Source organism: Hemiscyllium ocellatum, chromosome 29 (assembly GCF_020745735.1).
Source record: "Hemiscyllium ocellatum isolate sHemOce1 chromosome 29, sHemOce1.pat.X.cur, whole genome shotgun sequence".
Taxonomy (NCBI): domain Eukaryota; kingdom Metazoa; phylum Chordata; class Chondrichthyes; order Orectolobiformes; family Hemiscylliidae; genus Hemiscyllium; species Hemiscyllium ocellatum.
In genome coordinates, this window is record NC_083429.1 from 51100767 (window position 1) to 51244945 (window position 144179).

The following is a 144179-nucleotide window of genomic DNA, read 5'->3' on the forward strand; positions in this document are numbered from 1 at the left end:
ATTCAGATTTCTCCAGCTTCCTCATTTCCCCTCCCCCCACCTTGTCTCAGTCGGTTCCCTCAACTCAGCACCGCCCTCCTAACCAGCAATCCTCTTCCTGACCTCTCCGCCCCCACCCCACTCCGGCCTATCACCCTCACCTTGACCTCCTTCCACCTATCCCACCTCCATCGCCCCTCCCCCTAGTCCCTCCTCCCTACCTTTTATCTTAGCCGGCTTGGCTCTCTCTCTCTTATTCCTGATGAAGGGCTTATGCTCGAAACGTCGAATTCTCTATTCCTGAGATGCTGCCTGGCCTGCTGTGCTTTGACCAGCAACACATTTGCAGCTGTGATCTCCAGCATCTGCAGACCTCATTTTTTACTAGGAATAGAACCACCCACATTTTTAAAATTCTTCTCGTTTCCAAATTCCTTCATGGTAGTCCTCTCCTAGCTCTGTAATCTGCTTCAACCCTACATCCCTTTTCAACTCAACATTTCTTCAATATAATCAAGATGAGAGTGATGCTGGAAAAGTACAGCAGGTCAGACTGCATCCGAGAAGCAGGAAAATCGATGTTTCAGGCAAACGCCCTTCATCGAGAATTTCCCCGAAGCATCGATTTTGCTGCTCCTCGGATGCTGCCTGACCTGCTGTGCTTTTCCAGCACCACTCTCATCTTGACTCTGATCTCCAGCATCTGCAGTCCTCACTTTCGCCTCATTGATTTCTCCAATAGAGGCCTCTTGCAGCTTCCAAAACGTGCACAAAACAACTTGCTGGAACATGTGAAAATGGTGACAATAGTTCAGAAGGTGTTATTCTGGGCTAAGGATCCTGAATTAAAGGAAATTGTTTTGCAGCTGAGAATAATCCACTTGATGAAGCAAATTTGAGCAATTGATTTTCTCCAATTGTTTACAATGGCAAAGAGCAAAATGGTTTAATTAATTGAATGTGCCAAGTATTCATACCATCACTAAACTGCCTACTTTCTCGACAATGAGACGAACTACAGTTTGAACTCCTTTCAGTGAATACTTCTGCTAAATATTAAAAATGAACCGTCAAAAAAAAAGGAAAAAGTAAGCCTCTTGCGTATCTCAGAGTTCTGGATGTGGGTTTGCCTTGCTGAGCTGGAAGGCTGGCTTCAATGAAATCCTCAACCTGAGCTACAAATCTTCTGAAAACCTGCCAATATCCCTGAGTACCTTCATGCCATCATTGGTAGCTATTCCTTCATCTGCTAACACCTTGAGATATAGGATTACTCAGTCTATATCTCTCTGCCCTCTTTCAAGATGCTCCTTAGAATCTATTTCCTTAACCAAATTGGCGGTCACACATAAACATATGAAATAAGAGCAGAAGTAGACTGTGTGTCAGCTTGCTCTGCTATGCAATTTGATCTGTCTGTGTTTCGAATTCCACCTTCCTATCTACCCCCAATAAACCTTGACTCCTCCTGCCTGACAAGAAGCTATCTCCCTTAAAACTATCCAATGACCCCCCCCCCCCCCCCCCCCCCCCCCCCCCCCCCCACCACCTCCCTCCCAGCCACCACCTTCTCAAGCAGCGACTTCCAAAGCTGCCAAAACCTCTGAGGGGAAAAATTCTAATCTTGTCCTGAAAGAGCAACATCCAATTTTAAAACACTCACAGAGGAAATATACTTTTGTGTCCACCTTGGAATCATACACTGAATGATGCCTGATAAAGTACAGCCTGCTGAGAGAGCTCGGTGGTGAAGCAGAGCTGGGTGTTATCAATGTTACCCCAGACAGGACAGGCCCAGTCTATATAATCTCTCCTCATTGGACAGTCCTGCAATCCCAGGGTTCTGTCTGGTATGCTCCCTCCAAGGTCAAGGGATCAAACTATATGTATTGTCCAAGTGTGACCTCACCAAGGCTCTGCATAACTGCGAGGAGAAAGTGAGGTCTGCAGATGCTGGAGATCAGAGCTGAAAATGTGTTGCTGGAAAAGCGCAGCAGGTCAGGCAGCATCCAAGGAACAGGAGATTTGATGTTTTGGGCTTAAGCCCTTCCTGAAGAAGGGCTTATGCCCAAAACGTCGAATCTCCTGTTCCTTGGATGCTGCCTGACCTGCTGCGCTTTTCCAGCAACACATTTTCAGCTCTGCATAACTGCAGCAAGACTCCTTTACCCCTGTACTCAAATCCTCTTGCAAGGTAGGCCTATATAGCATTTACCTTGTCCAGGGCAAATAGAGTGAACTGTGAAGGGCAGATGAAGATGGCCAGCACTTATTTGGAGGCTGTGGTGGGATTTAAAGATGACACAGCACCAGGAATACTGGGAAGTCCCAGTGGCAGTGAGTAATTCTGCTCAGAGAGCGTGGGAGAATGGGAGTTTTCAGGATGCCGTAAGGAGGTAGTGCAGTTTGGGACAATTACACAAGGAACTCATTAGGCACTGATGAGAGAATTCCTCCATGAAATTCAACACAAATTACACTGAGACAATTCCTGATCATCTCCAGCATCCTGTGCTGTAATTCTCCTTACTAACCTCTTGGGGGCAGCTTATTGAAAGTTTCCTAAAAATTTAAATACACTGCATCCACCCGATTTATTTCGCTCGTCACATCATCAAAACACTCGAATCTGTTAGCTGTGGTTTCCCTTTCATAAATCTGTATGAACTGGGGGAGTTTTTGGGATTCTCCATCACAGGAAATGGTTGAGTCTAAAACAAAGAAGGAGTTAGATGTAGTTCTTGGAGGTAAAGGGTCAAAGAGTATGGGGAGAAAGTGGGAACAGGGGATTGAGTTGGATGATCAGCCATGATCACATTGAATGGTAGAGCAGGCTCAATGGGCTGAATGGCCTTCTCCTGTTCCTATTTTCTATGTTTCTGTCCATGCTGACTGCACTTTCAAAGGTGTCAGGTTATGACATTCTTTATAATAGATTCCAGCATATTCCCTGTAGATCTGTAGTTCCGTGTCTTCACTTGTGCTCCTCTCTTAAATAATGAGATTACTTTTGCTACCTTTCAATTTGAAGAAACTGTTCCAGAATCGACTGTATTTTGAAAGACCTATCAATAATCTTTACAGCCACCTCTTTCAACACACTCTGAGATGTAGCTTCTCAGGTCTAGGGGGTTAATTAACTTGCATTTCTCCAGTAAGAATTTTTCACTCATATTATTTTCTTCTCGCACATCGTTTCTGCTTGATTCCCTAGTACCCCTGAGATTTTTGAAAAAATCTTCCTCTATGAAGATAGACACAAAGTGTTGGTTTGATTTCTCTACCATTTCCTTATTCCTCTGTCTCTAACTATAATGGAACTTCATTTTTATTTGCAATTTTTAAATTTTGCAGAACTATTGAAGCTTTTGGAGTTATTTTTAGGCATCCTGCCAGATTTCCTTCATAGTCGATTTTCTCTTTCTTTATAAGTATTTTGTCCTCCCAATCCTCAGGTTTACTTTTGTTTTGGCAACTTTATAAGCTTCTCCCTGTGACCTAATACAATCTTGAATTTCTCCTGTTGAATATGATTGCACCAGCTTTCCTGTTGGATTGTTGAGCTTCGTCGGTTCTGTTGTGGTTCATCCACAAGTAACACAGATCAACACACCCTCGATTTGCCTGAGAAACAAATGTCTCTTCCTGTATGTATGACTCAGTGTCACATGGAAATGGTTATTACACAGGGTACCATTAATTCATCTGCACAATTCTCAGAATCATAGGACTTATCACTTCAGTTTTGCTTCATTCCAAGTTTCCAGCCGTCTCCTGTTGCTGGCTGCAGAGAGGGAGGCAGAGGGCTAAGGGAGGGATGGTGAATGGTGAGACTCAGCTATGCAATTTTTACCTTGGACACACTCCAGCATTTGATTAGATTAGATTACAGTGTGGAAACAGCCCCTGCGGTCCAACAAGTCCACACTAACCCGCCGAAGCGCAACCCACCCCCCTACATTTACCCCTTCACCTAACAATAGGGACAATTTAACATGGCCAATTCACCTAACCTGCACATTTTTGGATTGTGGGAGGAAACCGGAGCACCCGGAGAAAACTCATGCAGACACGGGGAGAATGTGCAAACTCCACACAGAGAGTCACCTGAGGCGGGAATTGAACCCCGGTCTCTGGTGATGTGAGGCCGCAGGGCTAACCACTGTGCCACCGTGCCGCCCATTTGCATCATCCCTCTGCAAAACAGCAACATTGAGTAGCCAAAACAATGCAAATTAATCAAATTAATTTGTCAGCAGTTACCAAGCATGGTTTGTGTGCTTAAACTTAAGGGTTAGTGTAACTCGATGACTACCCTGTACATCAAGTGGGTTCCACAGATTATGATTTGGAGATGCCGGTGTTAGACTGGGGTGGACAAAGTTAAAACTCACACAACATCAGGTTATAGTCCAACAGGTTTAATTGGAAGCACTGGCTTTTGCAGAGCTGCTTTTTCATCTTGATGAACCACCTGATGGAATAATAAACTTCCAAATAAACCTGTTGGACTACAACCTGGTGTTGTGAGATTTTTAACTCCATAGATTATATACACCTTCTTTTCTAGCCCTAGCAGTTGGTAAAAGCATCAGGAAGCATAGTGTGTTCACTAACATAGAGTCATAGAGATGTACAGCATGGAAACAGACCCTTTGGTCCAACCTGTCCATGCCGACCAGATATCCCAACCCAAACTAGTCCCACCTGCCAGCACCCGGCCCATATCCCTCCAAACCCTTCCTATTCTTATACCCATCCAAATGCCTGTTAAATGTTGCAATTGTATCAGCTTCCACCACTTCCTCTGGCAGCTCATTCCATACACGTACCACCCTCTGCGTGAAAAAGTTTCCCCTTAGGTCTCTTTTATATCTTTCCCCTCTCACCCTAAACCTATGCCCTCTAGTTCTGGACTCCCCGACCCCAGGGAAAAGACTTTGCCTATTTATCCTATCCATGCCCCTCATAATTTTGTAAACCTCTATAAGGTCACCCCTCAGCCTCCGACACTCCAGGGAAAACAGCCCCAGCCTGTTCAGCCTCTCCCTGTAGCTCAAATCCTCCAACCCTGGCAACATCTTTGTAAATCTTTTCTGAACCCTTTCAAGTTTCACAACATCTTTCCGATAGGAAGGAGACCAGAATTGCATGCAATATTCTAACAGTGGTCTAACTAATGTCCTGTACAGCCACAACATGACCTCCCAACTCCTGTATTCAATACTCTGACCAATAAAGGAAAGCATACCAAACGCCTTCTTCACTATCCCATCTACCTGCGATTCCACTTTCAAGGAGCTATGAACCTACACTCCAAGGTCTCTTTGTTCAGCAACACTCCCTAAAACTTTACCATTAAGTGTATAAGTCCTGCTAAAATTTGCTTTCCCAAAATGCAGCACCTCGCATTTATCTGAATTAAACTCCATCTGCCACTTCTCAGCCCATTGGCCCATCTGATCCAGATCCTGTTGTAATCTGAGGTAACCCTCTTCGCTGTCCACTACACCTCCAATTTTGATGTCTTCTGCAAACTTAACAATTGTACCTCTAATGCTTGCATCCAATTCATTTATGTAAATGACAAAAAGTAGAGGGCCCAGCACCGATCCTTGTGGCACTCCACTGGTCACAGGCCTCCAGTCTGAAAAACAACCCTCCACCACCACCCTCTGTCTTCTACCTTTGAGCCAGTTCTGTATCCAAATGGCTAGTTCTAATCTTGCTAATCAGTCTCCCATGGGAAACCTTGTCGAACGCCTTACTGAAGTCCACATAGATCACGTCTACTGCTCTGCCCTCATTAATCCTCTTTGTTACTTCTTCAAAAAACTCAATCAAGGTTGTGAGACATGATTTCCCACGCACCAGGCCATGTTGACTATCCCTAATCAACATTTCCAAATGCACGTACATCCTGTCCCTCAGGATTTCCTCCAACAACTTGCCCACTACCGAGGTCAGGCTCACCGGTCTATAGTTCCCGGGCTTTGTCTTTACCAACCTTCTTAACACGCAGACGTCACAGAACTCCAGAATATGGCTTGATATCTTTCACCTCTCAAGGACCTTCTTTCTAATCCCAGGGTTTTTCTTGGGAGTATAAAGCCCAACAAAAGAAACAAAACCAAACTGGGAACGGTCATTGAATCATTACAGCCCAGAATGAGATCATTTGTAGAGTATTCAATCTGCCCGATTCTGCCAATCTATTCACAAATTTATTTTCTTCGAACACCCAGCCAATTTCATTTTGAAATAATTGATTGTCTTCACTTCCACCATCTTGGAGGGTAGTGAGTGTCAGGACATTACAAATCGCTTGTACCTCCATGGGATGTGCATGTTGCCAGGGAGACCAGCGTTTGTCACCTGTCACTAATTGTCCTTGACTTATGGCTTAACGGGCCAATTCCAACAGTAGTTACTGATCAGCCACATTGGGGTAGAGTCACATGTAAATCAGAACAAGTGAGAAAGGCAGATTTCCTTCGCTAAGCAGTTGGCACAGTGGCTAGGTGGTTAACACTGCTGCCTCAGAGCACCAGGGATCTTCAGACAACTGTCTGTGTGGTGTTTGCACATTCTCTCTGTGTGGGGGTCCTCCCACAGTCCAAAGATGTGCACGTTAGACGGAATGGCCACACTAAGTTACTCAGTGTCCAGGAATGGGTAGGAGAAGTGGATTAGCCATGGGAAATGAAGAGATGGGGGTGGGATGCTCTTCGGAGGGTTGGTGTGAACTTGATGGGCCGAATGGCCTACTTCCACACTATAGGGATTCTATCATTTCCATGAACCAGGTGGGTAATTGTAATCATAGCTTCATGGCCACTATTATGGGGAGTAGCTTTTTAATGGATTGAACTTAAATTCCATGGGTGTTCCAGTGGGATTGTAACATGTGTAACCTGGAGAACACAGCATCAGTCACAACCCCAATGCCAAGGGCTGGCAAAACTCCCCTATTGCCCCTTAGAATGAACCACTGGAATAGAAATTGACAACTGCTGTCCTTCCCTACCTGGGACTCCAGATCTACAGCAGTGTGTTGACTCTTACTGCCCTCTGGGTAATTAACAATGGGCAATAAATGCTGGCCTGACCAGCCCACCCTCAGTTTCTGAGATGTCCCACATGTTGGTCTGGGGTATTAGTCTCTGCTGGCGTTGGGTTTCTAAGAGCTGTAGATAATGGCACTGAGGCCAATAGCTGCAAGCTCTGGTCATTCTCCTCTGCCCACAAAGGGGTCTTCACCTGCTGCTTCTCAATGCAGAGGCTGGCCAGCAGCTGCTTGGGGAGGGTGGGGGGGCGGGTCTCTGCTCTGACTGGGATCATAACTGCTCCCTCATTCAACACTGCCATCCGAGTCTTCCTAAGGCCAGAAGGAATCCTGCGGGAGCTGCCTCTGTCTCCAACGCAGAAGGCCAAAACCTATTGGGAATGTCAGAAATAGAGCAGCGTCTCAGTAACACTACTCCGCAGCCCTCACATCAATCATTGTGAAGAACAATGTTAGGTTTTGACACAGATTTCTTTGGAGACTTCACAGGGAAGCTAATGCCATGCCTCAATAAGGGGCTATTAGCTATGTAACTTTAAACAGATATATGTTGCAGAACGAGAGTGTCAATGCTACATTGAGGGATTGAAGTTCAGAGTCCTCTACACATTTTTATCCATTGTCATTACAGCCCCTCCCAACAGATTCCACTCTTGCCATTAGGCATTATTCTTACAGTTCAGTGCATGAATATGGCACCTCCTAAGTGTCGTCTTCTCCTGAGTCAGAAATACTAAACCAAAGTGAGATTTCTAAATTCACATCTACATGGATTTGATGAAATGAGGTGACACAGAGGCAATTGGCGCAACTTACATAGTGATGCTTAAACCCATAATTTTTTAACTTCATCCTTGCTAAATGAATGGCCAACCAACAAATTGCAATTTGCATCTTCATGACTGGTGAATCAGTGGGTGCACGATTACAACAATTACCACTGGCAGCGCCTCATATTCAAAAAAATTATACTCTGCCCCAGAAGTGGGAAATGATAATGTACCCCACCCATTCTGCAGGCAGCTGTTTTGTCTCGTTTTTGAGAGTTGGTTTCAGTTTGAAGATGGCAGGCTTTTAGGCCAGGGTACATGTAGGGTCTGCCTGAGTTGGAGAATGTAGCAGCTCTGAAAGTGATGATCCTACTCTCTCCTTTGCATTTCCTTTTGTCCTACTGTCCCTGCTGACCTTTGAACCTACCCTCATCCCTGTTTCCATTCAGAACTTTTTTTACAAGCATCAATGCCCACACTGTACCCCACCCAGCCCATAGCTCTGTGAATTTCTTTGGCCTTGTTGGCCGTTTACTCTCCCCATATTGACGCCAGAGCGATTTTCACCAGCAACAATGACCCAGTCCTGCAGATTCCAGTGTCCCCCTCTCGTCTTCATCTTGAAGTGCCACACTCCCCCTTCACTATAATCATTCACTCAGCAACCAGTCCATTTAGCCCCAACACCAGAGTTGAGCTGACCACTCTTCATAGAATGGTCCCCAATCAATCCCCCTGACTGTAAGTGACCAAACTCCTGAGACTGACTTGACAGGATAGTGTTATGGACTAGGCCAAACCACTCAAAATATTCTTAAGCAGGCAGCTCAGACCTTTGCAATTTGTTTCAGTAAGTGTACAGTGAAAATTACCCAGAGTAAGATAGCTAGGTTGACTACTAGATTTTAAAACAGACAAAAAATTCTTCACAAAATTACACAATGAAACACAAAGAACAGAATAAAGAACCCCTACAGAACTCAACCTATCCAGCTAGACTTAATTATGCTGTTTTGAATAATCACAACAGTCCCAATAAGCAATATCCCTTTAAAAAACCCAGTATAAATGGAACACATGATGACAGGGTGAAGCTGAAGAGCAGAAAGATAGAAAGAGAGAGTTTCCACAGAGCTCCCTGTCGAACTTCTCACCAGGTCAGGACTGAACTAAAAACTGCTCAGCTCAGCTAGAGAGCTGACCATTCCCCTTTCATTACACAGGTCACTTCTAAAACATGACCACTTTGGCCTGAAGTCTCATCTGTTTACATGTTAACAAAAGGCCTCTCAATGCCCTTTAATCTCTGTACCAAACCAGACTGATTGGAGCCTGGCCCGGTTTGTTGCCCCTCTGAAAAAAGTCAAGGACAGAGTCTCCTTGAGCCAAGGAACAGCTTTTAAGAAAAGGACCATCTTTGTGACAATAGCCCTGACTGATAGTGGCCATGCCCCACAGCAGCCTGACTGACCAGCCTCTAATCCGGGTACTCTGGCTGCACTTGACCTGCAGGACCGACCTTGCCATAATCCCTGACCCACAAAGATACAGCTCACTGGAGTCTGGCAGAACCAACTCCCTGGACTGAGATTGGGTGAGGACTTTGAGCTGGAAAGGGAGGTCCTGAAGGACGAGTGAGAATGGAATGGGAGCGGGCACAATCTCATGGTGAGCCTGGGTCGGTGGAAGAAGGGTGGAGGAGGACAGTGCCTATGGAGTACAGAGGGAAATGGTGGTAATGGGGGAGCTGGATTTAGGAAGGATGGTGAGTTGTTGCTGCCAAGAAACTGTTCTGACTTCCCCATCAGGAGTTAGCACTGTCTGGTTTCTCGGGGAAGGTGTGGAGAACAGGGAGCCTCAGATAATTTCTAATTAAGGCACGTTCAAAGATGTTATGACACAGGTTGCACTTGACTCTGGACTTCTGGCTCAGAGGTAGGGACATTGCCACTGCACAACAGGAACTTTTGGGGAGCTGCATGGAAATGAGATGAATGTAGGTATAACTAACAATGAATTCAACGGTAGCCATGATGTGGAGGAGCTGGTGTTGGACTGGGGTGTACAAAGTTAAAAATCACACAACATTAGGTTATAGTCCAACAGGTTTATTTGGAAACACTAGCTTGCGGAGCGCTGGTCCTTCATCAGGTAGTTCATCAGGATGAAGGAGTAACGCTCTGAAAGCTAGTGTTTCCAAATAAACCTGTTGGATTATAACCTAGTGTGGTGTGATTTTTAACAATGAATTGTAAATGCACAGAAACAAAGTCGGTGCTGCACGTTAGTGGATCCAGAACACAGTTTAAACCCGAAGGACAAAATCAGAATTCCTTTTATTGCTGTCAGTAACCTGATTTTTCCAACTTTTGCCCCATTCTTGACAACGTTCAAGGGAATGGAAAATGGTCTACATAGCACCAGACTTTAGACTATCACTCCAACCTATTTTTAGGTTTTCTGAAAACACATTAAAAAAAAACTGCATTCCTGCCTCCAGAGCGATTAGTCCTTCAATTTTCAAGTGTTAATTTAAAAGCTGTTAATTTTTTCATACTTCAATAAATTTGGCGCACTCAAAATAGCAGTCCCAGCTTTTAGGTGAGGTGTTCCTTCTCCTCAGAGTTAGTGATCTTTCATCAGAACTGGGATGAGGAACCTGAAATATTCGCTCTGTCTTTTCACTGATGATGTCATAGGAGTTATCCATTTCCAGCATTTTCTCTTTGTTTTATTTCAGTTTTTCAGCACCTACAGTAGTTTGCTTTTTTTTGTTCTATTAATATATTTTTCTTTGCCATTAGGATCAAAATGAAAATGGAGGGGGTGATGTTAACAGGGAAAGTTAAAGTTCCAAACAGGGGGCTGTTGGTTGTGACTGTGATTGTCAAGGGGTGTAAAATAAGCAGGCATCGTGTATTTATACCTTAAAATAATTCACTGGCAAAAGCATTTGTGCTCTTCCTTTTCATTTATTACAAAGGCTGAAGAGAGTAGGAGGAGAACTGTGTTTATGCAATCCAGGTGATGGATTAGGGAAATCTATGGCCAAGACAACAGACATCACTTACATAGATTCAATCAATCAATCCCGAATTGACAGCTAGTCTCAGTGATGGTGACCATGAAGCTACCATCAATTGTCACTAACCTTCATTACAGAACGAAATCTGCTGGCCTTACTTGGTCTGGCTTACAGGTGACTCCATGTGGTAGTATTCTAACAGCCCTCTGCAATTGCTAAGCAAACCACACTCCAGTCAAGGGCAGTTAGGGAAGGATGACATGAGCTGACCTAACAAGTTATGCATACATCCCATGAACAAATTAAAAAATGATCATGCTACCATTAGAGCAAAAATGGAATCAAAACACAGAGAGAGACACTCTGTACGAGAGAGCAGTACTCAGTATAGGGTAGCTCATAGTGTGTATGCAGGACTCACTAAGAGTGAGACAGAATTGCTCTTAGTTAAGGACATCTAGAGACGCGAGGGACTCAGAGCAGTAGCGGTGTAGTCTGTCAATGTAGCGTCACAGAGTGCAGTGCAGAAAGCTGATGCCACAGAGAACCCAGAGTGTGTGGAATCCATGAAGGGAAATCTAGGCAGAGTCAAACAAGTATAACCCCTAGATATAGCTGCAGCAGCGTAAGGGAAGGTCACACCAGAGTTCGCTCAACATATCAAAATGCTGACAAAAACATCAAGAATGAAGGTGAAGGTAATTTCTCAGATTGCATCAACATTGAAGACTCAAGCACATTTATCAAATACCTTGGAAAGTCACTTAGCTGAAGGAAGATCTTTTGCTGTTTCCAGTTTATTATTTTTGAAATTTTGAAGAAAAATCTCAGACTGGAAAGTGGGAAGACAAAACTAAAAACAAAATTTTACAATAGCTTTCTCCCAAACTAGAAATTGAAAAGCAAAAATAAATCAGATTTAGGCTTAAATGTTTCAAAGGCATGACTCTGAGACTTTCTAATCATTACCCGAGTTTGGAGATTCTGTAAATCCCTCGGGATTCCCTGAAATAAATGGGAATAAAATCCTAAAGACCATCAACCCTTGAACCAAATTTCCAGAGAGTCTGTCAGTTAATCAATCCTGGAATATTGTATTATATGACTTCAAATGCAGCAGGACAAAAACTCAAGTCACACAGGAGACCACAGTAAATGTTTTTGAATTAACCTGTTCAGTCCTATGTATCTCTGGAGCAGGAGGGATTTGAATCTAGGTCTCCTGGCTCAGAGATGCGGACACTACCACTGCACTACATGAGCCCATTACCATGTGTACAATTAATACAAGGAAGGGGATTTATCATCCTGTCTCTGATGGCACATAGCACCTTCTGCTGGATAAAGATAGCCACTAGGGGTCAGTCTGCATTTGCCAATGGGAATGGCCTCCACTGGGACCTTGAGTTCATGTGACATGACAGGTAACCGCACTGCACGATACTCACTCTCTCTCTCACACACACACACCTACATAGTCACACACCCACGCAGACACACACACACAGTCCTACATAGTCACACACCCACACACACACACACACTCTTACATAGTCACACACACACACACACTCCTACATAGTCACACACCCACGCAGACACACACACACACACAAACTCTCTCTCATATGCAAACACATACACTCCCCACACTCTCACCAACATATGTACCCTCCCACACATAAGCTTATGGGGTGAATTTGTTTTTGCAGAATTACAGTTTATTTTGCTCAAAAACTGCATGAATCCATGTAACACTCTGTAAAACTATACAGCGGGTTTGTCGGTCTGACATAGCGTTGGGACAAAGACAGACTTCATACCTATTGTTTGAAAAGCTGAGCCATTTGGGGTGGCACGGTGGCTCAGTGAATAGCACTGCAGCCTCACAGCACCAGGGTCCCAAGTTTGATTCCAGCCTTGGATGGCCGTTGGTGTGGAGTTTGTAATTTCTCCCTGTGTCTGCATGGGCTGTCTCTGGGTGCTCTGGTTTCCTCCTGCAGGCTGGGTGAATTGGCTGTGTTAAACTGCCCATACTGTTAGGTGCATTAGTCAGTGGGTTACTCTTTCGAGGGTTGGTTCGGGCTAAAGGGCCTGTTTCCACACTGTAGGGAGTCTAAACTAATCTTGAGAATGTAATTTAGAAGAAGTTCTGGGATTTACATATCAAAGAACAGAAACCAGCACATCCCATTATTAAAGATGGAAGTTTTAATCTAAGATTGTTTACTGTATCACATCTTGGGCTCCTTTGGCTATAAACTCTGTGAGCATGATCTTAACTTCCACAACCACCTGATGAAGGAGCAACGCTCTGAAAGTTAGTGCTTCCAAATAAACCTGTTGAACTATTACCTGGTGCTGCGTGATTTTTTTTAACTTTGCCAAATGAGAAAGACAAGAAACAAAGCAAGGAGGCTCACCATCAAATCAAAACCACCCAACTTGGAACTATATGGCTGTTCCTCTGCCATTGCTGGGTCAATATAGGTGCAGCACCCCTCCTCCCCTCCCTATGTACACCCCATGGACTAATCAAGATAGCTCAACACTACCATCACCTCCAGCACAACTAGCAAAGGGTAATAGGTAACTGACCTCTGCTTCTCTCAATTCACACACGAGTAAGCAGGGGAAGTGACTGGGGGGGCTATCTAGTCCCAGTGAGGAGAGGCTTGTATCTGGGTGCAGATTGGTACCTTTAGAGCCAACAGAAAAGTTAGAAAGAACAGGTCATAGCTGCAAGAGTAACACAAGTTCTTTTCATCAACCAGAATAAGTGCTATAGACAGGCAACACTAAGTGATGGTCTAGTAGCATTATCACTGGACCATTAATCCAGAGACCCAGATTACGTTCTGTACCCTGTCACGACAGATGTTGGAATTTGAATTCAATTTTTAAAAAGTCTGATTTCAGAGTCTAATGATGACCACAAATCCATTGTCAATTGTTGATTCACTCATATCATTTAGGGAAGGAAATCTGCCATCCTTACCTGGTCTGGCCTACATGTGACTCCAGACCCACAGGTTGACTCTGAACTACCCACAGGGTAAGTAGCCAGTGACCCCTCACCCCATAATGAATAAAGGAAAAAAAAATCCTTATCCAAACAATCTGCAATAAAAACATGGGAAATTGTTGGCGATAAACTGAAGCAACTGCAAATGTTTAACTTTCTTGGCTACACATTGTACTTGAAAGCAACTGTTTATGGCCAGCCTGGTCACTCCTGTTTATTATTTTTCAGGGAGATTCTAATCTTCTGGTTACATATGTTTTTCTTTTCTTTCTTTCTACCACCCAACAGCGGGATTGCCTATTCATTCCGCAGCACTCATGTCGTGTGTGGGCAGGTGTCAGACACAGTGAAGAACAATGAGTGTGTAAATCTTTCTTTATATCCCACCACCAGGAAGAAAGGAAACACCCGAGTGGCCAGTGACAAGCAGTGCCCTTCACAACTCCCCAAAGGGCAGCGCTACGTGGTCTCGTTACCCCCACACTCCCGCCTAACTGCGGTAATGCTTCTTTTTCCCCAGCCCCCATGTTGTGTGTGTGCAGGTGTGAGAGACACAAGGTATACGAATCTTTATTCAAATTTCCACCACCAGGAAGTTAGGAAACAGCCAAGTGGCCAGTGACAAGCAGTGCCCTCCACATCGAGGGGTAATGCTGTGTGATCAAACAGTGAAGGGGAGGGCAGGAATAAATTCAAAACAGAGTCGGATGGGGAAATAAAATACTCCACTCCCTGCGGCGCCCACCTCTCCCTGAACCAGCGCTCCTTCTTCAAGGACACCCGGGCTCTAACATAACGTGGAAGAGGGGCAGGCAGTCGGCCCTAATGACCCCCTGCATGGCCCGCTGCCTGGACCTGTTTACGGCCAGTTTGGTCAGGACACTCCGGTTTATTTTTTAAAAAGAATTCCAGAAGTCAAAATGCTCTTCACTCAGAGAACGCTCCTCTTCTTGCTCCTCCCTCCTCAGAGTACACAGGCTGTGGACCAACCAGCTCCCTCCCTGACACGAAATGGAATGTCCTTAACACTAATCCAGCTCCCTCAGAGGCAGCTCTCAGAATGTACAAGATGTCTGGCACGCCTTTTTTTTAGTTATTTCTTTACCCCCATCCTACCACCTAACTGCGGTAGTGCTTCTTTTTCCCCAGCACCCATGGTGTGTGTGTGCAGGTGTGAGACACAATGAGAGACACAAGGTGCACAAATCTTTATTCAAATTTCCACCACCAGGAAGAAAGGAAACACCCGAGTGGCCAGTAACAAGCAGTGCCCTTCACATCAAAGGGCAATGCTGTGTGATCAATCAGTGAAGGGGAGGGCAGGGACTAAATCAAAATAGAGTTGGAGGGGGAAATGATGCACTCCACTCCCTGTGGCACCCACCTCTCCCTGAACAACTCCAGGGTGTTGGTGGACACTGCGTGCTCCTTCTCCAAGGACACCCGGGCTCTAACGTAACCGCGGAAGAGGGGCAGGCAGTCAGCCCTAACGATCCCCTCCACGGCCCGCTGCCTGGACCTGTTTATGGCCAGTTTGGTCAGGACACTCCTGTTTATTTCTGTCCCAGCCAGGGCTCCCTGATTAGACCTGATTAACAGCCCCAGTCAGGAAACTCCTATTCCATATCGGTTGTCTGGCTGACCCTGGCACAGTCGCTACCAAAGCAACAATGAAGGAAAATGCCCAATGCCCAAGTTGTCCTCACTGTGGTGGGTGCTTTTCCGGTTCTGACCTCCAGAGGGGGCAGTAGGCACATCCATGAATCTTTTGGAATAAAAACTTATCAGCGATTATTCTCCTCTCTGCATCCATTTTAAGACAACAAAGCTCATCTTCAAAAAATAATGCCTCAGTAAAGTAGCCGATCATCCCGAAACATTTAAGAGTCACATTAGGTTAATCCTGAGTGCAGGAGGTGATGTGGAGGATCCAATAGCAGACGAATTCGACAGAGTCACATGCTGCGAGAGGTCCCGGTGAGTGTGGGGCTAGAATAGGACCAGGAGGACAAAGCCATTCAGCTCATGAGACTGCTCCGCCATTTAACACAATCATGCTGATCTCACCTCAGCTTCAACTCCACCTTCCTGCCCGTTCCCCACAACCTCAATCCATTACTGATTAAAGATCTGCCCATCGCCTCCTTGTCTTGGCAGCTGCTGTACTCAACTTTAGGAAAGAATTCTTCTAGATAACTGCCACCCTTCAGCCTAAAACCGTGCCCTCTCGTTTTAGATAACCCCACAAGGGAATACATCCACTCCCTGTTTAGATTAGATTCCCTACAGTATGGAAACAGGCCCTTCGGCCCAACCAGTCCACACTGACCCTCTGAAGAGTAACCCACCCAGACCCATTTCCCTCTGACTGGTGCACCTCACAGGTCACCTGACCTGCACATCTTTGTGACTGTGGGAGGAAACCCACGCAGACACAGGGAGAATGCCTGTGTGGAATTTGCACATTCACCCAAGGCTGGAATCGAACCTGGGACCGTGAAGCAGTAGTGCTAACCACTGAGCCACCTTTGTCAATCTCCTTTAGAATCTTAAATATCTCAATTAAATCATTCTTCCAAACTTGAGTGATTATAAACCTAAATTGCTCAAACTGTGATCATATACCAACTCATCTTCCTGTCGAGGCAACTGAGGCTCTCACTGGAAATGGAACCTTCTACACCCCACAGGAGGGTATATTTATTCATGGGTTGTGGGCATCGCTGGCTAGGCCAGCACTTACTCCCCGTCCCTAATTGCACAGAGAGCTGTTAGAGTCAGCCATGTTGCTGGAGTCACTGGAGGTCAGACCAGGTGAGGATGTCCTAAAGGACATTACTGAACCAGACAGGGTTGTCCCATCATCAATAATGAACTAATAATCATCATTAGACCCTTAATTCCAGATTTTTACAGAATTCAAATTCCACCATCTACTCTGGCAGGATTTGAACCTGGGTCCCAGAAATTTACCTGAGTCTCTGGATTAACAGTTCAGCGATAATCCACTAAACCATCACCTCCCCATCCACACAACGCTCCAATACAGTGCAGTGCAGTACTCAGGGAGATCAATCAGAACAGGGTAAGGCCCCATTATCTGCTTGGGGAGATGTGAAAAATCCCATGGTTTTATTGAGGAGGAGCCGGGAATTATGCCTGGTGTCCTGGCCAGGGTTTATCCCTCAGTTGACATTCCTTTAAAATAAGAGATCCCGGAGTCCTGGTCATGGCTGCTTGGTTCTGCTGAGCAAATGAGCTGATGCTAGTTACAACTTTGAGTGGGTCAGAAAGTATTGAGTGTAAAGCACTTTGAGGAATCTAGTGACTGCAAAATGTGCTACATAATGCAAGTCTTTATTAAACACCCAGCATTGAACAGATATCAAAAGAAATGGTTGCCATCTCTGGTTAGACATATTCCTGGGGCTTTCACTACATAACTAATGGTCTCCAGCCTCATCTCCCCCACACTCTTTAATATTTTTACAACTAATAAAAAGCAGCATTTTTGTTAAAAAATGGAAAGAAACAATTTATTGCTCATGTTCACTGAGTTTTGTTTTGCTGGCAGCGAAGATAAATCTTTATTTCCTGAAATTTCTAGAATATTCCTGAGGGTGCAGGGAGATTTTCAACATCCAACTGGTCACTTGCGAGTCATTTAGAGAAACCCTCAATCCCAATGGCAGGATTGAGTCAATTTAAAGATCTACCTCCAGCGTTTGGGAGTGTTTGCCTCGTTTTCCCTCGGCTGGACAAGGGAGACAGTTGTCCATTCAGGATCCCTGAGCTGTAGCTGATCTGTGCCTCTGATCTCTCCCTCCATAACCTAGCGAAGGGTGATTGCAACATCATACAGGAGTTTGACAAGACATTCCCCAGAACCTAACAGGAATCAAGGTCTAAACCTAACAAGGCAACAACCTTGCTCTCTGCCTGTGATCAGCTCACACAAGTGTCACACAACAGTCCACCAGTGGGATACCACCAAAGGAACAATCATTGTTGACACTGAAACAGTAGCGGTGCTGGCTGCTACTTCCCTTGTTGGACGTTTCTCAGCAGTTTCTCGACTCGATGTTCCACCCGCAGAATTCTGAGCTTTTTCCAAGGGTTTCGGACCTGCTGGCGACTGAACTTCAGCTCGTTCTGAAACAGTGTCAGGTAGTTCGCCATGTGCTCCTGGTCCCTGTTGGTGGCGTTTCGCGTGACGTTCTTCAGGATCAGTGTCCAGTAGGCCGAGATGTTGGAGCCATCTGTGATTGAAGCCAGAACTTTCACCCCGTCCTGCTCCCGACTGAGTGCGTGCAGTTCCTTCTTCCCGCTGTCACTGATCTCATTTAAATACAGGCTGAAAACAAAACACACTAATGTTACATAGAGTAACCGCTGGTGCAGTGGTAACTTCCCTGCCTCTGAGCCAGGGGTTACAGGTTAAAGTCCCACCTGCTTCAGAGGGGGATCATAACATGCCCAAACAGAGTGAATAATCTAATTACCGCGCTCTAAGTGCCATTTACTCATCCATCTGCCCAAACAATGAAATCTTGCATTTATTTAGCATCCCTGAGTACACAATACATTTAGAATATGTTAATGACAGAAAAACATTTTTGAATTTCTATAGAATAGAATCTCTACAGTGCACTCCGAGGCCATTCAGCTTATCAAGTCTGTACCAACCCTTTGAAAAGCATCCCACCCCATTCTTGTCATCCCACATTTCCCATTTGGCAATCCACCTAAACCTGCACATCTTTGGACTATGGGAGAAACTGGAGCCAACACACAACAGGCACGGGGAGAACATGTGAACTCCACACAGACAGAGGCTGGAACCCAACCTGGATGCCTGATGCTGTGAGGCAGCAGCGCTAACACCACTGACCTACCGTGCCACATCAGTCAATACACAAAACGCTCTCTGCGTGAAAAAGTTGCCCCTTAGGTCTCTTTTAAATCTTGCCCCTCTCACCCTAAACATATGCCCTAGAGTTATGGACTCCCCCACTCCAGCGAAAAGACTTTGCCCATTTATCCTATCCATGCCCCTCATGATTTTATAAACCTCTGCAAGCTCACCCCTCAGCCTCCGACGCTCCAGGGAAAACAGCTCCAGCCTGTTCAACCTTTCCTTGTAGCTCAAATCCTCCAACCCTGGAAACATCCTTGTGAATTTTTCCTGAAGCTTTTCAAGGTTCACAACATCTTTCCGATAGGAAGGAGACCAGAATTGCACGGAATATTCCAACAATGGTCTAACCAATGTCCTGTACAGCCGCAACATGACCTTCCAACTCCTGTACTCAATACTCCTGACCAATAAAGGAAAGCATACCAAACACCTTCTTCACTATCCTATCTACCTGCGGCTCCACTTTCAAGGAGCTATGAACCTGCACTCCAAGATCTCTTTGTTCAGCACACTCTCCAGAATCTTACTATTAAGTGTATAAGTCTTGATAGGATTTGCTTTCTCAAAATGCAGCACCTTGCATTTATCCAAATTAAACCCCATTTGCCACTTCTCAGCCCATTGGTCCATCTGCTCCAGATCCTGTTGTAATGTGAGACAAGGTTAAAAATCCCACAACACCAGGTTATAGTCCAACAGGTTTAATTGGAAGCACACTAGCTTTCGGAGCGACGCTCCTTCATCAGGTGATTGTGGAGGGCTCAATCGTTACACAGAATTTATAGCAAAAATTTGCAGTGTGATGGAACTGAAATTATACATTGAAAAATTGATTGTCTGTTAAGCCTTTCGTCTGTTTGAATACCGTGATAGTTTCACTACTTTCATGTGTAAATCACAAAACCTTTTTTTTTTAAAAAGTTGCATTCTGGGGTTAGCCGTTAACAATGGTGACAACTAGACAATATGTTGAAGGTGTTGGCCCCCTGTGTTCTCTGTCTATGACCTGATGTTTAGATTGTGATCTCACTTTTTAGATTAGAATCAGAGTTTTACATAAATTCATGCAGTGTTAGAGCTCAGAGTTCTACATGAATGTATGCAGTTTTTGAACAAAGTACAATGTAACTCTGCAAGTACAAATTCACCCCACAAAATATATGTGTGCATGTGGGTCTTTGTCTGTCTGTGTGTGTCTGTCTGGGGTGGGGGGGTGGGGGTTGAGAGTGTGAGAAAGTGTGTGTGTGTGTGTGTGTGTGTGTGTGTGTGTGTGTGTGTGTGTGTGTGTGTGTGTGTGTAGTGAGTGCAGAGTGTCTTAAGTCTGTGAGGGGGTGCATGTGAGAGTGTGGGAGTGTGAGAGTGTGTGTGGGTGGCTGTGTGCGTGTCTGTGTGTACCTGTGTCCGTGTGTATGTGAGAGTGTGTGTGTGTGTGTAGGAATATCTGTGTGTGTGTGTGTATGGTGCAATGGTGATTACCTGTAATGTGACATGAACCCAAGGTCCCGGTTGAGGCCCTCCCTATGGGTACCGAATTTAGCTATCAGCCTCTGCTCGGCCACTTTCCTCTGCTGCCTGTCCCGAAGTCCACCTTGGAGGATGGTCACCCGAAGGTCCGAGGCTGAATGTCCTGGACCACTGAAGTGTTCCCCAACTGGGAGGGAACCCTCCTGTCTGTTGATTGTTGTGTGGTGCCCATTCATCCGTTGTCGTAGCCTTTGCTCGGTTTCCCCAATGTACCATGCCTCCGGGCATCCTTGCCTGCAACGTATAAGACAGACAACGTTGGCCGAGTCACATGAGTACCTGCCATGTACAAGGTGGGAGGTGTCCCCACATATAATGGTGGTATCTATGTCCACACTCTGACATGTCTTGCAGCGTCCACCGTGACAGGGTTATATGGAGTTGTCCTGAGAGCCGGGCAGTTTGCTACGAACAATGATTTGTTTGAGGTTTGGCGGTTGTTTAAAGGCAAGTAGTGGAGGTGTGGGGAAGGTCTTGGTGAGGTGCTCATCCTCATTGACGATGTGTTGCAGGTCACGAAGAACATGGCGTAATTTTTCAGCTCCTGGGAAATACTGAACAACGAAGGGTATCCTGTCAGTTGCAGCACGTATCTGTCTCCTGAGGAGGTCATTACGGTTCCTTACTGTGGCACGTTGGAACTGGCGGTCGATGAGTTGAGCATCGTATCTCTTTCTTGTGAGGGCATCCTTGAATACTTCCAGGGGTCCATCACGTTCCTCCTCATCTGAGCAGATCCGGTGTATGCGTAGGGCTTGTCCATAGGGAATGGCTGTTTTAGTATGTTTTAGGTGGAAGCTGGAGAAGTGTAGCATTGTGAGGTTGTCTGTGGGTTTGCGGTAGAGTGTGGTGCTGAGGTGTCCATCCTTGATGGAGACGCGTGTGTCCAAGAATGAGACAGACAGTCGAGAGTAGTCCATGGTGAGTTTGATGGTGGGATGAAATTTGTTGATGTCACTGTGTAGTTTTATCAGTGTAACCTTGCCATGGGTCCAGAGGAAGAAAATGTCATCAATGTACCTGGTGTATAATGTTGGTTGGAGATCCTGCATAGAGAAGAAATCTTGTTCGAACCTGTGCATAAAGATGTTGGCATATTGGGGTGCAAATTTGGTCCCCATGGCTGTTCCGTGTCTGGATGAGGAATTGGTTGTCAAAGGTGAAGACGTTGTGATCGAGGATAAAGTGGATGAGCTGTAGGATGGTGTTTGGAGATTGGCAGTTGTTGGTGTTGAGTACTGAGGCTGTTGCCGCGATGCCATCCTTGTGGGGGATGCTGGTGTAGAGTGCGGAAATGTCCATTGTGACAAGGAATGTTCCTGGTTCGACTAGTCCGTTGATGCTGAGTTTCTGTAAGAAATCCGTAGTGTCGCGACAGAAGATGGCGATCCCCTGTACAATAGCTTTCAAGATGCCTTCCACATAGCCGGAGAGATTCTCACACAGGGTCCCATTGCCTGATATTGCCCGACATAGATTAGAATCAATCTAAACATCAGGTCATAGACAGAGAACACAGGGGGCTAACACCTTCAACATATTGTCTAGCTATCACCATTGTTAACAGCTAACCCAAGAATGCAACTTTTAAAAAAAGGGTTTTGTGATGTACACATGAAAGAAGTGAAACTATCACTGTATTCTAACAGATGAAAGACTTAACAGACAATCAATTTTTCAATGTATAATTTCAGTTACATCACACTGCAAATGTTTGCTATAAATTCTGTGTTAGGATCGAGCCCTCCACAATCACCTGATGAAGGAGCGTCGCTCCGAAAGCTAGTGTGCTTCCAATTAAACCTGTTGGACTATAACCTGGTGTTGTGTGATTTTTAACTTTGTACACCCCAGTCCAACACCGGCATCTCCAAATCATAATCTGAGACAAGCATACTAAAACAGGAGCAAATGTGACTAAGAAAACCGGGAAAAAGCTAAGAGACAGGGAGGTTTGAAGGAGGAGTGATTTTAAGCAGGATGAAGGAGGGGTGGAGGGGACAACGGAAAGAGGGAGTTCCAGAGGCAGCTGAAAGCAAAACCTCAATCATGCAGCAACAGAGAGGCCAGGGTGGGAGGGAGTCACATTTCGGGGAGAGCTGTAGAATCCACAGGAATTTGTGTGAGGTATCTGTACCAGGAGGAGGGCTGGAAGAATCACACTGATTGCCAGTGTCTGAAACATGCATGGTTACAGTCATGAGGGGTCCTTACTGGTGGACATGGAGAGATGTTCCCTTTTGTGGGGAAATCTAAATTGAGATGGTTTAAAAATAAATGGTGCCCATTTAAAATCAAAATTAAGAAGGTGCATCCTTAACATGGCCAAACAAGCTCCTTTTAACATGTGCTGTATATTTCCCTCCCCTCCCCTATCAGCGTTCCGCAAGGACCACTCCCTTCGTGACTCCCTCGTCAGATCCACACCCCCCACCAACCCAACCTCCACCCCCGGCACCTTCCCCTGCAACCGCAGGAAATGTAAAACTTGCGCCCACACCTCCACACTCACTTCCCTCCAAGGCCCCAAGGGATCCTTTCATATCCGCCACAAGTTCACCTGTACCTCCACACACATCATCTATTGCATCCGCTGCACCCGATGTGGCCTCCTCTATATTGGTGAGACAGGCCGCTTACTTGCGGAACGCTTCAGAGAACACCTCCGGGCCGCCCGAACCAACCAACCCAATCACCCCGTGGCTCAACACTTTAACTCTCCCTCCCACTCCACCGAGGACATGCAGGTCCTTGGACTCCTCCACCGGCAGAACATAACAACACGACGGCTGGAGGAGGAGCGCCTCATCTTCCGCCTGGGAACCCTCCAACCACAAGGTATGAATTCAGATTTCTCCAGCTTCCTCATTTCCCCTCCCCCCACCTTGTCTCAGTTGGTTCCCTCAACTCAGCACCGCCCTCCTAACCTGCAATCCTCTTCCTGACCTCTCCGCCCCCACCCCACTCCGGCCCATCACCCTCACCTTGACCTCCTTCCACCTATCCCACCTCCATCGCCCCTCCCCCTAGTCCCTCCTCCCTACCTTTTATCTTAGCCGGCTTGGCTCTCTCTCTTATTCCTGATGAAGGGCTTATGCTCGAAACGTCGAATTCTCTATTCCTGAGATGCTGCCTGGCCTGCTGTGCTTTGACCAGCAACACATTTGCAGCTGTGATCTCCAGCATCTGCAGACCTCATTTTTTACTCCTTTTAACATGTGCCAATGGCAGACAATAGATAGGGTTAGGACGACAGTTAAGTGCAGGAGAGATTTCTGGTCAGAGCTGAAAACGTGTTGCTGGAAAAGTGCAGCAGGTCAGGCAGCATCCAAGGAGCAGGAGAGTCAACGTTTCGGGCATGAGCCCTTCTTCAGGAATGAGGAGAGTGTGCCAAGCAGGCTAAGATAAAAGGTAGGGAGGAGGGACTTGGGGGAGGGGTGTTGGAAATGCGATAGGTGGAAGGAGGTCAAGGTGAGGGTGATAGGCCGGAGTGGGGTGGGGGCGGAGAGGTCAGGAAGAAGATTGCAGGTTAGGAGGGCGGTGCTGAGTTCGACGGATTTGACTGAGACAAGGTGGGGAGAGGGGAAATGAGGAAACTGGAGAAATCTGAGTTCATCCCTTGTGGTTGGAGGGTTCCTAGGCGGAAGATGAGGTGCTCTGCCTCCAGCCGTCGTGTTGTTATGGTCTGGCGATGGAGGAGTCCAAGGACCTGCATGTCCTTGGTGGAGTGGGAGGGAGAGTTGAAGTGTTGAGCCACGGGGTGGTTGGGTTGGTTGGTCCGAGCGTCCCAGAGGTGTTCCCTGAAATGTTCCGCAAGTAGGCGGCCTGTCTCCCCAATATAGAGGAGGCCACATCGGGTGCAGCGGATGGAGTAAATGATGTGTGTGGAGGTGCAGGTGAATTTGTGGTGGATATGGAAGGATCCCTTGGGGCCTTGGAGGGAAGTGAGGGGGGAGGTGTGGGTACAAGAAATGCAAAACTTGCGCCCACACCTCCCCCCTCACTTCCCTCCAAGGCCCCAAGGGATTTCTTGCAAATGACGAAGGATGATACGATGTATCTGGAGGTTGGTGGGGTGATAGGTGAGGACCAGTGGGGTTCTGTCCTGCTAGCGATTGCAGGGGCGGAGGAGCATCTCCTCCACTTTCCGCCACCTCCAAACAGACCCCACCACCAAGGATATAGTTCCCTCCCCACCCCTATCAGCATTCGGGAAAGACCACTCCCTCCGTGACTCCCTCGTCAGGTCCACATGCCCCACCAACCCAACCTCCACTCCCAGCACCTTCCCCTACAACCGCAAGAAATGCAAAATTTGTGCCCACACCTCCCCCCTTACTTCCCTCATTTACTGCATCCGCTGCACCCGATGTGGCCTCCTCTATATTGGGGAAACAGGCCGCCTACTTGCGGAACGTTTCAGAGAACACCTCTGGGACACCTGCACCAACCAACCCAACCACCCCGTGGCTCAACACTTTAACTCCCCCTCCCACTCCACCGAGGACATGCAGGTCCTTGGCCTCCTCCATTGCCAGACCATAACAACACAACGCCTGGAGGAAGAGCGCCTCATCTTCCGCCTAGGAACCCTCCAACCACAAGGGATGATTGCAGATTTCTCCAGCTTTCTCATTTCCCCCCCCCCCACCTTATCTCAGTCCCAACCCTCGGACTCAGCACCGCCTTCTTGACCTGCAATCTTCTTCCCGACCTCTCCGACCCCACCCCCTCTCCGGCCTATCACCCTCACCTTGACCTCCTTCCACCTATCGCATTCCCAACGCCCCTTCCCCAAGTCCCTCCTCCCTACCTTTTATCTTAGCCTGCTTGACACACCCTCCTCATTCCTGAAGAAGGGCTTATGCCCGAAACATCGATTCTCCTGCTCTTTTGATGCTGCCTGACCTGCTGCGCTTTTCCAGCAACACATTTTTAAGCTTTGGCAGCAGATCGTCTTGTCTTGTCCACTTTCATCATCAAATTTATTTGACACGACCTCCAATCCCTGCTGATTGTCACCCAGCCAGAGACTGAAACCAAGCTGATGGTCAATATGTATCTTCAATGATTGTGAATCATTAACACCGAAACGGTGTAGCCCCATGACTTTGACTCAGTAGAGCAGCAGCAAGCCCTCCTCTACACTCAGTAGCAGTGGTCTATACCATCTACAATACACAGGACCACACTGACTTAAAGCAAATTAACATGAATGCTGGAAATCTATAATAAAAACAGAAAGTGACCGAGAAACTCAGCAGGTCTGGCAGCATCTGTGGAGAGAGAAAAAAACACAATTAATGTTTCAAAGCCAAAGCCAATCTGGTGTAAGAAGCATCAAACTGGACCTGAAAGATAACCTCTTGCTGAGATTCTCCAGCGTTCGTCCTTTTTTCTTTAAGCCACACACTATGAAAAGACCAGGCCAACACCTACTCTTTTATTATAATACAAAGGGCTGATGCAGGCAAAATGAATACAGGCTGAGATTTCAACACCACCCCTGCTGATTAAAAGGGATTATCTTGCAGCAACTTTTGACAATGTAAAGGCACATCTGTCAATATTCTGCTGAATCATTTGAAGAAGGAATAAAGAAAGGCATCGCATTTTACAATGCAGTTCATCCAAGTGGAAATAATTATGAGTTTTCAGTCTGCTGACACCTGGGGAAAAAACTTGGCTTTGTTTCCTGCCTCTTCATAACCTGTCCTTCTGATACCAATCTCTGAACTATTGACCCGGAGATATCTGTACTTGTCCAATTCTGGCCTTGAGCTTCCTAGAGTTTAATTGCCCCCTACTGCAAGCAGCTGACCCCAGGCTAGGGGCAGAAATTCAGCAATCTGATTGGCTGGAAGCTCCAACAGCGCCACAGTTCGAAAGCGGATGCTGCTGGTATTGCATTCAGTCCCAAGAAAGAAATCCCAGACCCAGGGAAGCCAACACGTTGGGAAGGGAGCATTTGCAACATTAGAGGCAGGGACAGGGGAAGAGTTGGAGGCTTTAAAGTCTGTGCTGGGAGCAATGAAGAGCAGTATCATCTCCTAGGTGGGTAAGTGGGGGATATGCATAATGGGCACACACAGAAGTTAGTAAGTAGATTCCTTCTCACAGCTAGAAACTTGTAAAATAAAAACAGACTGTCCACTCTCATCTGCCTGTCCAGGCCAGCTGTGTTATGAGTGGGCCAACAGAATCCTGGATGTCTGAGCTTTTAACAAATTTGATAGACCTCAATACCCACCCTTCATTTGACACGACCTCCAATCCCTGCTGATTGTCACCCAGCCAGAGACTGAAACCAAGCTGATGGTCAATATGTATCTTCAATGATTGTGAATCATTAACACCGAAATGGTGTAGCCCCATGACTTTGACTCAGTAGAGCAGCAGCAAGCTCTCCTCTACACTCAGTAGCAGTGGTCTATACCACCTTCAATATGCACTGAAGCAGTTGACTAGTCCCTTCCAAACCCTGTGATCTCCACCATCTATAAGGACAAGGACAGCAGACAGAAAGGAACTTCACCAACTGCACATTTTCCTCAAAGCCACTCACCATCTAGATGTATGAAAATGATATTGCCTTTCCTTCAGTGTGACTGGGTCAATATCCTTGAACTTCCTTCCTAACAGTGCTGTCAGTGCACATACACCCCCAACAGCTGCAGTGCTCCATAAGGACAGCCAGCATCACCTTCTCAAGGGCAATTAGGAATGGATAATAAATACTAACTCAGCCAGCAACGCCCAAGTCCCATGAGGGATGTAAAAAACTTATCATCAAATAAAGAACCCATGTTACCATTCTACCGATCCTTGCCCTGTGATTGGTGCATTTACAGCAACAGAGTTGGCACTAACACTGGGCAGCTCTTTGTATGAGGTCCCTACAACTGACCCAATTCCAATATTTCTTATAACTGCTCTAAACACCCTATGATCAGGATGGTCATGTTGCTACGATCTGCCTGTATTGCTCGCAAAACAAAGCTTTTCACTGTACTCAGGTACACGTGACTACAATAAATCAAATCAAATCAAATCAGAAGAATCCAACAGGAGGTCTGGAACTCAGGGTCATGTCGCGGCTGTGTAGGACACTGGTTAGGCTACTTTTGGAATAGTGTGTACAATTCTGACCTCCCTCCTATCAGAAGGAGGTTGGGAAACTTGAAAAGGTTCAGGCAAGATTTACAAGGATGTTGCCAGGGTTGGAGGATCTGAGCTACAGGGAGAGGTTGAATAGACTGGGGCTGTTTTCCCTGGAGCATCAGAGGCTGAGGGGTGACCTGTTAGAGGTTTACACAATTATGAGGGGCATGGATAGGGTAAATAGCCAAAGTCTTTTCCCTGGGGTCAGGGAGTCCAGAACTAGAGGGCATAGGTTTAGGGTGAGAGGGGAAAGATATAAAAAGGACCTAAGGGGCAACGTTTTCACACAGAGGATGGTACGTGTATGGAATGAGCTGCCAGAGGAAGTGGTGGAGGTTAGTACAATTACAATATTTAAGAGGCATTTGGATGGGTATATGAATAGGAAGGGTTTGGAGGGATATGGGCCGGGTGCTGGCAGGTGGGACTAGATTGGGTTGGGATATCTGATCAGCATGGACGAGTTAGACCGAAGAGTCTGTTTCCATGCTGTACATCTCCATGACTCCAATTCACTCTCTCTTCACTTACAAAACACCAAAGGGGTCACATGACTGAGTGCAGCTCATATCTACGTCCCTGCAGAGGGGTCTGTGATGATGGATGCTGGTACATTGCGTGCGAAAACAATGGTGTTTACTCACTGGAGTGTTTCTAACGTTGGATGTTTCTTGATCATCTCCACAAAGGTGACGGCAGCCTCCTCACTGATGTCATTACTGGCTAGGTTGAGGTCTTTCAGCCGTGCGTTCTCTCGGATGTACGGTGTAAGCACCTTCACTCCCTGGTCTCCCAGGGACGTGTGAAGCAGTGATAACTGAGTCACTGAACTGTTGCGAGCGATGGCAGGTCCAATACAATTAACCGCAGCCTCAGACAAAACATTATCACAAAGCCTGGAAGGGAAACATCCAAATTTGAGAGTTCGTCACAGTGCAAAAAGATTTAAGGGGAAAGAGAGACATTGCAGATTGTCCCAAGTCTGAGTAAACAGGAGTAACATTCACAATCAGCCTTCCTTTCAAGTGAGACACTCACTATTGGGTGACAGAGAGCACCTGTGAGTGTGTGTGGGTCTCAGTGTGTCTGTGTGTGTGTCTATGCAGGTACACGCATGTATGTGCGTGTCTGTGTGTCTGCATGTGTGTTTGCATATATACACGCGTATGTGTGACTGCGTGTCTACGTGTGTGACTGTGTGTCTACGTGTGTGTCTGCATGCATTTGTGTGTGTGTGTGCATGTCTTGTGTGCATGTCTGTGTGTTTTTGATTGTGTCTGCGTGCATTTGTCTGTGTGTGTACATACATGTGTTTGTCTGCATGCGTCTGCATCTGTGTGACTGCATGTGTTTGTCTGTGTGCTTGCACGTGTCAGTGTATGCATGTCTTGTGTGTGCATGTCATTGTGTGCATGTCTTGTGTGCATATAGGAGAAAGTGAGGACTGCAGATGCTGGAGATCAGAGCTGAAAATGTGTTGCTTCAGGAATCAGAATTACTGAAGAAGGGCTCATGCCCGAAACGTCAACTCTCCTGTTCCATGGATGCTGCCTGACCTGCTGCGCTTTTCCAGCAACACATTTTCAGCTCTTGTGTGTATATGTGTATGTATGCGTCAGTGTGTGCAAGTCTTGTGTATGCATGTCTTATGCGGGGTGTGTGTACATATGTATGTATTGTCAGTATGTGCCTGTCTTGTGCATGTATGTGTACACATGTGTATGTACGTGTCAGTGTGCTTGTCTCTGTATGTCTGCGTGTGTATATAATTAAAGCAGTAAGATCGGTGTGGGTGAAACGGGTTCAAATTGATCAGACATTGGCACCAATGCTGAGAAACGACGGAGCTGTTCTGAAAGGAGTCCCGGCAGATTATGTAACGAGGGCCATGGAATGGGCTTTGAACTAAATAGTGGGTAGTCGGTTCAGTAACAGGGAATACATAGAGAAAGTTAAGGTTTCCAGAACAAGTAATAGGACAGAGAGTATGGAAAGGTTCAGGAATCTAACTTCAGGCACAGCAGATGAACGGATGACTTTGAGAAGGGGGTCAGTCAATGCAGGACTGAGGGTATTATATGTAAATGCATGCAGTCTACAAAACAAGGGAAATGAGACTGTAGCGCAGGTACAATGTTGTGGGTATCACAGAGACATGGCTGCAAGGGGATCCAGGCTGGGAACTAAGTATCAGGAGGAGAAAGTGAGGTCTGCAGATGCTGGAGATCAGAGTCGAGAGAGTGGTGCTGGAAAAGCATAACAGGTCAGGCAGCATTCAAGGAGCAGGAGAATCAATGTTTCAGGCAGAAGCCCTTCATCAGGAATGCTCAGAAATCAGGGAACTAAATATCCAAGGATACAAGTCTTATCGAAAAGACTGAAAGAGGGGGTGGGGCTACCTTATTAGTAAGACACAAAATTAAATTGACAGCAAGATGTGATATCAAGTAAGAAGGTGTAGAATCTGTGAGAGTAGAGTTGAGAAACTGCACAGGAAAAGACGACCCTGATGGCATTGTGCACGGGTCTCTGATCAGCAGTCAAGATGTGGGAAAGGAAATAGATCAGGAGATAGAAAAGGCATGTAAGAAAGGCACTATTACACTAATCATGGGGGACTGCAATGTGCAACTTGACTGGGAAAAATCAGGTTGGTAGTGGATCAAGGAATTCGTAGAATATCTACAAGATATTCTTTTGGAGCACCTTGTGGCAGAGCCCACGAGGGAACAGGCAATTCTGGATTTGATGGTGTGTAATCAGACAGACTGAATTAGGGAACTGAAGGTGAAGAAACCAGGAGGGAGCAGTGACCATAACATGATAAAATTCACCCTGCAGTCTGAGGAGGAGAAGCTAGAATCAGATGCAACAGTGTGACAGTTAAGTAAAGGTAACTACAATGACATGAGGGAGAAGCTGGCCAGAGTTGATTGGAAGGGGAGCCTAGCACAGAAATCAGTAGATCAGCAATGGCGCGAGTCTGGGGTAATTTGGGAGGCACAGCAGAAATTCATTGCAAGGAAGAAGAAGCAAACTGAGGGAGGGTGAAGCAACTATGGCTGACAAAAAGTCAGGGATAGCATAAATACAAAATAAAAAGTACACAATTTGGGGAAGATTAGCAGGACTTTAAAAACCGGCAGAGGATAACTAAAAAGGCAATAAGAGGGAAGAAGTTGAAACCTGAGAGGAAGCTAGCTAGTAATATAAAAGAAGATTGCAAGAGTTTTTTTGAGCTAAAAGGTAGAGAGAGGCTAAAGTGGACATTGGACCACTGGAAAATGAGGGTGGAGAAGTAGTAATGGGGAACAAAGAAATGGCAAAGGAACTGAATAGGTAGAGTGGAAGTTTCACAGCAGAAGACACCAGCAGCACACTAGAACTTCAAGAGAGTCAAGGGGCAGAGATGTGTGTAGCGGCCATCACTAAGGAGAAGGTGCTGGAGAAGCTTAAATTTCAGACAGTGGATAAGTTACCCAGACCAGATGGAGCACACCTCAGGGTTCTGAAGGAGAGAGCTGAGTAAGTTGCAGAGGCAGTGGCAGTGATCTTTTAGGAATCACTAGAGTGAGGGAGATGCCGGAGGACTGGAAAATAACTAATGTTACATGTCTGTTTAAGAAGGGAGGGGAAATACTGGTACGGCTAGCAATCCGTCAATGATGTGGGAGACCATCAAAGCTTATGCACGAGGTTTGATCATCTCCTATTCAGCGACCCAGAGGAAAATGAAGGGAGAGCAACAGCGTCTGCTTGAAGCTCGCCTAAAAGCAGCCGAAACAGCATACGCTGATAGACCTTCTATCACAAAATTGCAGAGGATTACAGCTCTTAGGACAGCTTTAAACACCGCGCTTATTCAAATGGCTAAAAGGGAAATATTATTTGCGAAACAAAGATTATATGAATATGGCGACAAACCGGGTAGATACTTAGCATTTCTTGCAAAGAAAAAGAAAGCCCCTCAAACTATTCCGACCATCAAGGAAAGTACAAGTACCCTGACTCATGATCATAAAAAGATCAATGCGATCTTTAAAGAATTTTATTCTGAACTATATAGATCGCAGGATTGTGAAGATAGGATTAGGAGGATGCAGTCATTTTTTAAAAATTTGACCTTCCCGGGCCTGACTCCGGAACAGGTGTCGGCCCTAAATACCCCTTTAACAGTCCAAGAAATACTTGAGGCAATTAGGCAACTTCAGAGCGGAAAAGCACCGGGCCCGGATGGTTTTCAAGCTGAATTCTATAAAGAATTTACAGGAATATTGGTTGACCCACTTATGGATATGTATAATTTTGCGCATAGTCAGGTCTGTCTCCCGCCCACGCTGAAAGAAGCAAATATTTCTCTTATCCTCAAAAAAGGAAAAGACCCAGAAGATTGTGCATCTTACAGACCAATATCCTTACTAAATGTAGACTTTAAAATTCTCTCAAAAATGTTAGCACTAAGACTAGAAAGGGTACTGCCATATATTATAAAGGAGGACCAGACGGGATTTATTAAGGGCCGCAGATCATCCAATAATATCAGAAGGGTCTTGAATATGATCCAAGCCTGTCATCAGGGAAAGATACCAGGAGTAGTAATTTCATTGGATGCGGAAAAGGCATTTGATAGGGTTGAATGGTCATATTTATTTTACACATTGGAAAGGTTTGGCGTTGGACAGGTGTTTACCAAATGGGTTTCAACATTGTATAATGACCCCAAAGCAGCTGTTATTACTAATGGGTTAAGATCGGATGGCTTCAGTGTGGGTAGGGGCTGCCGTCAAGGATGTCCTCTCTCACCGTTGTTGTTTACACTGATAATCGAACTATTAGCAGAAGCCATCCGGACTGATCCTAATATAATGGCCCCGAGGATTGGTACAGGTAAACACAAAATTACCCTCTATGCAGATGACATTCTCTTATTCCTCAGTAATCCTTTAATGTCAGTGCCTCGTCTAATTCAAGTTATTAATACATTTAGTGCATTCTCAGGCTATAAAATTAATTTTTCAAAATCGGAAGCCATGCCAATGGGTGGTCTGGCTATGATACCCCACTTAATGGACGGATCCCCTTTTCCCTTCTGTTGGTCCCTGGAGGGCTTCTTATATTTAGGTATTTTTATCACGCCAGTATTTGATCAGCTGTATAGGGCTAATTTTGTACAATTAATGGAAAGGATAAGGCAGGACCTCCAGCGATGGAGAGACCTTCCGATTTCCTGGCTAGGGAGAATAGCATTAATTAAAATGAATGTTCTGCCCCGTCTCTTATATCCTATGAGAATGCTCCCGCTGATGCTGCCAAGGCTAGCCCTACGTAAATTATATGGCTGGTTGGGCTCCTTTATTTGGAACCATAGACGGCCCCTTATTAAGCTGAAGAAGCTACAGCTTCCACAGGCAAGGGGAGGACTGGACTTCCCAGACTTTAGGAAATATCAGTTAAGCTCCCTACTAAGTTACATAGCTGATTGGGTTTCATCTGATCCACAATCGATTTGGCTGGATATCGAAGCCTCCCAAGTAAAATACCCACTTATTAACCTTTTATTTTCAGATAAGAGGAAAATCATTACAGACCACTGTAAAAATCCCATAATATTAAACACAATTAAGGCCTGGAATATAATGCGGCAAAATGAGGATAACTCACATAAAACATCCCCCCATGCACCAATAGTAGGCGCATGGGGATTCCAACCGGGGATTACAGATGCCACCTTTAAACTCTGGAGATCCAGGGGCATCTCATGCTTAGGGGACCTATTTAAAGATGGGATCCTGATGTCGTTTGAGCAGCTGCGTCTGAAATTCGGAATACCTAATGGGGATCTCTTTCGATACTTCCAAGTTCGAGATTATATACAGAGGAAGACTACATTAATAGATAGTCTTTATAAATCAGACAGAGAACGTAATGTCTTACGACCAGCGGGGGCATCCTCCGTTAGTACTATATACCATTTGCTACATGATGGAGTCTCAGGAGACATGGATGACCTGCTTAAAACATGGGAGCAGGACTTGGGGCTAGAAATCTCTGAGGATATGTGGAATGACATTTGGGAAAATGCTAGAAGAATTGCTATCTGTAACAGAACTCAGGCTATCCAACTAAAGATACTTCATAGGGCCCATATAGCTCCGGCTCGACTGGCAAAATTTAAGGCAGAAGCATCTCCAATGTGTCCCAAATGCAAAATAGAGGTGGGTACTCTTGTACATTATCTGTGGACTTGTCAGAAAATCCGCAGATACTGGACTAAAGTGGCAAATACCCTGACAGAAATTTTAGGAACGGAAATTAGGGTGGACCCTGTATCTCTCCTTTTGGGCTTTTCGAACCTCTCATCTCTGGATATGCATGGGAAGAGACTATTTTCTATTCTCTCTTTCTGTGCAAGGAAAAATATTTTGGTGAACTGGGTGGCTGAGGGCCCCCCTGGACTTTCAAATTGGCACAGATTAATTATGGAATATATCCCCCTTGACTTCCTCACAAATATGGTGCACCGAAAGACTGAATTATTTTATAAAATATGGCAGCCCTTTTTGAATTATATAAATGCAGATATTTCGGCTATCCTAACAAGGGCTTTTATTTAGTGAAGATTTCAGACCGGGCTGCTCCGGGGTCCCTTGGGAGAGGAATCCTGCGCGAATACGGGTTTTATTATATTTGATGTTTATACATTCCGAGCATGTAAGAGACTTAGGTATACACTCTGGTTAGTTATAGGTTTGATTAGTAGAAAGTTGAGTTTTTTTTTCTTTCTTTTTTCGTTTTTTTTTTTTTTTTTTGTTGTTTTCTTTCTCTTTTCTTTGTTAAATTATGACTATTGTATATATGATTTAATTGTACATCAATGTTTGTATTTGAGAGTTTTGTTTATTTTTGTAAATTTGCAAAAATGTTAAATTTCAATTAAAATATCTACAAAAAAAAAAGAAGGGAGGGGAGCAGAAAACATGAAACTATAAGCGAGTTAGCCTGACCTTGGTCGTTGATATGATTTGAGAATCTATTGTAAAGGATGAGATTGTGGAGTACTTAGAAATGCGTGGTAAAATAGGTGAATCAGCACAGCTCTGTCAAGGGGAGCACATACCTGACAAATCTGCTCAAATTCTTTGAGGAGTTAGACAAAGGAGAGTCAATGGACCTGATCTACTTAAATTTCTAGAAGGCCTCTGACAAGGTGCCACACAGGAGGCTGCCAAGTAAGAAAAGAACCCGTGGTGTTAGGGGCAAAGTACTGGCATGGATAGAAGATTAGCTGACTGGCAGAAGGCAGAGAGTGGGGGTAAGGGAGTTTTTCTCAGGTTAGCAGTCAGTGAGTAGTGGATTTCCTCAGGGATCAGTGTTGGAACCACAATTGTTCACATTATACATTAACAATATGGATGAAAGAACTGAGGGCATTGTAGCTGAGTTTGCAGATGACATAAAGATAGGTGCAAAGACAGGTAGTGTTGAAGAAGCAGGAATGCTGTAGAAAGACTTGGCCAAACTAGGACAGGGAACAAAGAATTAGCAGAGGAATACAATGTGGGAAAATGAGTGTTTGTACACTTTGGTAGGAAGAATGGAGTCATGGACTGTATTCTAAACTGGGAAAGGCTTCAGAAATCTGAAGCACTTTGGAGTTCAGGATTTTCTTAAAGTTAACTTGCAAGTACTTAGGAAGGTAATTGCAATGTTTACATTCACTTCGAGAGGGCGAGAATACAAGAGCAAGGTTCTGCTGCTGACGTTGCGTAATGCTCTGGGCAGACTGCATTTGGAATATTGTGAGCAGTTTTTGGTCTCTGTATCTAAGGAAGGATGTGCTGACCTTGGAGAGGGTCCAGAGGAGGTTTACAAACATGACACCGGGGATGAACGGCTTGTCATCTGAGGAGTGGTTGAAGACTTGGTGAATTTTTGCAGTGCATCTCAGTGCGACTGAGTGTCGGTGGTGGAGGGAGTGAATGTGGAAGGTGGATGCTATGCTAATCAAGCAAGACACTTTGAAAAATTATTTTGATCATATACATTGGACTGAATCTTACAAAAAGTTTGCCAGTTTTTGGGGGGGGTATTTTGGTGGGTTCTCTATTCTTGCCCAGGTATGGTTTTCCATGCTAACTTCCCACATTTGCTTCATTAACTAAGCTGCACATCCCTATAGCTCTTCACACATCCCATTCTCCCACTCCGTGCAGGGTTTGGTGCCAGTGCCTGCATCTTCTAGGATTTTTGACACTGACACCATCCTTAAAACCCAACCGTAGGGTGGCACGGTGGCTCTGTGGTTAGCACTGCTGCCTCACAGCACCAGGGACCTGGGTTTGATTCCAGACTCGGGTGTGGAGTTTGTACATTCTCCCTGCGTCTGCGTGGGTTTCCTCTGAGCGCTCCGGTTTCCTCTTCCAGTCCAAAGATGTGCAGGTCGGGTGAATTAGCCATGCTAAATTGCCCATAGTGTTCAGGGACGTGTAGGTTAGGTGCATTAGTCAGGGTAAATATAGGATAATAGGCTAGGGGGAATGGGTCTGGGTGGGTTACTCTTCAGAGGGTCGGTGTGGACTTGTTGGGCTGAAGGGCCTGCTTCCACACTGTAGATACCCAGTCAAGCAATGGCAAGCTGCAGCTGCCCTGTACAGTATTTTTAATTTGCCCCAGCCATGTTGGGTAGAGGGTAATTGACACCCCACTTTGCTGATGGGCACCTGAAAGTCCGCCAGAGTGGGGTTAGTGCCTATAGAGTTTGCCCTGAGATGTTGGTGATTGATGGACATCTGGAGGAGCAGGCGATGACCCGAGATCCCCAACTACCCACTCGGAACGTCATGACAGGAATTGTCACCATCTGGTTTCTATCCGGGGATTGGAGAATGGGAAACTCCAAATCAATAAGGTGCAATGATAGTGAGGATACTAGTACATGCTAACATGCAAATAGGCCTCTCGCCACTCTCCAGACAGAATTATATCTCACTGCTCCAACACTTGGTTGGAAAATGAGACTTTCTTTTGCTCTGAACATCAGGAAAGCTCCACATTGCCAATCTCTTTCAGAGGTTGGGAGGATTCTGCCCGCTGTGACGCATCTCTGGGTCAGGGATGTGAACCCAGGATCTCCTAGCCCAGTAAGAGGACACTAGCCCTGCACCACAAGAGATCTGGCAAGATTTCCAATACACCGATCTGTCAGAAGCTTTGGAAAAAGTCATTTTTAAAAATAAAATACTTCCAAGTTCGTTTTGAACAAAGATCATGGCTTACCACAAGTTCTGAACTGTACAGTTCGGGTCCTGTAACAAACGGCTAACTTCCTGCCATGCGCCAAGTCCTAGATTATTAAACTGCAGACTGCAAAAAAAAAGAACAGTTTTACTTCAGAATAAATATGGGACTTTGAGCTGCAAACATTCAAAGTGGTGTCTGCCAACAGCAATGATATTTCTAAATTAGTGAAACAAAGAGTCAAATATTCCGAGCTGAGGAACGTACCCCATTCCATTGATTTGCCTTTCCAATTTGACCCTCTTTTGTCCAGAAGCTGTTCATTCTTTGCTGGGAAACACTATCCATGCCCACCCTCCACCACTTACCCAAGTGGCAAACAGGCACAGAGAGAGACAGGCCAGGCAGGGAGAGTGTCAGGCCAGGCCGGGAGAGTGTCAGGCCAGGCCGGGAGAGGGACAGGCCAGGCAGGGAGGGACAGGCCAGGCAGGGAGGGACAGGCCAGGCAGGGAGGGACAGGCCAGGCCGGGAGGGACAGGCCAGGCCGGGAGGGACAGGCCAGGCCGGGAGGGACAGGCCAGGCCGGGAGGGACAGGCCAGGCAGGGAGGGACAGGCCAGGCAGGGAGAGACAGGCCAGGCCGGGAGAGAGAGTCAGGCTAGGCAGAGTAGAGTAACTCTGTCATTTCTACCATACACAGTTGGTACAATAAAAACGAGACAGCGAGGGATTTGACAGAGGTGGCTAATACTAAAATGGCAAATGCTTTACCAGTTGAGTGTGTAAACACACAGGCTCTAGTTCAGCTCACGAACAGCTGATTGTAACCGTGGAAAGATTCAGGCACATGGATAAGAATATGAGAAAAGATTGCTGTTGTATAAAGTGTGCTGAGCCAGAGCTCTGCTGCTTGTATCCTTTACCGTCAGTATTTCTGTGCAGCACAGAGGGCACAGCGTGCACTGTGTACTTAGCTCACACACCACACCACACCCACCACCCCCCCAACCCACCACCCACCCCCACCCCCAGCACAGACCATCCCCCAATCTTTGTTTTGGGACGGATTCTGTTGAGTTTCTGGGGGACACTTTGACCCCGGCCCTCGGTCTTTGTTTATCCAGAGCACAGAGGATGGGGAGGGGTCACAGAATCTGCCTGGGGGTCTGTTCCTGGGCAAGGTGTGGTCCTGACAGTGGGCTGTGAAGGGAGTTGTTACACTGCACTCTCTGCCCCTATCCAGGGAGGGGACGGATGTGGTCTCCATCCAAGGATTCCAGGGGCTGGAGTCGGCATAATCTCTGCCTGCACCGTCATTCCAATTTACCTTCAAAATAGCCTTGAACTTTTTTGTTACAGTGCTCCTGCTAACTTTTACGTTGGCTTAAAATTTGTTCCAGTTTGTTCTTTTAATTTCATTGCTCGCGTACATAGGAATCAAGTCTCCTCAGGGAGGGACTGGTCAATGGAAGGGAATGGGAACCCGAACAGGGTAATGTAGATCAATCCGTTTGGAACCCGGGTCAGATGGACATTTACCATCTTCACAGTCAGTCCAGAGAGACAGGCAGGGTGTGTCGGTCTCCATAGAGACACTGTCTGGAATGGGCATCCAATCTGTAACACTGTCATGGAGAACGAAAGTAAAGAGAACAGCCAACTCCGTGTTTGTCACCTGAGAACGAAGTCATACAGCCAGGTCTGTCTAACCGGCTTGGTTTATATTCATTTATGGCATGTAGGTGTCACTGGCTGGGACAGCATTTACTGCCCAACCCTAACTGCTCAGAGGGCAATGAAGAGACATTGCTGTGGGGCTGGAGTCACATGTAGTCCTGACTAGGTAAAGAGGTTTCCTTCCCTGCAGGATATTAGTGAACCAGATGATTTCTTGTGATTACATGGTCACCATTAGACTAGTGTTGAATTCAATAAAAATCTGGAATTTAAAAATTCACCATCTGCAATGCAGGATTTGAACCCATCCCCCTGGAAAATCAGCCCGAGGCCCTGGATTACCAACAATACTGACAGGCCACCGCCTACCAACCTTTGTCTCAGACAGTTACCACCATCTGCTCCACCTCATTCGCTTCCCTTTGTGTAATTGGCAAAGAAAAGAAAACACTACTTTGTGGTTTTCTCAAACGACCCTCACTACAGGAATGTTATCACAGTACATGGACCATATTACCACAGGAACACCAATAAATCATTGTTTCACTTGTTCATTTTAATTCTGCTGAAAGACTTGTTTCTGTTTATGTGTTAACACTGAGGTATCTTGCAAGTGTCTCAAAATAAATGGGTGGATAAGTACTTAATCCTCCCTCTGCCAAGCCAACACCTTGAATACAGCTTGGTGAGGAGTGAACAAGAGGCAGAATTTGCCTCTCCCTGTGAGTGACTGGATGGAGGGCTGTGTTAGAGACACACTGACTGTTACTAGTCTCATCTGGGGAAGGATTGAAAACCAAATGAAAACAACTTGAGACAGCTGGCAAATGAAGCATCAGAGAGGGCTCTTGTGTTACAGTGGCAGTGTCCCTAGCTCTGGACTGAGAGAGCTGGGTTCAAGACCTACCTGCACCCGACGTGTGTAATAATATCTCTGAACAGGCTGATTGGGAAAAACAGGTTAAATTTTTTAAAAAGCAGCAGCCCTTTCAACTTGATGGTTGATTTAGCCTGCTCCCTCAGCTTTGACGGTCTGCTCTCCCCTAACAGACTTTGTGTGTAAATCAATCAATTGGGAAGCGCGGGGGATTTGGTCATTGTGTACATTTAAGATGGAGATAGATAGGTTTTTGATTGTCGAGAGGGTCAAGTGTTACAGAGAGAAAGCGGGAGAATGGGGTTAAGGAACTTATCAGCCAGATTGAATGGCGGAGTCGGCTCAATGGGCTGAATGGCCTAATTTCTGCTCCTGTGTCTTATGGATTTACTGATGGCGGCCAATAGATGAGTAAATACCACGGGAAATCTGGTGACAGGGAAAACAGAAAATGTTCAGCATTTCTGGATATAAAAACAAAAGCAGTATATCGAGGTGCTGGTGATGTAATGGTGATAACACTAGAATGTAGAACCCTAGGCTAATGCTTTGTGAACCTGGGTTCAAGTCCCACTATGGAAGATGATGAAATTTGAATTCCAATTAGGAAAGGCTTTGCCCATATAAGTGAGCTTCAAGACTGTTGTTACAAACCCATTGGGTTCACGAATGTCCTTTAGGGAAGGAAGCTGCCATCCTTACCCAGTCTGGCCTATATGTGACTCCAGACCCACAGCAATGTGGAAGCCTCTTAACTGCCCTGTGGGTAATTAGGGATGGGCAATAAATGCTGGCCCAGCCAGTGACAACCTATAGCCCCCTCCATCTTCCTGAACTTTTAGGGGTTTACATTATTCTTAATGGAAACTGCATGTAATTTCATTAATTGGAAACAGGCGATTCATTGGGGGTGGGTAATAGGTGACAAGTCCCATCATTTGCTGGTGGGAAGAAAAAGCCATCGTTTGTGAATGATAACATTCCCGGATATGGAAATAATGCAACAGTGGGAGGGGCTTTCGCAGAGCAGTGGTAATGTCCCCACCTTTGAACCCAAAGTCCCACCTGGTCCAGGGGTGTGTCATAACGTTTCTCAACGAAGTGATCAGAAAATATATTTTATAAAAAGTAACTGTGACAAGTGTTAAAACATCCTTTCTGCAGTGAATGAGTAGGGTCTGGAGTACACTGCTCCTGGGAGGGTAGCGCAGACAGAGTAAAGTGTGGCTTTGGAAAGAGAATTGAATTCTTACCTGAAGTGAAAATATTTGTAAGGTTACAGGAATAAGACGGAGTGGTGGGAGCAGTCAGATGGTCTGGCAGAGAGGCAGAACAGGTACAATGAATCTCAGAACACAGAAAGGGGCCATTGATAAACGATGGAAGATGTTGTGGGGGGGTAGGGGTGAAGAATGAAACACATGAAAAAATGACTGAAAGCTTACTTTAAATTCTTGCAGCGGAGGAGAACTGGCCGCAGGATTTTCAAACAGTCTTCACTTAAGTTGCACAAACTGAGGTTCATCACATCAATCGGGTGGTCAGTGGTGTTCATTATCGAGGCAATCACAAAACATTTCAACGTGGTCATCTTAACTTGGGACAAAGTCAAGCTTTGGAAAGCCTTGCAGACCTCCCTGGCAAACACTTCATTCTGTAACTCATACAGGAACAACAGAAGATCCATGAGCTCAGAGGGAGGCAGCTTCTCTATGGTGACTTTGCTGAGATGTTTCTTCAGACTGTTGGATATTTCGCGCACAGTTACATTCTTTATCGTGCAGCCGAGTTTCTCCAACAAAAGCCGGTTGCTCTGGGCCAGTAACCCAGCCATGAACATTGGGAAGAGTTCAAAGCATTGAGTGCTTGTTCTGTCACCAGCTGGTGGGTTGCTCACCCCCACCTCTTTCCCAAGAATGCTCTCATTTATTTGCTCTAAAACATCGTTGTTCAACTCATCGTCTTCTTTGAACATTTCAAAGACCATGGTGTTTGCAATGGCCTTCTTGCTCTTGGTGTTAATCTTTCCAAAGATCCGTGGGAAAATGTTCACAAGTCTCAGTAGCGTTATGATTCGGAATGGCACAAGTTTCGACACAATGGCCAAAATTGCTGTCACGTCCTCACTGGCTTTTCCAATGGTCTCCGACACCACGTTTCCCACTCGCTCCAAGACAGTCTTTTTCTCTCCCAGAACAACATACAGTGCAGCCAGATATTCCTGCATTGCGGGTACAGTGAACCTAAGGAGTGGTTCAGTGTGGTGCTGGGCAGTGGGAGACATGAAAAACCCCAACACATCTGTCTGAAAGGCAGTTAACTGATTCAACTCTCCCTCTGTCTTGGTGTGCAGTTCAAAGCAGTTCTGTAAGTCTTCTTCACTGAAGAGCATTTTCTTCTTTTCTATCCCCTCGTAGGCCAGTTTGCCAACTGTCTTGGCAATATACCGCACGATTGAGATGTTCTGCTGGCTGCTGGCATCTACAATTTGACCGCCAAAATTTAGGGTCAGGAAGCTGCTGTAGAGGCCAGTGAGGTTCTGAATGGGCATGTCAGCCGTGGTGAAATGGAGGAAGTGCAAGTTCGCACAGATGATCCAACAGTAAGACGGCAGAAAGCAGTCAGCTGTGAGCTGGCTTTGTCTCTGGAGATTCTTGTACAGCATCTTCATCAAATTCTCGCTGGCTGTATCATAGGGAGACAGGTTCAGTCTCCTCCTGAAGTACTGGTGCTGCTGCTCCACATCAGTGAAGCCGCAGATACGGACATACCTGTCCACGTACCTGCTCGGGACTGAGTCCACATCCGATGGCAGGGTGGTGACGAGGATGTTGGCATCTGGGATCAGGTAATTTCGGAGCAGGTTGACCAGCAGGCTGCTGGGAGGCAGGGGCTCGTTCGGATCATTGCAGAGCTCAGTCTTCGAGAGACGGAAGTCAAGTTTAAGCTGCTCCAGGTCAGAGAATACCAAAAGCACTTTCCCAAGTTTCCCAGACCAAATCTGAGGCAAAATGGACCTCAGCTGGGTGTACTTGCGAACGATTAATTTATTCAGGGATGCGGATTGATTCTGTGAGGACAGATCTTCACAGGAGAAGGGCAGGATTAGGTCGAACTGATCGAGTCGCCCGTCACACCAATCCAAGACCAGTTTATTAACCACCGTGCTCTTGCCCATTCCCACCATGCCATACAGAAGCACATTCTTTGCTGGGGCAGATGTATCAGAAAGGGAGGAGAACATCTGATTAGCCTTGAGGACCCGGGATTTCTCAGGTTCAATGTGACTGTAGACACCCAATCTTGACGTGAGCTCCCTGTTCTCTTTGGGGGAACTTTCAGCAATGACAGGATCAATATGCCAGTTATCTATCGAGAATGAACCAAACTTCATCTCCTCGTTGGGCATGTGACTGAACCAAGCCCGCAGTCTCTTCCGGTGTAGCTCAATAGAGTCAACTAGAAAGTGAAAGGAAAATGGATTGGAGACACCGGGATAAGCACCAACTACAGACGGAAACCATCGTGGCTCAATGCACCAGCAGGACGGAATTAAAAGGAAAGTCCACTTCTGTAGCACCTTTCTTAAGCTCAGGACATTCCAAAGCAATTTCCAACCAATCTGAACTTTAATTTTTGCTGAAATGTAGGGGCTTGACTGTCAATATGGACACAGCAAGCTCCTACAAAAGTAAAAATAATTGACAATCCATGTTAGTGATATTGCTCAAGGGACTAACTTTAATTAATGTTAATTAACTTCCATAGTAATTTTATACCTACACCATCTACTCTGGTAAAATCCTCATCCAATTTTCTCTCTCCTGATAATTGGTTCTCAAGGGAGCACACAACACCTAACTGGTGTCTAACTACATCATCAGACCTCACCGTCTGCGATTTCTTTACAAGTTTACAGTGCTCCTCTAACTCTAACCCCTTCCAGGTCCATCTCCTCGCCTCATCAACAAGAGACCAGGTTGTCCCAATTGATATTCTCTCAAATCTGCAAGAACAGGAAATAATCTTGTTGAAGCCTGTAAAATTCTTAAAAGGTTTAATGGGACAGATGCTATCAGGAAGGTGTCTCTGGCTGGGGCGTCTATGGCGCAAGGTCACTGTCTCAGATGGAGGACTTAACTGTTTGGGATTGAGATGGGCTGAGTTATTTTGTCACTCAGAGAATTGAGCTTTCTATTAGAGTTGAAGTGGGAGATGGCAAGGGGCAGGGTGACACTAAGCACTCAGACACACAAGATGGCCGCTGAGCCATAAGTTGGCCACTTGACTCACAAGATGGCCGCCAGACCACAATATGCAGAGAGACAGCAGAGCAAACACAAATACTGCCTGGGGCCACCAGAATGCCAACATAATGCACTCACCATCTGGCTGATTACTGTAAGGTGGAAGGGGGAAAGAACATATATGAGTAATCTACACTGCCTGAAGTGTCTGGGTCCAGCCAACTTTGAAAGAAATGTTAACAGTTCGATATGGACTCAGTACAAAGTGCTAATAGCCAGAGCTGCAGTAGTTGTCGTTCTCAGGAAGAGCAATTAGAGCCCATTACTACACCAATGGACTTCCGCGCAGACATTGAAACTGACAATGACTGCTCTGAAATTAACAAATGTTGCGATGGAACTGACAATGACTGCATTGAAACTATCAACAATTCTGCAATGATTACAATAAACAAACTATGTTACAGAGACAATAACCTCATCACTAACCTATTACATCACAAAATGTATAAAAGTATCTTGACATATGCTCCAGGTGGAGAGAAGACTCCCAGTTGCCCACTGTGCTGTTGGTGTCTCTCTCTCCCCAGAGCTCCAGTATTTCCTTGTGCAATAAACTTTGTCGTTGAACACCAACTCTGACATCAAGGCTGGTGATTTTCCCCACAACAGAGTCATAGAGATGTACAGCACAGAAACAGACCCTTCGGTCCAACTCATTCATGCTGACCAGATATCCCAACCCAATCTAGTCCCACCTGTCAGCACCCGGCCCATATCCCTCCAAACCCTTCCTATTCGTATACCCATCCAAATACCTTTTAGATGCTGTTATTGTACCAGCCTCCACCACTTCCTCTGGCAGCTCATTCCATACTCATACCACTCTCTGCATGAAAAAGTTGCCCCTTAGGTCTCTTTTATACCTTTCCCTCTCACTCTAAACCTATGCCCTCTAGTTCTGGACTCTCCCACTACAGGGAAAAGACTATGTCTACTTATCCTATCCATGCCCCTCATGATTGTATATACCTCTATCAGGTCACCCCTCAGCCTCTGATGGTTCAGGGAAAACAGCCCCAGCCTGTTCAACCTCTCCCTGTGGCTCACATCCTCCAACTGTGGCAACATCCTGTACATACTTTCTGAACCCTTTCAAGTTTCACAACTTCCTGCTGATAGGAATGTAAGTGATCCATTATTGACTATACTTAAGTCAGAGATTGATCAATTTTTCGATGGAATAAAGGTCATGTGGGAAGGAGGAGATGAGATGGATGATCAGCCACAATGGAATGGCACAGCAGATTGAAGGGCTGGATGGCTGATAATGAAATAAAATACTGAGCATTTGACATGAGCTAAAATAGATATATTTATGTATCTATATAGGTTAAACCATATGTTAAATGTCACTCAAGAATCTATGCATTCTATAAGTTTCTCGTTACAAAAGAAATGTGAAGCTTCAAATGTTGTACAGCTTGAATACCGAAACCCAATTCGACACCAAATTATTGTTATTTTAGAAAAGGTTTATATATGGAGTCACTTCAACATTTTAGCAGCAACAGTATGTCTGCTTTATCCAAGATAGAAATCACACAACACCAGGTTATAGTCCAACACATTTATTTGGAAGCACTAGCTTTCAGAGCGCTGCTCCTTCATCAAGTGGCTGTGTCAACCACCTGATGAAGGAGTGATGCTCCGAAAGCTAGTGCTTCCAAATAAACCTGTTGGATTATAACCTGGTGTTGTGTGATTTTTAACTTTGTCCACTCCAGTCCAACACTAGCTCCTCCACATCATTACCCAAGATAGACTTTCAGAAATCAGAATTACATATTTTTCATACAACTCTGCCAGGGGGGCAACAATGGTAAAAGTAGCACTATTGGACAGTGTAGTAACAAACATTCCAGTGTTCGACACTCTGGAAGGTTCCATACATCATTCTAACAAGAAGAGACCAACTTCTATATTGGTCTTTACTGCTTCATCGAAGTTCAGGAATGGAGATGTTCCCCAATGATTGCACACTGTTCAGCACCATTCATTATTCCTCTGATACTGAAGCAGTCCACGAATGAATGCAACAAGATCTGAACAACATCAGGACACTGAATGCCATTTACAAGTTCGCTGATGACACCACCATAGTTGGTCGAATCTCAGATGGCGACGAAACAGACTACATCAGGAGGTGGAAGACCTGGAAGAATGGTGCACTGAGAACAACCCAGCTCTCAATGCTGGCAAAACCATGGTACTCATTATTGACTTTCAGTGGGATGTTACTCATGACCCCCTACACATTAACAGCACGGAGGTGGAACGAGTGGAGAGTGTCTAGCTCCCGGGAGTGGTCATCAACAAGCAGCTTTCTTGGACTCTTCATGTGGATGCACTGGTTACAAAGGCCCAACAATGTCTTCAAGCATCTGAGGAAATTTGGCATGATGGTGAAAACCCTTGCCAACTTTTATAGGTGTACCATTGAGAGTATTCTGTCTGGATGTATCATTCCCTGGTATGATAACTGTACCATTCAAGATTGGATACAGAGAATGGTAAACTCGGCCAGGAGAATCACAAAGGCCAACCTCCCATCTATAGAATCCATCTACCAGGCCCACTGTCAAGGAAAGGCCGCCAGCATTCTCAAAGATCCATCCCACCCTGGCAATGTTTTTCTACAACCTCTACCATCGGGGAGAAGGTACAGAAGCCTGAACACATGCACCAGCTGGTTTCAAAACAGTTTCTACCCTACTGTTGTTAGAATACTGAATGGACTCACAAACTCTTATCTGTACCTGTGTTTTTGTCGCTGTTTACCCATTATTTACTATCTTTGCTATTTAACTCTGTGATCTGCCTGTATTGCTCACAAGACAAAGCTTTTCACTGTGCCCCGGTATACGTGACAATAAATTCAATTCAATTCAACTCAGAATTGGGTTGAAAATTGGCAAGTAACATTCACATCACTCAAATGCCAGACATTAACCATTTCCAATAAGAGATAATCTAACCATCATCCCTTGACATTTAAAGGTGTTGCCATCACTGAATCCCCCACTATCAACATCCTGGGGGTTACCAATGACCAGAAACTCAGCTGAATTCACCATATAAAAACAATGGCTACAAGAGCAGGTTGGAGGGTGGGAATATGTGACAAATAACTCGTTTCCTGATTTCCCAGAACCTGTCCACTATCACAAGACAGGACTGTGATGGAATACTCCCCTCTTGCCTGGATGAGTTCAGCTCCAACAATACTCAAGAAGCTTGATGCCATCTAGACAAAGCAGCTCACTTGATCAGCAGCACATCCACAAGCATCCAGTCCCATTGCCATTCTTTCACTGTCGCTGAATCAAATTCCTGGCATTCCCTCCCTAAGGATATTGCAGGTTTACCTGCAGCAGTTCAAGAAGGCAGCTCACCACCACTTTCTCAAGGGGCAATTAGGGTAATAAATGCTGGCCAGCCAATGATGCCCATGTCCCACAAGTGACTATAAAGCACTCAAGCCATTGTCACCTCCTAAAAAACATTCCTGTTCTCATGTTACCAGCAGCAGTGAGCATACCTCCCCATTACCCAAACAACAAATCCCCTTGCTAAACCTCCTCACTGCTCTCACTGTTGGGGAGACGCCTTCAATCCTCATTGTTCAAGAAAGCTTTTGCTCACCTTGTTCAATATGCCTTTATGCAGATGCTTGTCAATTTCTGTCTTTACGCATGTATGAAGTGCGTGAGAATGTTTTATGACATTAAAGGTGCTCTAACAAAGGAAGTTGTTGTTGCAGTGTGAGTTAAAGAGTCTCTTACAAGGGCCATGTCAGGCCATTCTTGATCGTGTAAAATTTCAGCAATATAACCAGTATTAACTTATTATGATGGAATCTTCAAATATATCTCAAGTATTGCCATAGGTGAGGAAGGCAGAGGGGTGTCAGTCAGTGTGCAGGTGACGCACAGTTGTATCAGGTTCAGGTCTTTCACAGAATGGGACACTTGCAGCCTGCATTCTCCTACCTTGAGTAGCGCCAGTACTCAGCGACCTGCTGTGCTGAACCCCGTACTGAGGACACTGCAAGAAACCAGGCCTCCCGAAGCAACAAAGACTCCTGGAAGAAAGAAGAAAATGAAAGGATGATTACTCTGCTTTTGAAAATGATACTATTTAGAAATAGCTGCATCATCATGTTCTTGAGTGGAGGGCTTTGGAGATATTTCGGAGTGTGTGCACTTGCTCAGTATACCAGCTTTCAGGCCAAAGTGTGACAGGGTGGATGGGAGCTTTAGCTGAACAGGAATGAGCCTACACACTTGTTAAACTAAATTTTCAGGGTCACTGAGGTTGTTTGATCATAATTAAGACTTACCACATGGTTGAACATTCACACACAGCTGGATGCACAATCTCGAATATTCCCTCCTGTTCTGAGGAAGTAAATAATGCCTCTGCACAGGCTATTTCATGGTTTCCAATGCCATGTCCATCCCACAATAGTGACTACACTTCAATAGTGCTCTATTAGTTAAACAGCTCTGGGAAGTTCTGAGGTCATGAAAAGGTGATACCAAAATGCAGGATTTTCTTCCCCTTTCCTCCCACAGGCAGTGTCAGTTTGTAATTAAGTCCTTTATAAAAGAGGCTTATGATTTAATTAGACTGATCATGGAAATGGAATTGTCTGCCACGCAGGTTACTGACTGTCTCTCTCTCATAGCTGAGTGCAGAGTTTAACAACTGCTCAATGGAGTTTAATGGGTAGGAGGTGGCTGGGTGGTACTATTACTGACTGCTAATCCAGGGACCCAGGTCATATTCTCGGGAGCGGAGTTTGAATCCTGCAATGGCAGGTGGTGGAATTTGAATTCAATCAATAAAAGAAATCTGTAATTATGAATCTAATGGTGACCATGAATCCATTGTCAATTGTTGAAAAAAACCCATCTGGATCACTTCAGAGAAGGAAACTGCCATCCTTATCTGGTCTAACCTACAAACCACCTCAGAGCCACAGCGATGTGGCCGACTCTTAATCACCCTCTTGGCAGTTAGGGATGGGCCATAAATGCTGTGAACGAATATTAAAAAATCTGGGAGATAAAGATTGAACCTTAGCATCACTCAGAGTGAAATCGAGAAAAGGCAACGATTGTCTTTGTCAGAGATTGTGGCTGAAACACCGCTCACAGCCAGATTTGAAACCGGGAATCACTTGTTGCTTTCAGGAGCTTAAAATTAATCACATCCATTGCCTCGAACAGAACATTTGCTCAGTGTTATTCCTGCCTAGTTTAAATGCAGCACAATGGTTCGGTTCTCACTGCTGCCGCATAGCGCCAGGGACCCAGATTCGATTCCACCCTTCGGCAACGAGGTGTGGAGTTTGCAAGTTCTCCCCTGTGGCAAAAGTGAGGACTGCAGATGCTGGAAACCAGAGTTTAGATCAGAGTGGTGCTGGAAAAGCACAGTAGGTCAGGCAGCATCCGAGGAGCAGGAAAATCGACATTTCGGGCAAAAGCCCTTCATCGGGAGTTGTGTCTGGGCAGGTTTCCTCCCACAAACAAAGATGGGTAAGTTTGGTGAATGGGCCAGGCTGAATTACCCAAATATCTCGGGATGTGCATTCAGGTGGATTAGCCCTGGGAAATGTGGGCTTATTAGAATAGGGTAAGTCTGGGTGGGATGGGCTTCGGAGGTCAGTGCGGACTCAATGGGCCAAATGGCCTGTTTCCATGCTGTAGGGATTCTGTGATTTGAAAGCAGAGAGAGGAGGAGGGGGCAGGTGATCCAGTCTGTTCTCACTTGTACCTGGTCATCGGCCTGAACAGCTGCTTCGAGCTCCTGGCCCGGAAACACTGAACTCCAGCAGATCCCGTGTTCCTGGACCCTGGGGGAGAAAAACAATAAAATAAGATGGAACCTTTCCCTTCTATCACCCGGCTATCAGAAACACAAAGTCGAAAACACTTCGAGAGGCAAATATAAAGTTTACAGCAAGTTTTTAAAAACAATTTCTAAGAGAATGGGCTGATCCATGACTGCTCCTTTAAGGTATGTTATATTCCTTCCCATTATTACCAGTCCTTCTGTGCTTCCTCTCTGCTGCCTTCCCCACATCCACCCAATACTTCGGACTCAACACTGGATTCATATCACAATGTTAATGCTCTGTGAGAGTCACACCATTCTCTCTCCTGGTAATGGCATCTCCCTCGTGTTCACCCAGCTAATTAAAATACTGCTGTGCTATTCAACTCAACCACGGAGTTTCACTCTCCAGGTGAAGAGGTTACTCTGAAATTTCCCAGTAGATTTATTAGCGATTGGTTTGTTTTTGTGGTCCTTTGTTTAGATTAGATTAGATTACTTACAGTGTGGAAACAGGCCCTTCGGCCCAACAAGTCCATACCGACCCGCCGAAGCGCAACCCACCCAGACCCATTCCCCTACACCTAACATTATGGGCAATTTAGCATGGCCAATTCACCTAACCTGCACATTTTTGGAGTGTGGGAGGAAACCGGAGCATCCGGAGGAAACCCACGCAGACACGGGGAGAATGTGCAAACTCCACACAGACAGTCGCCTGAGGTGGGAATTGAACCCGGGTCTCTGGCGCTATGAGGCAAAAGTGCTAACCACTGTGCCACCGTGCCGCCCACTTTGTGCTTTAGACAGCTCCACAAGCAGTAATATTTGCTCCGCATTTACCCCATCAACACCCACAAACTAAAGTGCAAGTTGCAATATCTCAGACTGAGATACCAATAGTCAGACAACTTCAAAGCAGAATGCAAAACAAAATGCTGCAGGTGTTAGAATTCCAAAAATAAAAATGGAAAATGCTGAGCAGTTCTGACAGTGTCTGTGGAGAGACACAGAAGAAGAGGTAATACAGGGTCAACAGCAGCTGAAGAAGTAGCACTTTACCTTTAACTGCAGTTCCCAATAACACTCAGAATCAGGTTCTACATTTCAGATTATAACCTCTTCATTTTGACTGTTTTAGCCTTTATTCATTCAGGGTCTGCTCTCCAGCCATTCACACCCCATCTGGCCACACCTTACGTTATCCATAGCCCCAAAAATTCCTGCCTTCCCCACCCTGTCACAGACGTTCTTGTTGATGCTTCCTCCCTCACATCCCACCCCCCCTTCCTTCATTTGCTCAAAATCTGTTATGTTTCTACCTTTTCTCAGTTTTTACAACGGGTCACCATCCCATCAGCACCCAAACCATTAACTCAGTTTCTCTCTCCACAGGTCCTGCTGAATTTCTCCAACATTTGTGGTTTTTCAATGAATTGGAAGCAGTTTTCTCTCTGTCTGTTGAGAACTGGATGTGAATTTCTCCAAATATTCACCATCTTTGTATCTGTCGGTCGGTATCCACTTTCCCAGGACCCCACAGGTCATAAAGTCATAGAGATGTACAGCATGGAAACAGACCCTTCGGTCCAACCCCTCCATGCTGACCAGATATCCCAACCCAATCTAGTTCCACCCTTCAGCACCCGGCCCATATCCCTCCAAACCTGTTCCTATTCATATACCCATCCAAGTGCCTCTTAAATGTTGCAGTTGTACCAGCCTCCTAATGGGTCAGTGTCCCATGTTTAAGGTAGTCATTGAGGAAACAGCTGCTGATCTACACTGTAGTTAGAGGAAGGGACTGAATGTATGGTCAGAAAGGAAGGTGTTTAGGAGGTTTCTGAAGGTGGAGAGTCAGGTTTGGATGGGGCAGGGGTCAGAAATGTTCAGTCCCATGGAGATCTGTTAGCTGGAGGTACATGAGGTCTGCGTTTGAGTGTGGACAAGTGTGAAGGGGTTGGGAATAGTTGGTCGCAAGATTGGAGAAGATGGAGAGACATGGGAAGAAGAATGTGCGGGGCCATTAGAAATCCACACAAGGCCAAAGGCAGTGACTGGTTGAGGGGGAGTGGGGGAAGACAAGGCCTATGGGAGGACAGAATGTGAGCTGCAGATGTTTGAACAAACGACAGTCGACACTGGGTGCAGCTTAGGAATGTTGGAAGTTGGAGAGTTGAACACAGAGATGATGGAGGTGGGCTTGGGGAGGAATCCAAACATTGTTATCCAGATCCTGAAAAAGAGATGTAATTGTTTTAGCATAAAGCATTCTGTAGCAGAATTCCAGTGTCCTGTTGCAACACAAGACTCCAATCTGCTGCAAGACACTAAAGGAACATGATTAAAGTTAGATGGGACCTAGTGTTTTAGCACCTACCTGGGAGGGGGACAACAATGCTGGAGGGCTTGTATTCTATTAAAGTCCATTTTAATCTGATCAGTAAATTCTTCCGGCACTGCATTTTGGCATAGCAAGATACCCGTGTTCAGAATCCCCCAACACCTGAAAGAGATACCAAACATTCAGAACTTTATGCACAAGTTAAATGGCCCGGTGACTAAACACAATGCAGACAGGTTCAAGACAATTTTCATGATAAATAACTGCGTTGCCATCTGCAAACATCCAGAGGTTATGAAAGGCTTCTTTCTGTCACTGTTCAGTGGTCCCTGATGGAAAATGCAGGCAAAACTGACTATCTCCAAAATGCACTGGCTTCAATCACAACTCACGCAACAGCAGCCACATGGTAACATATGGGAGGCTGGTGAGGAATGACAGTGTGTGTCAGGCAGTATGTACAAGGGAATAAGATAAATAAACACATCGCCTGCACCTTCCAGAAAACAGCTTTGCTGCATTGTGCCATCACGTGATCACAATTAAATATTCAACAACTGCTTTGTTTGAACTTCAAAGAAACAATGAGCAACTTGAAACTTGTTTCTGAGTACAGTTTTGGGCCTTGCATTTAAGAACGGATACACTGGGGCAGCACACTGGCTCAGTCAGTGGTTAACACTGCTGCCTCACCGCAGCAGAGACCCAGATTTGATTCCAGCCTCAGGCAACTGTCTGTGTGGAGTTTGCACATTCTCCCAGTGTCTGTGTGGGTTTCCTCTGGGTGCTGTGGTTCCCTCCCACAGTTCAAAGGTGTGCAGGTTTAGGATGGATTGGCTGTGCTAAATTGCCCGTAGTGTTCAGGGATGTGGATTAGCCATGAGAAAGGCAGAGTTACAGGATTGGGTGGGATGCTCTTCAGAGGGTCAGTATGGACTCAATGAGCCGAATGGCCTGCTTCCACACTGTAGGGATTCTGTGTGGTTCAAAAGAGAATCATAAGGCTGATTCCTGGGATAGAAGGGTTGATTTATCAAGAACAAGTTAGGCCTTTATACATCACAGGCTAGAAGAATGAGGGGCCAGTTTACTGAAATGTACAAGACTCAGAGGGACCTTATCAGGGTATGTGTTGAGATGATGGTTTCACTAGTCAGAGAATCTCAAACTAGGGGACAGTTCATGAATAAGGGGACACTTCTTTTAAAATTAAACTATTTTTCTAATCAACCCGCAGGGAGATGTTATTACATACCGTCTGACGTTATCCAGTGTCTCCTAGCTGAGGGATAGGGACAGAATCACTGCAGCACAACTGCCCCTCACTGAAGAAGGAAATGTGATGCTCAGAATTGTGGTAGTTCAGTCACTGGAACAAAGGAAGGTCAGAGTTTGGAAATTCTCAGAGGAGCTAGCACAGGAGTTGATGCCTGTGGCAGATCAGCCATTGTTTTATTGAAGGGGGCCAGACTGGATGGGCCGAACAGCCTCCTCCTGCTTCTATTTCTTATGATGTAAATGTTCTTCTTACAGTACAATGCTTGATGTTAAATGGAACATTGAGGAGACATTGCAAATATTTTCGTAACATACATGACTGTCACAAACTCCCACCACGGTGATAGGCCGAGTGCATCAAATTTCAATCAAGCCGCAACAGTCCCCGACCTCATATGACTCAGAATCTGCATCAGCACGTTCAGACAAGCAGAGGTTTGAAGGTGTCGATGCTACTTTCTTGGAAGTCATTTTACTGCACCACAAGTTTGAACAATTCACTGGCAATTCCACTTAAATTACCATCTCAGGTGGTGCTCGGTGGCTTAGCAAGACCAGAGCTCAGGCCAGCAAGTGAGGCCTATTCATCAGACACAGCAATAGGTAAGGTCACCAGTGGTGAAGCAAATCCAACCAGGGATGGTGAAGAGGCCAGAGTTGGAGGAACACATATCTTCAGCAAGGGACTTTACCCCTTGATGCAGAGACCCATGACCTGGGGTGGGGGTCATAGATTTAAGGGAAGGGGCAGGACAATCAGAGAGGATGTGAGAGAAATTGCTTTCACCCAGTATTTAGATGCAAACTAGTGATGCCAAGACATACAAGACTATGAGCTAAGTGCTGGAAAATGGGTTCAGAAGAGAGAGGTGGATGTTTTGACTGGCACAGACTCAATGGGCTGAAGGGCCTTTTCCCGATCTCCATGACTCTGTGATCTCCAGCGGGTTGTAGGGTTGGAGCAGGTTTAAAAGGGAGGGAGGGGATAGGCCTTGGACAGAACTGGAAAACAGCGAGAACGTCAATGTCTGGTTAAAACAGGAGCCTGTATAGGGCGCTGGTGAGGCCGCACCAGGAGTACTGTGTACAGTTTTGGTGTCGTTATTGGAAAATGACGCACCTGCACCACAGAGGTACAGAGGAGGTTCACTCGGTTGATTCTGGAGTTGGCTTCTGGGATTGGCTTATGAGGAGAGATTGAGCAGACTGGGACTGTACTCATTGGAATTTAGAAGGATGATGGATTCTTCTAGAAATGTTTAAAATTATAAAGGGAATAGATAAGATGGAAGCAGGGAGGTTGTTTCCAGTGGCACGTTAAGCTAGAACTAGGGGACATAACCTAGGGGAGCAAGTTTAGGACTGAGTTGAGGAGGAATTTCTTCAACCAAAGGGTTGTGAATCTGTGGAATTCCCTGCCCAGTGGAACAGTTGAGATTTCCCCGTTGAATGTTTTTAAGGCAAAGATAGATAGATTTTTGAACAGTGAGTAAGTGGAGCAGTGGGCAAGTGGAGTTGAATCCACGATTAGATCAGCCATGATCTGTTGAATGGCGGAGCAGGCTTGATGGGCCAGATGGCCTACTCCTGCTGCTGGTTCTTAGGTGCGTGGAATGCACTGCCAGTGGTGGTAGGAGAGTCAGATACATGAGAGACATTTAAGCAATTCTTGGAGAGGCACATGGGTGACAGTAAAATGAAGGGTATGTAGGTTAGTTTGATCTTAGAGTAGCATAAAAGGTCGGGACAACATCGAGGGCCGAAGGGCCTGTACTGTGCTGCTCTGTTCTTATGTTCTGTGCTGTCAGCAAATACAGGAGCACTGAGTGAATGGAGGGAGTGAGGATATGAACAGCATAACAGGAGTTATGGTACAGCGGTAGATTCCCTACCTCTCAGCCGGGAGGCCCACTTTCAAGTCCCAGCTATGCCAGAGGTGTGTCATAACATCCCAGAACAGGTTAATTCGGAACCTCTCCTGGATGAACGCGTGTCTTTGGGGGTTGGAAGATGGAATGTTGTCTGCTCCACTGAAGGTTTTAAACTGACTAATCAGCTAAAAGTGTAAACAGGGAAGTCTTGTGGACAGACAAAGTTCACGACCCCTCGCTGCAAACACTGGTCTCTTTAAATACAAGTTTCAAATCAGAGATGATAGCCTCAGAAGTGACCACAAAATGTGCTCAGACTGAAAGCAAGCTAAACAAATAATAAACCCCATTAAATCTTGGAGGCATCTACAAACAAAATACTGCCAGCCAAGAACAAAAAGCTAGTCTTCAACACCAAAGGCTAGTAATCCCCTGCCAAGTCTAGACTTGTGTGGGGCCCTTTGATGGCAAACGCTAGAGCAAGAAGAGTAAATAAGAGCAGCTTGATGTGGACAGCCAAAGGATCGGGGAGGAGACTGGTTCCACAGGGAGAAAACTCTTTGAACATTTCTGTCAATCAGTCAATGGAATCATAATTTGGAAATGCCGGTGTTGGACTGGGGTGTACAAAGTGAAAAATCACACTACACCAGGTTATAGACCAACAGGTTTAATTGGAAGCACTAGCTTTTGGAGCGACGTTCCTTCATCAGGTAGTTGTGGAGGACACAGTTGTAAGGCACAGAATTTATAGCAAAAATGTACAGTGTGATGTAACTGAAATTATACATTAAAAAATACCTTGATTGTCTGTTGAGTCTTTCATCTGTTCGAATACCATGAAAGAAGTGAAACTATCATGCATACTTTCAGTGTATAATTTCAGTTATGTCACACTGTAAATTTTTGCTATAAATTCTGTGTGTTAGGATTGAGCCCTCCACTACCACCTGATGAAGGAGCATCGCTCCGAAAGCTAGTGTGCTTCCAATTAAACCTGTTGGACTATAACCTGGTGTTGTGTGATTTTTAACTTTATCAATGGAATCAGGAAGCTTCGTTAAGATTGATGGGTCTTTAAGACTTTAAGTTTTTGCTTAGTACATTTAAAATGATCTTTGTGACAAAATCACAAAATGTAACTTTCTATCATGATGAGAAGGATTTCAGAAATTCAAAAAGATTCACAGGTATCTCTGCAAATATTCCAAAACCAAATGAGATAAAGTTTAAGATGGTTAGTCCAGAGATTGCAATCAATGTATCGGCTGAATTTTATTTGCGGGAATGTTGCTCACCATGAAAAAATAAGTACTTTGTCATTCTCTCTCCTTGTTTGATAACAGCAGAGTGTGTGGTTCATTTGCACTGATTAGGTGGTCAAAAGCATGACCCCAAGTCTCTGGTCATTTGCTTTTATCTCTCTATATCTCTGCACTGTTCCAATGTAACTCAGGAAACAGTATGTCAACAAGCCAAGCACCTCACAGATCTCTTGACCCAACATTGTTGAGACCAACTTGACATTTTTGTCCAATGCCAGAGTTTTCTGTTGGGCGTCATGGTAACCAGTGACCTCCTTAGTACTCATCTTTTGTTTCTTTAATTCTCCCATTGCCATCTCCCTTCGTCTGGTACCATCATCGCTCCTGTTTTGCTGAGTCACCCTAACCTCTGCTCAATCACAATCGTCCTCCTTTCTTCTTTTCCTGTCCCTTCTCACACTCACTTAAAAACTGGTCAACTCCAACATCCTCTGGTTCTCTGATGAAAACCCTTCATTGATCTGAAGGGTTAACTCTATCTTTCCCTCCACAAGATATGCCATTTGCTGAGTCTATCAGGAAGGATGCTTCGGGCAGGTACCATGAGTGAATCCATGAGGAAAGGCATCATCACCCTCATCTACAAGCGGAAGGGGGAGAGGGACGAAATTAGAAATTGGAGACCGATCTCACTGTTAAACACAGACTACAAAATCTTGTCAAAGGTCATTGCCAACCGGGTCAGGTCTGCTCTGGGAACGGTGATCCACCCCGACCAAACCTGTGCTGTACCGGGCAGGAAGATCTGAGAGTCTCGCACTCCTCAGGGATACGATCGCCTACGTGCAGGACAGGGGGGTGGACACCTGCCTCATCAGCCTGGACCAGGAGAAAGCCTTTGACAGGATATCGCATACATCTATGACGGATGTCCTCTCCAAAATGGGCTTTGGGGAGGGAATTGGTAATGGGATCAGACTGCTCTACACCAACATTGTCAGTGGAGTCTCAATCAATGGGTGGGAATCAGATAGCTTCCCAGTCAGATCTGGAGCCAGGCAGGGCTGCCCTCTCTCCTGCCTTGTTTGTATGTTGCATAGAGCCATTTGCCAAATCCATCAGGAAGGATGCAAGCCTGAGAGGGGTGACTATTCCTGGCAGCGGGGGCCTACAGGTTAAGGCCTCCCTGTACATGGATGACGTCGCCGTTTTCTGCTCGGATCCGCTGTCCGTGCGCAGACTCATGTGCATCTGCGACCAGTTCGAACAGGCCTCGGGGGCCAAGGTAAACCAAGGCAAGAGCGAGGCCATGCTCTTCAGGAACTGGGCCGACCAATCCTATATCCCCTTCACTGTCAGGACTGACCACCTGAAGGTGCTGGGTATTTGGTTCGGGGGTGCTGGGGCGTGCGCCAAGACCTGGGAGGAGCGGATCAGGAAGATGAGACAGAAACTAGGCAGATGGGAGCAACGGTCGTTCTCCATCGTGGGAAAAAACCTGGTCATCAGGTGCGAGGTACTCTCAGTATTGTTGTATGTGGCACAGGCCTGGCCTATCCCCAGAACCTGTGCTGCCGCAGTCACCCGGGCCATCTTCCACTTCATGTGGAGATCAAAGATGGACCGGGTCCGAAGACACACCATGTACAAAGACTGGTGCAATGGGGGAAAAAACACTCCCAACGCCACCCTCACCCTGATGGCCACCTTTGTGTGTGGCTGCATCAAGCTGTGCATGGATCCCCGGTAGGCAAACACCAAGTGTCACTACGTACTGAGGTTCTACCTGTCCCCGGTGTTGCGAAGGATGGGCCTGGCCTCGCTGCCGCGGAACACTCTGAGTAGTTGGACTGTTCCATATCACCTGTCCTTTGTGGAGAAATTTCTGAAGAAAAACATCTTTGACCACAAGTCCATCAGGAAGTGGTCAGCACGTAGTGTTCTTGAGACCCTTCGGGAAAAGGAGAGGGCGGATCCTGTTGAGTGGTTCCCTGAGCAGACTGTCAAAGCAATTTGGCAGAATGCCTCATCACCAGAACTTTCCAACAAGCACCAAGACATGGCTTGGCTGGTGGTGAGAAGGGCTCTACCTGTGAGATCATTTATGCACGCCCGGACTCTCAGCCGCACCGCACGCTGCCCTCGAAGCGGCTGCGGGGGGGACGAGACTGTCACATACCTCCTTCTGGAATGTGCCTATGCAGAGGAAGTCTGGAGAGGAATGCAGTGGTGTTTGTCGAGATTCGTCCCGAGCAGCGCCGTGACGCGGGACTCCGTGCTCTACGGCCTGTTCCCCGGGACGCACACCGAGACGAACATCAACTGTGCCTGGAGGATCATCAACTTGGTGAAGGACGCTCTCTGGGCGGTCCGAAACCTGTTGATCTTCCAGCTGAAGGAGTTGACCCCGACTGAGTGTTGTGGACCGGCACATTCCAAGGTCCAGGACTACGTGTTGAGGGATGCACTGAAGCTTGGGGCAGCTGCTGCCAAGACGCGGTGGGGAAAGACCACCGTGTAACGTCTGCCCACCAAAGAAGAACGAGGGCCCACGCAGTAAGTGGGCTCCGCTGAAGCCTTGGCTAAATTTATGGATAGTTAATGTACAGACCTATATATACTAATGATTAATTCCGATCTCTGTTGTAAAGAAATGCAAGGTGCACCTATGAATGGCACCAATTGTACAGATCAAAATATTTTATGAATAAAGTATATTTTTGAAATTTAAAAAATATGCTAAACCTCCGGAAGATTGCCTTCATGTACAAAATTTATAATTCACTTCAGATTAATTCAGTGAATGAACTCTGGAATAACCTTTCAAATTTGCTTCCTGATCCTCTCTATCTGCCCCTTTGACCAAGCCTTGTGTCACCGGCCTGAATGTCTGTTCAATGAGATTCATTTTACTATGTCAAGGTGCTATGTAAATGCAAGTTGTTGTTTGGGGAGCAAATGGAAAAGAGCATATCAGTGAATCTTTAGAGGTTGATTGAAGTGAAGGATAGTGGTGAAACCCAACTCGTTACAACTGACCAATTTATCATCTTCATCGCTTCCCAGAGCCGAGCCACCATCTACAGGGCACAAGTCAGGAATGTGATGGAAGACTCCCCACATGTCTGGCTGGGTGTAAGTGCCATAATATTTAGGAAGCACAACACCAATCAGAATAAAGCAACCCAATGGATTGACATCCCTCCACCAGCACTGCACACTGGCTGCACTGGGTCCATTTTGAAAAACACTGCAGCGACTGGGAAATCCTCCCTCACTGGCACCTTCTGAACCTGCACCTGCTACACCTCGATGGGCGAGGGCAGCAGGTACATGGGAACACCACCCCCTGCAAGTTCCACTCCAAGCCACCCACCATCCTAACTTGGAAATGTATCACCGTTCCTGCACCAGAATCCTGGAATTCACTCCTTGGGTTTCTCTGCACACGAATGCAGAAGTTCAAGAGAGTTCAAGACCATATTCCCCATGGGCAATTAGGATAGGCAATAAATGGTGGCCCAGCCAGCAACTAACTCCCCTGAGAAAAAACAAGATCTCAGCACCACCTCTGCAGAAAGCAATTTGCCCACAACCTTCCCTCACCCTCTCACATCTTTAATTACCAACCTTTGATGTCTCTGTTTCTGCTGTCAAAATTGAATAGCCGTGATCCAATATCAAACCGCTCTCCTCACACCAGACTAAGTGAACGAACAGTAAGCAATTTACCCAGTCCACTCAAACAATCACAATTAAGTGTCACATAAGCACCACCTTATAATGAAAACTTCCTGCAACTGCTACTCAATTCTGGTTGGAACAGGTGTAGAGTTGGTTTTTACAGACGGCTTCCGATACCTTAAGGGCATGCAAACATCTTATGCAAGTTTGCTTTTTTCTAAAGGTTGTAGATATTTAAAATTGTTTTTTAAATGTTACAAGTATTTCCACACATTGCAGGACCTGTGAGGACACAGCTCAGCTTGCCTTTAAAGTGGAAACAATCTTCAGATACCCCTACAAGTTTGTACAACACACTCTAATTGCCTTTATTCAATTTTCTTTAAAGCTACCAACAGAGTTTGGGGTTCTTGTCTCGGCTTTCTGGGGTACCTCAGCCACATGCTGACTCTTTACCCAGCTACAGAAGGTTCACGTGCTACTGGGTCCTCAAATACAATCCAGTTGTGCTGCAGTGAGACACTCATTTTATGACAAGGAGCAACAGTAGGGAGTGAAAAAAATGATCCAACCAATTTCCTCCCTTCATCCACAAGTACTGAAAATAATATTTGCTACTTTGTCGAAGCTCTCAGTATAGGGCAGGAATTGCACTGACACTTTCTTGGTTCGATGGTTGGGTGTGACATTGTCAGTCGGCATGACGCACTCTGCCAGAGGGTACCTGGCTTTCACCAGGAATTAACTTGCTGTTTCTCTAGCAACGGATCTTAGACACAGTCATTCCAATTAGGGCATTGGATGAATGCACAGAGAGTTGAGCAAGAGGTGGAGCAATACTCTTATAAGGATCATAACAAGGTCTAGATGGTGCCACCCATGATAATCCTGTTTCAACTTGTACCAGAACGGTAGATCCACAGGACACAGCCTGTTCTGAAAGCTGGAGCATGGTGGAGTAATTGCAAAAGCACAGAAACAATATTCCAGTCAGCGGTCAATTTGGACCAAGCTCCTAGCAGTGAGAGTGGAAGGAGAGTTAATGTTGCTTCATTCAAATGCAAATTTTAGGAGACACAAACTGAAACATGATGCATGTATGGCTTGGAAGGAACAGATGACTTTAGACTGACTCCCTGATGGTCTAGTGGTTAGGATTCGGCTTTTTCACCGCCACAGCCCGGGTTTGATTCCCGGTCAGGGAACAGTTGCTTTCTTAAATTACATTCATTAATGTATTAGCTTGTCAGGATGGCTGAGTGGTCTAAGGTGCCAGATTCAAGGAGTGTTAGTCCTTGCCTTACATCAAGGCTAGTGAATAAGGGTGGCATGGTGGCTCAGTGGTTAGCACTGCTGCCTCACAGCACTGGGGTCCCAGGTTCAATCCCAGCCTCGGGTGACTGTCTATTTGGAGTTTGCACGTTCCCCCCCGTGTCTGCATGAGTTTCCTCCAGGTGCTCCAGTTTCCTCCCACAGTCACAAAGATGTGCAGGCCAGGCGAATTGGCCATGCTAAATTGCCCATAGTGTTAGGTTTAGGTGCATTAGTCAGAGAGAAATGGGTCTGGGTGGGTTACTCTTCAGAGGACTGGTGTGGACTGGTTGGGCCTGTTTCCACGCTGTAGGGAATCTAATCTAGTCAAAGTTCTCCAATGTTCTGGAACTATCTTTCGAAAAGCATTGTAGGTCAACCTACAGCACATGGACCTATTTAAAGGCGGCAGTTCACCCCCACCTAGGAACTGGCAATAAATGCTGTCCAGTCAGCAATGGCCACATCCCATGAGCGAATTTAAAACAAAAATCAGGTTTTCCATACCTCATTTCTGAATCATTTCTAGCCTCATTCAGATTAGTCATTGATCAATCAGTAACTCCTTTGTCATTGTATCATGCAACCACCAGGATTGTGGAAGGAGTATAGAAATAGATGGGACTTGGGCTTCCAATGTTGTTGTTATTTAAATGGGAGAGAGGACATTTAGTTTAATACACCCACACCTCCTGGACTTCACTATTTGTGGTATTATTCCTTAGTTTACTAATCCAGAGACCCAGGTAAAGTTCTGACAACTCAGGTTTAAATCTTGCTGTGGCAGATGAGATTTGAATTCAATCATTTTCTTAAAAATCTGGAATGAATACTCTAATGATGACCATAAACTATCATATAGACTCGAGTAAAAGTCAATCTCTTGTAAAAGTCGATCCCTAATTGTGGCCAAAAGGTCTGGAATTTTTCATATATCTCGGGAAAAAGTCAACCCTTCTTCTTCACAGATAACAGATCAACATTTGTGAGTCATGTTATTATCCTGTACATAAACGTTACGATGAGGAAATGAATTTTCTTTTTAAACTATTCTGTGATTTGATGTACAATTCACACCAATTTGGCACACAAGTTTAAGACGCATCAGGGTCAGAGTCAGGTGTCAACAAACCTTGTGGAATACAATCTGAGGTTTTGAAATTTCTTCTTCATTTTGTGTAAAAACTCCCCCCCCCCCCACCCCAGAAAAAAACAAATAACATAGGGCAGCATTTAAACTGAAAATGATTGAAGTCGCAGAGAACACAAAATGATTGTGTAGCAGCAAGAGAATTTTGTGTTTTAGGGAAACTAGTGAGAGACTGGAGAAAGCTATCAAAGCAACTTCAGACAATGCTGAATCAAAAGTATGCCAACAGAGGTGAACTCAGCAAGTGGCCACAATGAGAGAAAAAAAGTTGTTGAGCGGGTACTTGAAAATCGTCAAAGTGGAAAATGTGAAGCCACCTGAATCCACGTGTAAAATGAATTAAAGAAGGATGGAATTTTGGATTTTAAGGCAAGTGTAGAATGGTCCGTAAGGATCATGAGAAAGCATGACTTAGTACTTCGGCAGAGAACTAAGATTGCAAAAAGCTGCCTGCTGAAGATAAGATATTATGGTTTCACCAGTGTGTAATCAGAAATTGGCAGAAGGAATGCTACAGGTTATCATGCACTGGAAACATGGACAAAATACCTATTACCGTCGACATGTCGAAGAATCAAACGGAGAACCAAAAAGGAGGAAAATCAGTAATGGTGAGAACCACCGGCCATGAGATAAAGTAGGTTTACTTCAGTTCTTTCTTGTACGGCTGATGGCATGAAGCTACAACCAACGGCTGTTTTTAAAGAGAAAAACTTTACCAAAGGAGACAGTTCCAAAAGGAATTGTCATCCTTGTGCAGCCACGAGGCTGGATGCAACTTCAATAGTTCTCAGTTTAAATGCTGAAACTGCATTTGTTCAGCATCTAAAAGCAAAAAAGTTGTTTGTTTTTTTCTAGAGGGAATTTTTACACAGGATGAAGAAGAAATTTCAAAACTTCAACTTGGTCTCTGACTGTATGGATTAAGGAAGTTTGGAATTTATGAACTGGGTGGACTACACAAGGAAAAGAGTTTGCTCGTCTGGGACCAGGTTCGATCCCATCTAATGAAGAAAGATGGTGCCAACAACCAATCACATGACAGTGACGTAGCTGTAATTCCTGGCAAACTCACAAATGTTTTGTAACCAACATATGTTGGTATCAATAAACCAGTTAAGGACACGATGAGGACAGAGTGGAATAACTGGACGGGTGATGCAGAAAAGCATACGTGAAAGGAGACAGTAAGCAGGCTCTATCACTGCCACTGATCTCTGAATGGATTGTTGGTTCATGGAAGGAAATAGAAGCTCACATTATATTCAATTCATTCAAGAAACATGGAATTTCGTATCCAATGGATGGTCCAGAGGACAATTCTCCATGGGATAACACGGATGAAGAAAAAGCAGATGATGTGCTACCACAAACTACACACAGCGAGGGTGAACAGCATCGATACGGTCTGATTCATCCTGATGTTTATGAAGCTTTATTCGTTCTGACGGAGTTGAACAGTGTAATTTTTGTTTCTCTTGTCTTTATCTGGTAATTCGTTGTGTATTTTTCTTTATTTGTTGAGAGATCAGTTGGGCTTCTGCTAATGAGATGGTATTTTGGACTATAGCATGAATTTCAGCCCCCCCAGAAGTACAATCCATGTAATAGTCAACCCCATAAATTTAACCTTACGAACAGTCTAAAAAATTCAACGTTTATGTGAGTATATACAGTGTTGTCAATTGTGAGAAAAACTCAACTGGTTCATTAGCAGGGGAAAGAAATCTGCCATCCTTATCTGGTCTGGCCTACAATTGACTCTAGACCTACAGTAACGTGGTTGACTCCTAACTGCCCTCTGGGCAATTAAGGATGGGCAAGAAATGCTGGTGCAGCCTGTCATGCCTGCATCCCTACAAATGAATGTAAAAAAAAGTAGCTATTGCAAATACTCAGCAATTAATTGAATCCAAAATTAGAATCATGTTTATTTTTACTCTTTGAGCTGTCATCGTGCTTCATGTTGGAACTGAATTTATGATGTTGCAATCCAGTTCCAGCTTTAAGCATGTGTGGGAAAAGATCCACCCCCCTGCCTACCCACAGCATGACCTCTGGGACACCTGGACCAACCAACCCAACCACCCCATGGCTCAACATTCAACTCCCCCTCCCACTCCACCAAGGACATGCAGGTCATTGGACTCCTCCATCGCCAGACCATAGCAACACAACGGCTGGAAGAACAGCACTTCATCTTCCACCCAGGAACCCTCCAACCACAAGGGATGAACTCAGATTTCTCCAGTTTCCTCATTTCCCCTCCCCTCACCTTGTCTCAGTCCCAACCCTCAAACTCAGCACCACCTTCCTAACCTGCAATCTTCTTCCTGACCTCTCCGCCTCCACATCCACTCTAGCCTATCACCCTCACCTTAACCTCCTTCCACCTATCGCATTTCCAACGGCCCTCCCCCAAGTCCCTCCTCCCTACCTTTTATCTTAGCCTGCTTGGCACACTCTCCTCATTCCTGAAGAAGGGCTCAAGGCTGAAACATCGATTCTCCTGCTCCTTGGATGCTGCCTGACCTGCTGCGCTTTTCCAGCAACACATTTTCAGCTCTGATCTCCAGCATCTGCAGATCTCACTTTCTCCTGGCTGTTTCAGCTGAGTCAAATTTCTCTTCCGCGATACTGCCGTACTAATAAACTGCTTGTTAATTTCACTCCCATCTGAGGTTTATGATCTCTACTTAATGTCTCCGTCAGCATGTAAACAGCCTGACCAGCTATTAAAGAATGGAAGAGCCTTGCTCTCTGAGTGACCCAACAATGCCCCAGCAACATTCAGGCTTCAGATCCCAGGCCCTGAGGTAATCAGAGAAACACAAAGGATGACGAATCCATCCCCTCTCACTTCACCCATATTTCCAAAATAGGACAGAAGGGAGAGACAAGGAGGAAATTGGAGAAAGGAAGATAAAGGTGGGGAGGGTAAAGAGAACTCGAGGAAGAAATGGCCAGTATTCATGTGCAAACTTGTGCTCAAATTCTCATGCCTAAAGCTTTTCAGATCAGAATTTAACATTATCCCAACATAAGAGAAATAGGTGGGGGTGGGGTGAGGTAAAACAGACTAATTTCGAAAATGGATTATTAATTTCAGGTTATTACAAATCCTGGTTTTAACAGTTCTCTCAACAAACAGGTGGTTTTATACAAAGCTGATAGAGAAGCCTGCCATGAGGAAACAGGACAACTCCCTTTTCTGTTCTCACTTTGATGGGATAAGGGTGCTGTGGGGTTGGAAACGTGTGTCAAATTCCACGCTGAGTGAGATGGCAATAAATTCAACATTTCAGGATGCGAAATCTGTTTTTAAAAGGATTCAATCATGGTGGAAAAATGCAAGAGTAATTATAACGACGAGATTGAAAAGTCAACTATATCAGAACTGCATCGAGTTTGAAACGGTAGGAAATAACTTGACACAAATACTTTGACCTCTCCAGCATCTTTCACAATCTCAGAGACATTTACAGCACAGGGGGCCATTTGGCCCATCACATCTGTGCCAGCCAAAATTCTGACTAGATTGCTTACAGTGTGGAAACAGGCCTTTCAGCCCAACAAGTCCACACTGACCCTCCAAACAGCAACCCACCCTCCTACATTTACCCCTTCACCCAACACTATGGGCAATTTAACCTGCACATATTTGGACAGTGGGAGGAAACAGGAACACCCAAAGGAACCCATGCAGAGACAGGGAGAATGTGCAAACTCCAAACAGACAGTTGCCTGAGGTAGGAATTGAACCCAGGTCTCTGGCACTGTGAGGCAGCAGTGCTAACCACTGTGCCACATGTCAAGGGGAACTACAATCGTCCCCTTTTACTGACTAAATCTGACTGATTAGGTGCAAGAGTTTCTAACCTGGCCACCCTTTGAAGCAGTGAGTTCCAGACTTGCACCACTCAGTTAAAATATTTCTCTTACATTGAAATGTTGAAAATAGGTGTAAAAGAAGGCCATTCAGCCCTTTAAGCCTGCTCCACCATTCAATATGATCATGGCTGATCATCCAACCCAGTCCCTATGATCCCTTTGACTCACAATTCCCCCTTTAGCCTGCTACCTCTTAACTCAAAGTTATTGACGTCTCTACAAATGGGGAAAGTACTGTTACATCCTCCTTATTCATGTCCCTCAAAATCTCACACCTCTGTCAGGACCCTTCTCGTACTGTCCAAAAGTCAATGAAGTGGTGCAGAAAAAATTTACAAGGATGTTGCTAGGGTTGGAGGATTTGAGCTACAGGGAGAGGCTGAACAGGCTGGGGCTGTTTTCCCTGGAGCGTCGGAGGCTGAGGGGTGACCTTATGGAGGTTTATAACATTGGAGGACTCTGGGCCTATACTCGATGGAGTCTAGAAGGAATGAAGGGGGATCTAACTGAAACATACAGAACCCTGAAAGGCCTGGACAGAGTGGATGTTGGGAAGATGTTCCCATTGGTGGGAGAGACTAGGAGAAGAGGACACAGCCTCAGAGTAAAGGGGAGACCTTTTAGACGGAGATAAGGAGAAATGTCTTCAGCCAGAGGGTGGGGAACCTATGGAATTCACTGCCACAGAAGGCTGTGGAGGCCAGGTCATTGAGTGTATTTAACACAGAGATGGATAGGTTCTTGATTGTCAAAGAGATCAAGGGTTATGGGGAGAACGCAGGAGAATGGGGTTGAGAAACTTACTCGGAGAAAGTGAGGTCTGCAGATGCTGGATATCAGAACTGAAAATGTGTTGCTGGAAAAGCGCAGCAGGTCAGGCAGCATCCAAGGAGCAGGGGAGTCGATGTTTCGGGCATGAGCCCTTCTTCAGGAATAAGGAAAGTGTGTCCAGCAGGCTAAGATAAAAGGTAGGGAGGAGGGACTTGGGGGAGGGGCATTGGAAATGCGATAGGTGGAAGGAGGTCAAGGTGAGGGTGATAGGCCGGAGTGGGGTGGGGGCGGAGAGGTCAGGAAGAAGATTGCAGGTTAGGAAGGCGGTGCTGAGTTCGAGGGATGCGACTGAGACAAGGTGGGGGGAGGAGAAATGAGGAAACTGGAGAAATCGGAGTTCATCCCTTGTGGTTGGAGGGTTCCCAGGCGGAAGATGAGGCGCTCTCCCTCCAACCGTTGTGTTGCTATGGTCTGGTGATGGAGGAGTCTTTCGTGGAGTGGGAGGGGGAGTTGAAGCGTTGAGCCACGGGGTGGTTGGGTTGGTTGGTCCGGGTGTCCCAGAGGTGTTCCCTGAAATGTTCCGCAAGTAGGCGGCCTGTCTCCCCAATGTAGAGGAGGCCACATCGGGTGCAGCGGATGCAGTAAATGATGTGTGTGGAGGTGCAGGTGAATTTGTGGCGGATATGGAAGGATCTCTTGGGGCCTTGGAGGGAATTAAGGGAAGAGGTGTGGGCACAAGTTTTGCATTTCTTGTGGTTGCAGGGGAAGGTGCCGGGAGTGGAGGTTGGGTTGGTGGGGGGTGTGGACCTGACGAGGGAGTCACGGAAGGGATGGTCTTTTCGGAACGCTGATAGGGGAGGGGGAGGGAAATATATCCCTGGTGGTGGGGTCCGTTTGGAGGTGGCGGAAATGACAACGGATGATACGATGTATATGGAGGTTGGTGGGGTGGTAGGTGAGGACCAGTGGGGTTCTGTCCTGGTGGCGGTTGGAGGGGCAGGGCTCAATGGCAGAGGTGCAGGAAGTGGAGGAGATGCGGTGGAGAGCATCGTCGATCACGTCTGGGGGGAAATTGCGGTCTTCAGGTTTGTTGGAGGCTGTGTGGAGCCACGGGTCTGTGTTTTAGCCAGACATTCCGGGTCGAGGCCCACTCAGAACACATGCTTGTTGCCAGCGCAAGTCAAATTGGCAGGGTTCGAAGGTGGGGCAGCTCAGCATGAACATCCCATGGGAGGGGGGATGCGGGTGGGGCAGCTCAGCATGAACATCCCATGGGAGGGGGGATGGGGATGGGGATGGGGATGCTCAGCATGAACAGCCCAGGGGAGGGGAGGGGAGGGGAGTTGATTTCTGTTCCAGCTGATGGGGATTCAGATCCATTCTGGGTCAGGCCTGTCATGCTCAGCTGTCTGTCTACCTGAGGAGGTACTGTAGGTGAAAGGGTAAATATTGAGGAGAGCCTTCTCTGTGCTAGTGCCCTGTGAGGCGGCATGCTTTAACACCTCATCTGAAAATCCATGCCTCGGACATTGCAGCACTCCCTGAGAGCAGGCATTACCTCCCGCACCACAGGAGACTGGGGAGAATAACAACGACGTACAGGAACAGAGACGGGGGGTGGGGGAATGACATTTTTGTTTAAAGCAAACATTGAGTGCTCGTTCTCATCTGACAACCAAAGGGATACAACTTTTGACATGAAAACTTCAGGCAAACTTCTTACAGTTTACGAAACTACAGCTAAAACCTTTCAGAGCAGTTCCAGAAAGTTACCTTGGGTTAACGGTTTCACTGTGGCTCTGCACTGACAGCAGGAACTGGCTCTGCACAGAGTGAGAGAGAGAGAGAGTTACAGCTGATCTCAGTCAGCAGCCGGAGTCCCAGTCACACTGAGACCAAATCTGACCCAGGGCTGCACTGACCTTGCCTGAAACTGACGGGGCTCTGGAATCCTCCTCCAGAGACAGACCTGGTTAGTTAAGGGCTGCTTCGTGGTTAGTTAGTGTTGCTTTCTAGTTAGCAAAACCTCCTCCCGTGCAGTTGCAGACTTACCCTTAGTTTTGTTCATCACGAACTTCCTGCCAAATCTGTGCAGCACAGGAAACTACATACACCAACTTCCTAAATTTGGTTTTGCTTTTTTTTCTTTCCTCCTGCGTGTAGATGAATTCGGTACAGCCAGAGGCCTTTCGGCCCTTTTGTGTGTGTGTGTATCTCTGGTGGAACCATTCGCTGAGCCACTCCCTCCCCAGGGTGCTGTAAATCTGTGATACCGAGTTTACTGCTTGAAGATAATCTCTGGCAAATCTTTGACCACAACAGCTACACTTTCGGATTTGTTTTGAATGTTGCCAAGTCTTTGAAGTTGATAATTCATTTAAAATTGTCCTGGAGAACCCATTCAGAAAATGAGCATTCATTCATCACAGCTTCAAGCAACATCCGAACAGGAATAACATGCTCAAATTCTTGATTACAGCTCACTGCCTTCAAAAATAATCTGTCGATATTTTAAATTTCCCGGTCATTATCAGACTGGAAACAATAACTCGCTTGCTCTCTCCACAATTGCTGCCAGATCTCTAGCAGTTAGTTTCCACTGGGATAATGAGACACCTCTGGAACAGGTGGGACTTGACTCAAGGTTAAAAATCACACAACACCAGGTTATAGTCAACAGGTTTAATTGGAAGCGCACTAGCTTTCGGAGCAACGCTCCTTCGTCAGGTGGTAGTGGAGGGCTCAATCCTAACACACAGAATTTATAGCAAAAATTTGCAGTGTGATGTAACTGAATTTATACATTGAAAAATTGATTGTTAAGCCTTTCATCTGTTAGAATACAGTGATAGTTTCACTTCTTTCATGTGTAAATCACAAAACCTTTTTTGAAAAAAGTTGCATTCTCAGGTTAGCTGTTAACAATGGTGTCTGTGTGTGTCTGTCTAGGTTGGGGGTTGTGAGTGTGAGAAAGTATATGTGTGTGTAGTGAGCGCAGAGTGTCTTAAGTCTGTGAGGGGGTGCATGTGTGACTGTGGGAGTGTGTGTGTCTATAAGGGTGTGTGTGGGTGTCTGTGTGAATGTGTGTCCATGTGTATAGGAGTGCCTGTGTGTGTGTGTGAGTGTGTGTGTGTAGGAATATCTGTGTGTGTGTAGTGCAATGGTGATTACCTGTAATGTGACATGAACCCAAGGTCCCAGTTGAGGCCCTCCCTATGGTACCGAACTTAGCTATCAGCCTCTGCTCGGCCACTTTCCCCGCTGCCTGTCCTGAAGTCCACCTTGGAGGATGGTCACCCGAAGGTCCGAAGTTGAATGTCCTGAAGTGTTCCCCAATTGGGAGGGAACCCTCCTGTCTGTTGATTGTTGTGCGGTGCCCATTCATCCGTTGTCGTAGCCTTTGCTTGGTTTCCCCAATGTACCATGCCTCCGGGCATCCTTGCCTGCAACGTATAAGATAGACAACGTTGGCTGAGTCACATGAGTACCTGCCATGTACAAGGTGGGAGGTGTCCCCATGTGTAATAGTGGTATCTATGTCCACAATCTGACACGTCTTGCAGCGTCCACCGTGACAGGGTTATATGGAGTTGTCCTGAGAGCCAGGCAGTTTGCTACGAACAATGATCTGTTTGAGGTTTGGCGATTGTTTAAAGGCGAGTATTAGAGGTGTGGGGAAGGTCTTGGTGAGGTGCTCATCCTCGTTGATAATGTGTTGCAGGTCACGAAGAACATGGCGTAATCTTTCAGCTCCTGGGAAATACTGAACAACGAAGGGTATCCTGTCAGTTGCAGCATGTGTCTGTCTCCTGAGGAGGTCATTACGGTTCCTTGCTGTGGCACATTGGAACTAGCAGTCGATGAGTTGAGCACCGTACCCCGTTCTAGTGAGGGTATCCTTGAGTACTTCCAGGTGTCCGTCGTTCCTCCTCATCTGAGCAGATCCGGTGTATGCGTAGGGCTTGTCCATAGGGAATGGCTGTTTTAATGTGTTTTAGGTGGAAGCTGGAGAAGCGTAGCATTGTGAGGTTGTCTGTGGGTTTGTGGTAGAGTGTGATGTTGATGTGTCCATCCTTGATGGAGACGCACGTGTCCAAGAATGAGACAGACAGTCGAGAGTAGTCCATGGTGAGTTTGATGATGGGATGAAACTTGTTGATGTCACTGTGTAGTTTTATCAGTGACTCCTCGCCATGGGCCCAGAGGAAGAAAATGTCATCAATGTACCTGGTGTGTAATGTTGGTTGAAGATCCTGCACAGAGAAGAAATCTTGTTCGAACCTGTGCATAAAAATGTTGGCATATTGGGGTGCAAATCTGGTCCCCATGGCTGTTCCGTGTGTCTGGATGAAGAACTGATTGTCAAAGGTGAAGACGTTTAGATTAGATTAGACTTACAGTGTGGAAACAGGCCCTTCGGCCCAACAAGTCCACACCGACCCGCCGAAGCGCAACCCACCCATACCCTTACATTTACCCCTTACCTAACACTACGGGCAATTTAGCACGGCCAATTCACCTGACCCGCACATCTTTGTGACTGTGGGAGGAAACCGGAGCACCCGGAGGAAACCCACGCAGACACGGGGAGAAAGTGCAAACTCCACACAGTCAGTCGCCTGAGTCGGGAATTGAACCCGGGTCTCTGGTGCTGTGAGGCAGCAGTGCTAACCACTGTGCCACGTGATCGAGGATAAAGTGGATGAGCTTTAGGATGGTGTTTAGAGATTGGCAGTTGTTGGTGTTGAGTACTGAGGCTGTTGCCGCGATGTCATCATTGTGGGGGATGCTGGTGTAGAGTGCGGAAACGTCCATTGTGACAAGGAATGTTCCTGGTTTGGCTGGTCTGTGGGTGCATACATTCATGTAGAACTCTGAGCTCAAAAACTGCATAAATTTATGTAAAACTCTGTTATCTCACTTTTTAGATTAGAATCAATCTAAACATCAGGTCCTAGACAGAGAACACAGGGGGCTAACACCTTCAACATATTGTCTAGCTATCACCATTGTTAGCAGCTAACCTGAGAATGCAACTTTAAACAAAAGGATTTTATGATTTACACATAAAGGAAGTGAAACTATCACTGTATTCTAACAGATGAAAGGCTTAACAGACAATCAATTTTTCAATGTATGATTTCAGTGACATCACACTGCAAATTTTGCTATAAATTCTGTATTATGATTGAGCCCTCCACTATCACCTGATGAAGCAGCGTCGCTCCGAAAGCTAGTGTGCTTCCAATTAAACCTGTTGGACTTGGTTTTGTGTGATTTTTAACTTTGTACACTCCAGTCCAACACCGGCATCTCCATATTTTGTGGGGTGAATTTGTACTTGCAGAGTTACATTATACTTTGCTCAAAAACTGCATGCATTCATGTAAATCTCTGTTATCCCACTTTTTAGATTAGAATCAATCTAAACATCATGGCATAGACAGAGAACACAGGGGGCTAACACCTTCAACATATTGTCTAGCTATCACCATTGTTAACAGCTAACCCGAGAATGCAACTTTTAAAAAAAGGTTTTGTGATTTGCACATGAAAGAAGTGAAACTATCACGGTATTCTAACAGATGAAAGGCTTAACAATCAATTTTTCAATGTATAATTTCAGTTACATCACACTGCAAATATTTGCTATAAATTCTGTGTGTTAGGACCGAGCCCTCCACTACCACCTGATGAAGCAGCGTCGCTCCGAAAGCTAGTGTGCTTCCAATTAAACCTGTTGGACTATAACCTGGTGTTGTGTGATTTTTAACTGTGTACACCCCAGTCCAACACCGGCATCTCCAAATCAGGACTTGAGTCAGGTATTTTGGTCTAAAGGTAGGGACACTGCTACTGCAACACAAGAGATAAATAGTAGCGTTTTTCATTTCCTTTGAAGATGTTTATTTATTAGTTATTAAACTAATGGAAGTGGGCAGACCAATAGTCAATGTTTTTCCAATTGGACAATGAAGGGTCTGTATACTTTCTGATTGTTTCCCACCCCCAGAGGATGGGTGATCAACACTGGGACAGGGGGAGTGGGAGCAGAGAGGTTGGAGGTCATGATTAAGTACTGTGCAACATCCCCAGCCAGCCACATAGCTGGAGGTCTAAGGGAAGAGCATCTGGTCAGCAGATGTTAAGAAGGATGTGAAGGTTTTGCAGAGATTCAGGAATAATAACTGAATATATTGGAATAATTCCTGAGATGAGGGAGTTCAGTCGGGAAAATGAGAAGAACCTAAGAACGAGGAGCAGAAATAGGCCATTCAGCCCCTTGGAGTCTGCTCCAGCATTTAGCATGATCAGGGCTGATCTCATGGAGTCATACAGCACGGAAACAGACCCTTCGGTCCAACCAGTCCATACTGACCATGTTCCCAAACTAAACTAGTCCCACCTGCCTGCATTTAATCCATATCTCTCCAAACCTTTCCTACTCATATACTCATCCAAACGTCTTTTCAATGTTGGAATTGTACCCATATCCACCACTTCCTCTGACTGTTCATTCTACACATGAACCACTTTGTGTTAAATCTCTCTCCTCTCACCTTAAAACTATACCCCCCTGGTTTTGAACTTCCCCCACCTTATGGAAACAACACCTGCCATCCATTTTATCTATACTCCTCATGATTTTATAAACCTCTATAAGGTCACCCCTCAGCCTCTTGTGCTCCAGTGAAAAAAGTCCCAGCCTGTCCTTATAACTCAAACCCTCCATTCCCAGCAACATCCTGGTAAATCTCTTCTGAACCTTTTCCAGGTTAATAATATCCTTCCTAATGCAGCGTGACCAGAACTGGACACAGTACTCCAGAAGAGGCATTAGATTAGATTAGATTACTTACAGTGTGGAAACAGGCCCTTCGGCCTAACAAGTCCACACTGACCTGCCGAAGCACAACCCACCCGTACCCCTGCACTTACCACTTACCTAATACTATGGGCAATTTAGCATGGCCAATTCACCTGACCCACACATCTTTGGACTGTGGGAGGAAACCAGAGCACCCGAAGGAAACCCACGCAGACACGGGGAGAACGTGCAAACTCCACACAGTCAGTCGCCTGAGGTGGGAATTGAACCCAGGTCCCTGGCGCTGTGAGGCAGCAGTGCTAACCACTGTGCCACCGTGCCGCCAAGTAATTAGAAACCTAACTCCATTTTCCTGCCACTCCCCAAAACCCTGCAATCACTTACTGATTAAAAATCTTTCTCTCCTTTAAATGTATTCAGTGTCTAAGCATCCACCACACTCTGAGATAGTGAATTCCACAGATTCATGACTCTTAGAGAAAAGGAAATCTTGCTCATTTCTGTTTTAAATCCACTACTCCTTATCCTAAAACTATCTCACTTTAGATTGGTCCACTAGGTAAAACATCCACTCTGCATCTACTTTGTAATCCCTTTCAACATCTTTTATACCTCAATTAAATGTCCTATTATTCTTCTAAACTCCAGAGAGTATAGGCCTGAACGAATCAATCTCTCTTTATACATACTCATACACATACTCCCCTAATCTCTGGAATCAATCTCGTGAACTCCTCTGAACAGCCGTCTAATACAATTACAAGAGGGTTCTGCTGGAAAAGCACAGCAGGTCAGGCAGCATCCGAGGAGCAGGAGAATCAACGTTTCGGGGATAAGCCCTTCATCAGGAATGAGGCTGGTTATTCCCAGTCCTCACTTTCTCCAATACAATTTTACCCCACCTTGAGTAAAGAGTCCAAAACTGTACAAATACTCCAGGTGTGGTCTTACCAATGCCATGTACAGTTGAAGCAACAAATCCCAACTTTTGTATGCTATTCCTTTTGCAATAAATACCAAAATTTCATTTTAGAAGGCTGAGTTTGTTTATCTGAGAGTGGAGAGGGTAGAGGGAGATTGGATCGAGGTTTATGGTCATGAAAGGTTCTGACTGAGGAAAATAAATTGTTTCTGGTGGCAGGGGGGTCAGTAAATCTGTCAATGGAGACAGATTTAAGATAATTGACAAAAGATCTACAGAAACCTAAACACAGAATGGTTATAGCAAGGAGATAGACTCTTTGGCCCTTTAGGAGAAAGTGAGGACTGCAGATGCTGGAGATCTGAGCTGAAAATGTGTTGCTGGAAAAGTGCAGCAGATCAGGCAGCATCCAAGGAGCAGGAGATTCGACGTTTCGGGCATAAGCCCTTCTTCAGGAGATGGCATGGGGTCTCAGTGGTTAGCATGGCTGCCTCACAGATCCAGGGACCAAGGTACAAATCCAGCTTCATTCCTGAAGATGGGCTTATGCCCGAAACATCGAATCTCCTGCTCCTTGGATGCTGCCTGACCTGCTGAGCTTTTCCAGCAACACATTTTCAGCTCTTTGGCCCTTTACTCTTTATGACTGTGAGGTCATGCATTTTAGTTGAAAAAAATGGGCAGGCAACCTATTATCTAAACGGGGAGAGACTTCAGGGTGCTCCAGTGCAAAGGGTTCTAGGCGTCCTCATTCATGAGTGACAGAAAACTAGCATGCAGCTACAGCAGATAATAAAGAAAGTGAATGGAACGTTGGCTTTTATAGCTAAAGGAATAGAATATAATGGTAAGGAAGTGTTGTTGCAACTATACAAGGTATTGGTGAGACCGCACCTGGAGTACTGTGCACAGTTTTGGTTCCCTTATTTAAGGAAAGATGTAGGGCATTGGAGGCAGTTCAGAGAAGCTTCACTAGATTGATCCCACAGGTGAGGGGTTTGTCGTATGAAGAGGGATTGAACAGTTTAGGGCCGATACTCTCTGGATTTTAGAAGAATGAGAGGAGATCACATGGAGGATATTCAAGATGATAAAAGGTGTGGATAAGATAGGCAGGAGCAAATGCTTCCCCTTGTGGGGCATTCTAGGCCGAGAGGTTATAGTTTTAGGCTAAAGGGTACCAAATTTAAAACAGTGGAGAAATTACTTCTCCCAAAGGGCTGTGAATCTGTGGAAGTCACTGCCCCAAAGTGCGGTGGATGCTGGGTAAATTTAAGGAGGAGTTAGACAGATTTTTAATTGGTAATGGGTTGAAGGGATATGGGAAGAAGGCAGGAAAATGAGGGTGAGGAGTGTATCAACCATGATCGATGGGCCAAATGGCATAATTCTGCTCCTCTATCTTTTGAACTAATGGCCCATTGTGCCTGTACTAGCTCTCTGTGGAACAACACGCCTAATGCTACTCTCCTGCCTTCTCCCTGTAAGCCCACACATTGTTCCTGTTCAGGTTAACAGTCTGAATCCCTCGATTGAAACTGCTTGCATCAGATGCTCAGACCCCAACCACCCAGCACATGCATTGTAAGTTACAAAGTACTGACAGGGTTAGACAGTGTGGATGCAGGTTGGAGGTTTCGGGGATATGATCTATAAATAGGGTGATTTTATTCCTGATGAAGAGCTTTTGCCCGAAACGTCGATTTCGCTGCTCCTCGGATGCTGCCTGAACTGCTGTGCTCTTCCAGCACCACTGATCTAGAATCTGGTTTCCAGCATCTGCAGTCATTGTTTTTACCTTGTTGCCACACTGGACTGAGATGAGGGGAATGTTTTTACTCAGAGGGTTGTAAATCTTTGGACCTCTCAACCTTGGACGATGTTTGGGTGTTTCTAAGGTGGAGAGGACTTGATTTCTGATCACCAAAGCCATAAAAGATAATGAGGATAGCATAGGTAAAAGGCATTGAGGTGTTCCATTAGTCACGATTGTATGAGATGGTGGACTATGCTCAAGGGGCTGAATGGCCTACTCCTGTTCCTATGTTTCTGCCTGGCATGTGGTGCCCAGGTCTTGAAGCAATATCCCAGTTGAGGCCAAGCCAGTTCTCCCATGACTTTCAGTATATCGTTGGCAAAACTCATGTCCTGAACATCCAGGTCAGTCCCAGTAAAATCCATCACAAGGAGCAGGATCCAACTAATGATGGAACAAATTACTGCAGACTCTGGAATCTGTACGGAAAACAACAAATGCTGGAGATTACAGTGGGTCGGACAGCATCCACGGAGAGAGAGCGAGCTAACATTTCGAGTCGAGATGTCTGATGAAGTCACTATAACTTGCTCTCTCCACAGATGCTGCATTTTTTTGCTTCCGAACAATGATCCTGAAGAACTCCGCTGTAAACCTTCCTCCAACACAGAAAACAATCGCTCACCTGTTCCTGTCAGTGGAACACGGCTAATTTTGTACCCATGTTGCTTTTGCACTGTCCATTCTAATTTGGCATCAAGTTATCAGACAAATTAGGTGGGTGGGGTTAATATAACAGCCAGCCATTAACAGTCTTGAATAGCTCCCTCCAGCTTCTGTATACAGCAAGAAAAAAATAAAGTTGTAACCATAGTGTTCATTACCACAGTCTGTTATAGTTCACAGCCAAAGATCAAACAACTGGATATGTGGGTCATTCCCCAGGGTGTGTCTCTGAGGGGGACAATCAGGTTCCTTTTAATAGCATTGAGAAGCTACTCACTTGGGAGCTGGACTTCGGTAAATTAGGATTAGATTTTATTGTTAGGTGTACTCTTGTATAGGAATGTAATGAGTACAGTGAACTGGTTATAAAATCACCATTGTTGAGATTTCCAATGCTATCTGGAGTGAATCATTTTTACTGCACACGAGATCATACAAAACCTCAAATGTATAGATTCAAGATGCAATGTTTAACATACAGCCCAAGACTGACAGCACCAATTTACAATGAAATACAATCTGACTCTACCTTCCTTCTAAGCAAGATTCAGGCGAATGTCTTTAGGTTCTAAAGGCAGGGATACATCCAGGACGAGAAAACAGACCCATTTTTTTAAAGAAACAAAACTTTACAGGAGAGAGGCTGCTGCTTCTTGATCCAGTCACATGAGTGAAAGACAGTTCCTACGCTGTTCAAGGGCATGAAAGGATTTGAGGTGACGTGGACTGCTGCTGCCAGGCTCAGTACTTCCATCTGCTGGGCTAGAGACAAACTTCCTCTTGCCAAAGATACTTGCAATTGTATGGACTTCACTTTGGTTTCAACATCTCCACATTATGGCTGCTTCTTTAATATTTTTGACAAAAAACCTGATGAAGGAGCAGCGCTCCGAAAGCTAGTGCTTTCAAATAAACCCGGTTGTGTTGTCTGATTTTTAACTTTGCTGAAAATGTGTTGCTGGTTAAAGCACAGCAGGTTAGGCAGCATCCAAGGAACAGGAAATTCGACGTTTCGGGCCAGAGCCCTTCATCAGGATTTTTAACTTTGTCCATTCCAGTCCAACACCAGCACATCCAAACCTTTTCTCAGCTTGTATGTGCTGGTAACGGAACTGGAGTATATAGGGTTCCAGGTAAGATGGCCTTTCTTACCACATATCCTTCTGTTTAATAAAGGCTGTTGCTGCTCACTCACCAAAGTGCATCTTAAAGACCATAGAGCCAGCCAAGTGGCTCTAAGCAGAGCCATCTTTCAACTCACTCTTATGTACCTTCTCTCTCAGATTAATACAAAAGATCCCACAGCTGGGTAGTTCTCCCATCTATCCTGGTCAATATTTATCCCTCAAATGATGATGCTTTAGCTTGTTGGCCATTTATCTCAGTGTTATTTCTATGCATAGATTAATTGCTTAATTTCCTACATTGTAACACTGACCACACTACAGTCACAAATTGATCGGATTCCCTCTAACTAGGGGAAAGTGGGTCTCGTGGAGGTTCAAAGGGCAAGTATTCCAATTATTGCCTCATCTTTCTCAGTCGTCACTTCCATGTGGATGCATCAAAAGCCCATGAATGACATTAAACAATTCTCCCTTATTCATCTTGTCATAGAATCCCTATAGCCTGGAAAGAGGCTATTCAGCCCATCAACTCTGCACCACCCCTCTGAAGGGCATCCCCCTCCTAACCCTCTAACCTTGCATTCCCCATGACCAATCCACCCTAATCTGCACATCTTTGGACTGTGAGAGGAAACCGGCGCACCCGGAGGAAACACACACAGACACGAGAATGTGCAAACTCCACACAGTCTGTCACCCAAGGATGGAATCGAACCTGGGTCCCTTGTGCTGTGAGGCAGCAGTGCTAACCACTGAGCCACATTGCCCCTTTCTATTTTACACTGGAGCCCATAAACTGGCTGTTATCCAAAGCATAAATGATCCACACAAAATCCTGTTTGTCCATCAACTCACTGCTCATTGATGTAGACTCACACTGTCCCTGAATAACCTGCTGTTAACATTCTTATCCTTGTTGTTAGGACCAACAATCAAATTAAAACCGTGAGGAATAAATTTAGATAAAGCGACTACAGTTATTCTGAAAGTTCGTAACCGGGACTTTACGTTCCTCCCCAGACATAAACATTTCCTCCGTTGTTGATACTTTCTTCCCTTTCCAAAGGGCTGCCCATGATTCTTCTTATTATAAAATGGCTGCCATTTTTCTTAGTTATAATAAAATGACTGCCCATGGTTTTTACATGACCTAAAAATGGCTGAAGGAGATTGTTAGCTGAAGCAGTAATTTTCACGGTTAGGATCAGGGCCTCTGTACTCATAGCAAACAGATAAGATAATAAAGTGAAACAAAGCAGAAATTGCTGGAAAATCTTAGCAGGTCTGGCAGCATCTGTGGAGAGAAATCAGAGTTTGTTTTGGGTCAAGTGACTCTTTCTCAGAATTCTACAGATGCTGCCAGATCTGCTGAGCTTTTCCAGCAATTTCTGTTTTTGTTTCTGATTTCCAGTGTCCACAGTTCTTTCGGCTTTTATTAAGAGAGCAAAGTGTCTCTATGCAATCACACATTAAGGTCATCCCTATTACATCAAAAATAAGAGAAGTAAAAATGTAGCCACCGCTTGCACTGAGATAGTTTTGATTAGCGAAGCCCTTCTTGCAAGCTAATTTAAAGTTTGCGATTTAAAATGGGATAGAAAAATAAAAACATGACTGTCATTAGTGAGCACCCTTTGTGATTGTAACTACATCTGCATGTAGATGCGCACCATAAATATTTAATAATGGTTTTAATGTGCCACATCAAAGGATTGAATTTAATTTCTGTGGACAGTCAGCGTTGGGTAATGAGACTGTCTTGATAAGAAGCACCCTTAAAAAAACCTCTATAGAGGCTCTGTTTTTTTAACCAGACAGTTCAAAATTTGTTACTTAGTGAAGATTAGCAGGAAAAATCTGATCCCAGAATAATTAAGACTCTTCAGGTAATTGTCACGACACATTATATACATCTGTAAATTCTAAATGCAACCAACAGACTAACAGCAAGGGGTTTAACTGAATTCCTATACGCAGCAGGGAGAAGTCTCCATTGTGCCAGCACAGAGAATTGAATGGCAGGTACAGAGGTCAGCAGCATTGGGATGTGGTTGTATTGTTAGGTTCTTTTTTCCCTGAGATTCTTACATGCTTGATGCAACTGCAACACACCAACTTCTGTGAACAACCAAAATGTTATTAAGCTTTCTGGAGGAACCCTTTAACGTACTTCGCCATGTCAAGGGATCTCTCTGGACAAAGGAAACAATCCTTCCTTTATACAAAATCTTTACATCACAGTCAGTAATACCCACAATACAGCTCCCAACCATTCCCTCACAGTCACATGCTACTCAAGATACAATGCAGTGACCTGACAATGTCCAGAAACAATATATTATAAATCATCCCTTAACGGTCAAATCTATTGTGATTTCTTTTTAACTGCAAGGCGTATTCAAATTCGAACTGCAGTGTTCTTATTGATTTTAAATAGGCTGATGATGCAATTCTTTTACTCTGAATAACTCGGAAATGACTCTGAATAGCAAGGGATGGGAATGTAAATTCCTTACAATCTACCTGTAAGTCAGAGGCATCTTACCGAGCTTTGGGGCATCCAATTTCCTGCCGGTCAGCAGAGCGAGTTAACCTTTTAATATCTCAGTATAAAGCACACTGTGAAAGCCCAAGGAGATGTGATGCCTGGCAAACAACATGAGATCATGGGAAGGTCCATAGGGTCATCCATCACTAACCATGCAGTCACATGATTAACCCGATTAGAAACTAATGTAATCAATCAGTAATACGATTGGTTTGTAATAGACAAAGGTGGCTGAAAGCTAATGTATAAAAGTTGATGTCTTTCCTTTGTTCAGTGAGAAAGCTTCTGGACCCAGAGGTTTCTTCCAGCCAGTGTAACATCAATAAACTCTTCGATTCTGGACTCTGAGTGATTTATTTAGCCATTCCACCCCAACACTTGTATTTTAAATCTCCCCTGGGTGCTCCCCCTCCCCATCTCTGTAATCCCCTCTATATCCAGGACCTTCAGTGATCTCTGCATCCCCCAATTTGGGCTCCTTGTGTATCCCTCCATTCATGACCATGCCATTACCTGGATGGACACTAGGCTCTGGAATTCCCTTCCTAAATCTCCCACCCTCTACAGCTCAATGCTCCTATAGACACACCTTATGAACAACCTTTGCCAGTCAGACCATACTTTTAAATGTACATCTGATAATTCCCGATAAATGCTTTTGGGTGTTTTCATAAGTTCAATGTTTAAATAAATGCAAGTTAGTTGTGGGTTCCGTGGAGCTAGAGTTTAATGAATGTACTGGTGAATTTCTGAGGTAAAAGTGGGCAGCACGGTGGCACAGTGGTTAGCACTGCTGCCTCACAGCGCCAGAGACCCAGGCTCAATTCCCGCCTCAGGCGACTGACTGTGTGGAGTTTGCACGTTCTCCCCGTGTCTGCGTGGGTTTCCTCCGGGTGTTCTGGTTTCCTCACACAGTCCAAAGATGTACAGGCCAGGTGAATTGGCCATGCTAAATTGCCCATAGTTTAGATTAGATTACTTGCAGTGTGGAAACAGGCCCTTCGGCCCAACAAGTCCACACTGACCTGCTGAAGCGCAACCCACCCATACCCCTACATTTACCTCTTACCTAACACTACGGGCAATTTAGCATGGCCAATTCACCTGACCCGCACATCTTTGGACTGTGGGAGGAAACCAGAGCACCCGGAGGAAACCCAGTGTTAGGTGAAAGGGTAAATGTAGGGGTATGGGTGGGTTGCGCTTCGGCGGGTCGGTGTGGACTTGTTGGGCCGAAGGGCCTGTTTCCACACTGTAAGTAATCTAATCTAATCTAATCTAAAGTCACCCTAGTCTTACCAGACCATAGGACTGCTCCCTCATTACTGATAGAGACAATGGGGGTGGTTTAAGCTGAGGGTCACCAAAGCTCAGGTAAGGGGAGTGGTTGAAAAGGGGAATCCTTCAGGGTAACCTCAGTAATGTGGGGGATTGAACTCACGCTGTTGGTCTTACAACACCAGCCATCCAGTTTTGAGATATTGTGTTATCGGTTATCTTTATTAACTCACTCACCAGCTAGCTATGTTCAATAATGCAGGGTTCCTGTTCATTTATTTGTAACCCTTTACTAACCCATTATTTACTACAACACTGTTTCATTCATTCATTCATAAAATCTCGGTTCTGTAGTACATTTTACTATCAAAATTTAAAAATTCCAAACCCATTCTGTCATTTCCACAACTATCAGCCCTTACCAACCACCTGATACAGAACAATACCATCCCCATCAAGTCTCTAGGGAACATTATAATATACATCAGTCCTTCCCAACCAACTCCTGGACCTGAATAGACTAAGTACCTGTTAAATACCTTTTAACTGGGTCATTACCCCTTTAAGAAACTGATTGACAAAATTGCATTTCCATGAATGAATGAAACTCATACTGGCAAACAGTAAATAAATCTCACAACCAAACTGCAGTAATAAGTTTAATATCCCTATAAGTACAACTTTTAACTCATTTATAGCATGTATGCCTATCATTTTCACTAATATTTACTAACTTAAAGACAAAAGGACTAACAACTCCTAATTATGATTTGGAGATGCCGGTGTTGGACTGGGGTGTACAAAGTTAAAAATCACACAACACCAGGTTATAGTCCAACAGGTTTAATTGGAAGCACTAGCTTTCAGAGCGACGCTCCTTCACCTGACAATCACCTGATGAAGGAGCGTCACTCTGAAAGCTAGTGCTTTCAATTAAACCTGTTGGACTATAACCTGGTGTTGTGTGATTTTTAACTTTGAACTCCTAATTATGTAAGCAGACCGGACAGGTGTCCCATCAGGAATAGCAGTTAGCACCTAGCACACATTTAACCCATCTCCTGTCTCCCAGGACAGAAGCCCTTCAAATCTTTGTGTACCAGAGATTAAAAAATGTAACACCACCGTAATGAAATTGTAATCTATGTAAGAATGTGTACAAAGGAGCTCTTTGAGAACTGCATTTGGGGATTCTGTTACTGTCTCGAACTTGTTCTGTGATTGCTGAATAAAGAGGCTGTTTTCGCAACTCACCGATTTCAGTTGTTATTTGAACAGGATCCCACACAGGCGACAGTTCACCAACCCCAAGCTCAGTAGCTGTGATTGTCGTATCCTGCCAGGAGGTTGAAAACTTTCCAGCGCAGAATCGTATCCTCCCACAGAATTTGCTGCTCGGCAGCTTTTACCATCAGGTCGAGCCTGTTAATAAATGGGACCGAGAAACCTGATTTAAGAAGCTCCAAAGAACCCACATCAGAACATGTTGTGTTCTGGCAACTCAGTCAAGTTTCAAACCTAAAACATCAAATCAAATCTCAGTAAGACAAAGGAAAGCTGCAGTTACTAATACACAGAGTGCTTTTATTTATTTTTCATCAGAACTGTGAACCTGGGTTTGATTAAATAAAACAGACCATAATCTTTGCTTGCTGAAGGATGGTGAAAGCAGAAAGGAATGCTGCAGGGTATAACTTGTTGTTTGAAAGTCACAGAACAGTAGTCATGCAGCAACAGGTTGCAAAATTGTAAATAAATGAGGCTACTACCTCTGCCAAGACCAGTCTTGGAAACACTGACATCAAATTCACTTTTGAAACTTTAACTTGGAAAGAATTTGGGATCCACAGACACTTAGATTACTATAAAACAGCTTTGTACACTTAGCAACCAACAGGTGGAAATCCAGGAATATGTTAAATCTCAGTAGTTCTCTGCAGAGTTTACAAGGGAGTGCTTTGAGTAAAGTCTTTGTCACAGGGAAGCACAGTCACTTCCATTTTAATGCTTCTGTGAATATTAGCGTGTACAAACCATTGTCTGCAAGAGGTCATTCACTTTGTTTTTATAATACATACAAGAGGGACCGGTTCTGTCGTTTGTTTTGCATCATTAACACACACACTGCAACTTGACTGGGTTAAAAATCACACAACACCAGATTATAGTCCAACAGGTTTATTTGGAAGCACTAGCTTTCAGAGTGCTGCTCCTTCATCAGGTGGTAGTGGAGTATAAGACCATAAGACACAGAATTTATAGCAAATGTTTACAGTGTGATGTAACTGAAATTATATATTGATCACAACTTGACGGGGACTGTTAGTCTCGTCTTAACAGGAGACCCAATCTTCTGCTTCCAATCTTGACATTTATCAAGACCAACAGCAGAGAGAGAGAGAGAGAGAGAGAGAGAGAAAGAGAGAGAGAGAGATAGAGAGAGAGAGAGATGACATAAACCTGCAATATCAAGCTAGCCTCAATAATCATGACAGTCATTGATGTTTGATCAGCACCTTAAGGCTGAGATGAGGAGGAATATCTTCTGTCTGAGGGTTGAGAGTCTTGGAACTCCTTGGCACAGAGAGCTGTGGGGATAGAGTCCTTGTTTATATTTAAGGCTGAGATAGATTCTCAATCAGTCGGGGAATCAAAGATTACAGGGAAAGAGCAAGGAAGTGGACGTGAGGGATGTTGGATCAGCCATAATCCTATTGAATGATGGAGCGGGCTCAAGGGGCCGAATGGCCTAATCCAGCTCCCATTTCGTACTGTCTTATTATTGCTGTAAAGCCTCATGGGTCTGAATCTTACCCGAATTTGGTTTAGATGTCAATCTCAGTGAGTTTCACGGAGAGTTTCTCGTGCTGTTTTCTGAACATACCTAATTCACTCCATGCCATGCCCGATGGGCACTGTTCGTTCCCATTCTCCCACACACTGCAGGGGCAAGTATTCGCTACTGCCTGGTCCTGGCTGGATTCCTGGCACCAGCACCATGTTAGAGCTCAGCTGTGCACCTGGTCCAGAGATGGCAGTCCACAGCTGCCCTGCACGGTGCCTCTCATTTGCCTCGAGTATACTGGGCTCAAGGATATTGGTATCTAATTTGCCGACAGGGACCTGAATCTCCAAGCAGATGGTGGGGGTGGGGGGGTGGGGAGGTGGGGGGAGAGGGGTGGTCACTGCCCATGGAGAGTGCCCTGAGATGTCAGTGACTGATTGAGGTCTGGAGGAGCAGGCAGTGAGCCGGAGTCACCAGGTACCCACTGGGAATGTCGTGTCGGGAATTGTCACTGTCTGGTTTCTATCCGGGGTGGGGGGGTGCGAATGGGAAATTGAATATCAGCGATGCACAGAGACAGCTTAGTAAGGATGCCATTGCATGCAATGAGCAAATAGGTCAGTGGCCCCTAACTACCAACAGTCTTATCTCACTGTTCAACTCCTGGTTGTATGGCAATATAATGGCTTTAAGAAAGCATTTTGTTCTGCATTTTGTTTGAGGCGAGGTTTAAGACAATGGTACCGAGTGTCTATTTGAATCCAACAAACAGCTTGTGAGACATTGAAGTTATTTTTAAAGGTTGGAACAATAGAAGCAGCCTGGAAGGCTGGCTCCCCCCCCAGAACCAGGATTGTGAGTTTTAGCTTTTCAATTTCTGGCATCTTGAAGCTGGGTTTGGAAGCTGCAGTACATCTCTCCCTGCTCGTCTCCCTCTCAGAGTTCCTCTTAATGGCTTCCCTTCTGAGCCAGCGAATTGCCTGTGAGACAATCTATTTTACATAATTTGCCTTTACTAAGGACATGCTTATGGGATGTTCCTAAATTTGAACAGTTACTGTTGAGCAGTTAAATAATCTATTATTCTGGTACATTTTCCAGTAGAGTTAAGTTATTCCAATTTACTCTTTCTTTTGCTGTATTTTAACCATTATATATGAATGAAATGCAGTTTGGCCAATCAAACACAATGTCTGGTATATGCCTTTAAAATAAGAAAAAGTTAAGGTCCGGCTGTTGTCTTAACATCTTTTGATAGGGTTTGGTCAGGTCCATAACAGTTGGTAAATGGGACGTTTTGATTTTCACATTGGGAAACCCCTCACTGACCATCTCACGTGATTCTCCCAACTTTCTCACCATTGCCCCCACCACCCAGGGGCTAGGGACAATTCCAGCTCACGTCCTGCATTAATGTCCCTCAGGGAAGGAAATCTGCCGCCCCTATCTGCTCTGGCCTATACGTGACTCCAAACCCATAACAATGAGGTTGACTCTTAACTGCCACCCAGTTCGAGGGCAATTGTGGAAGCCATGTCCCACAGAAGGATAAAGGGAAATGAAACTGCATTCCTATATCACCTTTCATTCCAAAAAAATGTCCCCAAGGCCCTTCACAGAAGGATTTCACTAAAAATATTGACACTGAGAAATGCAAGATTGGGATAGGTCATCGAAAGCTTGGTCATAGATTAGGTTTTAAAGAATGTTATAGAGGAGGGGAAAGTGAGGAGTTTTAAAAAGAGAATTTCAGAGTTTAGACATCTGAAGGCATGGTCACCAATGATACAGCAATTTTGAACCAAACTGAAATGCTCGTTATTTTGTAGGTAGATGTTTATTTTGGGATAGATGAAGTTAATTCCTTTTTCAGAATTCCACCGGATTAAAACCAAACCTCATTTTACTCTTGTGTAAACAATAACATAGAACATAGAACATTACAGCACAGTACAGGCCCTTTGGCCCTCAGTGTTGTACCAAACTGTGAAACCAATCTGAAGTCCATCTATCCTAAACTATTCCATTTTCATCCATATGTTTATCCAATGACCATTTAAATGCCCTTAAAGTTGGTGAGTCTACTACTGTTGCAGACAGGGCGTTCCACGCCCCTACAACTCTCTGAGAAAAGAAACTACCTCTGACATCTGTCCTTATCTATCATTCCTGAAGAAGGGCTCATGCCCGAAACGTCGATTCTCTTGCTCCTTGGATGCTGCCTGACCTGCTGCGCTTTTCCAGCAACACACTTTCAGCTCTGATCTCCAGCATCTGCAGTCCTCACTTTCTCCTATATCTATCACCCCTCAATTTAAAGCTATGTCCCATCATGCTAGCCATCACCATCTGAGGAAAAAGGCTCTCATTCTCCACCTTATATAACCCTCTGATTATCCTATATGTCTCAATTAAGTCACCTCTCAACCTTCTTCTCTCTAACAAAAACAGCCTCAAGTCCCTCAGCCTTTCCTCATAAGACCTTCTCTCCACACCAGACAACATCCCAATAAATCTCCTCTGAACCCTTTCCAAAGTTTTCACATCCTTCCTATAATGCGGTGACCAGAACTGTACACAATACTCCAAGTGCGGCCGCATCAGAGTTTTGTACAGCTGCAACATGACCTTGTGGTTCCAAAACTCAATCCCTCTCCCAATAAAAGCTAACACAGTGTAAGCCTTCTCAACAACTCTATCAACCTGGGTGGCAACTTTCAGGGATCTATGCACACAGACACCGAGATCTCTCTGCTCATCTACACTGCCATGGGCCCAGTACTCTTCCTTCCTGTTGCTCCTTCCAAAGTGAATCACCTCACACTTTTAAGACACTGTAATATTTTTCTGGGTAAGTCTGCCATCCAGTGGTGATGATTTGGAGATGCCGGTGTTGGACTGGGGTGTACAAAGTTAAGTTAAAAATCACACAACACCAGGTTATAGTCCAACAATTGGTTCCAATTAAACCTGTTGGACTATAACCTGGTGTTGTGTGATTTTTAATCCAGTGGTGAAGCAGTGAAGATTAGATTAGATTCCCTACAGTGTGGAAACAGGCCCTTCGGCCCAACAAGTCCACACAGACCCTCCACAGATAACCCACCCAGACCCATTTCCCTCTGGCTAATGCACTTAACACTATGGGCAATTTACCATGGCCAATTCACTTGACCTGCACATCTTTGTGACCGTGGGAGGAAACCCACGCAGACGCAGGGAGAATGTGCAACCTCCACACAGACAGTCACCCGAGGCTGGAATCAAACCTGGGACCGTGATGCTGTGAGGCAGCGGTGCTAACCACTGAGCCACTGTGTCACCTGAAGTTAAGTGAGGGTATTAGATTAGATTCCCTACAGTGTGGAAACAGGCCCTTTGGCCCAACAAGTCTACACCGACCCTCCGAACAGTAACCCACCCAGAACCATTTCCTTCTGACTAATGCACTTAACAGTATGGACAATTTAGCGTGGCCAATTCAACTGCCCTGCACATCTTTGGACTGTGGGAGGAAACCGGAGCACCCGGAGGAAACCCACACAGACACTGGGCGAACGTGCAAACTCCACACAGACAGCCGCCCGAGGGTGGATCGAACCTGGGACCCTGGTGCTGTGAGGCAGCAGTGCCCCCGGTTGCGGCATGAGTGCTGTGACAACTGGCCTTGGTTGCCTTGGGCTTGTGGTTGGCAAGAGAATCAGCAGAGTCTCCAGTCTCCCCAAAGTGCCTCTGCCTTTCACTACAAGGTAACCCATTGCTGCCTTGAGCAGAGAATTACACCATCCAAAAATAAAATTGGACCAGAAGTTTGAGGTGTCAGATTATCCAAGGTATAACTGTGAGCTTCAGAGCAGGGGGTGGGGAAGCAGCCCTGGGCAGAGACTGGGGGGGAGGGGGAGATGGAGCCCTGGCATTTACCTTGGAGCAGCGGGCTGTCACTATGGAGCAGTCTGGGGGTTGCTGCAGAGTGGGGATGGCTATTGGACTGGGGTCTAGTGTGGCTGGTCAGACCACATGCGAAGCCCTGACTGAGCTGTACCTTGTAATGCGGATTTGAAATTCCCTACCTTACAGTAACGCCAACCCTTTAATGTTGTTCTATTTTTAACTTATTTTCCAACTCTGTAACTAACACAACTGCTTTTGTTCCTCAAGCATTGTACCGAGGTACTTATACCTAAGATGTTGCCTCAAGAAGGACCTGTGCCCTCAGCCATACCTATTCGCCAATGCAGTACTGAGGGGGTGCTGCACTGTCAGAGGGTCAGTGCTGAGGGAGTGCCACATTGTAAAAGAGTCAGTACTGAGGGGGTGCCACAATGTTAGAGGGTCAGTGCTGAGGGAGTGCTGCACTGTCAGAGGGTCAGTGCTGAGGGGATGCTGCACTGTCAGAGAGTCAGTGCTGAGGGAGTGCTGCACTGTCGGAGGGTCAGTGCTGAGGGGATGCTGCACTGTCAGAGGGTCAGTACTGAGGGAGTGCTGCACTGTCAGAGGTTCAGTGCTGAGGGAGTGTTGAACTGTCAGAGGGTCAGTGCTGAGGGTGTGCCACACTGTTGGATGGACAGTGCTGAGGGAGTGTTGAACTGTCAGAGGGTCAGTGCTGAGAGAGTGCCATGCTGTTGGAGGGTCAGTGCTGAGGGAGTGCTGTACTGTCAGAGAGTCAGTGCTGAGGGAGTGTGGCACTGTCGGAGGGTCAGTACTGAGGGAGTGCTGTACTGTCAGAGTGTCACTGCTGGGGGAGTGTGGCATTGTCGGAGGGTCAGTGCTAAGGGAGTGCCGTAATCTCAGAGGGTCAGTGCTGAGGGAGTGCAGCACTGTCAGAGGGTCAGTGCTGAGGGAGCGCCGCACTGTCGGAGGGTCAGGGCTGAGGGAGCACCGCACTGTCAGAGGGTCAATGCTGACGGAGCATCGCACTGTCAGAGGGTCAGTGTTGAGGGAGTGTGGCACTGTCGGAGGGTCAGTGCTGAGGGAGTGCTGCACTGTCAGAGAGTCAGTGCTGAGGGAGTGTGGCACTGTCGGAGGGTCAGTGCTAAGGGAGTGCCGTAATCTCAGAGGGTCAGTGCTGAGGGAGTGCAGCACTGTCAGAGGGTCAGTGCTGAGGGAGTGCCGTAATCTCAGAGGGTCAGTGTTGAGGGAGTGCAGCACTGTCAGAGGGTCAGTGCTGAGGGAGCGCCGCACTGTCGGAAGGTCAGGGCTGAGGGAGCACCGCACTGTCAGAGGGTCAATGCTGACGGAGCATCGCACTGTCAGAGGGTCAGTGTTGAGGGAGTGTGGTACTGTCGGAGGGTCAGTGCTGAGGGAGTGCTGCATTATCAGAGAGTCAGTGCTGAGGGAGTGTGGCACTGTCGGAGGGTCAGTGCTGGGGGAGTGCCATACTGTCAGAGCTGCTGTCTTCTGGATGAATAGTTAAAGCCATTTGGTTATGAAAGATCCCACAGTGATATTTAATGAATGAGGGAGTTTTTCCTGGTTTCCTTATCAATTTTTATCCCTTAACCAACATTATAAGAATAGCTTTTCTAGGTTTTTTTATGTTGCTATGTTTTGGGGTGGAGATTTTTAATCAAAGGAATCAAGGTTATGGAGGAAAGTTAAGGATTACCAGATCAGCCATGATCCCGTTGAAGGGTGGAGCAGGTTCGATGGGCTGAATGGCTTATATCAGCTCCTATCTCTTTTTGGTCTTACACTCTGGGAGTGGGCTGTGTGGATATTGGCTGTTGCGCTTCCTGCATCATGACTGTGATAGTGCCTCATTGGCTAAAAGACATTTGGGATGTTTTGTGCTTATGGAAGCTGATACAGAAACATTTCGTTTTCTTTCTGACATTGTCTCTCTTGAACTGCATAAGATTTTACACAGAGACGGTTGTGGTTGTCTGAGGCTTTTTTTTCCAGAAATGAGGAATTAAGTAGAACATTAGGTGTATTTAACAGGCGTTGCAGACTTGGGAAACCAATTGGAGAAAGTGAGGTCTGCAGATGCTGGAGATCAGAGCTGAAAATGTGTTGCTGGAAAAGCGCAGCAGGTCAGGCAGCATCCAGGAAGAAGGGCTTATGCCCGAAACGTCGAATCTCCTGCTCCTTGGATGCTGCCTGACCTGCTGCGCTTTTCCAGCAACACATTTTCAGCTCAGTTGGGAAACCAATTCCCAACTCTCACTCCCCAATGGATGGGAAACATACTTGTTGAAGAATCTCTGACCTGTTGTAGTTTAGCTGTTCAATGTTCCCACCAGTATAGACTCTCCCACACATAAAACCAGAGATCTAAAGGTTTAACCTGAAGCTCTATCACTAACCCCAACACTCCTGTTTGCAGCACTACTGACTGGCTTATCAACGACAACAATTTATAGAGCACCTTTAGCTCAGTAAAATATCCCAATGTGCTTCAATGGTGTTCATGAAAATCATGGAGAGATGGAAGTGTGATGCTGAGGCTATGATCAGATCAGCCATAATCTTATTCAGTGGTAAGGAACAGGCTGAAGGGATTGAATAGTCTACTTGTACTCCTAATTCAGATGCTCATTGGAGCCTAATTTTTTCTATGAATTCAGGGGGTGTAGGCGTCACTGGTTAAACCTGCATTTATTACCTGTCCCTAATTGCCCAGAAGGTAGTTAAGAATTAACCACACTGCTGTGGATCTAGAATCACATGTAGGACAGACCAGGTAAGGATGGCAGTTTCTCTCCCTAAAAGGTATTTGTGATCCAGATGGGCTTTTCCGACCATCGGCAAGGGATTCATGGAAAACTAATAATTAGATTCTTAATTCCAGAATTTTATTGAACTCAAATTCCATTATCTGCCATGGTGGCATTTTAACGCAGGTCCCCAACACATTACTTGGGTCTGTGAATTAACAGCTGAAAATGTGTTGCTGGTTAAAGCCCAGCAGGTTAGGCAGCATCCAAGGAACAGGAAATTCGACGTTTCGGGCCAGAGCCCTTCATCAGGAATGATTAACAGTCCAGTGATAATGTCACTAGGCCCTCCCCTCCCTGAAATCTAACGCCAAAGTCATAGAAGGAGATGTATCAGAACAGGTGACCAAAAGTGTGGTCATAGGTGTAAAGTGGGGTGGGGAGAGGCAAAGACGTTTAGGGAAGGAATTCAAGGCCTCAGGATCCAGGCAACTGAAGGCACAGCGAGTGGTGAGCGATTAAATTAACTGTTACACACTTACCTCAGGGATATTTAGCAGCAAGTGAGGTGAATGCCAGTATAACCAGATTTTGATAATATCACTTGAGGGAGGTTGGATAAGACACTGGGAAAACTCTCTGCTCCAGCTCATCACAGACTCCTGTCAGGTCTCCCTGAGGGAGGACGGGGTGGTGGGACAGCGGTGAGGGACTGAGTTTACCATCTCTCTGGAGAGACAGAACAGCGACAGAAAGTGGTGCAGTCACTTGGATATTTCCCAGAAGCCTTTGAAAGCATGAGTATCAGTACATTCGCCTCAGGTTTCCATTGTAGATAAATATGCAGGTCCCTGTAGTACATACCAGACTGGGCTATCAATAATAGAATGATTGTGCGTACCTGGATTTTTTTTAAGGAGGTTTATTGAAGGACATTGGAATATTTTTTAAATCAGATATTTCTTGTTATTCACAAGTTTTGTGCTACGTGAATTTGAAATGAAGTGAATACAAATATATCAGGTTTTTACAATAGCCAGTTATAGCTTTAATATATATAAAAGCCTTTGTACAATAGGCGATATGACGTAAATTTACAGCCTGTTTCATGTTTGAATAATAAAGTTTGTTTAGTGTTTGTTTTATTTCAATATTTGCAGGTAGTTCTCCTATAACACCATAGCTGTGTTCTCATGTGATGCTGTGTTATGGAAGATGATGCAATAGAAATAATGAGGCCAAGGGAAAAAAAGAGTTCAGGCAAATCACCAAAAATATCAGTAAAAATCAAAGTTTGTGAGAAGATTTGTAGCTCGGGTGCTCGTTGTTGTGGTTCTGTTCGCCGAGCTGGGAGTTTTTGTTGCAAACGTTTCGTCCCCTTTCTAGGTGACATCCTCAGTGCTTGAGAGCCTCCTATGAAGCGCTGTGAACCACAACATCGGTAAAAATCAAAACAAAAATATAGTTAGCCTAACACAAATGATAGCACAGTCTAAGTAAATGTTGGCCTGTTGTAATTCTACCATCTGAGGGAATGTACTGCACATAGGAAGAGGATCAGTGACCTTCTCCACTCTGCCAATGAAAGTGCCACCATCTTCTCATTGATACCTCACACTCACTCTCTGTTACTGTACCCCACCATTTCCTGCACAATATCCTTTTAAAGGTGGTGCTGCCCCACGGATGTTGGTCAATTCTGGGATATCCAGGAAGTGGTGAGTTGTTTTGGAAATGGCACATGGTGTGATGGTGCTCAAATGAGAGAGAGGGGCACCAAAGGGTGTGGGGGAGGTAATAAATCAGGCGGGTTTTGTAAAATAAGGTGATAAATGTCAAGCATCACGATGTGAAACCCTCTGAAAAAACTTGACAAAACTGACACTTAGTGCAAGAATTTAAGATTCAGCCCTTAATCTTCCCGGCTCACTCTTATCCTCACTAATATCTGACTCTGACTCACCCTGAACCTCTTCTGTACAGCCTACTCACCTCCTCAGGGTACCTCTACCAAAGTAACAGCATGCCTCCCTCGACCTTTCTCTCCCTCACCCACAATGTGCAGAGTTTCCTGCCTCCTGACCTCGTCCAAGCCCCCGTACTGGTGTTATTTTGCTGTTGGTTACCATAGTGATTCGTCACTGAAACAGATTCACATGGGTCTGCAGATGTTCTTTAATATATATTTTTAAACAAGACAATAGGGGAGGTAAAGCTCTGAGTACAAACAACAAAGCCGAGTTTCAAACTGTTCCCCAACCCCTGAGCTTTCGCTGTTAGTCAATTCCAGTGAAATTTCACTCTCATCTCAACTCTTCGAGTTTTTAAATTAACGGATTGCTCCTGGCGTCTTATCCTCAGGCTGGAGAGACATTTCCATGATGCTTTTCCAAGTCCATCAGCACAAACATTTCACAATAGCTTCATCAGAAAGCACACAAGCCGACTGATCCCGCACACTGCAACACCCAGCACTGAGGATCAGAATCTTGCCTTCCCCGTAACACTGAACAGGACTTCACTGGTCTGTTCCCCGGGGCGCACACTGAGACAAACATCAACTGTGCCTGGAGGATCATCAACTCGGTGAAGGATGCTCTTCGGTCTGTCCGAAACTTGCTGATCTTCCAGCTGAAGGCATTGACCCGCCTGAGTGTTGCAGACTGGCACATTCCTAGATCCAGGACTACGTGCTGAGGGACGCGCTGAAGCTTGGGGCAGCTGTCGCCAAGGCGCGGTGGGGAAAAACCACTGTGTACGGTCTGCCCGCCCATGAAGAACAGGAGGCCCAGTCAGTAATTAGGCCCCGCAGATGCCTCAGCAAAATATCTGGATGGTCAATGTACAGACTTGTACAGACGAAGATTAATTCCAATCTCTGTATGTAAAGAAATGGAATGTATGGCATGACCAATTGTATAGATATCAAAATAATTTTATGAATAAAGTATATTTTTGAAATAAAATTAAATCAGCAATTCATAAACTGCCTTACAGCCAAATTGCACTTAATAAATGAGTATTATAGAAGAACCACCATCAAGAACAAGGCTGTTTTGGCCCAGTTCCTGATGAAGGGCTTATGCCTGAAATGTCTATTTTCCTGCTCCTCGGATGCTGCCTGACCTGCTGTGTTTTTCCAGCATCACACTCTCAACTCTCATCTCCAGAATCTGTAATCCTCATTTTCTCTTTAGAGGAGAACTACCTATATTTATGAAAGTAACAATTTATGGTCTCTAGAGTCTTTTATGTATCATCACTTTACCAAGTAGTAAGACAGCCTGTAAGTGTGACTTGGAGGAGATGGTGTTGGATGAGGTGGACAATGTTAAAAGTCACACAATACCTGGACATTTTCAGAATGGCAGCCAGTGACAAGCGGTGTCCTGCAGGGGTTCAGTGTTGGGGCCGCTGTTCACATTATATATTAATGATCTGGATGAAGGGACTGGGGGCATTCTAGCGAAGTTTGCCGATGATACGAAGTTAGGTGGACAGGCAGGTAGTACTGAGGAAGTGGGGAGGCTGCAGAAGGATCTAGACAGTTTGGGAGAGTGGTCCAGGAAATGGCTGATGGAATTCAACGTGAGCAAATGTGAGGTCTTGCGCTTTGGAAAAAAGAATACAAGCATGGACTACTTTCTAAACGGTGAGAAAATTCATAAAGCCAAAGTACAAAGGGATCTGGGAGTGCTAGTCGAGGATTCTCTAAAGGTAAACATGCAGGTTAAGTCCGTGATTAAGAAAGCGAATGCAATGTTGTCATTTATCTCAAGAGGGTTGGAATATAAAAGCACCGTTGTGCTACTGAGACTTTATAAAGCTCTGGTTAGGCCCCATTTGGGGTACTGTGTCCAGTTTTGGTCCCCACACCTCAGGAAGGACTGGAGCGTGTCCAGCAGAGATTCATATGGATGATCCCTGGAATGGAAGGTCTAACAAACGAGGAACGGCTGAGGATCCTGGGATTGTATTCATTGGAGTTTAGAAGATTAAGGGGAGACTTAATAGAAACTTACAAGATAATACATGGCTTGGAAAGGGTGGATGCTAGGAAATTGTTTCTGTCAGGCGAGGAGACTAGGACCTGTGGACACAGCCTTAGAATTAGAGTGAGTCAATTCAGAACAGAAATGCGGAGACATTTCTTCAGCCAGAGAGTGGTGGGCCTGTGGAATTCATTGCTGCAGAGTGCAGTGGAGGCTGGGACGCTAAATGTCTTCAAGGCAGAGATTGATAAATTCTTGATGTCACAAGGAATTAAGGGCTACGGGGAGAATGCGGGTAAGTGGAGTTGAAATGCCCATCAGCCATGATTGAATGGCGGAGTGGACTCGATGGGCTGAATGGCCTTACTTCCACTCCTATGTCTTATAGTCTTATGGATATAGTCCAACAGATTTATTTGGAAGCACTAGCTTTCATCAGAAGGAGTGATGCTCTGAAAGCTAATGCTTCCAAATAAACATGTTGGACTATGACCTGGTGTTGTGTGATTTTTAACATAGTCTGTAAGTACAATGTGATACCTGACCCCACAACTACAAGATTTAAATACAGCGTCTCCAGTTCATCTTCCCTGATTTCATCAGATTACAGCAAGGCTTTCAAACATACAACATGCATTCATGTGAATAACTTCTGTTTTCACTTTGATTTAAAAAAAACCTTCATATTGTTCAGATCAGGGTTTGTCTTTTTTTGAAGAATTGCACCAATCCCGATTTTAAACTAAAATGTCTGTCCCAGAATGGTGCAGCATTTCATCATTTCTGCCCACAAATCATCAGAACCCGCCAACATTTAACCATCATGTTACATTAAATCAAACTGTAAATCAGAGCACACGAGGTATTCCTATCAAATTCATTTAGGAGGTGGAAGTGCCAGAACAGTCATCAGCTTTCCTTTCCAGTATATGCCAGTGACAATGTTACGAATACAGTAAACTGATTTGAGTACTGGTGGGAACAGGTCTGTCACGGTATAACACTGGGGTACAGTACTGGTGGGAAAGGTCTGTCTCTGCATAACATTGGGGTACAGTACTGGTGGGGACAGGTCTGTCACTGTATAACACTGGGGTACAGTACTGGTGGGGACAGGTCTGTCACTGTATAACACTGGGGTACAGTACGGGTGGGGACAAGTCTGTCACTGTATAACATTGGGGTACAGTACTGGTGGGGACAGGTCTGTCACTGTATAACACTGGGGTACAGTACTGGTGGGGACAGGTCTGTCACCGTATAACACTGGGGTACAGTACTGGTGGGGACAGGTCTGTCACTGTATAACACTGGGGTACAGCACTGGTGGGGACAGGTCTGTCACTGTATAACACTGGGGTACAGTACTGGTGGGGACAGGTCTGTCTCTGCATAACATTGGGGTACAGTACTGGTGGGGACAGGTCTGTCACTGTATAACACTGGGGTACAGTACTGGTGGGGACAGGTCTGTCACTGTATAACACTGGGGTACAGTACGGGTGGGGACAAGTCTGTCACTGTATAACACTGGGGTACAGTACTGGTGGGGACAAGTCTGTCACTGTATAACACTGGGGTACAGTACTGGTGGGGACAGGTCTGTCACTGTATAACACGGTGGTACAGTACTGGTGGGGACAGGTCTGTCTCTGTGTAACACTGGGGTACAGTACTGGTGGGGACAAGTCTGTCTCTGTATAACACTGGGGTACAGTACTGGTGGGGACAGGTCTGTCGCTGTGTAACACTGGGGTACAGTACTGGTGGGGCAGGTCTGTCTCTGTATAACACTGGGGTACAGTACTGGTGGGGACAGGTCTGTCACTGTGTAACACTGTGGTACAGTACTGGTGGGGACAGGTCTGTCTCTGCATAACACTGGGGTACAGTACTGGTGGGGACAGGTCTGTCACTGAGTAACACTGGGGTACAGTACTGGTGGGGACAGGTCTGTCTCTGTATAACACTGGGGTACAGTACTGGTGGGGACAGGTCTGTCGCTGTATAACACTGGAGTATAGTACAGGTGGGGACAGGTCTGTCAGTGTATAACATTGGGGTACAGTACTGGTGGGGACAGGTCTGTCTGTGTATAACACTGGGGGACAGTACTGGTGGGGACAGGTCTATCAGTGTATAACACTGGGGTACAGTACTGGTGGGGACAGGTCTGTCACTGAGTAACACTGGGGTACAGTACTGGTGGGGACAGGTCTGTCTCTGTATAACACTGGGGTACAGTACTGGTGGGGACAGGTCTGTCGCTGTATAACACTGGAGTATAGTACAGGTGGGGACAGGTCTGTCAGTGTATAACATTGGGGTACAGCACTGGTGGGGACAGGTCTATCACTGTATAACACTTGGGTACAGTACTGGTGGGGACAGGTCTGTCAGTGTATAACACTGGGGTACAGTACTGCTGGGGACAGGTCTGTCAGTGTATAACATTGGGGTACAGTACTGGTGGGGACAGGTCTGTCAGAGTATATTACTGGGGTACAGTACTGGTGGGGGCAGGTCTGTCACTGTATAACACTGGGGTACAGTACTGGTGGGGACAGGTCTGTCTCTGCATAACACTGGGGTACAGTACTGGTGGGGCAGGTCTGTCTCTGTATAACACTGGGGTACAGTACTGGTGGGGACAGGTCTGTCACTGTGTAACACTGTGGTACAGTACTGGTGGGGACAAGTCTGTCTCTGTGTAACACTGGGGTACAGTACTGGTGGGGACAGGTCTGTCACTGAGTAACACTGGGGTACAGTACTGGTGGGGACAGGTCTGTCTCTGTATAACACTGGGGTACAGTACTGGTGGGGACAGGTCTGTCACTGTATAACACTGGAGTATAGTACAGGTGGGGACAGGTCTGTCAGAGTATATTACTGGGGTACAGTACTGGTGGGGGCAGGTCTGTCACTGTATAACACTGGGGTACAGTACTGGTGGGGACAGGTCTGTCTCTGCATAACACTGGGGTACAGTACTGGTGGGGACAGGTCTGTCAGTGTATAACATTGGGGTACAGTACTGGTGGGGACAGGTCTGTCCCTGTATAACACTGGGGTACAGTACTGGTGAGGATAGGTCTGTCAGTGTATAATATTGGGGTACAGTACTGGTGGGGACAGGTCTGTCAGTGTATAATACTGGGGTACAGTACTGGTGGGGACAGGTCTGTCTCTGTATAACACTGGGGTACAGTACTGGTGGGGACAGGTCTGTCAGTGTATAATACTGGGGTACAGTACTGGTGGGGACAGGTCTGTCACTGTATAACACTGGGGTACAGTACTGGTGGGGACAGGTCTGTCTCTGCATAACACTGGGGTACAGTACTGGTGGGGACAGGTCTGGGGGTATATAATGGATGAGTCTCAGCAGAAAGTCTGACAGTTGGCCGAACTTTAAGACTGCAACATCAGAAATACAGGAATCCTAATTGTCTCCTGTGATGTGGGAATGTTTGGTGCAGATACCCAAATCTGATTTGTACCCATCTCCCGAGCCAGAGAGCTGTGCAGTGTTGGTGCTGGTTCAGATCATTGTTACCATGGGAGACGCTGTAATGATGGATGCAACCACAATATTACCGCACTCTGTTCTGCTTCTGATAAATGAAGATTTAATAGATACTGCCCAATCCCTCTGAGCTTCGAGGCAGAGGGTCTAAATTACATTTGATGTTTAAAGTAAAGGAGATGCAACGATAATGCTAATTTGTGGGTGTTTTTGAGAAAGTGACATTTTAAATGACGGATATTTCTATGACAAGGAATTCATTACCAGTTCCTGATGGGACTCTGCTTAAAGTGGTCAATAAAGGTTAAACGGAGTGAGTGTAGTTCACGCGGTAACCATGGCGATACAACTTTCAAAGAGCTCGCCCAGAAACTGAGGATGGTTCAAACATTAACTTATTGGGAAATCCCTCCTGATGGCCGCATGTTGCTGGGTGTCTGGGAAAGGGGACCTTCCTACAGCGGGTTAGATACTCTCCGCAATCACCTCCACGTCCCTCCGACTCATCGCCACCCACACTCGGAAACATAGACACATCCCGTCACCATCACTGCAGCCAAATCCTGGAACCTCCTTCCTGGCGGGACTCAGGAAAACTCTGGAACCTTATGGACTGCGGGGAGGGAGCAGGAGAGGAAACAGGGTAATGGGTGAGGAGGGGTTAGAGGTGATAGAGGAGGGGGTAAAGCAGTGAGTTGAAAGTGAGAAAGGTTGTTGTGGGGGAGGGGGTCAGTGAGAGAGGGTGGCGAGGTTTGTGGTATGGGGAGGCATATTGAGGGAGTGCATGTGAGGGGAATGGGGGTGGGATAAGGGGTCATGGTGTCAGGGAAACAGAGAGGGGGCGATGGTTGGGTGTTGGGGAGTCAAAGGTGGGTGAGGGGTCAAGGGGGTCAGGGCGACAGAGGGGTGTCAGGAGTCGGAGTCATGGTGACAGAGGGGTGTGAGTGGTCAAGGGATCGGGACAACAGAGGAGGTGCGAGAGGTCAGAGTGACAAGGGGTGTGTGAAGGGTCAGGGTAACAGATGTCGGAGGTCGGGGTGACAGAGGGGGATGTGTGGTGAGAGTGTGAGAGGCGGGTGTGTGGTGAGTGTGTGGGGGGTGGGTGTGTGGTGAGTGTGCGGGGGGTGTGTGGTGAGTGTGTGAGAGGCGGGTGTGTGGTGAGTGTCAGGGAGATAGGTGTGTGGTGAGTGTGTGGGAGGCGGGTGTGTGGTAAGTGTGCGGGGGTTGGGTGTGTGGTGAGTGTGTGGGGGTCGGGTGTGTGGTGAGTGTGCGGGGGGTGGGTGTGTGGTGAGTGTGCGGGGGGTGTGTGGTGAGTGTGCAGGGGTCGGGTGTGTGGTGAGTGTGGGAGGCGGGTGTGTGGTGAGTGTGCAGGGGTCGGGTGTGTGGTGAGTGTGGGAGGCGGGTGTGTGGTGAGTGTGCAGGGGTTGGGTGTGTGGTGAGTGTGCAGGGGTCGGGTGTGTGGTGAGTGTGTGGGAGTCAGGTGTGTGGTGAGTGTGTGGGTGGCGGGTGTGTGGTGAGTGTGTGGGAGTCAGGTGTGTGGTGAGTGTGTGGGAGGCGGGTGTGTGGTGAGTGTGCGGGAGCCAGGTGTGTGGTGAGTGTGTGGGAGGCGGGTGTGTGGTAAGTGTGCGGGGGTTGGGTGTGTGGTGAGAGTGTGGGTGGCGGGTGAGTGGCGAGTGTGAGAGTCGGGTGTGTGGTGTGTGCGTGGGTGTGTGGTGAGTGTGCGGGGGGTGTGCGGGTGTGTGGTGAGTGTGTGTGTGGTGAGTGTGTGGGAGGCGGGTGTGTGGTGAGTGTGCGGGGGTTGGGTGTGTGGTGAGTGTGTGGGGGGTGGGTGTGTGGTGGGTGTGTGGTGAGTGTGCGGGGGTGTGTGGTGAGTGTGCAGGGGTCGGGTGTGTGGGAGTGTGGGTGTGTGGTGAGTGTGTGGGTGGCGGGTGTGTGGAGTGTGTGTGTGTGTGGGTGGCGGGTGTGTGGTGAGTGTGTGAGGTGTGTGGTGAGTGTGTGGTGAGTGTGTGTGGTGTGTGCGGGGGGGGTGTGTGGTGAGTGTGTGGGTGTGTGTGGGAGTGTGAGAGTGTGTGTGGTGAGTGTGGGGGGTCGGGGAGTGGTCGGGTGTGTGGTGAGTGTGCGGGGGTCGGGTGTGTGGTGAGTGTGTGGTGAGAGTGAGAGTGTGTGGGTGTGTGGTGAGTGTGTGGGTGGCGGGTGTGTGGTGAGTGTGTGGGTGTGTGTGGTGAGTGTGAGAGTCGGGTGTGTGGTGAGAGTGTGCGAGGCGGGTGTGTGGTGAGAGTGTGGGAGGCGGGTGGGTGGTGAGTGAGCGGGGGTCGGGTGTGTGGTGAGTGTGTGGGGGTCGGGGGGGTGTGTGGTGAGTGTGAGAGTTGGGTGTGTGGTGAGAGTGTGGGAGTGTGCGGGGGTGGGTGTGTGAGAGTGTGTGGTGAGAGTGTGGGAGGCGGGTGGGTGTGTGTGTGTGGTGAGTGTGCGGGTGGGGGTGTGTGTTGAGAGTGTGGGGGTCGGGTGTGTGTGTGGTGAGTGTGTGGGGGTCGGGTGTGTGGTGAGAGTGTGGGGGTCGGGTGTGTGTTGAGAGTGTGGTGGCGGGTGTGTGGTGAGTGTGGGAGGCGGGTGTGTGGTGAGTGTGAGAGTTGGGTGTGTGGTGAGTGTGTGGGGGTCGGGTATGTGGTGAGTGTGTGGGGGTCGGGTGTGTGGTGAGAGTGTGGTGGTCGGTGTGTGGTGAGTGTGAGGGAGGCAGGTGTGTGGCGAGTGAGGGAGGCGGGTGTGTGGTGAGTGTGCGGGGTTCGGGTGTGTGGTGAGTGTGAGAGTTGGGTGTGTGGTGAGAGTGTGGGAGGTGGGTGTGTGGTGAGTGTGGTGGCGGGTGTGTGGTGAGTGTGGGAGGCGGGTGTGTGGTGAGTGTGAGAGTTGGGTGTGTGGTGAGTGTGCGGGGATCGGCTGGGGGGAACTCAGGTGTGTGCAATGCTGACGATGCAAAATGTAATTCAAAACTCGGCTCTGAGTCAATCAAGAGGCCAAAATGTAAAAGATATAAATGTAATTTATTCATCCAAAAATCTGAACCCACATCAACAAAAGTTACTGCAGAGTAATGAGAAATAGTGTCTGGTCTTGTAACCAGGATACCTGGCGAAATCACCGTGGACTCTGGGATCTTGCTGTGCTGAACTGGTCAACCACCCATCATTCGTGGGGGTCCACAAAAAGCAGCAGTGGACTATTTAACCACAGCGGCAGTCTCATGTCCTCTCTTGACTTCCTTTTGATGGCATTGGAGGAGTGAGGACTATCGTGGGATCTTGCTGTGACTGGCCCTGGGGCATTGAGGTCAGCTCTCGGACCTGAAGCACATCACTGGTCCACTCAGCCGGTGCTGATTACGCCAAGCATTGAATTGGGCCTGTTGTTGCCCAGAAATTGGCAAAGCAACATCCTACAACATTGGCTGGAGTGTAAACCAGGGCCACACTTGGTTAACGAGACAAGGAGAGAGCTCCGACAGTATCTTCACTGAGGTGATCATGTCTTTCCAATTGACAAGTCCAACGTGAACTACAAACCAACAAAATCTTGCCAATCACTTCACTTGTCCTTCAGAAACATTTACATGTTCCTTCCAAACTCAGTTCCCCTTCCTTTTTGGCCACGCTTTGATATTGGCAAGATATAAATGAACTAGGTAAATGAAGACCAGTCAATATTATTACTGGCATGTTAAGCAAAATATGGCACAATATAGGAGACAGAAGCTTAACAGGTTTCTTGATACATATTAACAAAAAAAAAAATCCACAGAGAAACAGATTTCTGCTCACCTCCTGCAAAATAACTCGGGGTGTTGAGGTAAGTTCTTCTGCACTGGGAAGGTGAGCTGTTGCAATCACTGAATTGAGAAAAGTCAACAAGAAAAATCAAAATTTGATCAAAGGGAACCAATTTCAATTTCAATCCCTGATTTCTGCGCCCAAGAAATGCTGCTACATGCCCTGAACATCTCCAAAGTCTGAATACATGAAATCCCTGCACCAAAGTTTGAAAGGCACATCAGGGAGTGTCTGTAATCTTCCTCCCTCCTCGCCTACAGACTTCAGCCACCTTCTCGAGTTGATGGTGTCAAGGGTGTGGCAGTAGTCAGTCCACGTGTGTGTATACAAAGAGCGTGTTTCTATTTGCACACGTTTCGTGAGGGAGATTGAATGTTTCTGCCAAGGGCCCTTCACACATCCAGGCACGGGGACAGGGCAGCTGTGCCAAGTCCTGATAACAGCCTCCAAATCAACCCATGTTTGCTGATTCACAAAGTCATCCGTGGAAAAGGTTCTTTCTGTTTCACAGTCTGCCTCTGGTTTCCTGCTGGGTGTTCAGTTTTATTTTTCTCTGTTTGTTCCTTCCCATTTTATTTCGTAAGAATCCTTTTGCCTCTGTCCGTCATTACAACTGCACAGGAGACTTTGCATAGGTTCATTCCCTTCTATTGTTCGCAGGTGAAGACTTTTCTCTCGCCTGCTTTGAAGTCGGTCTTTATTCTGGTGAAAATGCTTCAGTAAATGATTGGCTGGTTTCTCAAACACCTTGTGGGGAGACAGGACTGGGTTTACCGTTGTTCAACCAGAGAGGACGTGTGACGGAGAGAGAGAAAGAGCGAGTGAGGCGGACAGACGGGGAGACAGCCAGTGAAGACAGGCAGCACCAGCTCTGCTGTTGGGGTCAGGACAGGACAGTTCCACAAAGGCCCCGGCTCAATGCCAACTCGCTCCACCCAGGAACCCAGTCCTCTCCGCCTCTCAGCTCATGAACTGCGTGTAGCCCTCAGCACCGGTGACAATCACATCCATCCAAATCCGCATTGCCTCCGGCGTGGGGGCCACCATGAAGTACAATCGGTCATGTGTCTTCACGCAGAACGTGAGGCTCGGGTTGGGACTCTGTAAGGAAGCAGATGGTGAGAGAAAACCTGGATTAACACGTTATTTTCTCAACAGCGACATCACAAGCACTCCGCCCTCCCACTTACCAGACAAGTTCCTCCCTGCTTGTGAGCAGCATTGGGATTACCAGAGGATGGGTAAGGCACTATGTAAATGCAAGTTGCGTCATCCCTTTAAATAGCTCTGGTTTGGTCACAACTGGAGCATCGCATCAGTTCACCCTGTTTTGGGAAGGATGGAGGGTCTTGGAGAAGCTGCAGGGGTTTATGGGGCTCTCCAGGGATCAGTGTAGATCTTAGTGACAAGATTAGGTGGGGCTATTTTCTTTTGAGCAAAAGGAGATTCAAGGGAGATTGGATAGAGGTGGACAGGATTATGTGTTGCTGGTTAAAGCACAGCAGGTTAGGCAGCATCCAAGGAACAGGAAATTCGACGTTTCGGGCCAGAGCCCTTCATCAGCTCTGGCCCGAAACGTCGAATCTCCTGTTCCTTGGATGCTGCCTGACCTGCTGTGCTTTAACCAGCAACACATTTTCAGCTCTGATCTCCAGCATCTGCTGACCTCACTTTTTACTCGTGGACAGGATTATGAAAAGCTTAGATAAACTAGAACAGGAAAAGCGGTTCCCATTAACTAGTGGCACAAGGACCAGGAGTGACGTTTGATTCAGGGTTTGGGTGGGAGACACAGGTGAAATACGGAGGTTACTTTTACATAGTCAGTGGCAATGCTTTGGCAGATTCTGCCAATGAGGGCACTGGAAGTGGTGATGATCACGAATTGCTCAGGGAGAACAGAGAGGTGCTAGGGAAAACATAGCTGACAGGGCTACAGGGATAAGTCAGAGACTGAGGTGTACAGCAGGAAACCAGTATGGCTGCACTGACTGAATGGCCTCCTTTGTCCCATACGTGACTCTATGACTCCCCAATTCTTGCTTTTCTTCTTCGGCAAATGAAATTCATTGCCAGATTTGACCTACACACCACGCATCTTAGGGGCTCCTGCAGTGCAGTGGTAGTGTCCCAATCTCTGAGCCAGGAAGTCTGGGTTCAAGTCCCACCTGCTCCAGAGATGTGTATGAACATCTCTGAGCAGGCTGCCTGGAAAATATATCAAATCATAGCCTTAAGGGCTCTTGTGGTGCAGTGGTAGTGTCCCTACCTTTGAACCAGGAGACCCCGGTTCAAGTCCTAACTGCTCCAGAGGGTGTGTAAGAACATCTCCCTACAGGTTGATTGGAAAATATCTGCATGGTACATCACATTGCCCACCACGGTTTAATGAAAAACACCTTGACAGAAAATCAGGGAGCCAATCTCACACTGGAGACTGGAGCAGAAAATCTACAAGTGAGACAGCCAGCCCTGCACGGAAGGAGTGCAGGGCACTGACTTTCAGGATGGATGTTAAACTGAGACATTGCCTGCTCCCTCACATAGATATAAACAATCCCATGGTCTGTGCTGCAAAGCAGAGAGGCTCTCTTCTAGTGTCCTGGTCAATATTTATTCCTCAGTCAACATCTCAGGAGAACACTGCACATTGCTCTGAGTGGAATCTTGCTGTGTCCAAACTGGCTGCTGTGCTTCCTGTATCACAAAACAGACTGCACTTCAGCTAGTCACTGGTTACAAAGCACCTTGAGGTACTGTGAGGTGGCACAGATGCAACTCTTTCCATTCTACCTTGTTGGTGGATCGCCCGTGTTACCCAGTCTCCCAGCCTCAGGCATGAATCTCACAGCGGGAGTAGGGGAGCTCTCGCTCCTGAGCACTCCCTGTGATGCTGCATGGTACTGAATACTCTGTGACTCTCTCAGATAGCCCTGCTCCAAACTCTCTCTTCACACTCTCTCATCTCTCTCTCTCTCTCTCTCTGTCTGCCCCACACTTTCTCTCTCTCTATCTGCCCTACACTCTCTGCTGCATATATTTGCTCCCCCCCCACTCTCTACTCCAAATCTGGGCCCTTGTGCAATCCGGATTTCTGTTGCTGTTGCTGTGCCCTCTGGCTGCTAGCTCTCAAACTCCAGGATTCCCTTCCTGAACCTCTCAGTCCCTCTCTCTCCTTACTGACGACCTTGATAACTTAGATGCTTGAACTGTTCCTTCAGAGTTAAAGATTAGTTCACGCTTGTAATGAGCCCCTGGGGATGTGTTATGACACTAATGGAACAACTTCAATTGGCTCTAATGTTAACTCTGTTTCTCTCTCCCCACACACTGCAGTTTCTCCAGCACTTCCTGTTTTCAATTTAAGGTAAGGTGGTATTAGTTTGTTTTTCCATTCCTGTCAAAAGGGGTATTAACCTGCTGCTGATTCTCTCCCAACCTGGAAAAGATTAGCACCGACCCAGTATTTAAATGGTCACCTCATTGGCAGAGACTGAGTGAAAGAACAAGCTCATTGTAAAATTGTTTTGACGTGTAACAGAGACAAAGCTTTGAAGACCACAGAATAAGGGGGTCACAAACCATGGAGAATAGCGAGTCATACGTACGTTGATTCTATGCAGGTTCAAATATCCCTTCTGAGCACAAGGAAGGAAATAGCCCAGCAACAGGGGGAGAAAAAAGGAAAGAAACGTACAGAAATAAATACGCTGCAAAGGCAGATCAATGATCCTGTTCATAACGAGCAGAGCTCAAAACTGTAACTCCAAACCAAAGCATCATTGGGGCCATTGTAATCCAACCTGCTGGATGGCAATGGGGTTAAGATTCCACTCCACCTCATTTCATCCCCCACCCCGTTCTCCCCAAGAGCGGGTTGGCCTAAACTTGAGTCCCCAACAATCAGGCATCCACTCACAGCCTGAACACTAAGGGGAAATAGTCGCTTGGTTGTGCAGAGTTTGAGCATTGCTGGAAAAGCTGCACTTTGTCAAAGCTTTTTATTTTTCATTCATCAGTTCACAAGAATACCAATTCATGGGGAAAACCAACATTTATACTGAACGAGAGGACAATCTCTCATTACAGTTAGAAAGAATATATTCATGCTTTGAATGTTTCAATTTAACAAAATAGTCAATAGCCATTCATTGGCCCATTTCTTTCAGCAATGACTTCACCCATTCTGACTGCTTTAAAATTTAAACAAAACCTGCCAATTAATCATCAATCATCATTAACTGCTGTAACTTCCATGGTAATGCCACCACCAAACAGAGTCCATTTGCAAACCTAATCAGCAGCCTCCTCTCATCCATTATAAATGACCTCCTTTTCCCGTTGAATTAGCTGTTCTTGCAAATTGTCCTGATGGGAGTTGGATAAAATGCCTTGACAAAATGTGTCTTTTTGTAGCGATAGGGAACATTAAACAATTCACTCTGTTCTTGTGATCATTACAAGGGGTCACTGCTGGAAGCTAAGGGGGAGGTCCCCTAGTTGCTGTATAACCAAATAATAATCTTTATTCATTAACGTGTTTTACTGTCAGCAGTGGCTCAGTGGGGGTCACTTTCAACCGAAAGTCAGAAGGCTGAGGGTTCGATGCTCACTGAATGTAAGTTGCTATTTCCAATGCTGTTTCTGAGGGTGTGCTGCTTTGTCAGAGGCACGGCCTTTGGTTGGTCAGCAGTGAGTGCACTTTAGATGTACAGTCAGTTCTTTTGTAACACCATGGTTGTGTTCTTGTGAAACCCCGCGTTATAGAGAAACTGTACTTGAGAAACAGTGCTAAAAGTGTTGGTGATGTAATTGTGTGGGCGGCACGGTGGCACAGTGGTTAGCACTGCTGCCTCACAGCGCCTGAGACCCGGGTTCAATTCCCAACTCAGGCGACTGACTGTGTGGAGTTTGCACGTTCTCCCCATGTCTGCGTGGGTTTCCTCCGGGTGCTCCGGTTTCCTCCCACAGTCCAAAGATGTGCGGGTCAGGTGAATTGGCCATGCTAAATTGCCCGTAGTGTTAGGTAAGAGGTAAATGTAGGGGTCTGGGTGGGTTGCACTTCGGCGGGTCGGTGTGGACTTGTTGGGCCGAAGGGCCTGTTTCCACACTGTAAGTAATCTAATCTAATCTACATATGGTTTAAATGTGCACATGGTAGAAACAGCATCCCTTATTCATCAATTGCATTACAGCGAGTTCATGTTGACGAAACGTGTGTTATAACAGACCAACTTGCACTTCATTGGCTGCAAAGCATTCTGGGATGTACATCTGTTGTGACAGGTGCTATGTAAATGCAAGTCGAGAGTGTGGTGCTAGAAAAGCACAGTAGATCGGGCAGGATTTCCTGATGAAGGGCTTTTGCCTGAAATGTCAACTCCCCTGCTCCTCAGATGCTGCCTGACCTGCTGTACTTTTCCAATACCACACTCTTGACTCTAACCTCTAGCATCTGCAGTCCTCACTTTCTTCCTATATAAATGCAAGTTCTTGCTTTCCAGCATTGCTAAATTCCTCAGCTAAAACACCACCCTCTGCAGTAAGACCAAACTCAGGTGAAAGTTTATTCCAGATTCTCAAAATTCACCCCCAAAACTCACCTAGATCTGGGGTGGGAGGGGGGAGGCGTTTGGGTTGGTTCTGATATCTCAAATCCAATTTTAATGATTTGGAGATGCCGGTGTTGGACTGGGGTGTACAAAGTTAAAAATCACACAGCACCAGGTTATAGCTGAAAATGTGTTGCTGGTTAAAGCGCAGCAGGTCAGGCAGCATCCAAGGGACAGGAAATTCAACGTTTCGGGCAAAAGCCCTTCATCAGGAAGGGCTTTTGCCCGAACTGTTGAATTTCCTGTTCCTTGGATGCTGCCTGACCTGCTGCGCTTTAACCAGCAACACATTTTCAGCTCTGATCTCCAGCATCTGCAGACCTCACTTTTTACTCGAAGATTAACACCAGATTATAGTCCAACAGGCTTAACTGGAAGCACACTAGCTTTCGGAGTGACGTTCCTTAATCACCTGATGAAGGAGCGTCGCTCCGAAAGCTAGTGCTTCCAATTAAACCTGTTGGACTATAATCTGGTGTTGTGTGATTTCCAATTTTAATGGGAACTGTAACAAAGATCAAAGCCTGGATAGGATGAATAGCCTCAAGTTTTTTATTCCCAGGGGTAGGGGAGTCCAGAACTAGAGGGCATAAGTTTATAGTGAGAGGGGAAAGATTTAGAAGAGACCTAAGGGGCAACTTTTTCACGCAGAGGGTGGTGCGTGTGTGGAATGAGCTGCCAGAGGAAGTGGTGGAGGCTGGTACAATTACAACACTGAAAAGGCATCTGGATGGGTATACGAACAGGAAGGATATAGTGGGATATGGGCAAAATGCTGGCAAATGGGACGAGATTAATTTAGGATATCTGGTCGGCATGGACGGGTTGGACCGAAGGGTCTGTTTCCATGCTGTACATCTCTATGACTCTAGGACTCTTTACAGGAAGCTAAACAGATGAGATTAAGATGTCATTGTTGGTGTAGGGATAAGGCTGGGGGATAGATAATGCACTCCAGGCTGTGCAGTACCCACAAGTTGCGGAAGGTCAAAGGATCAACAGGTCAATTAAGGGGTTAATGCTGCCCTCAATCCCAAAGGCACACGACTCCCAAATAAAGGACACGTGGACTTCCAAAATCCAGGCTGAATCAGCGACAGGCCACTGAGGAGGGAAGATGAAGTGACTGGCTTTGTTTAGCACAGAGCCCTGTGATTACTGACAGTCACAGACCAATAAACTGATTGGCTGTAGCTCATGTTTCTGAATGCAGTGAGCTCTGAGCTGCGGCTGGGAGACATGAGACAAGAACAACGATGATGAAAAACAATATAAATACGGCCACTGCAGCACGACAACGCCTGGAAGCGCTTCACCCACCAAATTATTTTTGGAATGCCGTGACTGCGATGTGGTGGCAACAGTAAGTCAGTTAAGTTCTGTAAACACCCAGCATGGGGTTAACCAAGGCTGATATAGTAATAATGCTGGGAAATCTCCCTGGTCTGCCTTTCATTACCAGAATGATGATGCACATAAAGTGGCTACTTTGCCTCCTTTTAAAAAAACTATTCCATTAATCCCACTCTCCCTGCTCTTTCACCACAGTGTTGTAATTTATTTTAAATATTATTGAATCTGCTTCCACTGTCCTTTCCGTGCAGCAGATTCTGAATCGTAACGTGTGCTGATAAAACATTCTCGTCTGTCCCTCTTTTGTCAAATTCACTTAAGTGTCCCTCTAGTGAAGAAACAGTTTTTCTTCATCTCTTCCATCAAAATCCTTCACAATTTGGAACACATTAGATTAGATTTCCTACGGTGTGGAAACTGGCCCTTCGACCCAACCAAACCACACCGACCCTCCAAAGAGTAGCCCACTCAGACCCATTTCCCTCTGACTAATGCACCCAACACTATGGACAATTTAGCATGGCCAATTCACCTGACCTGCACATCTTTGGGAGGAAACCGTAGCACCCAGAGGAAACCTACACAGACACAGGGAGAATGTGCAAACTCCACACAGTCAGTCACCTGAGGCGGGAGTCGAACCTGGGGCCCTGGTACTGTGAGGCAGCAGTGCTAACCACTGAGCCACCATGCCACCCTCAAACATCTCAAGTAAACCTGCCCTTAATGTTCTCAGCTCTGAGAAGGACAATCCAGGAGTGAAGAGAGAATAAACCAAGCCAGTTGCAGACTAAGTGAGTATCTGTGCAGGCACCAGTTCAGTTGAAGAGCAGCTGATACTAACTGAGAACAGGTGAGGACATGTATATGAAGAATATGGAGCAAGTGTGTTGCAATCTCCTCATGGATCAGCTCCTGAGGCTGACAAAGGTGATGATGAACAGGTCCAGGCAGCGGGGCCTTCGAAGGATGTGGGGGCCTCAGACTGGAGTGCCACTGTTCAGTGGGTACATTTGGGTCTGATGTTCCTGGAAAAGGAGGACCTGGTGTCCACTACAATGCCTGAGATCTTCCACCATCAGTGGGCACTGCAGGGGCTGGAGAGCATGATCATCTCCCAGCCCTGACCAGCCAGGACATTTCAATGGAATCTTTGTTAGGCTTTGTTTAAAGCTATGATCTTTGGGACAGTTCCCCTTCATGAGTCTGTCACTTATTCGGTTTAATTTGGTTTGGCTTCAAAGTGGGATAGGAGACTGGAGGGTCTCCTCTGTGGACTGGATTGGTGGTCTGCATTTAGTCTGAGACTTTGTAAAGAAACTGATGTGGAAGATAGACCACTTCCCGCTGCTTCTTTGTCCAATGATGTTTAGCAGATTAACACTCAAAGCCTTGGTGCAGGACTTTTGAGGAAATTTGTAGCTCAGGTTGAGGTTTTGGATGTAGGTTTGCTCTCTCAGCTGGAAGGTTCATTTCCAGGCGTTTCGTCACCCTACTAGGTGACATCTTCAGTGGGCCTCAGGCGAAGCACTGCATTTGAGAAAACACTAAAACATTATTTATATGTTTAGGTTTCTTTGGGCCGATGATGTCATTTCCTGTGTTGATGCTATTTCCTGTGGTAAAGTCACTTCCTGTTCCTTTTCTCAAACCCACCAACACACTAAAGCCAGAGACCCAGTTCAATTACCGCCTCAAGTGACTGTGTGGAGTTTGCACATTCTCCCCATATCTGCCTGGGTTTCCTCCGGGTGCTGCAGTTTCCTCCCACAGTCCAAAAATGTGCAGCTTAGGTGAACTGGCCATGATAAATTGCCTGTAGCGTTTGGAGAAGGGGTAAATGTAGGGAAATGGGTCTGGGTGGGTTGCACTTCGGCGAGTCGGTTTGGACTTGTTGGGCCGAACGGCCTGTTTCCACACTGTAAGTAATCTAATCTAATGAACTTGAAAGACAAACAACAAGCAAAACTAATGTAATTTACAAAATTCCGTGCAAGGACTGTAACAAACACTACATTGGACAAACAGGCAGAAAACTAGCCCACCAGTATACATGAACACCTACAAATAAGCTACAAAAAAAATGACCCTCTCTCACTAGTGTCTTTTTTACAGATGAGGAAGGGCACCACTTCGATTGGGACAACACATCCATCCTGGGACAAGCCAAACAGAGACACACACGAGAATTCCTAATGGCATGCCTACTCGAACTCTATCAACAAACACATTGAGCTAGACCCCATCTACCACCCCCTGAGAAAGGAACAGGAAGTGACTTCGCCACAGGAAATGAATCACCATCTCAAAGAAACCCAAACATATAAATAGAAAGCAGGAATTTTCGGCAATGCTTCGCCTGAGTCCCACTGAAGATGTTACCTAGTAGGGTGACGAAACGTCTGGAAGTGAACCTTTCAGCTCAGTGAGCAAACCTACATCCCTGGTGCAGGATGTTAATCCATCGTCCATCTGAAGCAGAGGACAAACTGATCTAGGAATAGCAGTGGATGACAGAGGGATACAGGGTCTGCTGGGTCCAGGGTAGTGTTAGCTTTTTAAATGTTCTTACCTTTGAGGCACTCCGGAGATGGTCATAGTAAACCTCCTCGATAGCTTGAAAATAAATCACTCCCTTCAATTTACTTTCATGTTTATCTGTCAAAGAATTACATTGGTTAAAATGTACAGTCACTTTTTTGTAGGTCTTTTCAATTGCACTTCCCTGAGCAACCCCACAACAATATCCCATCATGCTTCGAGCACACCCCCCAACAATATCCCATCATGCTCTGAGCAACCCCCTAACAATATCCCATCATGCTTCGAGCACACCCCCCAACAATATCCCATCATGCTCTGAGCAACCCCACAACAATATCCCATCATGCTTCGAGCACACCCCCCAACAATATCCCATCATGCTCTGAGCAACCCCCTAACAATATCCCATCATGCTTCGAGCACACCCTCCAACAATGTCCCATCATGCTCCGATACCCAACAATATCCCATCATGCTCTGAACACCCCCTCCCCCAACAATATCCCATCATGCTCTGAGCAACCCCCCAACAATATCCCATCATGCTTCGAGCGCACCCCCCAACGATGTCCCATCATGCTCCAAGCACCAACAATATCCCATCCTGCTCCAAGCGCCCCCCCAACAATATCCCATCATGCTCGGAGTATCCGCCCAACAGTATCCCACCATGCTCCGAGAGCACACCAGGCCACGCAATCGCCCTAAATCTCACTGAAGCACCTGACTTCTCCAGTCAGCCTCGGCATCAGTGAAACAGCAACAGGTTTTGTCCAAATCACAATTCCCACGCTCCCCCCCCCGGCTTCAGGGCTCTGTCCTTTCCTTGTGTACAGCACACCAACTATCAGTCTCTGTTCTATTCTCTCACAGCAAATCAGAAAACTGCTTCGTTTGGAAAGAGTTTTGCTTCTTTCCTCTCGCGTGAATTCTGCGTTCTGCAGTGCCGGCTGGAATTAGCCTTCACTGCTGTTGCCTTTTTATTTACTCTTGGATTTTTAGCATCTCTTTGCCACGGTAACCTCAGGCCATTTTAGCAATTCTTAAAACCAACTGCTTGCTGGGAAATTCACTGCATCCCTGCCAGAACATTCTCCAGTTTCAAGTTGGAATTAAAGAAGACGTGACAAAAAAGAGCCATTGGTTTTTCCCAATGTAAATAAGTTATCATTTTCTCAATCTTTAAAATTACAGTTGACCGACCTCCCTCACTACTTTGCATTCTCCCCACACTCACTATTGACACCTAACTGCTGTTTCTCATTGTTGAGGCTAATTGTTTCTACTTCCAGAAGAGAAATACAACTATTATTTGTTCCAGAAACAGGCAAAACAAAGTTTAAAGATCGCTTACCCACATAATAAGACAATGTCCGCTTGATGCGATCGAAGACAAACCACCGCTTCCTCCAAGATTTGATTTTCCCGCCCATTTTTGTGAGGTAACCCTTACACATCTTCTCAGAAATAGCCACCTGGTAGCAGGTTTCCAGGTTGTGGCCGGATGATTCGATGTGGGATCGTAGGTCGAAATCCTCCTTCCTGATTGGTAGATACCGAGTTAAAGGTCGTGCCTGGAAGCCAGATCAATTCAGGACAAGTGAGTGGAGCCCAAAGCTAAACACTGACCCCTTCAAGGAGAAGGTGGTTCATCTTGAGACTGATCTGCTTCAATATCATTTACATTTTGTATCTTCTTCTGTTCTTCCCGAGAGACATTGATTCTTATCGGAATCGTGAGAATACAATAGCACCAAAAAGGCCATTCAGCCCATCAAGTCTATACTAGTTCTGTTAATTAGTTCCACTCCCTGGTTCTTTCCCCCTAATCCTGTCATTTATATTTCAAGTATCCAATCTCTTTTTTAAAGCTGTTATTGATTATGTGTCCAATATCCGATCATTCTAGATCCTATCAACTTATATAAAGTTGGCGGCGTTGCCATTGGTTCCCCTAGGTTCTGGATCTATGAGCAGCTTCAGCAAAGGGAACTGTTCATCATGTTTTGAGATCAATGAGTGTCCATTTGTGTGATGCTTCCCAAACTCTATCAATCCAGTGGAAGGGACCAGGGATGACCAGGCTTGGGAATCCTGGCTGATCTTTCCCCTCTCTCGGTCCAAGTCAATAGTTAAAGGTGAAGTCATATTGGCCTGGCTGCAGTTAGCAAAATGCAGATGTTTTGTAAACTGAGCCAGGAGTTAGTTGGCTCAGAGAAATAAAATCTTCATTATTCTTTCATGCGATGTAGATGTCCGAAAGGTCTCAGATACAGTCACATAGATGGGTTAACTCCAGGAAGGGTAAGAGAGGTAGGCAGCTAGTGCAAGAGTCATCTGTGGCTATCCTCATTTCAGACAGGTATGCTGTTTTGGAAAATGTAGGGGGTGATGGATTCTCAGGGGAACGTAGCACGAACAGCCAAGTTTCTGGTATTGAGACTGGCTCTAATGCAACGAGGGGTACGTCGGCTTCCAAGAGATCAATTGTGTTAGGGGATTCTCTAGTCCGAGGTACAGATAGACGCTTCTGTGGCCAGCAGAGAAAAAGCAGAATGTTGTGTTGTTTCCCTGGTGCCAGGATCAAGGATGTCTCAGAGAGGGTGCAGAATGTTCTCACGGGGGAGAGGGGCCAGCAGGAGGTCATTGTCCACATTGGAGCCAATGATATAGCAAGGGAAAAGGATGAGATTCTGAAGGGAGAGTACAGAGAGTTAGGCAGGAATTTAAAAAGGAGGTCCTCAAGAGTAGTAATAACTGGAGCCTGGTGCTGGGAGCTAGTGAGGGCAGGAATAGGAGGATAGAGCAGAAGAATGCATGGCTGAGGAGCTGGTATATGGGAGAGGGATTCACATTTTTGGATCATTGGAATCTCTTCTGGGGTAGAAGTGACCTGTACAAGAAGGATGGATTGCACCTAAATTGAAAGTGGGCTAATTTACTGGCAGGGAAATTTGCGAGAGTTACTCAGGATGATTTAAACTATTAAGGTGGAGGGAGGGAGAGGAAGGGGAGGAGGGTGGGACCCAGGGAGACACTGAGTAAAGAGATCAATCTGAGACTGGTACAGTTGAGAAAAGAAATGAGTCAAACAGTCAGGGAAGGCAGGGTCAAAGCAGAGAACAAGGTAGGACTGATAAATTAAACTGCATTTATTTCAATGCAAGAGGCCAAATTGGAAAGGCAAATGAACTCAGGGCATGGTTAGGAACATGGGACTGGGATATCATAGTAATTACAGACACTTGGCTCAGGGATGGGCAGGACTGGCAGCTTAATGTTGCATGATACAAATGCTACAGGAAGGATAGAAAGGGAGGCAAGAGAGGAGGGGGAGTGGTGTTTTTGATAACGGATAGCATTACAACTGTGCTGAGGGAGTATATTCTGGAAATCTTAGTTATTTGTAAGAATAATAGGGTGGTTATGGTAGGGGATTTTAACTTTCCAAACTGCCATAGTGATCAGGTTTTATATGGAGAGGAATTTCTTAAGTGTGTACAAGAAAATTTTCTGATTCAGTATGTGAATGTACCTACGAGAGAAGGTGCAAAACTTGACCTACTGTTGGGAAATAAGGCAGGGCAGGTGACTGAGATGTCAGTGGGGGAGCACTTTGGGGCCAGTGACCATAATTCAATTAGTTTTAAAATAGTGATGGAAAAGGATAGACCAGATCTAAAAGTTGAAGTTCTAAATTGGAGAAAGGCCAATTTTGATGGTATTAGGAAAGAACTTTCAAAAGCTGATTGGAGGCAGATGTTCGCAGGTAATGGGATGGCTGGAAAATGGGAAGCCTTCAGAAATGAGATAACGAGAATCCAGAGAAAGCATATTCCTGTCAGGGTGAAAGGGAAGGCTGGTAGGTATAGGGAATGCTGATGGCTGAAGAAATTGAGGGTTTGGTTAAGGGGTAAAAAGACACGCAGAGGGTGGAGTGTGTGTGGAATGAGCTGCCAGAGGAAGTGGTGGAGGCTGGTACAATTGCAACTGTTAAAAAGGCATCTGGATGGGTATATGAATAGGAAGGGTTTGGAGGGATATTTGGTCGGTGGGACGAGATTGAGTTGGGATATTTGGTCGGCATGGACAAGTTGGACCGAAGGGTCTGTTTCTGTGCTGTACATCTCTGTGTCTCTGATCAACTACAATTATTCATTCCCAATTACTTGAACCAAGTGTTTTGCTTGGTCTTTTCACAGTAGGATTACAGTGTGTGTACTGTCAAATGTAGGTCAGAGTAAGAATGGCAGATTTTCTTCCCAAAAGGACATCAGTGAACTGACATTTATATAACACTTTTCACCACCTCAGGGACCTTCAAAGCACTTTCCCACCAATGAGATACTTTCGTAATGTAGCGAAAGTTGGCAACTAATTTACATACAGCAAGCTCCCACACAGAACCCTGTATCAATGGCCAGATAATCAACTTCTGTGATCTAGATTGAGGGATAAATACTGGCCAAGACATTGGGGACAACTTCAAAACATTGCCATGGGCTCTTTACCATTCACCTAAGAGGATGGGTAAGGGCTCAGATTGATTTGATTTGGTTTATTGTTGTCCCATGTGCCGAGATACAGTGAAAGGTGTAGTTTTATGCACTCTACAGGCAGATCGTACCATACAAAGTGCATCAGGGTGGCAGAATGCAGAGTTACAGCCACTGAGAAGGCACAGAGAGAAAGAGACTAACATTAACATTTGAGAAGTCCATTCACAACTCTGATAGCATTGCATCTCTCCCATGTGTTGGGACTCCTGAGATGGTGAAAGATGTTATACAGACATCAGTTCTTTCCTTATTATCTTGAGAATGTAAGTTGAGTTTATTTGAAGATGATAATGTTCAAATGTGAGGCGGGGTTCGTGACCTTTGCCTTATAATCCTAGGCTGTCTTCAGTTGACATTAGATGATTTTAATCCTATTAAGTGCTCCGCATTTTGCCTTGAGGTGGCTGCTGTGATTATTTTAGTTAGTAAAGCTCCTAATGACCCATATTCCATCAAATACACCCAACGAACAGTTTTCTCCCTGTGCAATTGATAAGGAAGCACCAGCTCGAGACAATGAAAGTATTCATTATCTGATGGTCCCTCCCCTTCCATAAGCACTTCACACAACCCTCTGAAACTGCCGTCACTTCTGGCCTCTTGCTTATCACCTTCAGTGTGTTGGCCCAACCTCTGGAATTCCTTCCATGAAACCTTTGCCCCCCCCCGCCCCCTCTCTCTCACTCACTCTCTCCTCCTTCAAATAACTTCATAAAAATCAGCCTGTTTGACCAGGTGTTTGGTGATCTCTCTTGAAACCTTCTCCTCTGGTTCATTGCTGTTTTATTTGTCGCCCTGTTGTGAACTGCCTCAGACAGTTTGCGTCTCACTGATTCCCAGGCTCTGCATTCCCGTAGGAGAACGTGAGGACTGCAGATGCTGGAGTGCCAGAGTTGAAAAATGTGGTGCTGGAGAAACACAGCAGGCCAGGCAGCATATGAGGGGCAGGAGAATCGACGTTTCGGACATATGCATTCCTGAGAAAGGGCTTATGCCCGAAACGTCGATTCTCCTGCTCCTCGGATGCTGCCTGGCCTGCTGTGTTTCTCCAGCACCACATTTTTCAACTCTGCATTCACATATGTTGTACTCCAAACCCCTTGAAATAAGTTTCAACATTCCATTCACTCTTCCCGACTCCCTGCTGCCCCTGGGCGCTGGCCTTCTGTGTTTAATGCACGAGATACCCCCAAGTCCCATTGTGCTGCAGTTTGTGCAGTTCCTCTCCATTGAGATAAAGCATCAGCCATGATCACATTCTAAGGTATAGCAGGCTTGATGGGCTGAATGGCCTGTCCTTGCTTCTATGTTTAAATGCTCTACAATCTCATCAATAAAATAAGATCACATGATGACTCTTCTGGTTAACAAACAGGTTCAGCAATTCCAGTCTCGGGCGACTGTCTGTGTGGAGTTTGCACGTTCTCCCCGTGTCTGTGTGGGTTTCCTCTGGGTGCTCCGGTTTCCTCCCACAGTCCAAAGATGTGCAGGGCAGTTGAATTGGCCATGCTAAATTGTCCATACTGTTAGGTGCATCATTCAGAAGGGGAAATGGGTTTGGGTGTGTTACTCTTCAGAGGGTCTATGTGGATTGGTTGGGCCGAAGGGCCTGTTTCCACACTTTCGGGAATCTAATCTAAAAAAACTGGCAGTTAGAAAGGTAAATGCAATGTCAGAATTCATTATGAGAGGGCTAGAATACAAGAGCAGAGACGTACTGCTGTATAAAGCTCTGGTCAGGCGGCAATTGGAATATTGCGAGCAGTTTTGAGCTCCATATCCAGGGAGGGTGTGCCTTGGAGGGGATCCAGAGGAGATTTATAAGAATGATCCTGGAGATAAAGGGCTTGTCATGTGAAGAGTGAGTGAGGACTCTGGGTCTGTACTCGATGGAGTTTTGAAGGATATGGGGGGAATCTGATTGAAACTTACAGAATACTGAGAGGCCTGGATCGACTGGATATGGAGAAGGTGTTTCCACCAGCAGCAGAGACGTGGACCCGAGGCCACAGCCTCAGAGTGAAGGGATGACCCTTTAGAACTGAGATGAGGAGGAATTCCTTCAGCCAGAGGGTGGGGAATCTGTGGAACTCATTGTTGCAGAGGACTGGGGAGGCCAAGTCATTGAGTGTCTTTAAGACAGAGATAGATACGCTCTGGATTGGTCAGGGGTGAAAATGTGTTGCTGGTTAAAGCACAGCAGGTTAGGCAGCATCCAAGGAACAGGAAATTCGACGTTTCGGGCCAGAGCCCTTCATCAGGAGGTCAAGGGTTACAGGGAGAAGGCAGGAGAATAGCGTTGAGAAATTTATCAATCATGAACGGCAGACCAGACTTGGTGGGCCGAATGGCCTAAGTTTGCTCCTATATCTTGGGGCCTTATGCTAAAGAATAAAGTACCTGTGAGAAATGTTTCTCCCGCATCTTGACCTCTTTGTCGATGAGCTGCTGCCGGTGATCGGTTTCGTCCTGGAGCCTCTTCTCCAGCTCTTCCCGCCTCTTGCGTTCCTCTTCGAAGGCCTGACGGCGCACTTCCATCTCGCGAGCCTGATGGTGGGGGGGGGGGGAGGGGAGAGAGGGGAATGGGGGGGGGGGGGGGGGGGGGCAGGAACCAGCATCACCATCAGCAGCCGGGAAAACAACCCAACCCCCAGAGCCATCACTGGCAGCCGGTCCGAAACCCCCCTGAGATGGAGCAGTGCCGTGGGGATGTCCTCCACCTGGTATGGACATTCACTCCATCGACTGAACAGCCACAATGGGAACTCACGGGGCAGGGGACTGGGCCAAAATCGAGCACGTGTAAATGGATTTAGGCGATAAAAACACAGGGGTGATCTCCCCTCACTGCAGCCTCCCTCATCAGCTGGAGGAGGACCTGGTGGGATTTGGGCAGTAGACCCTGGGGTTGTTGAGTAATGTCATTTGGACAAGTGAGATCACCTGATTCATTCTCATTAATGTTCACTCATAAGGAACACCCAGAGTAGCACCAAACAAATATGGTAATTGGTACTTTTACTGAAAGCATTAATGCATTTGAAAAGGAATGTTTGACGTGTTGCTATGTCAAAATGAGGACAGAAAAGCCTCTCGCTATCTATTAAACAAACAAACATCTTGTGGCACTTTGATGCAAGAGGCAGACGGTCTCAAAACTCTGACTGATGCTGTGTTCTCATCTCAGGTACAGAATGTCAGACGCACAAAAGGTTCCGGTTCATTGGAGTCACATCCGCACAGATTGTGCTACATGTAGCCACATGGCCTTACACACTTATATACCACACATGTACACGCTAGAGACATGTACACACACACAACCAACAACTACATCCCCCTCCCCACCTCCAACCTTCTGCAACTTACATCCTCAAAACCCAAGGAAGTCTGCAGCTATTAACTGCACCAGAAATGTAAGCAGGAAATGGTTGTGAGATATCACTGAATCTCCCCGAGGTCTGGCTGATCTGGAATAGGAAGCATGGAGCCCGATTCCAATCTGCCGTTCCACACTGAGTGCCAGGTTGACACGTCACCCACAATGGGAACCAACCCTGGCTCAACCGGGGGCCACGGGCTCACGCTAATCACTGATGGAACTGAAAAGGTCAAACATTAACATGGCTCAGGTGAAACGGAAGTTTGAAAGAATCACGAACCTCATCCTACCCTGCTCCATCTGACCCAGTCAATATGCCTTTCTATTCCCATCTCCCTCTTATGGTTACACAGTCTCTTCTTAAATGGAATCTTTTCTGTTCAGCTCAACCATGAGTTCCACAGTCACATCATTCTCTGGGTAGGAGATTTCTACGGAACTTCTGACTGGATTTATTAAGGATAACCTTATGTTCAAGACCCCAAGCTTTCATCTCCCCCAATAAGTGAAAAGGAATTCTGTACATTTGTCCGAACAAAGTCCCTCATAACCAGTTAATCCACAGCCCGCTCAGTATTTCTTCCTCTGACAACATCTTTATCCGAAACACCCCTGAAACCCATTCTTGTCCGTCTCTTCTATACTCAATCCACTGGATTCACATTCTCCCTGGGTACCACATTCGAGAAGGATGTGAACACGTTGGAGAGAGAGCAGAAGGGGTTTAATGAGGATAGTTCCAAGGTTGAGAAACTTCAGTTATTAGGTTTGATACAGGATACCGAATGGCCTGGACAGAGTGGATGTTGGGCAGATGTTTCCATTGGTAGGTGAGACTAGAACCTGAGGGCACAGCCTTAGAGTAAAGGGAAGACTTTTTAGACAGAGATAAGGAGAAACTTCTTCAGCCAGAGAGTGGGGAATCTATGGAATTCATTGCCACAGAAGGCTGTGGAGACCAGGTCATTAAGTATAATTAAGACAGAGGTAGATAGGTCCTCGATTATAAAGGGATCACGGGTTACAGGGAGAAAACGAGAAAATGGGGATGAGAAACTTATCAGCCATGACTGAATGGCAGAGCAGACTCGATGGGCTGAATGGCCTAATTTCTGCTCCTATGTCTTATGTTCTTAATTTGGAAGTGCTTTCCTTGGAGAAACGAAAAGGTAAAGAGGAGGTTTGTTATGAATGTTCAAAGCCATGAGGGGGCTGGACAGAGCCAGTAACGAGTCACACTTCCCACTTGTAAAAGGATCAAGGTTGAGAAGGCGTAGATTTATAAAATGTCTTCTGAAAGCATGAATGTGATGAGACAAATCTATCACATAATGAGTCATTTGGGCCTGGAAACAGGACAGAGGCAGGATCGACTGAGGGCACAGGATGGTGGGTTTCATTTAATCAACGTGCAAGGGTACAGGGCAAAGGTAAGAGAATGGCATTGAGCCATCATGCTCAATTGGCAAGTTGTGAAATGATGGGCTGAATGGCCTTCTTCTATGTCAAAACACTTCCATTATTCTGTGGCCCCTGGTCTGTGTTCACACCAAACTGGAGATCTCAGAGCAGGAACCAGAAAGTGAAGATGGAAGTTCCTCTGCCCTGAGAAGCTGAATGGAATGGAGCAGATGGTCCGATGAGTGGCCAGTATGAGGGAGGCTGTGGGAAGAAAGGAGGGTGGTATGACATGGTGGCTTGGGCATCAGTGGGTGGATGTAGAGTCTAGATTATATGGTTGCAGGCTCAGGACAAGAAGCTGGCCATTCACAGTGCAGGAGAATTCCCTCCACCCAGACAATAGTGAATCTTTGTAAATCCCTACACCAGACACTCAAGTTATTGAGGATACAATTATTGAGGTTGATTGAATTTTCGGACATTAAAAGAATCAAGGATATGGGCATTGTGCTGAAAGATGTGATTGAGGGAGAAAATCAACCAGGAGCTAGAATGGCAGTGCAGGTTTGAGGGGCTGAATGGCCTCCTCCTGCACTTATTTCTTACAACCTCATGAAGATGAGCTATAGGGAGAGGCTGACTAGGCTGGGGATTTTTCCCTGCAGCGTCAGAGGCTGAGGGGTGACCTTATAAAAGTTTATAAAATCATGAGGGGCATGAATAGGGTGAATAGACAAGGTCTTTTTCATAGGGTAGAGGAGACTAAAACTAGAGGGCGTAGGTTTATGGTGAGAGGGGAAAGATTTGAAAAGGACCTCAGGGGTAACTTTTCCACCCAGAGGAATGTATGGAATGAGCTGCCAGACGAAGTGGTGGTGGCTGGTACAATTATGGCATTCAGAAGTCATCTGGATGGGTATATGAATAGGAAGGGTTTGGAGCAATATGGGCCAAATGCCGGCAAATGGGACTAGGTTAATTTAGGATATCTGGTCGGCATGGATGAGTTGGACTGAAGGGTCTGTTTCCATGATGTACATCTCTGTGTCTGTATGACCCTGTGTCATGCAAGGTCGGCTACCTATCCATCAGCAACCAGTGTAGCAGGGCTCAGCAGGAAAGGATGGGATCGTTGTTGTGGTTCTGTTCGCCGAGCTGGGAATTTGTGTCGCAGACGTTTCGTCCCCTGTCTAGGTGACATCCTCAGTGCTTGGGAGCCTCCTGTGAAGTACTTCTGTGATGTTTCCTCCGGCATTTGTAGTGATTTGTATCTGCTGCTTCCGGTTGTCAGTTCCAGCTGTCCGCTGACAACGGAACGAGGACATGCCGCAACCCAAAGGACTAGCCACACTACCATACATCAAGAGTATTTCTGAACTGACAGCCAGACTGCTGCGACCACTACGACTCATAACAGCACACAAACCAACAGGCACTCACAGACAACTCACCAGAACAAAGGACCCGATACCCAGCATGAGCAAAACCAATGTCGTGTACAAAATCTCATGCAAGGACTGCACAAAACACTACATAGGACAAACAGGAAGACAGCGAATGATCCACATCCATGAACACCAACTAGCCACGAAACGACAAGACCAGGTCTCCTTAGTATCCACACTCGCAGATGACAAGCAGCATAAATTCGACTGGGACAACACTACTATTATAGGACAAGCCAAACAGAGAACAGCCAGGGAATTCCTAGAGGCATGGCACTCATCCACATATTCAATCAATAAGCACATCGATCTGGACCCAATATACCGACCATTGCAGCGACAGCTGGAACTGACAACCGGAAGCGGCAGATTCAAACCACTACAAATGCCGGAGGAAACATCATAGAAGCGCTTCACAGGAGGCTCCCAAGCACTGAGGATGTCACCTAGACAGGGGACGAAACGTTTGCAACACAAATTCCCAGCTCGGCGAACAGAACCACAACAATGAGCACCCGAGCTACAAATCTTCTCACAAACTTTGAAGGATGGGATCATTTCGGAACAGCTCTGGGATTTGGGTAGGCAGAAGGCTGTGGCATGAGATCAGCTTTTGAATTTTCCAACTGAGCATTTCACTTCCTGAACATCCACTGACGTGAATCACAGTTTGAGTGAAATCCTGAGGTATATACATACCCTCGTCTCCAAGAGTCGTGCCTTTTCAGCTTGCGCCTCCTTCAACATCTTCTCCATCTCCTCAATCTTTGAGACATCGACCCCACTGGCACTTCCCAGGAAGAGGAAGAAACAACCAGACATTAACTTCAGGATTTACCAACAAGGCTCATCAATGACCTACAAGTCTTTTGGTTCTTTTTTAAACTAAACATGGTTATGTTAAACATTTTAGAGAATACAGGTCAAATACATGATTCCAGATGCAACAAATCAGGGTTAACATCAGGAAGTACACTGTCACACAAAGAGCTTTCGAAATCTGAAACTTGTGTCTCTACAGACCATCAGAAAAAGTGAGCATGGAACAGTCATGAAAAACCAGCCAGTTCACTGGTGCCCTGAAAGGAAATGGTCATTCCCTATGACGGCACGGTGGCTAGCACTGCTGCCTCACTGCATCAAGAACCTGGGTTCAATACCAGTCTCGGGCAACTGACTGTGTAGAATTTGCACATTCTCCCCATGTCTGCTTTGGTTTGCTCCTACAATCCAAAGATGTGCAGGTTGGGTGAATTGGCCATGCTAAATTTCCCATAGTATTTGGGATATGTAGGTTAGGTGCATTAGTGAGGAGTAAATACAGGATAATGGATCAGGGTGGGTTACTGCTCAGAGGGTTGGTGTGGACTTGTGCTGAAGGGCTTGTTTTCATACTGTCAGGATTCCAGATTAGTCGGGACTCAAATGTGACTCCCAACTGTCCACTGAAGTAGCCAGTAATGACAGGCCAGTCAATATAACCTCAGAAATGTATTTGTTTTAATGTCAGGAGTATAACAGGTCAGACAGATGAAAATGGAGCTTGGATTAATACGAATAACTATGATGTTGTTGCTATTACAGAACCTTGGTTGAGAGAGAGGCAAGACTAGCAGGTTTAGATTTTTCAGGATTTAGATGTTTCAGGTGAGATTGGGGCGGCACGATGGCTCAGTGGTTAGCACTGCTGCTTCACAGCATCAAGGTCCCAGGTTCAATTCCAGCCCCGGGTGACTGTCTGTGTGGCGTTTGCATATTCTCCCCGTGTCTGCGTGGGTTTCCTCCCACAGTCACAAAGATGTGCAGGTCAGTGAATTGGCCATGCTATAATTGCCCGTAGTGTTAGGTGCGTTAGTCAGAGGGAATTTGGGTCTGGGTGGGTGACTCTTCGGAGGGTCGGTGTGGACTGGTTAGGCCGAAGGGCCTGTTTCCACACTGTAAGGAATCTAGTCTAATACCCTCACTTAACGTCAGGTGACACGGTGGCTCAGTGGTTAGCACTGCTGCCTTACAGCACCAGAGTCCCAGGTACTGTACTGAGGGAGGTAACGTCTCAGGATAACTACTCAGGGAGAGTAACCTCTTGGGATCATTCCTCAGGAAGAGTAACCTCTCAGGATCATTACTCAGGGACAGTAACCTCTTAGGATACTTACTCAGGGAGAGTAACCTCTCAGAATATTTACAGAAACAGAATCAGGCCATTTGGCCTTTTGGGTCTATGGTGTTAACATCTCACGTGAACCTTCTTCCCCACCCCCCCCCGACTGATCCCATTAACATATCCTTCTGCTCTTTCCTCCATAACACACACATCCTGTTTCTTTATAAACATATTCAAAGTATTTGCCTCAAACCCTCCAGATAGGATCAACATCTGCATTCTCATGACTCTCTGGGTGAAGACATTTCTCCTGAATTCTCTGTTGGATTAATCAGTGGGCGGCTCATCTCTGTGGCCTCCAGGTTCGAGCCCCCCCCCCCCCCCCCCCCCCCCCCCCCCAGCCCCGCTCCCCTGTAAGTGGAAACATCGTCTCTTAAGTCAGTCCCACCAAACCTGTTCATTATTTTCGAGGCACCTATCAGATGCTGCCTCAGTTTTGGAAAAATAAACAGTGTCGAAAATCAGTCGTGAAATAGAAAAAGGAATGTCGATTCCAACCGATGAATTAACAATGATCCTGGGAGGTTCTTCCCCAGGCACAGAGAGAGAGTGATCAACATGTGGAATGGATTTATGGGGAGGTCAGGTGAAGTAAGCAGCATGAAATCATTTATAAATTCAAATAGAAATAAACAGGATGCTGAGAGTATGTTCCAGTTGCTTTCCCCAAGGTGGGCATAGTTTAATATCACCCGCTTTATTATGGAGAATAAAAAGGAGGGTACGTCCATGGTGTTTCACAGCGTTGTGTTTGTTGAGGGGTCTGTCAAAACTTTAATGTAGGAAACTCAACAGCTATTACATGTATAGCAAGCTCCCACAGACAGCAATGACTGATATTTGATATGTAGCATCACGATTATGTTCTTGGACAAGTAACCCGGAGGCTTGAATTAAGCAACTCGGGATGGGAGCTCAAATCTGGCCGTGGAATTTCAATCCAGCTAATTAAATAAATCTGGAATTTTAAAAGCTCCTCTCATGGTGACTGTGAAATTACTGGATTGCCAAGTCCTTCAAGGAAGGGGTATCTGCCATCTTTACCCCAGTCTGGCCTGTATGTGACTCCAGACCCACGGTGATGCGGTTGACTCTGAAAGGACGGCTGGCTCCTTGCCACCTTCTCAAGGGCAATAGGGGGCGCCGCAGCCAGCGATACCCAGGTCATGTCAATGTAGAGAAAGGGAAAGTGGTCCCTGTGAGTTTGGTGGGGAATGTTGGCCAAGATACAGGGAACTCTCCTCTGCTCTTCCTCCAATAGCAGCTGTGGCTCCTATCACATCCATTTGAGGAGGCAGGTGGTTAAGGACAGCACCTCAAACAGAATTACACTTCCTCAATGCTACTTGGGGAGTGTCAGCCTGGACTAAGCTCAAGAGTCTGCTGTGGGACTTAAACTTAGCTTTTGTTATCCTCCCTGGGACCTCACCCCCACCCCCACCCTCATCCTCACCCCCACCCCCTCACTTCCTGGGCCCACACCTTCACTCCCCACTCCCTCGACACTCACTTGTACGCCCACTCCTTCACCCTCAGCGCCACTCCCTTGGCATTCACCCTCACTCCCCACCCCCTGACCCTCACCCTCAGCCCCACTCCCTCGGTCCTCACTATCACTCCCCACTCCCTCGGCCCTCGCTCTCACCCCCCACCCCCTGACCCTCACCTTCAGCCCCACTCCCTCGGCCCTCACATCCACTCCCCACTCCCTCAGCCCTCGCTCTCACCCCCCACCCCCTGACCTTCACCCTCAGCCCCACTCCCTCGGCCCTCACATCCACTCCCCACTCCCTTGGCGCTCGCTCTCACCCCTACTCCTTTGCTGCGATCAATCCCGAAGGTCCTTTCATTAATCTCCCAGTGGAACCCAAAGCTCTCGCTAATTCAGTGGTTTTTGTTTTTCTTGTGTCCTGCTGCTTTGGGAGGGTTTTGTACCCTCTGGAAATTAAGGCTATTGTACACTGAATGTCAACAGTCTGTGGGAAAGAATTTTAAATATTCAAATCGGATTATATGTTTAAAGTTAAACCCACTGGATTATTGAGAATTTTGCAAACTCTTCATATTTTGGACTAATAGAAACTTCTCAGAAGCAGGAAGAACCTGGACTGGTAGATCCAAGGAGGAGGCAGTAACTCATGCCCTGGACCCTACTCGATCATTCAGTTTATTGCTGACATTTCCTGCAATTTCATTTTTAAATTATTCACTCGTGGGATGAGGGAGTTATTGGCTGGGCCTACATTTATTACCCATCCCTAATTGCCCAAAGGGCAGTTAAGGGTCAACCGCGTTGCTGTAGGTCTGGAGTCACGTGTAGGTCAGACCAGGTAAGGATGGCAACTTTCTTCCTAAAAGGAGACATGAATGAGGCCGATGGGTTTTTCCATCAAATGACAACAGTTTCATTGTCATCATTAGACTCTTAATTTCAAGTTTTCATTTTGAGTTCAAATTCCACCATCTGGCATAGCAGGATTCAAACCCAGTCCCCAGAACATGACCTGGGTCTCTGGGCTAATAGTCCAGCAACAATCCCATTAGACCATTGCCTCCTCATTTTCTCATCTTTCCTCCAATCCCTTGATGTCCTTTCGTAAGAATTAATTGACTGGCCACAGTTTTGAAACTTGAATGGACCCTGGAGCTTAGGGAGAGAATTCCAGATCTCTAGTCTGTTCCCTGATATCACGATGGCACTGTGGCTCAGTGGTTAGCACTGCTGCCTCACTATGTCAGGAACCCAGGTTTGATTCTAGCCTCGGGTGACTGTCCGTGTGGAGTTTGCACACTCTCGCTGTGTCTGTGTGGGTTTCCTCCCGCAGGCCAGGTGAATTGGCCATGATAAATTACCCACAGTGTTAGGTGCTTTAGTCAGAGGGAAATGGGTCTGGGTGGGTTACTCTTCCGAGGGCCTGTTTCCACGTTATAGGGAATCTCATCTAATCATTCCCACAATGGCCTGGCTCGGATTTGGGGGACCCTCCCTGACCCCCACCTTGGTTTGGATTCCCCCACACCACCCCATAACCAGAGGATATAGTTTCTCTCTGCCTATCCTTTTGGAATGATTCATCTTGAAACATCCCTGTTACACCACCTATTAATCTTCCAAACGCACAGAATACAAACCAGGGTTAGATCACTCGTGCTCGTAATTTACTTCTTTTATTCCTAGTATTTTCCTTTCGCAAAGTAAAGACTAACCTTGGGTTGGTTAACAAGAGGGTTGGTACTTCACAAAGGTGTAAAACAACATTTGAAATACAGAGAGACCCCCTCCAACCCCACCCTGATGGTTCTTCTTGTCCATTTGCAAGGTATATGACTGTGGAGTGCATCACAACAGAGCCTTATTCTTTCCCTACCTGGTTTTCCAGCAGGATCCGGGATCCTGGCTGACGTATATCCCATATCCAGGCTGCTAATGCCCGGCTGAAATGAGCAAACCCAACGCTGAACAAGGATCCAACAACTGAAGTGTTCCAGACACCCGGTCTGGACACATCTCTCAGTGCAAGAAGGAACAGAGAAAACACACGTTCCCTCCAGTGAACCGCTTAGAAGTTCATGCTGTTATTGGGGGGGCTGGGTCAAACACAGTGGCCATTTTAACACAGCAAGATCCCAGGCTGCATGGACATTCATAACCAGTCGAGTTGGGGTAAAGTGTGTTGCCGCGGACGCTGGGGAGACAATGTCTGACTCTTGAAAATCAATAATGTGCACATAAGACATTGACCAAGCAGAGAGGAGTCTTGATTAAAAACCTAGTGTGGGGAACTGTTTATCTTGTTCAGAACATCATCTTCCGTATACTCATCCCATGGGACTTGTCTCAAACATTCAAGCCTCAGGCGCAGAGGCGAGAGGTCTACCAAGAGAGCCACATGATTATAGAGCAGGGATAAAACCACACTAAGATTTCTGCAAAACCCTTCATTATCCAAAGACAAGCTCCTCATTTAAATCTTTATTTTTAAAAAAAACTTTCTATTCTAGTACTTCCAGAGGTTAATGGCGTCGGTGCCAGCGAGGGAGTGAGGAGCACTAACTCCAGGGCAAAGAAGCTCTCTCTGGTGGAGGGTTTAAAGTTCAAAGGCCAAGTGCCAGGATCTGAAACAACTCTGCCCCAGATCGAGAAGGAAATACAGACAAGATCCTGGCTGACCATGGGCCAGCAGCCAATCCCCAGAACCCGCAGCGTGCTCAATAAGCAAACAGAGCAACCCAATCCCGAAACCTCTGGCAGCTGGGAAAATATTTCTGAGTTGCAAAAATAAGACTTATAGCGAAAATAAAAACAAGATCTGTTGGCTCTTGCCAAGCAGCCAGGTCACTGTATCCAAAGTCAGAAAAGAGAGAGAGAGAGTATTCTGTTGTATTAAACACACTCACCTGCCACTGTTCCTGCACCGATTAAAAGCCATCAGTCCAAATCTAGCCCTGCTTAGACTTCCCAACACAAAAAAACTGGGAAAATCTTCTTGTTCATCATCACCTTCAGGTGAGTTTAGGTATTCAAGTGAGTTGAGTAGAGGTTAAAAACCTTCCCTTGATAACGATTGAAACTGATTAACAGAAATATTCCCTTTCTCCTTCACTCTCTCTTTCGGAAACTCTTCACAATTGCAAACATGGAACAAGTGCACGGTGCGGAAGAAGTGAAATAAAGCTGACTGGAAATCCTGGAATGGAATCCTTATCCCTGTGACAGAATCCTAGGAATGACTGAGACACAATGGCACCAGAGGAGGGTGTTCAATCTATCGAGTCGACGGCAGCCCTCTGTAGGGCAGGAGCATTGCCCCCACTCTGTCCCTGGAACCCTTCACAGCGCCCCAGGGATCCACTGGCATCAGAGAGGTTTGACGGCAGTGGACAGGATAGTGGTAAGTTTAGATATGAGCCACAAAGGAAAGCCCATGGTACAAAGGGTCAGGAGTTTCCAGGTTCGAGACGAGGGATGCAAAGGAATTAAAGGAAGCATTTTGTGTTTTAAACAGTGACTTTCAGAACAGCCAGGATTTCACTCAATGGCAGAGTGGACTGGTTGGGCTTCAATCCCTCCCCCACTGGTGCTCAGTAATAGCAATCTGTACTATCTACAGATGTGTAGCAGAAATTCACCAAAGATCCTCAGGCAGCATCATCCAAACCCATGACCACTTCCATCTAGAACGACAAGGGCAGCAGGTACTTGGAGGAAAAAGTGAGGTCTGCAGATGCTGGAGATCAGAGCTGAAAATGTGTTGCTGGAAAAGCGCAGCAGGTCAGGCAGCATCCAAGGAGCAGGAAATTCGACATTTCATCCCATCAGGATGAAGGGCTTATGCCCGAACGTCGAATTTCCTGTTCCTTGGATGCTGCCTGACCTGCTGCGCTTTTCCAGCAACACATTTTCAGCAGGTACTTGAGCACTACCACCTGCAAGTTCCCCTCCAAGCCACTCACCACCCTGACTTGGAAATATACCTCCATTCCTTCACAGTCGTTGGGTCAAAATCCTGGCATTCCCTCCCTGAGGGCATTGTGGGTAAACCCACAGCAAGTGGCCTGCAGTGATTCAAGAAGTCAGCTCACCCCTCCCCTTCTCAAGGGGCAACTAGGGACGGGCAATAGATACCGGCCAGCGAGTGACACACAAATCCCACAAATGAAGAAAAACCTCAATGGGCTGAATGGCCTCCAATTGTTCCTATGACTTATGAAATAATGGTTGCAATGTGCTGCCTACAAGGAGAATGGACAATGGGAATACATTTCAGCACTTGAAGAGTCCATTTGGCCCTTTTAAGTCTCTGCTGGCCCTTTTCCACCAATCAGAAATATCTCCCACCCTCCCCTGTCTCCACTCTGTGAAGATTGTTATCGATTCCAAAGCACATAAGTAGCAGATATTTCAGTGCAGTGATCTGGGGAATGGGGAAACTCACCTCTAATCCACAACATCCCAGCTGGAGATGGGTGCAGAAACAGATACTGTCAGCAACCACTCTGATAACAACATCTGTTCCAGAATTCCCACACCGCACCCTCCCCGGAATACGATCCCCATTCACAGGGAGCTGTCAAACACGGCATCACTTTCTACATTAACCATCAGAATTCTCAATTTTGCTTTCGCAGCAGAGATATCCACATCCTGATCATCAACAAAATAGGATCAATTCCAGAAAAAACTTGCACCCTTCGAAAGTACGACCCCAGACACAGGAACAGGAGGCGGCCGTTCCAATCTCCTTCAGTCCAGTCCATTATTTAAGTAGCTCAAGGCTGATCTCAGTGGGCTGAATGTTCTCCTTCTCTAAGACTCTGTTCCTCAATATCACTGTCCCACTTTGACTTCATAGCCATTACAAATCAGATCTATCCATCTCAGAGTCAGGATCCCCAGGCCCCACTATGTTTTAAGGGAGTGAGATACACATTCTCACCATCCTTTCTGTGTAAGAGTGTTCCCTGAGTTTATTCAGAATCTTACAGCATGGAAACAGACCCTTCGTACCAATCAGTCCATGTCGAACATAATCCCAAACTAAAGGTCATTGGTTAATTTGCCGAGCTGTTGGGTTACCGTGCCGATGTTTTGTTACCAATAATCCAGCCGGTCAATGAGGTGACCAATGACCTCATCCACAACCCGAGCTACAAATCACTACCAAACTAAACGGGTCCCACCTGCCCTGAGCTTGGCTCCTGTCCCTCCAAACCTTTTCCAGTCATGTACTGATCGGAATGTTTTTTAAACATTGTAGCTGCACCACAGCATTCACCACTTTCTCTGAAGATTTATTCCACACGCAAACCACTCTGTGGAAAAAGCAGTGACCCTCATGTCTTTTTTAAATCTTTCTCTTCTCACCTTAAATGTATGCCCTCTAGTCTTGAAATTCCCCACTCTAGGGAAAGAAACACCTGCGCTCACTTTATCAATACCCCTCATGGTTTTATAACCTTGTAAGGTCACTCCTCAACCTTTTACGCTCCAGGGAAAAAAGTCGCAACCTACTCAATCTCTCCTTGTAACTCAAACGTTCCAATCCTGGCAACATCCTGGTAAATTCCTTCTGAACCCTCTCCTGCTTAATAATATCCTTCTGATAACGTGGCGACCAGACCTGCACACTGTACTCCAGAAGAGGCCTCACCAACATTGTGTACAACCTCAACATGACACCCCCAACTCCTGTACTCAAAGATCTGAGCAATGAAGGCAAGCCTGCTGATGATCTTTTTAACCACCCTGTCTATCCATGACAGAAAATTTACAGAATTATGTACCTGAACCTTGAGGTTGATCCTGAACAGATTATTCTCACTCTAACTTTACCCCTGAATCCAGACTCGCAGAAAGGAGTTTCTCTCCTTTTCTCCAATCAACTGCTCAAATCATTTTAAAACATTCAGTCAGAAGTCCCTCAGTCTTCCAAAACTGAAAGAAATACAAACCCTGTTTATGCACTACCTGTATCAGTCACCTTTCCCACACTGTGCAAGGCTGTCTTTGTCAAATTCCTTTTCAGATTAACCCCAGAGATGTGCATGTCACTGGAAAGCCTGGCATTTATTCTGCATTCCCCTCCATCCTTGTTCCCCCTGGTTTGAGGCAGCTGATTGGTAATTACGCTCTGAAGTGACCAATCAACCGCGTTACGTGACTCCCATCCCTCATCAATCACAGGACAGAAGATGCCCACTTGGTCCATCACATCCATGCTGACCCCTACGAGAGTAATTTGCATGCTGCCACTCCCCCTGCAAAACACTCTCCTCTTCTGACAATGATTGAATTCCCTCTTCAAAGCTCAATTGACTCTAGCCTTGATCAAACACTGAGGTAGTGCATTCTCCACCCTCATAGAAATAATGCGTTGCTGTTGCATCTTTTGCTCTTAAATCTGTGCTCTTTGGTTATGTCTCCACCCAGCAGTGGGAAAAGCTTCTCCCTATCTCCTCTGTTCAGATCCTGTTCAATCTCCTCTCAGTCTTCTCCAGGGTGAACAGGCCCAATCTTCCCAGTCTATCTACACAACTGAGCTCCCTCGTCCCTGGAACCATTCTCCTGAAGAGACCAGACCTGCTGAGGACAGCAGGTTTATTTAGTCCATGCCCGAATTACTGATTTGGGTTGTATGGATGGTTTTGCAATCACGTTTACCAATACTGCTGCTGGTCATGATCCAGAAACTGACCCCCACGCCTTCCTGTCGATAGCGGCTGAGGTGTGTTGAAGTCACTGATGTCTACGTAGTAAAATAGCTCAGCTGAATCTGCTAGCTGGACTCGTGAAGAATTAATACAGAAACATGGAGGGAGGAGGTGAGAAACTGGGGACGTGATAATTAACCCCAGAAAAGCTTAATGTCCCAGAGGAAATGGGGGGAAACAGCAGAAGTAGTTCCAGAGAATCAAACTGATAAGGGACTTTTCTCAATGCAGCAGTGGATCTGTATCAACTGCAGACAATTCCCTTAACAGACTAAATCTCCCACTGCAAAATCCCTCACATCGCCTTCCTGTTGTGTGTCAGGAAATAATTAACCTACTCTCGATGGGGATGCATTCCGTGTCTCATTTAGGGAATGACTCAGTCCCTTGCTATCATCTTAATTGTTTGCCCCAAAGCACAAGTTCAGAATAGAGAGGAGGAAATGTGAAGTCCCATCTAGATAACAGCACAGCGTTTACCTTTGAAACTACCAAACACCAGTGGAATTCTCCAGGGCTGCAGCTGGCTTAATCTCAAACATCCATTACACCATTGTGGATGGAGCTTGGCTGTTTGGGAGGAGGGGGTGGAGGGGTCAGGATTTACATAGTGACATGAAGAGGCCATTCAGCCTTGCTTGGTCTGTACCATGACCGTGTTTAACCGTTACAATAAAAGCTGCAGGTACTGGAATCAGAACCAAACATGCCAGAGAAATGCAGCAGGTCAGGCAGCATCTTGTACAGGTACATGGAATTAATATTTCCAGTCCTCGACCTTCCCTTAGCTCTTAGTCCCTGATATAACACTTGCCTGAATGATTACTACACAAACAACACAAAATAGAAACAGGCCATTCGGCCCTTCGAGCCTGCTCCACCATTCCATCGGATCATGGCTGATCATCCTGCTTTCTCCCCCACACCTTTTGATCCATTTACTCTTGTCAAAAAGTTGGTCCTTTTTCTAAAAGCTGTTGCTGTTCTCAAGGATACTGTGTCCTTGATGTTTTCAGAGGGGTCATAAAACAGTCCGGGCTCCGAAATGACTGGTTTGGTACCGAGATGAACAGAGTATTGGGAGGCCTTTTTGTTTCTACATAAACAGACGTGCCTTGAGGCCACAGCTTTTGTGTTTTAGAAGTAACCTGTTTAATGAAAGGGGCGTGGTCAGTCCTGGAAGCTGAAGTCTCGTTGTTAGTTCAGTTCAGCTGTGAGCTGTGTGGAAACAGGCTGCGAGATTCTCTCTCTCTCCTTCTGCCCTTCTAACTTCAACCTGTAAGCCTCTGTTTCAGTTTTACTGTGTTTATGGGGTTTGTTTATTGGGACTGTTGCACATATTTTTCAGAACAGCATAATTAAGTCTAGTTTGGACAGACAGAGTTCAGTGGGTATCCTTTATTCTGTTCTTTGTGTTTTATTCCGTAATTTTGTGAATAAATTTTTGACTGTTATAAAACCTGGTAGTCAACCTCGCTAACTTACTCTGGGTAATTTTCACTGTACACTTACTGAAACAAATTGTAAAGTTACGGTCTGGACTGCCTGCTTCAAAGTGGTGTGGCCTAGTCCATAACACCCTCAAGAAGTAAATCTAACTCCTTCTAGAAAACATGTAATATTTTGACCTTAACCACGTTCTTTGGTAGCGAATCCCATCAGGCTCACCACTCTCTGGGTGAAGACATTTCTCCAAATCTCAGTCCCAAACGGTTTACCCCTTACCCGTAAAATTGCAGGAGGTTGAGGCCATTAAAGGCTTTTGAAAATGAAGCTAAGAACTTTAAAATCAGGGTGTGGCCTAATCAGCTGCCAGAGCTGGTCAATCAGGGACTGAGTGCCTCGGTGAGAGTTGAGGTACCAGGCTGGAGGGTCCACATCCCGCACTTCCACCCTCAGACCCCACCCCTCCAACTGTAACAAGGATAGAACGCCCCTGGTGCTCACCTTCCACCCTACCAACCTTCGCATAAACCAAATCATCTGCTGACATTTCCGCCACCTCCAAACGGACCCCACCACCAGGGATATATTTCCCTCCCCACCCCTTTCCGCCTTCTGCAAAGACCGTTCCCTCCGTGACTACCTGGTCAGGTCCAGGCCTCCCTACAATCCACCCTCCCATCCTGGCACCTTCCCTTGCCACCGCAGGAACTGTAAAACCTGTGCCCACACCTCCTCCCTCACCTCTATCCAAGGCCCTAAAGGAGCCTTCCACATCCATCAAAGTTTTCCCTGCACATCCACTAATATCATTTATTGTATCCATTGCTCCCGATGCGGTCTCCTCTACATTGGGGAGACTGGACGCCTCCTAGCAGAGCGCTTTAAGGAACATCTCCGAGATACTCGCACTAATCAACCACACCGCCCTGTGGCCCAACATTTCAACTCCCCCTCCCACTCTGCCGAGGACATGGAGGTCCTGGGCCTCCTTCACCACCGCTCCCTCACCACCCGACGCCTGGAGGAAGAACGCCTCATCTTCCGCCTCGGAACTCTTCAACCCCAGGGCATCAATGTCCACCCGAGTTCCAAACGTCCAGCTCAGCACTGACCCCATGACTTTTCCCGTAATACCTTCGCTTAACACAAATCTATCAACCTCAGATCTTCCTTCCCACCTATCCACTCCACCCTCCTCTCTGACCTATCACCTTCATCCCCAACCCCATTCACCCATTGTACTCTTTGCTACCTTCCCCCACCCTCCTTCCTGACCTATCACCTCCATCCCCTCCTCCACTCACCCATTGTACTCTATGCTACTTTCTCCCCACCCCCACCCTCCTCTAGCTTATCTCTCCACGCTTCAGGCTCTCTGCCTTTATTCCTGATAAAAAGCTTTTGCCCGAACGTCGATTTTACTGCTCCTCGAATGCTGCCTGAACTGCTGTGCCCTTCCAGCACCACTATTCCAGGAGGGGCTGAATGGCCTACTCCTATACTGATTTCTGCCCTGTCACACTGCAGGTCGAGAGAGAAGGTAAGAACTGAGCTGTGTTGCACTAACATTCCACTTGAGCTGGTCTCATTGCTCGCTATTAGTTAGATAACATCAGAAACCTGTCACCTGAAAAGGTCACTTCATAGGCAGTGACTCACCAAGCTCTGTCCACACATCACCCATAACCAGCCAGCTCTCAAACTGCAAAACCGTTCACCCACCTCATGCAATGTTCCTAACAGAAGAAGGACTGACATTTACATAGCACATTTCCTGGCCTCGGGACATCCCCAGGTGTTTAATACACACTGAACCACTATCATTTCTTCGAATGTCTTTCACAAATGTTTGCTAAAGGGCTTTGGGACATGCAAATATTAACTTCTTACTGTAATTACTGCTCCCGCAGCATCAAAATGTAGTGGAAAAACTGGCACAGCATTTTTAAAAGACACACACCATGGCATTTATTTTATGTTGAGAAACTTTACATGCTCCCTGTTCAAATCACCAAAGTGTCAACTGTGGTCACTGGGTCAGGATCTGGATCTCCCATGGACATCCAACAACAATGTGTATTTGTAATAGCACCTTCAATGCAACAACAACTTACATTTACAAAGGACCCTTCAATGCAATGAGCTGTCCCGAGGCATTTCACAGGAAGTTTATGAAAGAGGGAGTTTAACACTGAGCCCCATCTGGAGAGACCAGGATCAAAGAGTTAAACTTCCAGGAGTTTTCAGGGGTAGAGCTAGGGAGAAGAGAGAGATATAAGGAGATGGCAATGATTGAAAGGGTCAATGATGAAATGATTAACGTCAGACTGCACAAAAAAGCCCGAGTTGGGTGGAGCAGAGATCTCAGTGAACTGAGCAGAATACAAAAACAAGGGCATTGGAGAGTGGGGGTTTGCCAAGGCTGTGCAGGGAGTTAAAAACAAGATTGACCATTTTAAAATGGAGGCACTCAATGATTAGGAGCCAATGTTAGTGAGCGAGCACGGGGGGTGATGGGAAACCAGCAGGACTTGGTGTGAACTAGGAAGGGGGCGGCACGGTCAACATGACCCAGGGATGAAAGAGCTTTGGGTTAATGCACCAGGGTGTGAGGGGTGTGTGCTTGCATGGGGAGGGGATGGGCAGGCTGCAAGTGTTCAGGTGCGTTGGTGTCTGAGAGTGTGGATGCGTCTGTGTGTCTGAGTGAGTGTGTACATATGTGAGTGAGTGTGTACATATGTGAATGAGTGTATCTGAAAGTCCCTGCTATGTTCCCAGAAAGGTACATTCCCAATGAAATACTGTGGTTTTTACAGAAACAAGCTGTTGCTGCAGTCCCTCTGCATTGTGTAGCTCGGAGCTACAAACTGCCAGAGACACAGGATATCAATGTGCTTTCGATGTGAAGCACACAACGCAGAGAGAGAAGAAAAGACATGGCCTCCAGCTCCACGCCTGATTTCCGTAGGGGAACGTGCAGCTCTACAGGGTGGGAGCTCCCAAACACAGATCCCGCTGGTGATACTGGCCTCCGTCAGCATTAGGATCATTAAGTGATGCCCTGCAGCTTGGCTTGTACGTCAAGGACCTGTCCCAGGGCTGCAAGCACAGCCTCTGGAGGGTTGTGCCTGGACACAGGTTCAGACAGGCCTGTCTTTGACGATGCATACTGCACACGAGATACTGTTCACTAATTGAGGTGTTTAAGGCATTAAGTGCATTCGATGGGCTAGATACAGAGAAACCATTTCTCATTTCCCTTTAGGGAATAAGCTACGTGCAACTCCTCCTAACTAATAGTACAAGGAAAGACTGGGGCTGAATCTAATATCTCAACCTCTGGACAGAACAGACAGCAAGACATGAACTGAGACAGCAAGATCTAATACACATGCTCCATATTGACGGTGTTTTGACTTTTGCAGCAGATTTGTATTTGTTTTCCCTTCATCTGCATCTACTTTAAATGTTACATTTATGTTCAGCATGGACTGTTTGGACCAAAGGGTCTGTTTCTGTGCTGTATAACTCAATGTCACATTTGGATAACAAATTCCTATTGCAAAAGAATAACTTTCCAGGTGAGATTCGAACCTGTGTCCCCATTATGGTGATCAGTAATCCGGTGACATTACCGTCACCCCTCATTGGCCAGGCTGAGTTGTAACAAGATTCCAGTCTCAAAAGATCGCTGGGAGATCAGGTGGATTTTTATAATGATTTAACAGCCTCATGGTCATTTTTACTGAGACCAGCTTCTCAACTTCCAGATATTTCAAACTGAATTCAAAATCTCAAACAATCATGGCACAATCTGAATTCACTGCATTATTCGTGTAGATTTCAGCATTGCTATTAATCAATGTGTGATTCTTTAGATTAGATTAGATTACTACAGTGTGGAAACAGGCCCTTCGGCCCAACAAGTCCACACCGACCCGCCGAAGTGCAACCCACCCATACCCCTAACCTAACACTACGGGCAATTTACCATGGCCAATTCACCTGACCCGCACATCTTTGGACTGTGGGAGGAAACCGGAGCACCCGGAGGAAACCCACGCAGACACGGGGAGAACGTGCAAACTCCACACAGTCAGTTGCCTGAGTCAGGAATTGAACCCGGGTCTCAGGCGCTGTGAGGCAGCAGTGCTAACCACCGTGCCACCGTGCCACCCGTCTGTTGATTCCTGCTTGGGCGCCCACATTCTAACAAGCCCCATTTCCCTGTGCACTATGCACTGAGCCATAATGTCCCTTGAACAAGAAATATCTTGCCTTTAAAATTTGCACCTTTATCTACAAATCCCTCCATTATCTCGTCTCACCTGCAGCCTCGGAGTTTTCTGAGAACCTGTTGTGCATTCCTGAATCCCAGCGCTCCACCATTCGTGGCCATGCCTCCAGCTGCCTGCATCCCAAACACTGGAATTCCTTCCCTACACATCCTCGCTTCTCCATCTTGCTTTCCTTCTTTAAGATGCTCCTTAAAACCTACGTCTGTGACAGTGGTTTCTGTCAATGCATGTGGCTTGGTAGCACGGTGTTTTAAAATGTTCCCGTGATACAATTTATTACGTCAAAGGTGCTATATAAATAGAAATTGTGGCTGCATTCAGCAGTACAATTGGAGAACACACACTGCCAGAAACACAGACTGTATGTAATCAGAGACTGAAACAAGCCTTCTTATAAAAGGGCTGGGCACACTGTGCATATGCAGGAGCAAACACTGACACACAAGCAGGACAGTTACAGATTGGGGTAGATCATTGGCTGATACTCAATGTGTACAATACAGAAGGTGGGATTGGTTAGCTCAGTGGGCTGGATGGCTGGATTGCGATGCAGAATGATACCAATGGAATGGGTTCCATTCACACACCAGCTGAGGTCACCACGACGCTCCCACCTTCTTGACCTAAGGTGTAGTGACCCTCAGGTTAAACTTACTACCACACAGCTCTCTAATGAGAGAGTGGGACAACGCCTCTTTATCTTTTCACTGTAGAGACACAGACATCATTCATTTGTTCCTATTTGTTATGTATGTAAGTGTGAAGAGATGGACAGTAAGAGGCAGCATTGAGCTTTTGTGAAATACACACAATGTTAATAGAGACCCGTTGAGATTGATTTGCTTCCTGCTGCTGTACATACACAGAGGCTGACAGGGAAATGTGTGAGACTTGTACAGAATTACACTGAAGTACAAACTCTGAATGGACAATTGACATTTCAATTAATCACCACATTCTGAGCGGCTGGTGTCTCAATTAGTGAAACTGTCAAGCTATTGCAGTGAGTCCAAAAGGTAACACTCATTGTTGTGTCACCTGTCCATTGAGTTAATCTACATTTACAACCATAAGGCCACCATGAGAGAGACCATTCATCATTCTGTCCAACATTTACAATCGAGAATCTAACAGCCCAGGGCCACAGTTCTAACAGCTGAACGCATCCCCTTTCAGAAACAGATCTCACAATGTTACAGGGCTCAGGAAATATTGACAAGGTTACAGGGAAAGCATGGGCAACTGGGAGAGACCACCTCTTTCTGAGAGCTGGACGAGGCTCCATGAGGCAAACTGCCTTCCACCAATGACTCAAGACTGGCCACTTCCATTCCCCGAGCCACAAAAAAGACAAGATCCTCTCTCACTAGTATCCTTACATACGGATGAGGGAGGGGATCTGAACAACATATCCATCCTAGGACAAGCCAAACAAAGACACGCATGAGAATTCCTAGGAGCGTGGCATTTCAACCAGAACTCTATCAACAAACACATTGAGTTCGACCCCATCTACCACCCTCTGAGAAAAAGAACAGGAAGTGACTTCACCACAGGAAATAACATCATCATAGGAAATGACATCACCAACCCAAAGAAACCCAAATATATAAATCGAAAGCAGGAATTTTCAGCATTGCTTTGCCTGAGGCCCACTGACGATGCTACCTAGTATGGTGACGAAACGTCTGGAAATGAACCTTCCAGCTCAGCGAGCAAAACCTCAACCTGAGCTACAAAGCTTCTCAAAACTCGCTAGCTCCTTTATTGGTGGAAATGATCCCCCCACTGCCGTTCTCTAAAAGCAGAGGCTGCATTGGAGCATACTGAGTGAATACCGCAAGAAGTGTCACGTGAGATTTACATCATGAGATGGAGAAAGACTTCTCAAAGCCTCTTCACAAAGCACAAGTTAGGAGTGTTCTGGAATACACCCCACTTGTCTCGATGGCAACAGTCAAATAGCTCAATGTCAACCTGGACATGTGATTATTGCCATCTTAGGCAATCATTCCTTCTACCACTAATGTACAGTTGCAGCAGGGCCACCTATAAGATGCTCCGCAGACATTCCCACGTGGTCCTTAGTCAGCACCTTCCAAAGCGACAGAAAGAACAAGGGCAGCAGATACATGGGAACACCACCACCTTCAAGTTCCCTTCTGAGGCACTCACCATCCTTCTCTATTGCTAGGTCAAAATCCTGGAATTGTGGGTCTACCGATAATACATGGACAACAACGGTTCAGGAAGGTAGCTCACCACCAACTTCTCAAGAGCAGCTAGGGACAGACAATAAATGCTGACCTAGACAATGACACCCACATCCCTAGAAAGGAGAAAGGGAGCCTCTGGACTAAGGTTTAAAGGCCACAACCTTGCAACTTTCAGGGAGAGTACACGGTGGCATGGTGGTTAGCACTGCTGCCTCACAGCGCCAGAACCCCGGGTTCAATTCCCGCCTCAGGCAACTGACTGTGTGGAGTTTGCACATTCTCCCTGTGTCTGCGTGGGTTTCCTCCGGGTGCTCTGGTTTCCTCCCACAGTCCAAAGATATGCAGGTCAGGTGAATTGGCCATGCTAAAGGGGTAAATGTAGGGGAATGGGTAGGTTGCACTTCTGTGGGTCGGTGTGGACTTGTTGGGCCGAAGGGCCTGTTTCCACACTGTAAGTAATCTAATCTACAGGCCTGAGGCAGTCATTGGTTTGTGGGAGGGCAGGTGAATGGGGGAGTGGAAAATTCAACCTAAACCAGGCAGCTCTGGACCAATGATAGAGACAACCTTTGACTTGCCTTTACCACCAGCAAGATTGAGGAATCGTTACAATTAAAGAGAAAAGTATTGAGCTTCAGCCTTCCTGAGGGCAGGCAGTTCCAGATACTCCCTAACCTTTGTGTGAAATGCTGCTTCCTGATTGGACAAGAACCCTGGTCTATACCCTGTCTCCAAATTAAATGGTTTCTCCTTGCCCATGGCCCAGGAAGGCAGCTCACCTTCTCTAGGGGCAATTAGGGACAGGCAACAACGCTGGCCCAGCCAGCAATGCCCACATCCCATGAATTAATGTTTTTGAAAGATCTACCCCATTGATTTGACTAATACTACACACAATGACCAAGCAGCCTCTCTTACCTGGACATGTTGTCAGGTGAACAGGCCGAGTTGCCCGTGGAAACACTGGTCTCCAAGCTGTCAGAACTTTCTAGACTGAGCGTGTCAAAGGCGTGCTCCAGATCAATGCCATGTTGAGTGGAGAGAGGCTGTGGATGGTGGTGGAGGATGCTGTGGTGGATGAGGTGAGACTGCGGCTGTCCGCTCATGGTGTAGGATTGGCCAAACATTGGCGACTGTTGACCATGCAAGGCTTCCCACTGTGACTGGGCCTCAACTGCAGCCTTCTGCTTCAGCTCAGCCAATCGCCGCCTTTGTTCTTCAATCACCTGGTGACCTTGGAAATACAATGAGAGAGGTATACGTTGAGATGGTAGAAGCAGAGAAGGGAGAAGGAGTTAAATTATAATATCTAATACAATGGCAGAACATGCTTGAGGGGCTGAATGGCCACCTATTGTTCCTCAGTTAGTAAGCCGCTTCACAACAAATTAAAATTGCATCTATATAGCACCTTAACATAATAAAACATCCCAAGGCACTTCAAAACAGAGATTAGCAAAGACAATTTGACAGTGAGCCACATAAAGAGGTATTAGAACTCCAAAACTGAGTCAAAGAGTTAAGTTTTCAGGAGCATCTTAAGCAGCAGGGAGAGGTGGAGAGGGAATTCTGGAGGTTAGGACCTAAGCGCCTGACAGTACGGTGATAAGAGATGGAGGGATTAGAATCAGGAGAAGGAAGAGGCCAGAACTGGAGGGACTCAGACACCATGGTAGGGTTATAGGACTGGAGGAGATTACAGAGATAGGGAGCGGGGCTGCAGGGTCTGGGGCAGAGTGAGTTGGGAGGAGTGAGGCCGTGAAGGCTGAGGGTGAGAATGTTCACACTGACTCAATGCTTCTGGCAATGAAAGCTTTCATGTAAGACCAAAGCTCGGTCTCTTCGGTCTCAATGTTAGCAAGAGTCTAACATTACAGAACGGAGCCTGAAATCCCAGTAAACGCACACACTCGCCTCAAATGTACAACACCACAGCTCCTCCTCCCAACTCCAAGCAGAATTCCTACCTCTCCTGTGGTCTGCTTTGGATATCCCTATTGATTCTGCACAGCGTCAGCAAGAAGGTGAGAGTGTAAAAGGTCGAGTCAGAAGATAGGAGTGACGTGCCATTCAAAAAGGAAAGATACGGCAAGGAAGAAAGGGAAAAAAAAACAGAAAGAAATTCAGTGAGTGTTACTTTAATCAGAGTTAAAAATCACACAGTACCAGGCTATAGTCCGACAGGTTTAATCGAAAGCACTAGCTTTCGGAGCGCTGTTCCTTAATCAGGTGATCCTTCATCAGCCACAGCTACCTGTTGAAGGAGCGTCACTCCGAAAGCTAGTGCTTCCAAATAAACCTGTTGGACTATAACCTGGTGCTGTGTGATTTTTAAGTAAAAAATGAGGTCTGCAGATGCTGGAGATCACAGCTGCAAATGTGTTGCTGGTCAAAGCACAGCAGGCCAGGCAGCATCTCAGGAATAGAGAATTCGACGTTTCGAGCATAAGCCCTTCATCAGGAAACTGATGAAGGGCTTATGCCCGAAACGTCGAATTCTCTATTCCTGAGATGCTGCCTGGCCTGCTGTGCTTTGACCAGCAACACATTTGCAGCTGTGTGATTTTTAACTTTGTACACCCCAGTCCACCACCAACTCCTCCACATCATC

The 144179-nt window shown here is 46.2% G+C and overlaps 2 protein-coding genes across 17 annotated transcripts in view; both read right to left on the reverse strand.

Annotated features, from left to right (window-relative positions):
- Positions 1-16250: 16250 nt before the first annotated feature.
- On the reverse strand, positions 16251-92217 carry nlrx1 (NLR family member X1). 7 transcript variants are annotated; one of them, XM_060846961.1, is made up of 10 exons: positions 92141-92217; positions 83412-83579; positions 68745-68794; positions 51787-51912; positions 49347-49425; positions 47558-47649; positions 40704-42717; positions 36745-36831; positions 28113-28364; positions 16251-18219 (listed from the first exon to the last, which is right to left on the reverse strand). In XM_060846961.1, exons 4-10 carry the CDS (start codon positions 51869-51871, stop codon positions 17904-17906), a joined length of 2925 nt encoding a protein of 974 aa, XP_060702944.1. In that variant the 5' UTR covers positions 51872-51912; positions 68745-68794; positions 83412-83579; positions 92141-92217; the 3' UTR covers positions 16251-17903. The 7 variants fall into 7 exon arrangements, with proteins under 7 accessions (XP_060702944.1, XP_060702946.1, XP_060702942.1 ...); XM_060846963.1 differs by lacking the exon at positions 68745-68794 and adding an exon at positions 70143-70414; XM_060846959.1 differs by lacking the exon at positions 68745-68794.
- Positions 92218-102135: 9918 nt separating this feature from the next.
- LOC132829706 (pleckstrin homology-like domain family B member 1) overlaps positions 102136-144179 on the reverse strand; it is a 377428-nt gene continuing 335384 nt past the window's right edge. For 8 of the 10 annotated variants that reach the window (XM_060847069.1, XM_060847065.1, XM_060847068.1 and 5 more), the window contains 7 exons: positions 142487-142802; positions 123933-124023; positions 119406-119552; positions 113801-114020; positions 112475-112560; positions 106546-106575; positions 102136-104038 (listed from right to left, as the gene is read on the reverse strand). In XM_060847069.1, the coding sequence (XP_060703052.1) occupies positions 103898-104038; positions 106546-106575; positions 112475-112560; positions 113801-114020; positions 119406-119552; positions 123933-124023; positions 142487-142802 (1031 nt within the window). In that variant the 3' untranslated portion in view covers positions 102136-103897. The remainder of the gene's footprint in view (positions 104039-106545; positions 106576-112474; positions 112561-113800; positions 114021-119405; positions 119553-123932; positions 124024-142486; positions 142803-144179) is intronic. The other 2 variants (XM_060847066.1, XM_060847072.1) reach the window with 1 other exon arrangement.

Excerpts from the sequence above, each read along its gene's own strand:
- nlrx1 (XM_060846959.1), bottom strand. The coding sequence starts at position 51,871 with ATGCAGTGCCGGAAGAATTTACTGATCAGATTAAAATGGACTTTAATA. Across the intron at positions 47,650-49,346 it reads CTGTTCAGGCCGATGACCAG|GAGTCTTTGTTGCTTCGGGA; the intron begins GTACAAGTGAGA and ends TCTTTCTTCCAG. Across the intron at positions 18,220-28,112 it reads CCAACGTTAGAAACACTCCA|CCTGTATTTAAATGAGATCA; the intron begins GTGAGTAAACAC and ends TTTTGTTTTCAG.